The 112,424-nt window shown below is 40.4% G+C and overlaps 1 protein-coding gene across 2 annotated transcripts; it reads left to right on the forward strand.

The window, feature by feature from the left end:
• The first annotated feature begins 4,650 nt into the window (after positions 1-4,650).
• Positions 4,651-109,017, forward strand: MCF2L (MCF.2 cell line derived transforming sequence like). Of its 2 annotated transcripts, XM_082304985.1 has the most exons (31): positions 4,651-5,279; positions 38,421-38,504; positions 48,517-48,631; positions 67,515-67,605; positions 78,550-78,669; positions 79,110-79,226; positions 79,736-79,885; positions 80,573-80,697; positions 82,508-82,622; positions 83,628-83,747; positions 84,616-84,807; positions 85,025-85,216; positions 85,936-86,095; positions 86,244-86,314; positions 87,388-87,464; positions 88,525-88,591; positions 92,101-92,216; positions 93,154-93,223; positions 94,435-94,527; positions 94,678-94,770; positions 96,119-96,244; positions 96,965-97,186; positions 97,758-97,850; positions 98,366-98,444; positions 98,600-98,657; positions 99,964-100,079; positions 105,525-105,652; positions 106,280-106,392; positions 106,517-106,620; positions 106,741-106,865; positions 106,976-109,017. In XM_082304985.1, the coding sequence occupies exons 1-30, from the start codon at positions 5,159-5,161 to the stop codon at positions 106,833-106,835; spliced, it is 3,423 nt and encodes a 1,140-aa protein (XP_082161111.1). In that variant the 5' UTR covers positions 4,651-5,158; the 3' UTR covers positions 106,836-106,865; positions 106,976-109,017. The 2 variants fall into 2 exon arrangements, with proteins under 2 accessions (XP_082161111.1, XP_082161110.1); XM_082304984.1 differs by having other exon boundaries at positions 106,741-109,017.
• The last annotated feature ends 3,407 nt before the right edge of the window (positions 109,018-112,424 follow it).

A 112,424-nucleotide genomic window follows, 5' to 3' on the forward strand; every position in this document is an offset into this window, starting at 1 on the left:
CCAGAATATTGAAACCCTGATTTTATATCTTGTAAATTTTTTGTTTCTTATTATATTTAAATTATTAAATGCTCTGTATTGATTTTAGGATTTATTTTATTTTAATTTATTTTTGAGAGATTGCTTTAAAGAAAGACTGGCAGCTGTGGTTCAGCAGCATAATGTGCAAGTATAAATAGAACGCAAGCTGTCCATTTATCTCAGTCCTGATCTACTTATATTCATCTGCTGCTTATTACAATCGTGGTTTGTCTCTGAGCATATACATCCAGTTAGGATTAAGCTTGGACAACTAACCTAATTCACTCTTGTAACTTAATTCAGGGTTTCTCTGTAGATTTCTCATAAAACCAAATAATTCTTTTAACTCCTAACCTTTAATAAATTAATATCAAAATATTGAGAATGTTTATCACTGTCTATGTTTTTGGGAGATACTGAGTTTGTTTGTAATAGCTTTTATGTTTGCTGGGATATGTCTCCATTCATATCTATTTCTGAGATTTCTCCCCACTCCAGCTTCTCCTTATATGTCATGGTATTTTATTAAATGTAACTTCAGTTCACAGATTCTCTAGATTACACTATGGGACCCCTTTCTAAACTTTTTGTTAGAGAGAATGTTCTGATAGAGAAGCCTGGGAGTGAAATATAAGCACGCTTATCCAATTCTAACAAGCATAAAAATAATACAGGCAAAAGATGTACCTAAACTTTATATTAATCTCATCCACATTGAAAAAGGAAGATTCGTTCTTTTCTTGTATTTTAAGAATACTAGAATATTCATGGAATAATGATTTATTTCTTGGGTTTTCAGACAGGTTTTCTCTCAGCATTTTCCCTCTACAAGAGCCCTGTGGAATTCGTTGATGTAAAAATATCAAGTTCTGGGTCTTTAATGTTTCAGTTACCCTTTCTTCTTCATTTAAAATCAGCCTCTAGCTGACTCTTTACTGTTTTAGCCTAGTGACTAGCCTCTGGCATGGATTAATTTTTGTCAACTTGTTTTTAATTTTAAAAATCAACAGGAGCATAATTCTTGCCACAATTCAACATTTATGTATGGTTATAAGAAAGCTCAGATCTAAGCATAACAACAATCAGTGCTACCTTGTTACAGTATATTGGTGTTCAACTCTATAAAAGAGATTACATTTCAGATTAGAAGTAGCTTGTATGCTATAGTGTGTGCAAAATGATTATTTTGTTCAATAATGTAGCATGAGTCCAATTTAACTTTCTGTTTGTACTACTGTTCTCAACAAAATAAATATGTGTGCAGAGGTCATTGATGAAGCATACTTTAAACAGGAAAATCTAAACAACATTTTGCTTTTCTCCCCCCTCATTTCATTTCCACTGTTGTTGTTAATGTGCTGATGCTGAAAGATGCACATGGCACTCGCACCTTTTCGAAAAGACTATGAGATTTAGCTTGTATGTACCCTTATATTTGTTTTTTAGAAACTGTTCCAAGAAACAGTAATTTCTGAGCTCTGCATATATGTATGTTAGATGCAATTTTCCATATAATTTCCGTAGTCTTTTATATTCTTCATGTGAGATCTCTCTTGCAGTCACTCCTCTGGGTTTTTATCAGGGATGTGATGGCACTTCTGATACTGAAGTGTCTCTGCAGAAGCTTCTCCCTGCAGGGACTCCAGGGGAAAAGACAGGAGGAGTGGTAGATACAGATCTCACAGGTGGACTCCTGTGCGGCCTGTGTGTGTGGTGGGATCTCGAAGTGCCAGGCATGAGAGGTGCCATGTTTTCTTGTCCATGAGATGCACTGTTTTTGCTGGAAAACAAGATCTACAATTAAAGAGAAATGGCAACACCAGTGGCAGTGGCTTATCAGCAGATATGAAGATCAGCTTGTTTTGAGGAGCGGAAGAAACACAGGAGAAGCACTAGAGCGGTGTTGATTCTGCTACCAGAGCCTCCTGCACTGTACAGTTAGGAGGGACACATAGCCCTATAATGTGAACATTTCAGTGCTGCATTGAACGTGAAGATATAAGGAAGGGCCTGTAAATAATTGTTAGGGTTTGGAGGAAAAATCAAAGTAGGGCGTTCGAAATGTCCCGTAAAGATAAGGCTCCCATACAAACAAAAAGGTGAAAGGAACGATGAGAATACCCAGTAGTGATGAAAGTGATAGCAGTTTAATTTAATGATTCCCAAGAAAACTTGAAGTTATTGTACTAAAATATTGTGAGGTTCTCTGGACTCAAAAGAAGAATTGGAGAGAGTATACAGACGTAAGTCAGTGTGGCTGCTTCTGTTGTCAATGTGCAACACTACGCCTGCGGTCGGAAACAGACCTGGAAATGAAGCATGACAAAAATAAGCCCTGTTTCATTGCCAGAATTTTGTTGGGTCCATCAGGCTGTTCGTAGTCATTTAAAGATAATTGTGGAGGTATTACCCATTGAATGGTACTGGGTTTGTGATGTGAAGGAAGAGATAGGTGCAGTCTAGTTGGTTTTGCCAACTAACACTCAAAGAATGTTACCGTCTTTAGACTGCTATGTAGTCTGCTGATGCAGTACAGAGCAGAGAAGAAATCCTTCTAATAGGAGCTTTAGTTATAATAATGCCAATGGCAAGGGAAAATATTCAGATTATTTTCCTGGAGATAGAAGCTGCTGCTGTTTGGAAAACACTGCATTACACCATCTGTTTCCTTCTGATTGCACACTGCCATAGCCATTGTTGTGATTAATTTCTTTGCTTCTAGGCACAAATTTGAGTGCTCGCAAGAAGATTAAAAGCTTGTTTTGCGGACAGGGATGTAGCTAATGGCTAGCTTTCAGTAGGATTGTGTGTACTTAACAACTTTACAACTCAAGTCATCCATCTTCTGCATGCATTTGATACATGAAGAAAGCAAGGAGAACATCCTTTTGCTTCATCGTAATAATCCTCTGCACAAATTGTTGGTGCGTTTTTCACCGTGTGCCACTAGCGTCACTGCACACTCAAAACACCACTGGGACAAAGAGTCGCTTTTCCAGCTGGTGGCTCAGCTGCTGGAAGATATGTGGTTTTATTGGCATGCCACTCGATGGTCAGATCGGGTCCTTCGGTCATGAGGCTGGTGTGCTCCAAAAGCCCCGGACAAGTAGCAGCCTGGCAGGCAGGAGGAAAACCCTGATGGTTGGCAATCTGCCGCAGGCATCTCCTGGTCACATTCGGTGCCTCCACTTGGAAACTGAGGGGCAAGGAGCAGGTTGCAGTGTTGTCTCTGCGGATGCTATTGTTCCCCTGCATCTGACCAGAACCACTGCTTTGTGCCCCCCAGTGATGAGCAGCACAAGAAAATGTGGAATTTTGTCTAATATGGATGCTGTGCCTTATTTCAGTTCTTCTTTTCTTTGAACCCTGAATATATAATACAGTGGCAATGTGTAGCATGGTGGTTTTCCAACACTAAGCTGTTTCCTTCCTTCCTTCCTTAAGCTTGGTAGGCCTTTGATCCAGGATGAGCAGCACAGCTGCAGCATGCAGTGGTCCATCTGCTCAGTATAATGAGTTTGGAAAACAAGGGATATTTGCATTAAATGCATCAGTCTGTATTTCTTTTGATACCTTTCTTGATCATCACGGTTCAAGATTGTCACATTTGCCTGTGATTTCACGTTGAAAGACAAACATTTTCCAGCTAAAACTGTAATGATTCTCTTGTTAGCAAGGTATATTCAAAGCTAGTATTTTGTAATAAGTTAGTTAATATTTACTTCAATGTGACTTAACTAAAGGTTATCTGTTTTAATTTGCTTTCAGAGTAATGATAGTTGGTGCACCATATTTCAAAACACTCACTTCTTCAGTTCGATGTGCGCAGTGGTATATATTGGGGTTGCGGTGGATCTGTGGCCATACAGGACATAGTTAAACAGAATTGAGAGGAAAATGTTGACTGCCAAGTAAAGCAGCATTATCAGTTTCCTCTCTCCTGCATTGAAAGAGACACGGGGAACGGACAGTGTAGGGTTTCCTGATATGTTTTAAGAAAGCCTGGGATTCATTTCCCCTCCCTTCCTTCCTATTAGCTGTTTGTTAACTCCCAGGAAGATTCAGATTTTTCTTGTGAGACCTCTCTGCTGGCATGTTCTGGAAACAGGCTTTGCCTTTGGGGGGCTCGGTTCTCATTTCTGTGCAAGTTCAGGAGGAGAAAGAGGAGACGGATTGATGGTGAGAGCCTGACTTAGGGAACTGAAGAGGAGTTTCTAATTGACAATATTGTATTGACAACGGTATTTTCTTTTAATTTGCTGGCCCCTGAGGAATACAGGGTGCTTCAGACACAGAAGTAGGAAATGCAGCAAGTGTCAGCGTGAGATTTCTGCCCTTGGAGTGCCGAGTTGTGAATTTACGAGCAAGACTGTGAACTTGTAAGAAAGACCTTCAACTTGCCCTGCTTCGGGACAAACCTCGAATGTCTCTTTGCAACGACTTAATATCCTTCACGTTAAGGAGAAGGATGTGAAGACGGAGGCGATAGTACCAGCTACGTGGGATGAGCAGTGGCTCTGGATTGCCGTGTGCGGCTGGAGTGCACTAACAAACTGGACGTTTTGTGGGGGCTTTTGCTCATCGGAAACAGCACAGAGCTGTTAGTTTGGCTACAGTTATTTTGGATGAAACACTGAAAAACAGACCATTTCACACTTATTTTTGAAAATTTCATCTGCTAGTCTGACCTGGTTACGTGAGAAGCTGTGCCTTCTTTATTCATACTAGTCACACTGAAAACAGACTGAAAGCTGTGGCAAGATGTCCTGTCTGCTGGGTGCAGCATGCTAGGAACTGCGAGGGTCTCGCAGCTTCGTGCGGAAGCTGTCTTGGCATTTTCAGTCCATTAAGTACAACTGATTTTTCTTTTTTCTTTTTATTAAAGCCAGGTATTGGTTTCTGAGGAAAAGCCCATACAATACAAATAACCAAACTGCACCCGTTTCCAGCTCTTTATATCTGCATCCTTTTTTTATCTTTTTTGGTAGCATTTGAATTTGACAAAGAAATTTTATGTTCCATTGACATCTAAAACCAAAATCAGAGTATCTTTCACTGTGTTAGAAGAGTGTAATTCTGAAGAGCTGATTTTTTATTTCCTTTGGTGAATAACTTGAAGATACAGGGATACACATCCATGTCTCAACGCCGCCTCTTCAGGGAAGGACATGAAAGTCATTTTAGGATCCTTCCAAGATTCATCCAAATTCTGCATGGCAGACGGCACTCACGGAATAACCCACGCCAAATATGCTCTGGTGAGGTGAATGTATAGGTGATCCTATAGTGTGATTTATATGTTTGCACTTAAATTGGAGCAGCATATGAGGTAAATATGAGCAGTAAAGTAGCCTAGTATTGGTATCACTGATTTTCTCAACTCCAATGATTCTTGCAGGAACTAGTATTTTTTCTCAAAGCATACCTATGTAGGGATCTAGCAACAGTTAAAAAATATGTATCTTTATCCACATTAGATATTACTTAAGGATAGTGATTACTCTCTGTCACCAGTACTTACTGGAGAAAAACATTGTATCTTGTTTTTCCTTGCAGTTCCAGGTGTATGATAGTAGCTAACAGACACAGATTTGAATGCTTTACACCAGCCCCCCTTTGATACTGTAGAATGCCACTGAGTGCTCCGCTCTTTAAAAATATAACTAATTACACCCAAAAAATATTTTTCACTGTACTGAAAAAAATCAGGAAACGTCTGATCTTTGAGTGTAATGTACTAAATTGAGCACTTGCCACCGTTTATTCAATCTCAGAGTCTGTTTCATATAGTATGTGGTGTAATAATATGTTACTGTGACTGGTAATTATATAATCTTTGTATGTAGTAAAGCTATGTTTTGTTGGGGTTTTTCCCTGAAATAGGTTAACTGTGACTAGCTGAGATAAGCAGAAACAGATTTTTCAATGATTAATTAATCCTTTCTTAGTTTTATATGCACAGTTGACCTATTAAAAGAGGACTCTTCTTGTTTCTTTCTAAATTAATTTGGAGCATATGAAATTGAAATGAAGATAAGCGAAGCTACCTTTATAGGAAAATATAAAATTTTCAAGGCCTTTCAATATTCCTTTCTTTAATGTTGGCACTTACTCTTAGAAAAAAAGTAGGAAGAGAAAAATGCCTCTCTGGTGGTTCCTTTTGCTCACACCTTCTTTTGTACTGTGCTCACTGAGTCTTTTGTCATCTATTTTGTTTGGAATGAAAATTGTAACCTTTTTTCCATAACTTTTGAAATGTAAAGATTTCACCTTTCCTGACTTATCAGTTCTGGGTATTCATGAGACCAAGATTTGGTACCTTTAGGAGTGCTAACTAATAAGTTATCAAGATTTAACCATTAATTCCATTCAGTTCAAACTAGAAAAAGGTTTGATGTTAGTTGCTGGTAATCATAGTAAAGTCAGGAAAAATTTAGTTGTATTTTAAACACATGGGGTGCAGTCTTACAAAGCAAAGCAAAACAAGGCCTCTTCAAACTTCAGTCTTACCTTCCTTTAGGGTTCAGCCATCACTTGGTAGTAACCACGCTGCAGTCAAGTTCAAAGTGTAGCCGTAAAAGTTACCGCTTGCACCAATTATTTTATAACATCTATGTACTCCTGAGTTGTGGGTGCCTGCCGGCCACTCATGGATGGATTGGAACTAATTCCAATTATTCCTGCTGCGCCAGGGGAAGTTTAGGTTGGATATGAGAAAAAACTTCGAAAGGGTGGTCAGGCATTGGAACAGGCTGCCCAGAGAAGCGGTTGAGTCTCCATCCCTGGAGGTGTTTAAAAGACGGGTAGCTGTGGTGCTTGAGGACATGGTTTAGTGGTGGACTTGGCAGTGATAGGTTAACGGTTGGACTCGATGATCCTAAGGGTCTTTTCCAACCTTAACAATTCTATGATTCTATGATTCTAATTCCAAGTATAGGCAGAGCCTTGACTGCATAAGAGAAAAACACGAATTTAATATATTAAACACATTCTAACATAGATAGTTTTCCTCATTTTAGCCTAATTTCCTTCAGACACAGATCCTTAATATAAATCTTGTAGTGCTATACAATCATCTCTTACTTACAGGTTCCTTTCGCTATATATAGGTGTGTATAGTCAGAAAAATATGTTTTCCTGTATGTTTCTATAGGAAGTTGTCTGTCTTCTGTCCCACCCATCTTTATTATTATTCCCAAACTTCTTTTGATTGTGTTGCAGCCTTTTCTGTTTGAAGTCTTCAAGTATGCAAAAATTCTGTTTCCTTTCCTTCCTGTTACCCATTTTATGTTGACAGTAGGAAAGCAATTATATGCTTCTAATGTTAACCTTGTATACCCAGTAAGAATTATTCCATTGTTTTGATCAAAGCCATTTTATGGCCTTTTGGACTGATAAGAGTTTTCCCACCTTCCTGGTGGCAGATCTTAATTAGCATTCAGTGTCACTTCCAGACCAAACGTTACACAGAAAGTGGATTAAGGGTTTAGATTGTGGAAGAGGAGATGTACTGCAGCCTGGATACATGTCTGTCCTGTAGCTACACTGGGTAAAATTACAATTTTGGCAAGCATGTATTTCCAAAGTAAATGCACTTGTGACTCTGTGAATCCCATGATGTATGCATCTCTCTTCTCCTTGTGACAAAATTAAGCCACTCTGTCCAGTTGTCCCAGGTCTCACAGAGCTTTGTTCTCTCTTCATTAGCATCTCTGGAAATTGCTGAGAGCAGGTTTGCTCGCTGTCGCTTCACCCTTTCCCCACATGTTAAAATCTTTAGTTTAGAATATAGAAATCTTTACATGAACAATAAATGTCCTAGTTCATATATTGGTTTTGCATTACCTTATTTACCTTAATAAGGGAAGCTGGGCTGGCTTCCAGAGTCTTCATGCTTCATCAAATCTGTCTCTGTTTTATTTTCATTTTAACAAAGCGGACTTTATTTACTTACAGCTCGTGGACAGTTGGATCTGTCCTCCTTGGCCTAATCCTCGTTGCGCTGCTCTCTGCAGGTGTCTTTCACCCAGGGCAGGCTGTGTTGCCTTTATCCCCTCACCCTGGTTAAGCCCTGGCTCTGGTGATGCTTGCTCTTTGGAACGCAGAGGTTTGGGACCAGGTGCTGTGTGGCCCCTCCTGCCTGGGCAGGCAGGGCCCAGGCTGAAACGGCCAGGCTAGTGTGAGACAGCATCATGGTTTCTGCATCCATCCCTAACCGTACATCTTCTGTGTGCTTCTCCGTGTCCAACTGCGAGCAGGTGGGATGGCAGTTGTAGAGTTTGTGGAGGATTTCAGCCCTGGAAAGCCGTGGCTTCAAGCAGTCTTCTGTGGGGACACCTGTCTCCCATCAGCAGGGGAGATTTTCCAGGGTGCTGACCTGCTGTGGCCCTTTGTGATGGGCTTCCTGGTGTGGTGCTCACAGGCCATCCTTTGAGATTCTCCCTCTCCTCGCTTCCTCTAAGCAAATGGGAACAGTAGGTCAGCTTGAACCGAGAGCTGTAAAACAAGTCTGGCAAGTGGAGACTCCAGAGACATCCGTCTTCGTCTGGGCCGCGCTTAGTATGGACAGGGAGTGTCTTTGGAGGCATCATGTAGTCTGCATCTTTTCACACTGGCTTCAGGTTGGTGTTCTGACGAAGATTGACTGAAGCTCTGAGGCGGTTTGCTTTCGTGTGTGCGCTCTAGGCACGTAATGAATGGATGGATGAGGAAACTGTGTCCCAGGGTCCCTCCAATCCAATCCAAAGAAGTTCTGTGACAAGGTACAGTGAGGCAGCGATGTAATGTGGGTTTCTAATACTAATAGACTTTTGTAGTGAAAGAGTCAAACGAAGCTCGGTTAATCCACAACATGGGTAATCCACCACAAATAGTGAAGAGGAGTCTAAAGGAACTAAAGGAAAAGAGATGCACTCTTGCATCTTCCGTGTCAGCCGAGGGGATGGAGATGTGGTGCATCTTCTCCTGGAGTTGTATGAGTATTTCTGTTGGATATTGGGCATTCTTGTATGGGAGAGGGTGTTAGCTGACAGCCGGGATAGCAAAATGCATGGATGCAGGAAATGTCAGACTGAACATATGTCAGACTGAATACATCAGTACAGCAGACATACTTAAGTACCTGAAGGCTTCAACATAGCAAGTCCTGCCTGGAGCCTGAGTAAACACTGAGATTTCTGGTCAGTGTTAAAAGTCTGCCACTACAACATTATTACTGTTAGTCCCCGCGCTAGGTAGGTCCAGGCGTGTAAGGCTGTGTTTACTGTTTGCTGTATTCACACCTTCATTTGCTGGCTGGATAAACATGTTGAAAAGGCATTTATTTGAGATTTGGGATTTCCATGCTTGAGACTTCGATTATGTGTACTGCTGGAAATGCCCTTGCACTTCTTCCAGAAGAAAGTTGGAGAAAAGAGTTGGGTGTGAATCTGTAGCAGAGGTGATAAACTGCACCGAAATATTAAACCTGTGAGTGAGCAATTCAATACAACTAGTTCCAGATAGTGTTGTGAATATTTGCGTGAAAAACAGTTTTGCTTTGCCTTGTTAAAGCCTAACATGAGTGAAAATATGCTTAGGGCTTCAGCCCATAGCCTAGATATACTGTATCAGACACTGGGTATATCGGCAGTCTGTAAATATTCGGGGTGGGGACATGAGGGGAGAACGCTATAATTAAAGAGATAATTACAAGAACAATGGCGTTACTGGAAGAAAATATATTTGTAAAGTTATCTTGTGCCACCTGTTGCATTTATGGAACAAAGTTCAATTAATATGAAAGCTGTTACCTTCTCGGGGTAGTTTGTTCTGAGCAGAGGAAGGGAAAAGTGGACATTTTTCTTCTCTGACAATGAATCAGAGAGGAATTTCCGTAGCAGAAATGAAGAGCTATTATTTTTTCTCAGAATGGTGTTCGTGGCTGGATTTTGTGGCGCACGGTAAGTTGGCTTAACTTTGTAACAACTCCTAGATCTTGTAAATGTAAACAGACTGGTGTAGTCTGCTAAGTCAGGAGCACGTAAGGTGTGTGGCTTGGGACTGTTCTTGGAAGCGTTTTGAACTCCATGTTTTATATGTGCCAAAAAAAGCTTGCATTTCAAGAGTCTTACTACTATACATTTTGCTAGCTCATTGATTCTTGAAAATACACCTTGTTCACAGAATGCATGTTATTGGAAGAGTCTGACTGGTGGGTGGTAGTGTTTAGGTTTTATTTTAAATCCCCTTTTCTGAAGGAAGTAAAATATTAGATATTTTAGGATCTGAATTTTCACATAAGGTTTTTATAGAACTTACTTTCCTCTCAAATAGCATCCCCACACCCAACTTGTTACCATTTAATATCTGTGATGTGCTTAAATTAAACGGTTTATTGGGCTCAGCCAAGTTACTCCGTGAAAAGTGAGCACATCAGCAAAAACAGTCACAGCTGTCAGAAGAGTTCTCAAGCAGTATGTCCATAAAGAATGAGCTGCTGCTTCCCTCAGAAATCAGTTTTGGAGCATCATCATACAATTTTATAGGGCAGTTTCTGCTGCTGCAATATATGCAGTATATGTTTTATGATAAAGAGGTTGTTACTGTTCAGAGATACCAGTTCAGCGGCACTGGCAAATGTGGGTTTTCTTCCTTCACTTAGATGCCTGTATTGACTTGTCCTATAAAACTGAGGAACCCCAGTCTCCTTTTTTAACTACTTTTTTCTGAAATTTTTAATTTAGTTTTTTTATTTTAAAATCTTTGTTCTTTGTGTTGAAAAGTGAAGGAAATGCATGATTTGAGGGGTGTATTTTACAATCACGTTAAGATGCGTGCTGTGATAAAAAGTAGAAATCTCTAAAATGGATGACATTATCAGCAGATTTCTGAGAGCAGTCCCACTCAAGATCCCTGAAATTGCTTATTATTTCTCATTTCTTGTGTTAAAAAGTGATTTGAATTCCTTTTTAAACAACATAAAATTATAATATTCTAAATTGCAATGTTATAAAAGTTAGTATTTTAAAACTTTTGGTGCCTTACTCAGTTTGGGGGAAAATGTTATTTCTCTAGCTATGTGCATAATAATGAAGGAATATGTAGGCTCTGGGTTACCACTTTCATTCCCCTGGATAATGATTCCTCCAAGAAAACAAGGGCTTTTAATAATCTTTCCAGTTAGAGACACGCGCGTGCACAGAATTAAGAGCAATACAAGACCTTGCCTTTAGGCTCCTGTTCCAATAGATCCACTGACTCTGAACTCCTTGAGCCTGCTCCCTTGCCCCTCGGACCTCCCGAACCTCTGCATATGATTTTCTCTTTGTCTCTGTTTGCTAAGATTTAAGCTGTCTATGAGTCTTCTTAGAAGGAACAGACCTTTTCTAAGGGTTGTTGTTGTGTGACATTAAGGGTTACACATGTGAACAGAGAAAAAAATGTCAAAAATAGTTGTATTACTTCAGTACATGTAAAATGAATCCTCAGAAAACAAAATCTAACTGTGCTTGTGAATCTTGAAATGGGGAAAAAAATGTCTTCCTGACCTTTAGTGCTATTTTAAAAGCCCAGTTAATTAGAGGCACTAGCATATATGGTATTAATGCCATAGTATGCAGTGAGTTAGTAGGAAGTTATATTTTTCCTGCTTTCATGGCTGCTGAAGAATATATACCTTTATGAAGAAAGGACGTTGGAAAAAATAATGCAATAGTGAAAAAAAGAACTTACAGTTTTCCTGATGAATAAGCAGAGATACTTTGCTTCAATAATTTAGAATAAAAATGACCTGCTGTTCTTATAGGATGCTTTTGCTTTTCCATATGGAGAATAGTCAACAAGAAAGTATTTACTCTCTGGGCAGAACCAGTCCTGGAGCCAGGATGTAACTTTATGTACTCCCTTTATCTTCTTCATTGTTCTTTCGAGAAGTTTCCAATCGTCTCGTGTGCTGTTGCAATCTGTTTAGCTGTACTGAAGTCATGCTTAATAAGATGGCCTGCACTACTTCCTTTTACTGTGTATGCTTGTAGTGTTTAACAAAATCCCACATGATCTTCAAATTAACCTCAAAGGTTAAGCTAACCTGAAAAGGTTGAACATACATGGCCTTGTGGTAAAGCACGCTAAGTTAAAAGGATCAAAGTTTATTGTAAGATTTCCAGCACTTCCTGATTGAAGCTAGCTCTTGTATTTATTTTTTTTATCTTATTTCAGAGCTACTACGTCTTCTTCAAAAGCAGGAAGCGAAGATCAACACAACTTTTATATGTTTCATTTCTTGCTCAGTGATTTAAAAAAAGAACCCGAAAGAGATTCTATTTTAGTCAGCGGTTAATCCAGCCTCACACACAACTTCTGTTTCTTGCACTTCGACTAGAGTATGCCATGAAACCTTCCTCAATCTTGCTGGTCGGTGTTTTTTTCTGAAAATAATGGAAAAGGACTGCTGAGAGTCTTAGTTTTCATATTTACTTACTCTTCTTTAGTATCTGTCAGCAGTCTTTGGTGTCATTGACGGTGAGTTTGTCAACTTGCACGCAATTTGGGGTGAGGGACCGGGCTGTTGAATAGGTTCATTCTGTCCTTTTGAAGTGAGGCCAAAGAACTAACTGGAGGACCCTATGGGAATCTTCTGTAAGGGCTGCTTCTTCTTATCCCTTCTTATCCCCCATCAGCATGCAGTGAGTCTCATCCTCATTATTTTAATCAGACTTACATTTATTTCTCATTTCAAAGTTTCTAGTCAATTTTGGAACTGCTGTAAATAGAGGCCACAAAAAAGTGAGTCCAGGGACTAAGTTAGAAGAGGACCTTGAAGGGCTCAGTGGGAGTAGCTTGCAGTTGTCTTTTAGTAAGGAGTTTTGTCCACTTAACAAACATGTAGCAGTTGGTGGGGCAGTCGGGAGAAAATGATCCTATAATTTCAGATGTGAGTGGTTAGTCAAGAGTATACTTTTAAAAATTGTGACCAGTACAGTTCTGGTGACAATCTTAGAGTTGTCCTGGATTACAGTACCTCTTGTGATTTGTGAATTACCTACGGTAATCTTAATCTGGATGGGGCTGTATTCTGAAAATCATTAGGAGATTCAGATGAACAGTCTTAACATAGTTGCCTAGTTGGATTAGTCATGAGTAATTCTCCAAATGGTTGCATCTTTTGATTTGCTTCTCTGAGAAATCACTTTAGAAGTCTCTGCAGTATGTGACATATAGTTTATATGAATATATGTCAGAGGGCTAGTTGAAGAACTTGTTTATATGTGTCCATTGGCTTTTGGGGAAGGAGCTTTTCAGGCTTTTACTTGAAGGAAAGATACAATCTATATTTCCCTCCTTTTCTTCTAGGTGAAAGTCATAAGCTTTCATGAAACACAAGCAACTTGTTTCATGCACTGAGTCTGTGGAACAGAATTACTCTTTAATTCCTAAGCCTCCATGATTAAAACCCAAGCATTTTCTCTGATTTAGCCGAACGCTTATCTAATTCTTACCATCTTTGGTGGATTCCAAAGGTGTACATGAGAAAATGGATAGGGATCAGTAGGTCAGGTTTTTTTTGAGAGAGCTAGCATGTGAAATGAAGAATTCAAGATACTGCCTCTATCTTTTTACATTAGAGAAGCTTTACCTTTCCAATACTGCATGTCAGAGCTGGGTTTGAAACAGAAACTCAAAACATGTCCTTCTTGGTAGCCCAAAACCACACAGCTCTCCTTCAACTCACTTTCAAACTCTCTAGCTTCTACCATCTAAACCTCTACAACTCCAGTAATGTGTTCAGACATTTTAACTGGACTGTGCATGTGGGGCACAGATAATGTTTTGCTCTCTGTCTCTGTATCATCTACCATGATGGCTATCAAAGATTGTTTAAGGACTTCAGGTGTAAGTACAGGTGGTGTCTACTACCTTCTTCAGTGTAAACTTTTACCCTTTTGGTTGATAATATTTGACCTTGGTTCCTTTTCTGATTTTTTTGTGACTTCCAGCTATTGAAAATTATGTTCTTTGTCTGCAAGTTAAGTTGTAATAATAATTTTTGCAGATGTTGTCATGTGACTTTGTAGAGTTATTTTAGAGATAGATTCCTTGAAGAAAAAAAAGGTACTGATTTTTTTTAGTGTCTTCCTGTGTAATTAGAATTTCAAAGTTGAGAAGCAAAATTCTGTTGTCAGTAAAATGAAAACATTTCATGCTATGCTTTGCTTACAGAAATATGTGACTTTTTAGTTGAATCAGATAAGAGGTGACAGTCTCCAGATGCACGTGCTGAAGAATGATAAAGAGCGCTAACTTAATATTTCATGAAAAGATACCTCCTTTGACCAAATGAAGTATATACATTGCTTGTGACAAAATCTTGTAATGCTTCGCAGAGGAAACAGTTTCTAGAACAACAGAACGCCCTATGGCTGCGAAGGCGTCAGAGAAATAAAATATAGATTTAGTCATCTTTTAACTCAAGCAGTAAGACAAAATGTGTATTTAAGGTGGCCTGAGGGGAGATTGATTTTTTTTTCCTGCGTGACTGGAACCTTTAAGATTTACATTGTCAAAGAAGGGGACTAATATTTTTTGCGGTTTGAGGGAGGAGCTGCTTTGGCTCAGGTGACTGGCTGCACAATGCTACTTAAGCATCATATGAGCCGCCGAGGCTCTAAGACACAGAATGGTGTAAATGGAAGTCAGGTACATCAGCCAAGAAGTAAGTAGAACCCTCAGAGTCCTCGCCTGGTCCTTTGGGTCCCTAGGTATCACCGCTTTGTAAGTACAATTTTTGCAGTGCCCAAGAATATCCTTCCGGGAATGCCAGATTTGCCACCCTAAACTGCAGTGGTGTCCTTAAGCAAGGAGATCTTCTGCTTACGTCCCAACAGGCATCCTGGTCTGGTTCACATGCTCCAAGCACGAATAACGTGCACCCGCAGTTCAGCACGGAACCAACCTCTGCTGCCATTTTCACTGAAAGCGTTAGAGGAGGTTTGATGGTACTGAGCTTAAAAAAAACGTAAGAGCTGCCCTAGTGGCCCCGAACAAAGCCTATTTCCTTGCCAAAGAAAGGACTTGGGGTTTTGGCCCGGTTCTTGGAATTTCTTTTGATATTAAATTGTCTAAATACAGATCAGTCTGTATGCAGAGAACTTCAGTTGTGTTCGAAAAATTTCTAATGAACCTTCAGGTTTTGAGGTGTTAGGAGATTGTTTTGAGGATCATGCCCTTGGACTCCGGTATCAGCTTTCTTCCTGAAGGTGCCTAAGCCACCGTTTGGCAGTGAATCCAGTTTACTGCCTGAACAACTGGAATTTGTCTGGCGGTTCGAAGATAAAGCTCTTACAGTCACAAGAGTTATGGATCCTCCACCCAGTATTTTCCACTCTGGCATGCTTCCAGTATAAAAAAGAGAAAAGGTATTCCCAAGCCCGTCTTATCAGATGGGTTTTCAGCCATTCACACAATTTCAGGTCACCTCAGTTTAGCTCCCTTCAGTGTTACAAAGTAACCCAGCATATTTTTCGGGAACAAGGAGTCATAAACAGAGTAATAACAACTGTTTTCCACATTACATTGCTTCCTTCTCTCAGTTGTGAAAACCTATTATTATTATTGTTTACATTGTCCCTTCTCTCCCTGTCCCAGCACACGCCAGCCTCAAACCCTCACAGTCCACAGGATTTTTACAGATGCTTTGCGACAGTTGTGGTAGCGCACTGCTTCCCTCAAGTCTCCTCTCCAAACAATGGGCTTGTTCACTCTTGAATAGTTTTAAATTCTTTAAAACAATTTCCTCTATGTGACTATGTTTATTTTAGAAAGGAAAAAACAGAGGTTGCTGTTGGTACCTGCAAACAGCATCAGTGTTTCAGAGACAGAAGGCATGTTTGAGAGCACAATACCAACAGTTAAGCAAGTGAGGGCAGGCAATATGGTATAAAACAATAATATAAGAACAGAGAAAATGTGACAAAGTAGCTTTAGGTTACAGTTTGCCAAATGGTGGAGCACACCAGAAATATACTGATGAGCTCCTAATCTCTGCCATTGCATCAGAGGCAGTAACTTCAGTGGGACCGCTGCTGCAGATGGGAGCGAGCTCACATCAGGTCTGAGTCCGTTTCTCCATGTTTAAGTTTCAGGAGAAACCTCGATTGCTGGTTTACAGCACCATGTTTGATCTGAAGACCTGCTTGCAAAAGAAGTATTTGCACAGGCTCTTTGTCGGCTAACTGCTGGTGGCTGCACCTGTGAATCTTTAAATGCCTGTGAATCCGTCCCAGCTGGGCTGGCTGAAGCTGAATACCAGTCAGCTGCCAGGAGGTGCCAGACGGATGCATGCTGCTTTTTTGGGCAAGCTGATGATAGAGCTGCGAGTCTTTTCCTTCCACCCAGGTACAATGAGAGCTTCTTGCCTGAAAAAGAAAATATGCAATAAGCTCAATGAAATCATGGGGTTTTGTTGTTGGTTTGTGGAGACTAATATACTTACGTGCTCTTACTTGCTTGTAGGAGAGCTGCTGTTCCCTTCGCTAGCTAATAAACTAGGGAAATTAAAAAGATGTGGATTGGTTTTTTCTGTTCTAAGGAATTATATGTAACTAACAGTAGGGACTTGAATACATCTTGTATGTAAGCTGCGTCACATTTGTTCATAGTCCGGGAAAAGAAATTCCAATGAAGAAAAAACCCTGAGAGCTGCTGGAAAACATTTCCAGAATTTCAGGATGGAAAAAAATGGAATATTTGGGGGCCCCTTACACCTTACTTCCCCAAGTACTCTGAAGAAGGCTGTACAAGATATTTCTTAAACAGAAATCCCATTTCTTGTCCTGAAGTTTCCCTCCAAAATGTGGTGCAGCCAATAAATCCTCGTTGGGGAGCTGGGATACTTTTAATACTTTTAATGTTACTTTGCTGTTGTTCTCTTTGTCTGAGCGGTATCTTTGGTTCTTTGCTGATCCTTTGAATTGACTGGGTATCTGTGTTTGTTATCCTTGGTATCGTGCATTTAGTGTCCTGAAAAAGTGTGTGTATGTGTTCAGCATTGGCTAAACTGCTGTAGCGTGGGAATCCAAACAGCAGCAGTCACAGGGTGTTCTGTGTTTGAGTGAGGGGAGAGGGAGGCTTTTGACCAAGGGCATAAAATCTGTCCTGTTAAAAACATGCTGTTAAATACTTCAAAGATTGGCTGCAGGATGAGGCTTTAATTGAAGAAGTCTTATTTGCTGCCGCCATAGTTCAGGGAACTACAAAGAGTGCCCTCACCTTTGATCCGCTTCCCCCATGCTTTTCTCTTAATGAAACTACAAGGGTAAGGGCTAAGTTAAAATTATGCTCAACTAACGAGGTACGCACTTGGTAAGACAGGAGCTGGTGGAAACTAAATGTATTTTTTGCAGACAACAAGAGGAAGGGCAGAAAGAATGGCTGGGGGTTGCATCTGGGTTGTCTCTTACTCCTGTGAGATTCATGGGCATTAGTTCAGCTGCTGCGTGTGTCAGAACAAGTGAAATTTGCTCTTTGGCCCTCATTTCATCCTTCTTACATCTTTGTTCTTCTTATGGAAAGGAGAAGAAACACAAAACTGTTTCAAAAGCTTTTGGAGGTTGAGGCGTTACCCCAGAACTGCAAAAGGGGGGGGAGTTTTGCTTTCTGTTAATTGCAAAGTCCTAATTGGTGGAGATTAGGAGATGGACGTGATGGGTTGCCAAGTTTTTATAGGTCTTTCCTCCTTGTTAGCTAAAGGTTTGCATAATTACATCTTTTGCATGGCTGGTGCATTTATTTTTGGTACTGCACATCTCAAAATAGTGTGAAGGTTTTTGAGGCATGCTGAAAAATCCTGCCTTCTGAAGTTAGAGGCTAATGCTAATAAACCGCCCTTGGCAGAGGAGTGGTTTTGTTGTTTGAATCCACAACCCTGCCTGAGCTGTCACACCTAGGCCAAAAGTAAATACAGTAATAGGGCAAGTAGCAATATTTAATGTGGAAAATGAAGGTAATGCTGCTGTTAAAAAGCTTGGTCTCCATACTGACATCCTGGATGGGCCAGGAAGCATCCCAGGAAGCTGGAAAAGAAGGAAAATGTCTGTTGCTTTAGGTTGATTAAAATCTCAGGGACTGGCTGCTTTTTCAATCAGGTAAGGTTTCCTGTTTGCTTCCCGGAGACTGGAAACAGGGCATAGTTACAGCTGCCGTGTATCTTCCCCACAGTTGTTTATGGATGTTACAACAGCTCTTGGCAGGGTTAGATTTTTTTTTTTTTTTAAAGAAGTGTTTTATTAAAGGGATCACTGCCTTTCTTTAATGATACAGTAAGGTTTTCTTGAAAACCCTGCACCTACAAGGTAAAAAGGTCAGGTGTGATTCTATGTCATGCCTTTCCACAGAGAGCAAACAGCGTGAGCTTTCTCTTTTCTCCATTGACTAAATTTAACCAAGAATATTGTACTGCTAAGCACAAGGGATAAGGTATTTTGTTCTCTTGTTGCAGTGAGATTTTCTTTCTTGGAAGGAATTGAATTTCTGTCCAGAACCTGAAGCAGTTCTCCAGGTTGGCTCTCCAGAAGAAGCTAGTCTTTCTATGCTTTTTCTTTCTGATGGGTGGAAAATGAGCTTTGGTTACTCTTTGCTGATGTTAAGTCTGCTCTTTTCTTGAGGGAACTGTGGAGCTTGTTGAAGCCCAGGAGGATGAAAGGATTGGCAACAGGAGAAATTGAGATACTATTTTGGAAACCTGTAAGTGGAGGGAACGGTGAGCTTTGAGGAGTGCTTGAAGCATTTGCTTGCATTTTTTCACACTTTTCCCATGAGTGGGGACTGGTGGGTTGCACGGCCACAGGCAGCTTGCTGCAGCATGCATGCCTTGGCCACAAAAATTCCAAATCGTGAGTCAAAATCAAAACTGGCTTGAAAAGTAAGAAGCCGTTAAGAAGACAGTGGCATTTTTATCCTCTCTGTTATGTGGGTTTGACCATTTTCAAGTGTAACCTCACAATAATGTGGGTAAGATTTATGCAGGGTAAGTAAGACTTAAGGTTGATGGCCAGCTCTGAAGGGTTGAGCCTATGCTCACCAATCTAAAATGACAGGTAACTGAGATGATCTAATAGCCAGATTTTTTTTGTTTCATTGGGAGCTATGAATGATCCCCCAGTACAGAAATATCATAACTTGTCCAAAAACACCCAAACTGATTATTTCAGAGATGTGATGGAATGAATGTTTCCTGCCTCTTGCTTTATCTCAGATCAAAAGCAGGTTTCTCTTCTGTCTGTCCTGTTTGCTCTTTCAGGATTTTTGGGAATGATGATTTCTGCAAATGTTCTTTTCCTTCCCTTCCTTTGTAAAAAATAGTTTTGCAGCCTTTATCTGTGTTCATCAGCATTACAGGAGCATCTGATGTTTTTGTTGGAACCAATTCTCCCACAACTTTTGACCTGAAAGTTTTTATGCTTCCTGAGTATCTTATTAATCTGGGAAAAAAATTATTCTGTGTGCTTTAAGAGCCACAAAAAGTGTTTCCTATTGCTGACAAAGTTTTATTTTATATTTTGACTATAAATATAGTTGCGATTGCAGCACTCCATTTGTTGTAATGGTCTGTGTTGGTTTTCCTTGTTTTCTGGAGTAATGTTTTTATTAATATATATTGTTTCAGAATACAGAATAAACCTGTTTTTCCTTTCCTGAGTTCAATTCCTGTGCTGCTTTCATCACGTGTTTCTGTTATCGTTACTCACTGTTGGGTTATCCTTTCTGTTGCCACTAAACTCCACATCCATTTCTAACGTCAGCAGTGATTTGATTTCCACCTTTAATTACAGTTTTCAGTTCTTACTGGACTGCAATCTCCCATCTACTGACTTTTGAACACTGCTGCAGACGACTTCAGCGCAGAGCGAGGAGTCCTCTTTTCCTCACCCCAGGGCAGTCTGAGTAGCCACATCTCATTGCAGGCACTGCTGTATGGAGTACTGCTGCTTGTGAAGTTAAAAAGGTCACGTCCATTTCTTTGTTGGCTTTTGCAGCTGTGGACAGATGAAACTGTCACCAAATACTGCAGGATAAAGTGTTTTACTACTAACTCCTGCGTGATTAAATTCGACCTGAAGAAAAGTCCAGTTTTTGCATCTCTTTGAAATGAGAAACCTCGGTAAATCCTGCAGCACGGTGAAGGAGAGGCCTATGATTAAATACTTGTGGGATTTTGTTGAGAAAGGACATGTAAATAGAAAAATGTAAACTGATTGAAATTCAGTTCACAGAACAGCAAAAAAATATAATTTTGAAATTAGAAATGGAAACAGATGTATGATAACTGCATTCAGTGGCCAGGCTTCTGTCATGGTTTTGGGGAGAAACTCTAAGTGCGGTCACGAGGTTGGAGAAGTGCCGCCCCGATGAGGTGTTACAGTTCCTTAAAAATTACTGAAGTCGTCTTTGCTTTTTATTTTACTTTCCGGATACCCGGTGTAAGGGATGTGTAATCTTCAAAGCTTTGAAGTTTATTGTTGTCTTACAGTGCAAAGTGTACTTTTAAAATGTAGTTCCTTAGTAGCTTTCCTTGCATTTCTTCCTGGCACTATCTTTTTGAAAGATTGCAGGGTTCATCCTATTAACTGAACAGCATCCTTCACTTTGAAGTGCTGCAGTAACTATTGGTATTACCAGCCTGCTCATTTTCATGGAAGCAGTGTCTGTCTTTATGGATGGCAGCTTTTAGTGTTTTTCTCTGACCATGAGTTTTGATTGCTCGTGCTTGCTTAACTTTAGATTTGGATGTGAAACAGGGACCTTTTTTGATGACTTAGCATCTGAGTTGAAAACTGCCAAAGCAGTTTCAAAATGGGTTAGTTTTGTTGCTGCATGGAGATTTAACAAGCTGCTTTGTGTAATAGATTTATACAAGCACATGTGTGTGTGTGTGTATGGACGTATAATGTGTATATAAACTCATTTTCAGTGCTTTGGAATCTTTTGATCTAAACCAGACAGAATTGGCAATTTTGAATGCTTGATGACTTTAAAAAGAATTAAACCTTTTTTGCATTCATTCTTTTAAAAAAAGTCAAGAAAGATTAGAAGAAGTAAATGAATAGGGCTTTTAAATAGTCTAGTATGCTGAACTAGATGCCAAGAGATGATGCATCAAATTGCTCAACATCTTGAAAACTCCACCCAATTATAAATTCTGTGGTTACAGGTGTGAGTTAGGTGCATTTTGCTAGGCTTTTTTACAGAGAGTATACATTTACATTATGCTACAGACGATCCTATAAGGATAGCTTTTGTCATGCTGAACCCTACAAAGTGCCACATCATTTTATTGACGTGCTTTTTGCTAAGTACCCCACCCCTGAATGTAAAATACATTTAATAATTATACTTCAATGTTGAACTTACCAAACTTTAATATCCTTTACCACAAACGTTGCCACCCTCATCCTGCACGCTTGCACGTGCTTTATTAAGCAGGTACGGTATCTTGTATATTTAAGCCACAGTCATATCTTCCTTCTCTGGGTTTCATAACCCAATTTTACCCTCAAATGACTTTGCATGCATCCTTTAATAGCTTCTCCCACAGTGTTTCTCCCACGGCATTTTCCTTTGCTCTGTGGGCTGGTGTATGTCACTCACAGCCCATGCTGAGGTGGCAAGGAGAGCTTAACCTGAGCGCAGAGCGTGAGTGGAGTTGAAATGAATTTCCTTGCATTTATAAATATATACGCGTGTGCCCACACAGATTTTCTCAGGAGGGCTGTTGCTCCTGTGCGTTTTAATAGAGCTTAAATTTACCCCTAAGTCTTGTTGCTAACATGCCTGCCCACGTACCACAGTTTTCCTCTCCAGTCGTATTTCAAGCTGGATCATAAAGGCCAGGAAAGGGTTTTGCGCTTCGACTCGCTTGTTCTTTCTTGCTGCTGTTCTCTGAAGCACGCAGCAAGGAAACCAGGTATTATAACCGTGGAGCAAACGTTTCCCCCACATGCACACTCCCCAAATAGAGTGCTAAAATAAAAAGGCATTCGGTTACTGGCTGGAGCCCTCTTTTCCCAGGAGGGTGTTTCATACCGTGCTTCACAGGAGCCTGTAGTGTCCCTAGCCCAATTAGCCCAGCTGAGGCTAGTTTCCACAGAGGCACTCTGCGTGGGCTCCTGTCCCTCCGGCACAGTGGGAACAGGCTCCGAGTCTCCTGTACAGCACAGGCTGAGCTCTCTGTACCATTTCTTCACGGCTGTTCAGTCTAAGGACACTCTGGTTCCTGAAAGTGGGAGGTGAAGGTGTGTCTAGTTGGTTAATATTGGAGGATATTAGGGTTGAAACAAACAGTGCTATGTTTTGGTGCTCTTAGCCATGGTCCTTATTAGATCTTGAGTGGTCCAGGAAAACCATATCTAACTGTGGGTTTTGGAGATTTTGAAGGCTAGGAAGGAGGAAGCTAGGTGGGAGCCTGGAGGATGGATATTACATGTGTCTGTTGCTCTAGTCTGAGAAATTAAATTCTTTTTAAACTAGTACTTGGTTTTCACCTGAGTGACATGTTCCACTGTTTTCTCTGCTCTGAAATCTGAAGGCAGAAGTCTGTTGAGAGGTGGTTGTCCATGTTACATACAACATGAAGGGGCTCTGGAACAGGTGGTGTTGATTAATATGATATGGTATTGTATGGTTTATACTTCTTCTCTGTCTTGACAATGAGAACAAGTACAGCCAACACCCTGTAGGTGGTTCTTTTTCCTCTTTTACATTCATGTATTTGGGCTTTTTTTTTTTTCTTGAGGAAGTAGCCAGCTTGCCAAAATATCGGGTTTCTGTATCTTACTGAATGGGTGTAGGTGAGTGTGGTACCTTTCTGAGAAGGGTGTATCTCCTCTTTCACTTGGTTTTAATCTCTGAAGAAAGGCCATAATCTTCCTCTCCTCTTTGCACGTTTGGAAAGCACTCCTGTGCCTGCTTTATCATTGCGTAAAACTTGGGATAACAAGAGTTGGGTTTTCAGCATGCTGTGTTGCAGGTGCCAGCAAACCTCTGTTACTACTAACACTCATATCTAGTCACCTAAGCATATTGCTGAGGACTCTCACTAGCAAATGTTTGAGACTGGCTTGGTGCTGTTAAGAAAGAAATTAATATCAGCATGTACACTTGCATATGGTATATCATATGTAGTAAGATTTCTAGCTGCTCTGATACTGTTCTTCCTGGAGCCATGTTGTAGCGCAAGAGCTAGAAATAAAATGCTGTGAATTGTGATCTTTGTCTGGGGACTACAAGTCGAGATACCAATCTAGGAGCACACCTCTCCACCGAGTCGGTTAGGTGACAGTCCTGGAAAGGAGGGAGTGCGGGCTTAGAGCCAAGACATAGATCCTGTTTCTGACGTTGCAACAGATGCTGTTACCTGATCCAAGAGGTCACTTACTCCATCTCAACTTTCACATGTGTGAGTATTTACATGACTTGTGGGAGTGGTGTGAAGACTCATTCACTAATTTTGAACTCTCTTCAAAATCCAATATGCTAGTAATGACCTTGTAAAATACAGAACAGTTAAGTAAAACATTTCTAAGGAGTGTTATTTCTTTTAAACCTACCTTTAATTAAAAACACCTGCTTAGGAAATGCTTGTGTTTTGACATAGTACGAAATGTAACGGGCCCCAAAATGAAATAGCAGAATTTAAAAGAAATTACCTCAATGATATTCTTCAGGTCACATTTTAATGGCACTGAATAGAGCTGCTTATATAGGTGGTAGGTTTATTATAGTACATCTGACTGGTTTGGGATTATCAACAGTTCCTGCCCCATGGCAGACGAGTGGAGAGAACACAGATGCGGGGCACTTCAGAAAATAACCTCTGGTGTGGTCTGCAGGTGACCTGGGTTTGTTTGCATTTGTTTTTATGGGATTGGTTGATGGGCAGGAGTGCTGAAGCAGAAACGGAGCATTTCCCCATCTGCAAATGGGATTTTGTGAACAGATGTAACCATCAATCCAAGCTTTTTATCCTCGCTGTCCTCTTTCCTTGACCCCGCTTGTTGGGAAAGGACTCTTATAACACCGTGAAGTGAAGAAAAACAGTCTGTTTGTTTACCTATGGTTGTTGCTGTCACTCCCGTTCATTGGTTCACTCTTTGTATTAGTGAGTCTGGATGGCCAGTAACTAATTTCAAGTGTATTAATTAACAGGTACTCCGTCACTGGACAATAACTTTTAAGGATCCAGTAAAGCAAGACAGCTCAGCATTCATGTCTGAAAGATCATATGGAATACTTTGGTTCTAGTTGATTTCATCATCTATTGCCTTATTTCCCATGCCTTAATTCCTTATTCATAAAAGATTTGTACGTATTTCAACTTACAAAGTCACAGTAGTGGAATACATGTCCTTTTGGCAGTTCCTGCTGCTTTGGGTAGGCGCCTTCATAGGGAACAGGTGCTTGATGGGTTTACCACCAAGGAAAACACCCCAGTTTTGTTCTGCCAGAGGCATGCGGGTGAGAATTCCCTCACAAGCAGGAAATGCTGGATGCATTTCTGGGGAACTTTCTAACCACAGGTTCATTGGAAAAGGACATCTGCCCCTTAATTTCCCTCTGTGGAGCAGGGGGGGTGGTAGAAAAAGATGATGATGATGGATTTACTGGATCATCATTTGTTAAAACTAGGGCTCTTAAAGGGAGGTTCTTGACAAGGCACACTTAAGATTAATTTTTTAATGCATTCTTACTCTGATAATGTTTGAACAGTGCATGTGTTCACATTTAAAGCAAACAGCTTGCATCTAATGCGTGCCAGCGTTTTATGCAGGAAGACAAGAAGTAGCCAGCAACCAGTGAGCCCTTCAGAGGACCTCTGAGCCTGCTGACAGGCACAGTTGCTCTGCATGTAATTTGAAGAAAGGTATTGTGTCCCCGGTGGCTTGGCTTTGACTGAAAGATGGAGTTTTGCGCTCTCATTTTGTGCTGAAGACGGGCTCACAGATAAATAGGTCACTGTCTGCGGAACTATTTTGCACTAAATCAATTAGAAGCAACATGACCTTAAGCCTGATCTCCTTGCTCTACAAAGATATTGCTGAATTGTGGCTTCTTCTGAAGAAAAGCACAGGTGTGTCTAGTTTTTCCAATTTTCTTAGTTACTTGACTGCAGGTCAGGCAGGAACTCTGTCAAGATAACATTATCCTACTGAGGAAAATAGGGTGTGTTGTAGTACAAAGGCAGAAGTTGTACTTTTTGTGTACATTCATATATAAATATAGTTTATTGTTACGGGGGGGTGTGTCTTCTGTCCTTGTGTAAATTTGCAGTGTATCCTTTTATTTGCAGATGTATTTCTCAGTACATCAGACTGAGAAAATTTATTCCTGTATTTTACATGGAAGGTACTTTGTTCAGGATTCGCTCACACAGTGACTATGGTGATTAGAACTGCTGCTAAAGCTTACAAAGAGAATTTGCTGTTGCAGAGAGCCATCCTGCTGTTCCTGAATGGTAGTGGGTTTTAATTTTCAATTCATTGCATTTTATGTAAATATCAGATACATAGTTTCTCTTGATCCCTATTTGAGGTAGGGAAAAAGCATAGTTTCTTTCTCAGGATACAATTTGGCATCCCCTAGTTGTTAGTATAGGAGGGTTAATCTAAAATGCATTATTTCTTAAATTCCTTCAGTCAAAGCTTTCTATAGGAATCTTGTTTCTGTTAAGATATAACGAAACAGTGGCGATATTATTTGCTGTTAATAGTGCAGCTACAGTCCACTGCAAAACTGAAAGCGTGTTTTGTGGAATAGAGACAAGCAAAAATCGCTTCCTTATTCTGGTGCTTGAATTCACATTTCCAGTTGTATTTTCTGCTTCTGGTATGCGTGACTGTTGCAGAGGAGGACCAGAGAAAGAGCACTGAGTTGATGGACTGGTGTCTAGCCTTCCAACGTTGTTGCTTTTGAAATGTCAAATTTAAATGAAACAGGTATGTAAAGGGTGGATCCTTTTACTAATCTTTAATTAGTATTACTAATTAAATTATCAACATGTGGGTCTGAGTGTTCTGCTTCTCAGTAGTGCTCCTTGCTACTAGGGGTAATACCAAAAGGAGTGCAGCTTAGGAGGAATGAATGAAAGATTTAAGAAAGGTGAGGCTAGCCAGATTGAAAGTGTGGAGGGATTAATCAGTTCGAGTAACTTTTGATCTTTATGTGCATCCTCGTCTGTGTTGAGAGGGGAGGGGTGGATTTAGGAAACAACTGATTATTGTATGAGAGGGGCTGTCTGTTTTAAACTGCAGAACCAGGGAGCATTTTGTGTCAAATCATGGTGGTGCATATGTAGCCATGCCAGGACTATTTGTATAAGTTGCCAAGTTTAAAATAGGGCTTTTTAATCTGTATTTGATTACAGAGAAATAAGTGAGCAGGGCTGCTTTTGTTAGCAACTGCCAAGGCTTGATTTTCATCTCTTGACTGCCACTTCTTGTGGGCATGTTCAGTGTGCCAGAGATCACTCCTTCCTGGAGATCTGTTGAAAGATTTTGTGTTCAAAGTGGGCAGAGGGGTTGTCCCTTTCCCTGGCACTGTTCTTCCCTCTTCCTCCTGAGTGCTGTATGGGCTATTTTTGGTGTCTACAGTCAGCAGAGGGAAGAAAATGAAACTGAAGGAGAGGTCTCAGATACCCATCTTTCCATTCTCAACCCTATGAAAATTTCCAAGGAAAACAACGTCATTTTGGGGAATTCCTTTGTCAGTCTGTGTCCGGGAGTGAGGATAGGGAGATGGCAAAAAGGATGGACAAACTGAAAAGAAAAAGAGGGGATGGGTTTGGGATATGGGCTTGAGTCTGTTCTGCTTAAAGACTGCGCAGGTAGTTGTGAGCAGTGCTGGTTCTGGTTTTCAACGTACGAATGGGGGTGAAAGCACCTCCTGTCTTGTAGGTACATTGCAACACTAAAAAGTTTCTGACACGATTTGGGTGTTGCAGTAGCGGGGTGTGGAGCCAGCGCTGCCCATCTGTGGCCATGGATCCCCAGGAGTTAGCAGGCTCTCTCCAAGGGACAGGATCCCCTGGAGGATCCCTTGTGGAGGTTCTCGTTTTATTTGTAGGTGGGGGAAATGTGGAAAGAGGATGACTGGAGTCCTGGCAGAGGTCTTCTGTGTGTGCTTGTAATTGAGGGGAGTGTCCTTAAAATCTGGCTGTCTCAGCCTTATTTGCAATGAAGGTGGACTCCCTTCAGCTGCTGGAGTCAGGCACAGCACTTGGGAGTTGCATCTCGGGGACCGAATGGTGCAGTGGCTGAATCGCCATCATTTGCTACATCTCTGGTGTTAAGAACATGCCAAAGCTTTATCTGAAAGGAGGAAAGCAAGGCAAGTCAGTACCATGCTTGTTTGCCTAAGAGACAGGTATGATGTGATCTTCTCAGAGCTATAGTACTGCAGCGGGAAGGGATCTGCTACTAGGTAATAGTTTTGCATCCTGCAAAGCTGATATTGGTTGCCACGGAACCCTTCTGGAGGGTTGTGAACAATTCTTATGAAACAAATAATTGGCTGGATCTTTTTAGAAAGCAGAGCTACTTCGTCGTGACTTTGGGATATTTCCTCTTTCCTTTGGAAAAGCTATTGCCTTAGTTTTCTTTTTTTTGTTTTAATTTTGTTTTCCAGAAAATTGATACACCGTGTAATACATGGTTGTAGACAGATTGTTATTAGCCTGAGATTCAGCAGGTATGTCAACATAACTAAATTTTACCCTATTCTGTATTCATTTTTAAAGTCAATATACTGAATTTAGTACACAATTTAGTTTGTATGTGTTCATTTGTTGTAAGGCCGTGGTATCTATGTTGGAAATTTTTCTTTTCTTTCTAGAATTGTGAGGGGGGCTTGAGGACTTCTCGCCAGACCAGGGAATTCCTTCAGAATTCCAGGAAAACTTAGGTTGGAAGGGACCCCTGGAGGCTGCCTAGTCCAGCCTAGTCCAGCCTCTTGCTCTAAGCAGGTTTCTTGGAAACTTGTCCATCTGAGTTTTGTATATCTCTGAGGGTGGAGATTGCTCAGCCTTGCTGGGCAGCCTGTTCCAGTGCTTGGCTCTTCTCATGGTGAATTTTTTGCCTTGCATTCAGCTGGAATTTCCCGTGCTGCAGCGTCTGACTGTTGCCTCTCATCCCTTTGCTGTGCAAAGTTTCAGTAAAGGCATTCACTCCTTTCTAATAAGTGTTAGTGTCCTTTAAAAACTAAAATAAATGCTCTGGACTTCTATAAAGCACCTCAGTGGTGTCATTGAAGCCTGGTACTTACTGGGACCTAGGGCCACATTTTTAAAAGTAAATCCCCATCTTAACACCACTGATGGGACTTTTTTTGTCATTTGGCTTTTTGTTTGTTTATTTTAACCTGCCTGCAGTCTCAAAGGAGCAGACTATCCAGTGAGGTCAAATGAGACACCCACCACCAGGGAAGTTCAAGGCCAAAGTCTGGTCTTTAGCCTCTTCACTGCACATGATGTATGAGAGATTCTGCCTCTCATCATTACCGTGTTACCCTGAAATGAAGGGAGCCTTATATGTTTGTTTCCTCAAATGCTTTTATAGGTGCTGTTTCTCAGGCACTTCTCTAAGTATCAAATATTCAGATTTTTTTTACATTTACATGGCTTTTCTCTTCAAAATGCAGCCCTACTGCATTTATGTTTTGTGCAGAAGACCCAAAGTCTTTGAAAATAGAAGAGCAGTCATTCATGGTGCTTTTTAAAGACCCTGGCTTTTAGAAACCTTTGTTTCACACAGCCTGTGGAATTGTAGCAAAGAAAGTTCAGCTTCACTGTACTTAGTCTCATTTTCTGTTTTTATGCTTGGTTAGGTGAGAGAAATTGTGAAGGCCATCTAAATCAAAGTAAGTGATGTATCTATTCACTTCTCAGTTTGAACGTGACAGGATTTTGTTGGTTTTAAATTCTAAGCAAGGATTTTGTGTTTCACTTGAGACAACTTATGGACCATGGCTTCTTTTAACAAACAGCAAGTTGTAACTTTTTTAATATTCGTATACTTTGTACTTGGCATACAGAAAATAGGGATTTTGTTGTTGTTGTTCTAGGAAGCTTAAGTAATTACCCTGTATGCCCAAAAGGGCAGATTTTTAAGAGAAAGCTGTCAATCTTTGGACTTAAAGTCTAGCAAAACAACCTCTCAAAATAGAGGTAACATCCAGTTAGACTGTTGCAGTTACAGAAACAGAATCTACTGGGTTTTTTTGCAGACGAGACGTTGAAATTATATCTTCATTGATGTGTTTTGCGCAGTCAGTTTCCATCAAAAATAACTCCTTGTTATGGGGCCAGAGCTTTATTTAGCAGAACTTGATTAGACATTACAGCTATGTGCCAAATTCTCAGGTTGGATAATGAACGGATGCTTCATTTAAGACCTAAAAGAGGTGAAAATGGGGGTCTGTAAAGCAAAGGAGGGGAGGCTCCTGCCAAATCTCTAGCATGCTGCCTTGCAAAATGCTGGATGTGAGCAGCAGACCTGACTGTGTTGCATTAAAGAGCTCTTTAGCTGCCCGTGAGAGATACTGAACCATGTCCTGCATCTGCGTTACCTGAAGCAGTTAATATTAGCAGTGCTTTGGAGAGACATGTGACGGGTTTCATCTTTTTAATGGTATTGGGCAGTAAGCCACAGTGCTTCAAGAGCTGCTTTGTTAACAGCTCTACCATCTGTGTGGTAAGGTGGGGCAGCCACTTTGGTGATGAACTCGGCAACCTCTTCTTTGTAAATCATCTGAAGTCAGAGTCCCGGACCTGGGAAGTTTACAAACAGCTGCAAGTAAATGTGCCTTAGCTGAAAACCACTACTTGGCTCCATATGAGCCACTTAGTGAACACTGAGCTCTTCCTGCTCTCTCACGCCCATGAAGTGCTTCACATTCCCTTTCAAAACATTAGTTTATAGATGTACAGTTCTATGGAAAAGTGTGCTTGTGTCAGAGTACCATAAAATATTTTGTTCATTAGAAGCAATTCTAGCCATCCTCCGTATTGTTGAAATGATAAAATTCAAGAAAGACTTTTTACCAGGGCCTGCAGGGACAGGACAAGTAGCACTGGTTTTAAAGTGAAAGAGGGTAGGTTTAGATTTGACACAAGGAAGAATTTTTTTTTACGATGAGGGTGGTGAGGCACTGTAACAGGTTGCCCAGAGAAGTGGTGGATGCCCCATCCCTGCAGGTGTTCAAGGTCAGGTTGGACAGAGCTTTGAGCAACCTGATCCAGTGAAAGATGTCCCTGCCCATGGCATTGGGGGTTGGACTAGATGATCTTTTGAAGGTCCCTTTCAACCCAAACCCTTCTGTCACAACCTCACAATTGTTAGCACTGCAGCCTAATGCTGTGATTAACATCAAGTCCTGTTCCCAGTGTTTCAAGCAGCGTGCTGTGCAGGCTTGTGCTGTAGCTGTCCATATTGGTAATTCTCCATGAGTAAAGGAAGTATAATTTCTCTCAGAATTCTATTCATCTCTTCTTTCAGAATAGATGTGTACAATAAGCAATTAGATTTTACCGCTTTGCTGTTTTATAAAAGTGATTTTAATTTTCAGATCAAGAGTAAAATCACGTGTTGTTTAAAAACTTATCTTGCTTCCAAAATATCACCCAAAAACAGCATTCCGTTTAGTAGAATTGCCAAGTACTCATGCAGCTGGTCCTGTGCGTGTTGACTTTTCAGTTAAAGCTTTGGGACACGCTTTGAGATATGTATTTTTCTGCAGAGGGAGAGTTGAAAGCAGGTAGTTTCAATGGAGAAGAATCTTTGGTTTGGTTGCCTGAAAAGATGTCCACTTTAACATATGTGTTTAAGCCGTGTGACTGCATCATAAGTTCTTAAGTCATGCTGAAGATGAGTTGTGTAATTTGCTTGCAGTTCTTCTGTTCAGAGTTGATCTTACCATTTCCCATATTTGTATGACTTCCCCTTCTTTGCAAGGCTTTAGTACTTAAAAAGCAAAATTCTTATAATCATTTTCTCACGGCATTAAATCTTATTAAATGCACTTGGCAAAATCTAACATTTTTCTTATTCCATGGAGGCTTGCTTGCTAAAGTACTAAGTGAGACACATCTGGGTCACTTCTTATCACTTGAGTGCTGGCTAGGGCAACATTCTCTGCTGCTCAGGCTGTATCTAATATTTCTCCATTAAAAAAAAAAATGCTTTTTACAAAATCTGCTGCTTGTAGGTGACTAAATACTTCTAATACTTTAGAAATATTTTTGTACTATACACTCAGCATGATTTGCAATATTAATGAGTTAATGATGCTGCAGTTTTGGCAATATTTGTTAACTCTCATTTGGGGGCGTGGTTCCTAGCAGTCTGAAACTATCCTGCAAGAACAGAGAAGAGTTTACCAGCAGGCAAATAAAATTTCTTTGGCTTTCTTCAGGACATCCAGGAAAGAGGATGAGAGGAATATTATTGTTGCAATAGTGAGAGCATGCCATATGCACCAGGTGAATTTTTGCTTTTAGGTGGTAAGTCCGTGGGATGTTGTTGCTGCTCTTTAAGTCCTCTCTGCAGCTGACAAAAAGTTAGGCTATAATATGGCTCTGTGGCATGATTCAGAGTTCCCCTTCCTTCTCAGTTTGGGAAGGGAGTAATTATCGTGACTTGAAATAGCATGAAGAACGTCTCTTTCTCACCAAAACAGATTAGGTGTGTTTAAATGCTGTATGGAGCAAAAGCAGGGCAAAGCAGTGTAGATGCTATAACTGGTAACACTTTCAGATTTCTTGCAACAATTGCAACATCTCTCCCCTCCCCCCCCCCCCCGCCTCCCTTTTCTTTTTGCATAGTTCCTAATATGATTTGTCTTGTTTTAGATTTTCTTCAAGTATGAAGAAATATTAGGTCTTGTGTTGATCCCTAGATTGCCTTCCTAATTATTACATCGTTTTCTTTTAGTTACAGATCAGCTAGTATTTGATTACTCTTGTAAGCCATATCCAAACTTAATGCTGATCCCTGAGAAGCTGTGGGACTATAGAGTGCGTGTGTCAGGAAGGTGTGACTGATGAAGCAGAAGAGGAGGATGATGTAGTTTTTAGCATTCATAGTATCCTGTGAGTACATCTACTGTACAGGGGAGCGAGAGGATCTTATTTCCTCTGACGTTTGTGCTTTGAGGTAATATTATTTAGGCAAACGAAGACTGAGAACTTTACTGCCTTTTGCAAAAGTGGAGGTGGAAGAAGGAAGAGAACAAAGACAAATACATTCTTTGACGTGCATAATAAATGGACAAATCCAAAAATGCTAGAGCAGAGTTTGAAAGAAACAAAAATCTTGGTTGGCTGCCGATGTATGCTTTTAAGCAGGTATTGCATAATTTGGGTCAAGAAAATGGGGACTGTTACACCTTTTGTTTTCTTGTGCCAGCCCAGCAGCGCTGCATTTGCTGTACACATCAGAAGCTTTTCTTAAAAGAAGGATCAGTGATTAATCTGCCTACATGGAACCAAACCATCATCCTCATAGTTTTGTAGATAGTCCTGTGCCAAAGCTCCAAGCCTGTGATCTCAAAGAAGAAACAGATGGACTTTTTTTTTTTACTTTAATTGTGATTACAGGAAGCAGGAATTACTCAGGTAAAGCAGGTGGTTCAGGAGGTAGCTATATAATACAATTTTATTTTTTTTTTTCTGTTATTTCACACATGACAAGTTCCCATCCCTTGTATTTAAATACTGGAATTGCATCATTTTAGGATTAATTTATGTCTTTTCTAAGTAGCTGTGGTGTTCTTCAGGTATGATTAAATGAGCAGAGTTATCAAGTTTCCTTTCAATGGAATAATTTAAATATTACCAAAACATGGATTATGAAAAATGCTGCAGAAATATCATGAACTCTGTGAAAGATCTGAATGGTCAGGGCTTCTGATGCATGAATCATTGAAAACACCACTCAAACAGTAAGTGCCTCTGTCCACTGTGCATGGGCTTATAATAGAGAGAACATCACTCCTAAGGTTTTAGATTTTCTTTGGCAGTACTGCTTCCAAGTCTTGACTCAGCTAGATCCTTACTTAACGTTGAAAATGTATGGGATTCCAGCCTAGCCTATTGTAGCAATGGGCTACGCAGACATGCTATTCTATGCATATTGTGGCAGTAGCCTGTGCAGTCCTAGAAAATGAACTGATGCTAGTAATGCCACAGAAGAAGAACTTATAGAAAGCATGATTCACTGAAAAAGTATCTCAGCTTGAGCATCTCTTTTCTGCACTAGAGCTCTTGAAAGGAAACTGTCTTTTCTGGCTAGGAGAGGAAATGGGAGAAGTAGCTTCACTGTAGGCTGTTAAGCTTTTACAAGGGAAATTCTTATGTACCTGTATCATTTAAAATGGTCGTTTTGTTTTTGTGGTTTTTTTTTTTTTTTTGGACACCCAGTGCTGTACAAAGCTGTTTGGAGCACTAGGTTGCTTTATTTCTATTTGTGCTAGCAATTGGGATGCTGGTGGAGGTGAAGAATTCATATTTCCTGCTTGCTTGAGATATTTTAGCTCACCAGAAACAGACAAGTTGCGAGAGCACTGTTTTACCAGGGTGATAATTTCCTTCCTAACTACACTTTAGCAGAGAGCTGCCTTTTGCATGAAAATTCCAGAGGTTTAATCATTTGCTTTTCCTGGCCCCTTGTTTTGATTACAGTGTAATCAAATAAAATAGAAATTAACTCTTCTTGAAGATATTTCGAACTGGTGAAGTTTTAATGTTTAGCTTATGAACGCTTGCATGAACTCCTGTCATCAGCCCGGTGTGGCTACAAATAGCACATGGACCCAAGGAGTTCGGTCTGCAGCTGTGGTACCTGAGCGCACCTAGCAGTAGAGCTTGCAGGCATCGCCACTATTCAGCGGTGATTTTTAAAACTCAGTTTTAAAGCTGGAGAGCTCTCTTGGAGTCTTGACTAGCTCATTAGTTTCATGTGGGTTGACGCGGAAGAGGGCTGTCTTCACCAGATCTGCTGCTCTGGCTCTTCCTCCTTTGGGGGCTACATAAAGGAGCTGACTGTTAGCGATGGTGGTCGGGGGGCGAAGATGAAGAGGGAAGAATGAGGAAATGAAAGGTTTGCCTTGGGGCTGAGAGAGATGAAGGGACTGCTCTGAAAGTCATTATCTTGCATTTATAATTACCAGATGGGAGGCTGCTTTAATGAAGAGATTTTTCAAATGAAGACCCCCTTCATAAACTGCATTCAACTCTTTGAGTGGGTAGGCTGTTCCAGAGGAGAAGCAAAACAAAACTGGTTGAGAGAAAGACATTATTTCTCCAGTTTAAGGCATGAATTTCATAGAGAAGCCATAGACATGTTTTCAGGAAAATCTTGCTGACTCAGCAAGAAAGAGGAGGAGGAAAAATTATTTGTAGTTTGCTTTATGGTGTGCTACTGGGATCTGTGCTGAAAGGCATAATTGTGTCCATATGTGTACAAACAGGTTGGCTTTCAAGTTGCTATAAAGTAATGGCCATAGAATTTCGTGCAGAGCTACTCAAAGAAGGGTGTAATTCCAGCTGGCTTGGTGGGAATTGGATTAAACCCATTACAAGAGGTTCATGAGTTGTGTCTGGAGATTTCCTTCCGCGTCATGTAGGTACGGTCTGTTCAGACTCCCGTCCAGCGTTGTCTTCTGTGAAAATGGTTTTGCTTCAGCATGCGAGGCAAACTCTGAATGATGATGAGTTTTGGTTTGATTGGAAAAGAAATAGGAGCCTTTTACCAATAAATGAAAATCTTGACTTGAGTGACATTGATCGTTTTCTCAGATCCAGGTTTCTTCGGGGCTTACTGGCACCAGGTAATTCAAGCACAAGTTATCTTTGTGCCCTTGTGCTTAAATCTGTCATCCTGCTTCATCTGAAATGCAGTCAGGTGCCTTGGATGGGACAGGGTCAGGCCCCTCTAAGCCTTCTTCCTCCATCATAGAGACAGGACTATCAAAGCAAGATTTAAAACTGAGTAAGAAGATTATATGGTTCACATTCTTAAAGAGAAAGACTTTTTTTAATGAGAACCACATCTTTAACTGATTCCTTTATGTTAGCAAGATGACACTTCTGTCCTCTCTTACACTCATAATTTAAGTACTAGATAATGTGGATTTTAAAGAACCTCCAGTTGTTGGTTTAGAAAAAAAATCTTTGTGCATTCCCAGCTATTATGTCTGTTCAGTTTTAAAAAATAATGATAAAAAAGCAGTAATAACTTTACAGAACCTTATTTTACTGTTTATTAGCACCCACAGTACCAGATGCATTATAAATCCCAGAGGCTTTATTTTAAGCAGACTACTCTGGAAAACTCTTTAAATGAGCTCTTCAGGAAAGACTGGATATTCTAGCATGTTTTGGTGCGAGCATCTCTTTTCAGCCATGGATTTTAGATACAGTAAAACAGACGAACTCTTAGGTCTCTGTTTTGAAAATACTATGTAAAGCAGTCAAGGTAGAACAGGGAAGATCATGGGCTGTGTAAATCTTAATCCAAGTGGAAGTAGAGTTCGAGTCTATACAAATTCCCTAGAAAACGGTGAATAGATTTTCAGTAATTCTATATTTTAATGTGCACTTAATTAGCTTTACTAAAATGGAAATTGTCCCTAAAGACTGCAGCAGGTGGCAGGTTCTCTATTTAAAGAATATTTCCAAGAAATTATTTTCCCCGAAGTCCGTGAGTGCAAGGAGCGTGTGCCCTTGCAGTCTGTTCAGCATGTGTGCCTTTTGTTACCTTATCCTGTTAAGGAAATAGCATGTTCAAGTAATGATGGACAAACTTAAAGTGAAATCAGATTCAGTCCCAGACAAACTGTGATGACCTCTCTTTTCTAGAGGGATGCTAAATATAAAGGAAATGATGCAGAGCGATGAGTTTTTACAGCTACATCTTCTCTGAAAGGAGACAGAGTATTGGAGAGGGATTTCTGGCTAAATCTGTGAGCACTGATAGCAGGTTCAGGTTTATCCTGTCAAGCTGCTGGATGCAAACTGTTCAGCAATTCCAACAGTTGCATTTTCTGACATTGTTTTGTAGTTGTAGCCTTGTTATGTCAGTTGTTTCAAATTATTGAAAATTAGCTCTGGTCTTAACACATCTTCTGTTTCCTGAAGAGTGTCATGAAACCAGAGCAGCAAGATGGGAAGGGGGCCGTGCCTTGGTGGAGGAGAGCGCAGCAGGAGGGGGTTCTGTTTCCATCTGCAGACAGGCACAGTGTGCTGCTCCTGCAGTTGCAAACACACTGGCTCTTAAATTTGAGTTAAAACTGAGTTTAAAACCAGGGGGAGGAAAATACTGTCTTTTCAGTGAAACAGTATTTGACTACAAGGTTGTGGGCTGCCCTGTGCTGATTGCAAAAGCCGCCGTTCCTATCAGAGGGAACACTGGGACAATCAAATCTAGATTTGCGTCTCTACCTGGCACAAGTCAGGACCACAATGGGATTGATCACACGGATACATGAGGAAATAGTGATCATTGTGTACCTGGGAAAAATGAAGTTTCCCTGACTTACGAACACCTTCCCTGCTTGAATGGTGTGTGTCACATATTTACTTACGTATGCAAAACACACCTATTTTATTACATGCTTATGTTGCAATAATGCAAATTATTTCTGCCTGTGACTGTAGGCAGGATGGCATATTACAAAGCGATTACATTCTTTTCCCTTTTCCTATCCCCCACCAAAAAATTAGGCATTGATCCTGTAATAGGTTATATTCAGGTAAATGGGTCTGCCTGCAAGCATTGGTTTGCAGAATCCGGGGTGTTTAGTTTCTTAAACGCTGCTGCAGGACGGCTCCTTATATTAAAAAGCACTGACAGCGAAAATAAAATCTAAAATCCTTTTTCCCTTGGGCAAGGTCCCCTCTTCTGGAAAAGACTTGGCCATCTGAGATTGGACTTTTGAAAGATCTGTGTTCAGTTTTCTGGTAAAAACATTAAGATGATGACATAACTGAAGGTCTGGGTGAAATATGACTTAACAGTTAAATGTATCCACTTATGGATTTGACAGCATGGTATGCAGAGGTCTTCTGATCAAGCAGCAGTTCACCGGATGCAGAAAAATAGCTCTGATCAGTGTCTGACCTTGAAAGTGGTCGGGGGTCTTCCTCTGCCAGACTGCCCGAAAGAGAACAGAGAAGTTCTGTTTCCCAGTATAAGTTGTTGCTTATCTGGAAGAAGTAACTGAAAGTGGGGTTTTTTGCTGTTCTGAAATAGTTGCGGTTCTCAGAATTTTGCACACATGAGAATCGCTTATAAAAGTGAGTGGCTCTCCCCTCAAGATCTGGCATTTGAAAGGTCTCGGTAATAGCAAGCCCTTTCCTTGAGGGCCAGAGCTCTACTTGTGTTTGATCAGCTGCTACTTCAAGGCAGATGACACTTACCCTTACATCACTTTTAGGTTTTTACTTTTCCTGTGCATGCTCACAGTTCTGAGTGTCAGATTTGAGTCTATCTTAATGGCATTTCAATGTACATGAAGCCCAAAATTTCTTTATACAGTGCCAGATTAAAAGAAATGTTCAAAACCAAATAATGAAAATGCTAGGTTATCCCTTCACTGGTTTTCAGTGAGGCTAAAAATGTAGAATAATTAATTTCTAGACATTGCAAAAGAGGAAATCTTTTTGTTTCCTTGTTAAAAAAATGAGATCATAGTTTAATGAATGAGGCAACTTTGTCATGCAGTCTTTATTGTGGTCAGCGAAACTTAGGTTTCTGCTTGACCTCTGGAAACACGTGGGAAATGCCTCTGCTCAAATGCTGTGGCAGAAAATGAAGACTCGGGAAAGCAGAATGTTTGTCATTAAGCTAAAGTGGAAGGGCTGAGATAAAAGACGAAGCAATGGTTTTCACAGTTGAGGTACGAATGTGTGTGTTCAATGTGAGGGTGTCCTTCCGAGCCTGTTCTACCTGCCTTATTGATTGCTGTTGCCTTGGGGTATTTGAACATTAGACAACAAGCTAGAGGGATCATAAGTTTCTCTTTTTCGTGTGGGTTGAGAAGGTTTTAATAAAAATTGAATCTGATATGTGAAAAACCCACTGTTCAACATCATTCCTGAGGAATATTAGCTCTACAGTGTTTGGTTCAGTGACATCCCCTACTGCTTCTGAGTGTCAGCAAATCCACATTACTTCACTCTTTTATCAATGTACTGTTCAAAGGAAAGTTTGCCCTTGGCAGACACTTGAAAGACTCCAAACATTTTAATGTATTTTTCAAAACTTGGATAGTTTTCTGGGTGTTTGTATTCTAGGGATGATTTTTTTTTTTTTAATGTCTGCTGTGAAATTTTCCATAAAATGACTTTGCAATGCAAATTTTTTTTTCCTCCACAGATGAAATCATGCATCAGGATATCATTCCCCTCTATGCTGCAGATATTCAGGACCAGTTAAAGAAACAATTTGCTTACCTGTCAGGTAAGACTATGGTGTTCCCTTCTACAGACATTGCTCAGGTGTATGGTTAGGCTTGTTGTGCTTTTATAGTTTTTGAGGTCTCGTATAGGAGAGATTAGTATTTTATGAGCAACTCGGTATACAGACTACCAAGACTTGTTATTCAAGGATTTATGAAAAGAAGATTTTTTTTTTTTATTTTTTTTTTTTAAGTATAATAGGAATTTTATATTATGGTTCATTTTCCAGTATCCAGGATAATGGGATGCAATTGAGGGTAGGATAAAAGAATAAATGGGGGAAAATAAATAAGGAAGTGCTGATGAGCCTGGTACAGGAACATGTAGGCTCCTGTAGTAAGTGCTAAGGGAGCTGTGGGTACTTACCCTCAGCTCCCCAGTGGCTGGAGCTGAGACAGGGCTCAAACACTGACCTGGGTCTCTCTGAGCTAACTTGAGCCCTTGCTGAGAGTTAGAGAGTGCAGTGTGGATGGGCTGGTGGTTGCTGTGGACTTGCAGTCCTTGGCCCATGGGCTACACTGCTGCTGGCTCTGCTCTCAGGTTCGATACTGAAGCCCAAGCTGACACCTTGGACTTGACCAAAGTAGCATCTGAGCAAGCACCACAGTATTACGTTCCCCCACAGCCTCATCGCAAGGGATCAGGCATCTCTAGCACCAAGTTCTGGACGGGGTTTTCGGCTTGGTGTCACCACCTGCCTTTTGCGAAGGAACCTGCTTTTAGGCATAAAGCCATCTCTAAAAGTGGCACAGCCATGTTCACACAGCGCAGAGTGTCTTTGATGCCCCTGGTTAACCTGTGGTTGGTAGGTGATGGGGGCCTGTGTTCATGTGCCATCCAGGTGTTGGTTGCTGGGCTTGGTCCATCCCGATGCTGGAACCACGGCTGGCTGCTAATGGGTAAAGGGAGATATAGTGCCTTTGTTCACGGATCAGGGGTTGCTAATGTGTAAAAGGAGATAGTCTTTGCCGACTGGTCAGGCTGTGTGACAGGTGTCTGATAAGTTTCTGAGTTTGTTTTCCTGTGCTCTTGCCTGTAAAGCTCTTGCAGGTGTGCAGCAGCGAACTTGCTGGAGTTACTGCTCTGCCTTGCCCTGCCCTCCCTCCAGTACATAGAGAGGGAGAGCATCAGTGGCTTTGTAGAGCTGCCCTGCTGCCTTCAGCATAAAGGAGATTTCCCTCTCTAGGCTGAAGCTGAGCTTTGTGACTGTTCCCTCTTCCTTTGAATCTCTCACTGCATCAGATCAAGAGACAGGGGGGAATGAAACAATGTACTGTTTTACTTAGCAAGAGCTCGTTGAATCTTGTTGTACTCATAATTAACCATTAGTTATGATTTATTCCTGCCACACAAGCTAAACTAAGTGTGGGTCTGCAGTAGTGACTGTGTTTTCTATGGGGTCGTGGTAGCACTTGGAGATAAGATTATTTTGTTTATGAAGTTGGCTGTTCATGCTCCATTTGGGATGATAGTGCTTAAGCTACAGTTCTTTTCCAGCAGTTTATTTTTTTGACTTTCCAAGCTCTCCCTTCTTATCCAAGGGCAGAAAATGGCTCATACTAGTGTTATGCAAGAATCAGCCTATCTAGGAAACTGTAAGTAGGGTTTACATTTTGCCCCTCTGAAGTGAGGGGGAAAACTGGTGACTACAGTAGATTAATAAAATCTCATGGAGTCCAACTGGAGATTGTTCACATCTTGAGATCGTTGAGTTTGTGCAGCCACAAGCGTCTTCAGCACTCATTACATCCACTGTGCAGTGGAGCTTAGTAAGAGCAGCCGCTCCTCATTCTATCTTCTTCTGTTTATTCACCCTTGTGTCTATTAGAAGTCTGTTTTGTTTGCCTGAAATAGTAGGACAGCTGCATTACTGTGGACTGTGCCTATATTCTCTGTTGTATTTTATTATTCTTCGGAAATTTGACTGTTAGACATTTTCATTTTGCTTTGGACTTCAGTTCTTTTATCCTAATATTCTCCTGTAGGACACTGGAGGTTAATTTTCTGTGCTGTACCAAATAGCGGTGTTATGGGTTTTGTGAACAAAGGAACACGGCTAATATTTTGATAATTTATGTACAATTTGTTTGCTCTTGCAGTTGGGTGGCTTTGCTGGAATGCTGACATTCACAGTGTGTGTGTGTGTGTGTGTGTGTGTGTGTGTGAAGGGGACTTTTTTACTTATTACTAAGTTGCCTTGGAAATAGAATATTAGGACATGGCATAAAACTCATTAAAATGAAACCTATAGATTATAAATACTTTTGATAGATAGCACCTTTGCAGGTATGGTGAATCCCTTAACATCTTACGTGCATTTCATTTTTTAGTTTTTGGCATTGTAACAGCAATGTGACATATACTTGAGAATTGCTTTAGTTTCTCTAATAGGATGTATCTAGGTCTCGTGGGACGCTTGCTTGAATAGTGAATGAAGCCTAGTCTGCTTCGACGGCTAAAGGCTGTAGCCCTTCCCGAACTCCTTTCTGTGTTTTGGTGTAAATCGGGGTCACTTCTTTCTCTTCATCTTTTTTCCTCTGCAGGTACAAAGTAATTCATGTCCCTAATTCTGTTAGATTATAATGGAAATGCTACAGGGACAGCCACGTTAGGCTTCAAATGAAGCAAAATAAAGCAAAAACTTAAATAAATGCTTCAGTTTGTTGGTAAATAGAGCAAAGTGCAATTAGATCAAGGTGCTAGCTACTCCTACAGATGCTGAAGGCTCTAGCTCTTGCTCAGCAGTGAGCATGCAGTTGTGTGTTCAGCTTAAAGCTAATGGAGGGGCAAGCTGTGGATGAGGTTTTTAATCAATCATTCACATAACAAGTTTATAAATCCCAAAGTTAATATTTCACCACAGGCCCCGCTGTTTACTTTTTCCCTTGGAGTTTTTTCTTTCTGTGGAACAAGGTCCTTATCTTTGCAAGAATTGTCGTTACTCTTTTTTGTTGTTGCTAGGCTGTATTAAACATCCTCTTTACATGGTTCACTGTTTCACCTGTTTTACTATTTTTCTTCCTTTAGTTAGTATGTGTGCAACCACTTTTTCTTCTGCATTGCAAAGCATCTTATGCCTTTTTTTTTTTTTTTTTTTAATTTATTTATCCTCACAAAGGACACTGGAAGGTCCATTTAAAAATCTCTGGAAAATTTATTCCTTACAGTCCTTCATTTACATTTTATATTTTCTTTCATAAGTATTTTCTTTTCTCTTTCCTTGATTGGAAAGTTGCCATGTGACTTTCATACCTGACTTTGCAACTGTCTAACATTGCTGTATGCAAGTATGTTAAAATAAATGTAGATGAACAAGAGCGTACAGACAGGTATGTGTGTTTATATGCATCTTAAATCATGCAAGCTATGTGATGTACAAATGAGACTCAGCCACCACAAGTACTGAACCAATTATTTCAGCTCACTTTCCTTTGAATGCCTCTGTGCATTGAACAACTTCAAACAAAATATTTCCATTAAAGGAAATACAAAAGCGAGTTCATGCTACTTGCATTTTTGCCTATCAATTCTTAGCTGTTTTTTCTGCAGTTGAAAAAGTTAGCATTGGTACTAGCTTTCAAAATGTTTATATCTTTGGCCCTTTAAATTATCATTCTAAATAATAAGCTTCTCCTCGCTCCCTGTAACTATTTCCTTGGCTGTGCTCTTGTTCTCCTCTGTGGACATGACCTGAAAATATCTCACTAGTTAAACTGTTCCCTTTGAAGTATCCACGCGTGCTAAGTCTGTTTGTAAAATTGTGTTTGAGAACTTCTGAGTGGATCCTGTAACACAAACATTGCATCAGTTATTTAAAAATATCAGCCTGATTTTTGTTGCTGATATAACGTGTTCAAAGTATATGTTGTGTATTGACAGCAGAAGAGGTATTACTTAGCAGTTTCTGTCTTGCACAGGTGTAGGCTTAACTGCTGGTTTATATTCACTGTGCTAAACCCACTGTCTGTAGAGATTAAAAAAAAAAAAGGTAGTAAAGAGAAAGGAAAAAAAAGAAATGAATCCTTGGCTAAGAGATCTCCAGTTCAAATACATTCAGGTACAAATGTAGTTATTGAAATCTGATTTCTAAGCCAGTATACGTGCTGTTGATCAGCCTGGGCAAAATGCAGATTGTGAAGTTGTACAAGTAAAATTTCTCTCTCATTTTGAGGAAAGAATATTTTAATTAATTCCTCTTGATTCTGTTTTTCTTTGCAAAGGATATGCAATGAAGCTTTTATCCACTACCTCACTGAAGTCTACACATAATTTCAAATACTCTGAGTGCTCCAGTTAAGTATATTATGCAAGTAGAAAGCAGAAATTCTTTATCAGAAACATACAAATGTAATAGCTGAACCACCACAACAGTAAAGCAAAATCTGTAGTTATCCTTCCTCTCATTCACACAAGGACCTCGCTTTTGACATGACTGCAAACAATATTACTTTTACTTAAGCTAGGTCTTTTGAACCAGAGTGGTAGATCCGAGCTGTTTAACAATGATAATGCTCTTGAATCTTGTGTGTGCATTTGATCAACATAGAGATCATATTTTTTTCTCGTAGTCCGAATACCATTTCATTTGCATTATATATTCGGGCTAGGAGACCTACCTCTTTGCTCCGTCATCATCTAATTGTATCCAACTACCTTGATTCCTTTTTGTGGGGTTGGGCAGAGTGCTTCTGAGAATACCTTTGCTTATGCAAACAGGAGCAGAATAACTAGGGAAACATTACAAAATAATAGAATCATAGAACCGTAGAATGCTTTGGGATGGAAGGGACCCTTAAAGGTCATCTAGTCCACCCCCCCCTGCAATTGGCAGGGACATCTACAACCAGATCAGGTTGCTCAGAGCCCTGTCCAGCCTGGCCTTGAATGTTTCCAGGGATGGGGCATCTACCACCTCTCTGGGCAACCTGTTCCAGTGTTTCACAACCCTCATTGTGAATTTTTTTTTTCTTGTGTTTAGTCTAAATCTACCCTCTTTTAGTTTAAAACCATTACCCCTTGTCCTGTTGCAGCAGTCCTTGCTAAAAAGACTATCCCCATCTTTCTTGTAGGCCCCCTTTAAGTACTGAAAGGCTGCAATAAGGTCTCCCTGGAGCCTTCTCTTCTCTAGGCTGAACAACCCCAGCTCTTTCAGCCTTTTCTCATAGCAGAGGTGCTCCATCTCTCTGATCGTTTTTGTGGTCCTCCTCTGGACCTGCTCCAACAGGTCCATGTCCTTCCTGTGCTGAATCTCCTGCTCTTTTTTCCTGGAAGCCTGAGCAGTCTCCTTTGCTGCCCCCTAATTTTGCTGGCTGTACCAAAAAACCGAGCATGGCTTTCACAGGGTTGGGGGTAATTACACTTTTCTCTGTGTGTGTGCATGTGCACACGTGTGTGTGTTTTTTAGCAGCTGCACAATTCATAGTTTTCATAATTTTCCCTGTTAATGCCGTTTTAAATTGAAAAGAATATTAATTATTTCTCATTTGAGATTGTTTTTAGATACCAAGTCAGCAATATGCCCCTTGATTAGAATTTGTGTAAACCCAGTGTTGCAGTTTCCTTGGCTTGGCACTTCTCTATCACCTTACCTGCTTAATAAAAAAAAAGAAAACAAACCCAAAAGAGATTGCAACTGTGATGGGAAGAGTTAGATGTAGCAGAATATAAAGAATAAATACTGAATTACCTAGATTTAAGGTAAACTTTACCAGTCCCATCTCACAGTAGCACAGCTAGTTTTTCAAGGATCATTTTTCCACTCCTTTCATACATGAGATCACGATGCTCTGAGTCCACATAATTTTAACGGCTGGTGCTATTATTTAAATAATTGTATACAAAAGTTAGGAACATGAAGTGCTCTTTCCTAAGCACGATTAAGTCATTTTGCTGCCTAACCTGTGGAGCTAATGCAATTCAACATGTTTTTAAAATGTGTATTTCTCCAAAACACAGGGCTGTCGCTGTTGTAAAAACTGGCCTTAGACCAAGGCACGTAGATCTATTTAGAAAAGCTCCACCTAACTGGAGGCTTACTAGAATTGTAGAGGTTTATCCACTGAAAAATTTCCATTTTAGAGAGGTAATTTGTGTTTTGTTTGATACTAAATCTGTTAAAGAAGTCTCAGTTGAATAGGTTGCCAAAGTCAGCTACAAATGAGTTAATAACAAAAGTTTCCTTTAGTGAAGGCTCACAGAAGTAGGGTGGAAGCAGATCTACTTCATTTAAAGTGGTGTTGTGCTTTTATTTTTATTAATTGCTGACATATGCTTCAGTGCTCTTTACTTCTATGGTGTTTCCATTTTTAGACTGAAAAGTAATAATCCTCTCACTTGGACAATGTTCCTTACAGCTGCATGTTACCAGAAAAGTCTCAAGTAATTCTTGGGAATCATTTCAGGTAAAATATGTGCGGACTGATGTGTTCTCTTCTGCTCTTTGCAGTAGGCAAAAACTAAAGCTGGCACTCAAGTGGCATTTGTTTAATATTTCAAAAAGAAATAATACTGAATGTTTCTCAGCATTTTCACAGAATCACAGAATGGTTTGGGTTGGAACAAACCTTTAAAGATCATGTAGTCCAGCCCCTCTGCTGTGGGTTAAGGACATCGTTCACTAGATCAGGTTGCTCAAAGCCCCATCCAACCTTACCTTTGCTTAGTCACAACAGTGTGTATATTTTTAACAAAAATGAGGGGGTTTAATATCCTTTCAGAAATTTAGATTAAAAAGAAAAAAAAGACTAAGATTAGACTAAGAAAATGCTCTCAGTCCTATCAAAGAGATACTTGGTTGTCTCAGGAACACATGAAACTATTAAATTCCAGTTGTATAGGTCAGTGCATCCCTGCTTAATCCTAGAAATAGTAGAGTGGGCTTGTGCGTGCCATTGTGAACAGAACTTGCCGAGCAAATAAGTTTAAGCTGTTCCACAGCTGTGGCAGAAATTTCAGGACTGTGAGCTAGAAGGGAAACAGAAAGAGAGAATATTCCAGTGGTTATGACTGAGGTAATTAGACTCGGTTGCTCTACCAACAGACCTGAATTTATTAAAATATTACAGCTAAATCACTACTTTTTTGGATGGTGATTAAAATTCCAGTCGCTCATTTTAGAAATTACTCTATACAAATTGAATTATTATCAGGAGTTGTAGCACTCATAGAGTTCATCTAAGTTTTTGTGTCCTTTTTTTGTAATTGGGTGTATATAATTCTGAGATGCTGGAAGGTTATTACGTGTATTGGTTTTAATAAGCCTTTTTAAATTTTTGCCTTAAACCTGTGTTTCAAGAAGGATGAGAGAAGTAAAATTGTTCATTTTGTCACTCAAATGCTTTCCCTCTCACTAAAACCAAAACCAACAACAAAACCCAAGCTAGCTTCCTAAACTTGCCCTTTTATCTCCTCCCTCTAAGTTCTGTGGCTTGATTTACTTCCGGGAGGAGGGAAAAAAATTACATTTTACACAGCTAATTTAGGAATAAACTGTGTAATGCTGCTTTTGCAGAGAGGTGAAGCAAGAAAAGTGATTCCAAATAAAGGAAAAAAAAAAAAATCATTCCTTGCTGCATCAGGTTCATTATAAAATAAAGGACACTTTAAAAAGTTAATCCACCTACTGCTTTTACTATTATTTAATACAAACACAATTTATATGTAGGACTCTTACTTTGTTATATTTCCCGTGCCCTTTTTGTAGCTTGCTGTAACAAACAATCATTAGTAAGTAGGGACTGCTTCGCTAGAGCGGCCTGTCTCTCATTCATAGAATCATAGAATCGTCAAGGTTGGAAAAGACCCTTAAGATCATCGAGTCCAACCGTTAACCTAACACTGCCAAGTCCATCTATACCATGTCCTCAAGCACCGCATCCATCCGTTCTTTAAATACCTCCAGGGATGGAGACTCAACCACATTCATGGCCATGTATTTAAACTTGCAATATAGAGAGCAACTTCCATAGGTCAAGAATGTTAAAGCTGAAATTTTGCAGGATTTATTATGTATAGCACTTCAGATCAGTCTGCCCTAAACTCTTTTCAGCAGCGAGGTCCTGATAAGGGAAAGCAGTTGAGCAGCATTTGAAGGTATATGTGTCCTTAAGTGTCCCAGCAGGAAAATACTGGAGAAAAAGATAATCAGTGAACAACGATTTTCTAACAGCACGTAGCAGGACAGTGTCATCTCCACCCAAGATAACCACAGATGACTGTACTAGAAATTGAAAATTAATAGGCAGTGTCAAGGCAGGATGGCTCTATTTGCCCTTGACAATCGGTTGGTGGTCTGGGAACTTCCTGAAGGTCATAGTCCGGGCTTCTGCTTTTAGGACATGTCCTGCAAGCCTGTTGTTGTTCTTCTTTTGTTTCGTATGTCCTATTTATAGAAATTAAGTAGAACAAAGCAAGTAACCAACGGGGATACAGCAAATAATGTATAATTGTACCTAAAAATAGATATTCTAGAGAGAGCAGAACACCTCATGAGCAACAGAAATAATCATTATCATGCTTGACAAATGTTTTTAATGAGAGAGAAAAATGCTTTGGTCCTGAGAGCCTGGGTAGAACAAAAAATAATACAACCAAAATTGGTCTTAACTTACATTTGTGTTGCGAACGTTTATATAGCTAAAATTAACTCCCTAGACTTAATGTTGCTGCATTTGGATGTGTCGTAACGGTTATGTTTGCAAATTTGTGATATTTGCATAATAGTTGGATTTTGTTGTTGTTGTTTAAATGCAGAGCACATTATTTTCTGATGTAGTTTGATTTCAAGAGCTACGCAGTGATAGCACCATGTTGCCTGTAAGCTGGTAGACTGAAGTCAGATTCACCACAAATTAACATAAGGATACTATTTGAGCTCTTCTAATTACATGTGGTTTTGGAGGGAAATGGTGGTTTCTTTTATCAAATGAATCTGAGCTCAGATATTTCTTTTCTTTTTCTGATGAGGTTAGATGTAAGGTTCTTGAAGTGGGTAATAACACACTATAATTTTCACAAATCACTGTCGCTGTCATGATCAGTGTCATTAATACAGTTTACAGCTGATTTCTGCGCAATTGTCAGACTTCAGGGCTGGAAAAAGTATGCTTATTATTTTGCCACAGTCATTTTTGCTTGTTTTTCTTCTCTTTTTGAACTGTCAAGCAAAGATAACTTTGCAGCAATGTGCCCCTGCCACCCCCCAACTGTTAACTTCATGCAGTTGCTAGGGCTCAACAAGTCCTTTGTCCAGCCTATCTGTATGAAAATATACTTTCATAAGACTTGAAACATTAATGTTGCCTTTAAATTACGTTTTGTGTATAAAAATGTGTGTGAAGCACATTAAAAAGTGTTACATTTGTGAATTCTACCCAGTGGTGTAAATGCCAGAAAAGATACAGATGATATCTAGCTCGTCGGCAGCCATGCTGCAGCATAGGTGTTAGGCTCTGCTGTACCTTTTGTAGGTAGTCTGAGAAGTTGGACAGGAAATCTCACTTGAAACACCTTCCCCCATTTCCTTTAATGTTTTACCGCTTCTTTTAGACTGTCCTGGAAGCAGAGCAGCTAGCTGAAGGGGAGGGGGGGTGTTGTAGGAATGAGTTCAAACTGGTAAGAAGGTTGAATTCATTTCAAGATGGAGACTCACCTACTTAATTCGGAATTAACTTTTTTTTTCCTAAATCAGTTCATTTCTTTCTCCAAATTGGTTATATTTACATACAGTTGACATTTATTGAAAGAAAGATGCACTGCCATCTGGTGTCACAACTGTGTTCACATGAGCAAAGACATTTGTACAGAAAAAATCCAATGTAGTGTAACAAGGTCCTTCCTATAAAACTTCCTAAGCTCTGAAAAAGATACTAGACCGTTCAGAATAAACAGTGTCCATGCTGATGAGCCCTGCACAAAAAAAAAAAAAAAACCCACAGCAGTTTCATTAGTGGGAAATTGCAGGCTAGGTAAAGGGACTTGCATGTAAACGCGCCTGCTGCTTGTTTCTTTTGTAGGTGGAAGAGGGGGAGATGGATGCCCTGTTATCACCTTTCCAGACTATCCAGCTTTCAGCGAGATCCCCGAGAAGGAGTTCCAGAACGTCCTGACCTACCTGACAAGCATCCCAAGGTGAGCACCTGTGTAGGAGAAAATACCGTTTTATCTGCTAAGTGACTTTTTTCACATTCAGTCACTTATGTGACAGTGTAATGGTCAGGCTTGGTATTTAATTAAAGAAAAGGAAAGTGCAGCTTATAGTGCAGTGTCAATGAGTGTTGATTAGTGACAGTTGCCTAATGTAGTTGTTAGATGAGTTATATAATGCTACTTATATTTCATCAGAAAACTACTTCCTGGTATGTATGGATGCAGATTCTGTGATGGACGTTGTCCTCTTATTTCTTATCTTTGTTGTATCTTAGACTGCAGTGTTCTGTGTTTTAATTGAAAACATGTATAATTTTGGCAGAACATGCGAATTCCTGGTTGCTACTCAAGATGTTACTCAGTGTGAGGGAATACTCCATAGTTACATACAGAGGTTTGTCCTAACCACTTGTGCTGTTTCCCTGGTTCAGCTGGATGTACAGTCTTTGCAGCACTTCCAAAGCTTTGACTGAGGGTGCTAAGCAGGCCCACCAATTAATCCTGGTTCTCTTAGAGGGCATGGTAGTGTTATCAATGGGCTGCTCAATAAAAATGGTGGGTTTGTTGAAGATCTGTTAGGAAATGAAACAGTGGGGTTCACAATTCTGATGGAGATGAGGAAGGCAAGTGGCAGAGCAGGGTACAGACCCTAGACTTCAAGAGAACAGACTTCGGGCTTATTCAGGGAACTGGTAGGTGGGATTCAATGGAAGGCAACTCTGAAGAGTAAATCTGCTGAGGAAAGCTGGCAAGATTTTAAGGACATCATCCTCCAAGCACAGGAATGGTACATCCTGGAAAATGAATAGACATAACAGGAGACTGACCTGGCTGAACAAGGGAGCTTGTGACGGAGTCGCAGTACAAAGACAGCATACAGGAAGTGAATGCTGGGACAGGGACAGGAATATAGAAACATTGCCCAAACACGTAGGGATGATTTCAGGAAAGTCAAAGCACACCTGGAGCTGAGGAACAAGGAGCAAGACATCAAGGTCCCGCCAATAAAACTTCTGTTGCTTTAGCAGTACAGGAATAACCAAGGAAAATGTAGACCTGTGCTGAATGGGCTGGGTAAATTAGTAGCAGCCAACGCAGATGAGGCTGAGTCACTTGAATTCTTTGCTTCAGTCTTTTCTGACAGTGTCTCCCAGGCCTATGTGTTTAGAGGCAGGGTTCAAGGAGGAGAACAACTAGCAACCGGAGAGAATGAAGTCAAGGATCTCTTGAGAAATCTTGACCCAAATTTAGTCTTTGGGATAAGATGAAATACATTGAGAGTGGTGAGGAGGCTGGCCAATGTCATAGCTAGGCTGCTCTCCATCATCTTTGAAAGGTTTTTGAAATCAGAGATGGACCATGATGACTGGAGAAAGACAAATATTGCGTTCATCTTCAGAAAGGGCAGGAATAATGATCCAGAGTGCTACAGGCTGGTCAACCTCACTTTGGTCTGTGAGAAAATTACAGAGTGAGTTCTCTTAAAACATACTTATGGGCACAAGAAAGAAAGAGTTGACGGGGAGTAAACCAGCATGGATTGAACAACCCTAAATTGTGCTTGACCAATGTATTTCTGTGATGAAATTACTGGATGCATGAATGCAGGGGAGCTATGCATGTCTTTTACCTGACCTTGAGCAAGACTTTTAACAAAGTCTTCCCCAGCACCCTTGTATCTGCTTTGAGTAATGTCTTGACAGATGGGCTGCTGGGTGGGTGAGAAACTGCTTGGATCATCAAGCTCAAAGAGCGGTGGTTAATGGCTCATGCTCTACCTAGAGACAGAGTTCCTCAGGGCGCCATATGTACCTGTGTTGCCTGACATCCTTGGCAAGGATCTGGAGGGAGGAGATGGAGTGCACCCTCATCAAGTTTGTGTCTGAGAAACCAGTCAACCACTCAATACACTTGAGGGAAGGACTACCATTCAGAGGAGCCTAGAAGGAGAGGAGGAATGGGCTGACAGGAACCTCATGAAATTCAACAACGACAAATGCCAAGTTGTGCAATTGGGATGGACTAACCCCCTGCAAGAGTGTGGGCTGGGAACTGACTGGCTGTGGGGCTGCTCTTCTGAAAAGGACCTGGGGGCCCAGGTGGGTAGCAGGCTAAATGTGAGCCAGCAGGAAGCCCTGGCAGCGGTGAAGGCTGGTGACCTTGGGGCTGCACCAGCCCAGGTATAGCCCGGAGTGGGTGACAGCAGGGGTCCCCTGGCTGGCTGTCTCCAGACCCCACCTGCAGTGTGGGCCCAGCTCTGAGCTTCCATAGGGTGAGGGCTCAGAAATTGGAGCGAGTCCAGCAGGGCCCCCATAATGGTCAGGGCCGGAGCTGATGTGCAAGGAGAGGCTACAGGAGCAGGGCTTGCTCAGTCACGGGAGGGAAAGCTGTGGGAACCCAACAGCCACCATTCCCACCGATGGGAGAGCAGTGGGGAGGTGGCAACAGGCTCCTCGCAGAGGTGGGCAGCAGGGAGAAAGAGGCCCGGTGTGGGAATGGGAACAGAGAGGTTCTGACCTGGATATAAGGAAAAAAAAATTGTTGCTGGGAGGATAATGAAGCATTGAAAAAGGCTGCCAAGAGAGGCTGTGGAATCTCTGCCCCTAGAGATTTTCAAGACCTGGCCATAGAAAGCCCTGAACAACCTGGACTGAGTTTGGAGTTGACCATGCTTTGAGCAGGAGGTTGGACTAGAAGCCTCCTGAGATCCCTTCAAACCTGAGTGATTGTATGAATCAAGAGATCTCCTTTATGTCTTTCTCAAATTGGGCTATATGGCTCTCCCAGATGAAAAACTCTTAGAAACACAAGTTGTGTAACACTGATTAAATGTTGGTTTCAAGCTGTATTTCACGTTTTTTTTCACTGACAACATTCAGTGCAACTCAGCATAGACCATGCTCAATTCGCATTTGGAATGAATCACGGCAGATTTCCTTCATGCATGTGTGTGCTTTTGTTTACTGTACATGCATGAAGAGAAACAGTATTCTTCTCATAAAGGGCTTTGTTGTTGATTATTTCGTAGGACCTACTCCCTGTGAGGGAATACTGGTTATATCCAGCAGAGTAGTGAGGTACCCTCCTGGTTGTGCTTGTTAACCCCTAGTTTATCAGGGAGAGGAGCCACGAAGCTGACAGCCAGCTTCATTTTCTTTATCACTGTGTTGGTTAAACTGTGTGGTGCTAAGCCTCCCTTGATAGGATCTTTCTTGAATACTGTTATTACAAATAATTATGTACTAAATTCACATCTGCTCCTCCTTTTGAAAGTCCTTGGTGGTGTGCTTCATGGTGGCTCATTGAACTTGCGCACAGAGTGGGGTTTATGTGAGAAATTCTGATCAGAACCAGCAGCATCTGGTGCAGGGGGGAGTACCGAGTGCATCCCAGAGCATCAGTTTGGCAGGAGCACGTTTTTACTAATTAAAAGCCTGGGAGTAGATTTTATGGAGGTTTTTTCTGTTCATTTCCCCTACTCTCCAACAATTATTCTGTGCGTATTGAGCCAGAAGTGGTCATTCCTTAAGTCTGGCTGTTCTTGTAGGATTTTCTTGTTTCTTTAATTTCTAGTTCTTTAGAAAGAGAACACTGTTCTGAATAAAAGGAGATAGCCCAGCTGGCTCGATACGAAGACTAAGGTATTAACTATTGTGAACATAACAATATTTTAGGTATTAGGGTGATAACTTTTCGATTTCAAGCTTGTAAAAATAATGCTACTGTTAAGATATTGATAAAACTGGGACCTTTTTGAGCCTGAGAATTGCTATAATGTCAAAGGGCTGAAGTAATCCCTGATATGTTTGCTAGTGGTGTAACAAGCTTACTGTGTAAAATTTTGTTTATGAGCCGTTGTGCGGGTTTATAGGGATAATAAACTGCAGGAATGCTGGATGTCAGCATACATCCCCTTATAAAATATGTTTTGCTAATGATAAATTATTGATTGGCTATACCCCAAAGATGGGCAGTATTGTAATTTTGCTAGAATTGTGATATTTCTGGTGCTGTTAAAGGTGTCATAAGATAGGATTTTTGCTGTTAACTTAGTTTGCAAGGGCTAAAATTTCAAAAACTGTTTTGGATGCTTTTGGAAACTGCTTTTGCAGGGAGTGGAGGCAGTTAATTATTTACTTATTTTGTAAGTTTATTAAAGAGGCCTAAGGAGTACAGATTTCCAGGAAGGATAAAGATGCAGCCCACAGCTTTTATGCATGGACTGCTCTCCAGATTAGTGTCATTTAGCTTATGAAATACCTAACTCTGTCTTTCAGCTGTTCTGACTGACTGAGGGGCAATGGACTTTTCTGTGAAAAGCCCTGTAGAGCACAGACATGTCTGGAGCCACAACAGTTCCTCAGAAAACTACTTGTGCTACTTGTCCCCTTACAAGATTCCTGGTCACAGCAAGGGGTTGGCAGCAATAACTCAAAACTCATTGTCTGACTGCCTGCAGTCGCATGTTAAGGGAAATGATATTTCATGGGAATGACAGTGAGGAGCTACTAAGAGCCTCATTAGAAAGGACCTTTCTGTGCTCTACAGTAGAGTTCACCCAATAAAATATTTACGGGTATAGTAAGCCTTAGCAGTGGCATCAGGTTTTCAAGATTTGTTCCCAAGTGAAAGAAGAAGTCTTGGTAGTAAGACTAGCTCAGGACTTTGTTGAAAGAGGAAGAACTGAAACCTCTTAACCTACCCTTATTATTCCCCCGAATTTTATAGGTAAACATGACCTTGTTCCCTCTTACTGCATTCTTGTTCTATACTGTCTAAACACTGGGTTTCACAAGCTTTTTCTGTGTAAACTTTCTCTTGTCTTTTTCATAGTGAACTTTGATCATGAAGAGTTAAATGTTTCATGGGGCACGTTGCGTTTAGAAATGGAACTATTACAACTTGCATGTTACTGCTTAGATGACCATGAAGTAGAATAGTGCAAGTAGCAGAGCTACCAGCATGTGCTTAGATGTGTAAATGCCTGACACATGAGGGTATTAAGAAAGGAGGCAATGGAAAGGGAATACCTCATCTCAATTTAAGATACTCAGTTAACCCTGGTGCAACTCGATATCATTAAGGAGAGAGCTGAACCATCTTCTTCAGGTGGGTGTTAATGTTGCAAGGTAAATTCATGTTCTGTGGACAGCTGGATAAAATACTATGTCTAATGTGTGGTTTGTAATAATGTCAAAATATTCAGTACAGGGTTGTTGACATGGTGCGTGACAATAGTAACGTACCATGTGCACTTACAGATCACTGCTGTATCAGGAGAAAATGATGGATTAAGGATAAGTACCATAGACAATGGAAAATTATAGCTAATCCTTTTGTAACTACTGTTTTGGTAATGAGATGTATTCTAAAGGTGTAAGTGTTATACTTCTGAAACAGAATTTTCCTTTTAGCAGCTAGTAATTTTTTAATTATTATTGAAGTACAAAATAAAGTTTTATTAAAAAGGTGGGGATTCTCTTACTGAGAAAGATTTTGCCTCAGGCAAGTGATTTTTGTTTTTATACGTAGAGTACACAAGATAAAAGAAGTAGAATCCACACAGTGTGTAATGTATTTAAGGCAGTGCTTTCTAGGAAGAGTATTTTAACTAAAAAGTTGAATTGGTACAAATACTTTACATGTAAGTATTGATCCACAGGAATTAATAGTTCTTATTGGTAGAGTTGCTAAATAAAGTCATACCTGTAAATAAGTGTCTGTAAGAGACGAGCTCTGTAAATTCAACTGGGTTTCAGCAGAGGACAGTGAGCCAAGTCTTAGCACCTATTTGAGATGCTTTGAGCACATTTTATAATGTCCACATAGCTAGTCTGATTCTCCTTCTGCAGAGAAGAATGTTCTCCTAATACGTCACTGGGTGATTCCTTTGGGGATTGCTGCTGAGCTGGGTAGGAGGAGGAGGTAACGCAGAACAAGATTGTCTCAGCTCTTAGCTGAGTAAAAAACGGATGGCCTCCATACACAGTGTCCATCATTCTTATTGCAAAGTGGGAGAGGCACCTGTGGGATGTACCTTTTATAGCGCATATATATAAAGGGTAGAGGAAGGATATTCCATTCAGGTTTAAAATAGGCTCCTGAAATAGCTGCCTAATGTACCTTTAAGAAGTCATCTCAGGGCATTCAGTATTCTCTTCTTTTTTTTCTCCGTTTCAAAAGTATTTTTTCCTCTTTCTATTTATCCTACTAAATAGACTTTTAAGATTTGCAATGTACCCTGAAGGCAAGTGTTATTCATACTTACTCCTATCCATCACAGCTGTCACTCTAAACATATTTTATTAAGTATGTACATGTTCTTGGAATATAAAATTACCAAATGTGGGGTGTAGCATGAGAACTTGGTCCAAAACAAATTAATAGATAATTGCAGTGGTTAAAAAAAAAAAAGACAGGATTTTTCAACATACGGTTTTGCTTCTGGTTAATTAGCAGTTTCTACTGCAATCAGAAAACTACACTGTACGAGAGAACAAAAGGATATAGTTTTCATGCTTTTCTTCATTGCTCATATAGGTTCTTCTTTGAACAAAGAAAGCAAGCTAAAATTCCTGTGGTCACAAGACATTGGAAAATTAGTATTTTAAATGTGTAACACTGAGTCTTAAATACAAAGTACCTTTCAAGAGAAATAAAAAAATAGTGTAGATTAGAAAATTCAGAACAGGTTTTGGTGGCCAGTTTGAGTCCCAACACTGCTGATTAAATACAATACACGGGCCTTTTGTACTTGTATTCAGAAAGAGCCTTGTACAGCCTCTCTTTGTAATGCCCTTCTGTCCTGCTGCCTGATCTTGAGCATATCTCAGGTTAACTTGTTGTGTTCGGCAATTTCCTGTTTTGAAAGCTGTCCCCGTCGGTTTCCTGCCCGGGAGAACGTCCCCTTCTTTGAGATCCTGGTGGTTTACAAATGCTTGAACATCATGTGGCCTTCTAAGAAATCCTGTTGTTTGTGGTACCGTCTGGTGTTGGAAACTAGGGAGCCATCCTGTCCGAGTAACGAAACAGAACAAGATGACCTCTGGGAGTGTTGACATGCGATGGCTTGAAAGCTCAGTTGTTAGGGTTTACTAAGCTTCAGGTAGACCTTTCCCTGTTAACTACACCAGCTCCCCATCATTTGGGGTAACACCGTGGTTACCTGGAAAAGTGAAAAAGAAATGTCTGTGCCAAGTCTTCCAGCAGGTTCAGATCTGAGACGACTTCACTAGTGTAGGCGCAGCAAAGCATGACGCAGTGGATTTAGGTAGGGGCCAGAAGAACATGCCACAGCATGACATGGGTGTTGCTGGAGCTAACAAATCTCAGCGCAAGAGGCACTGGAGAGCATAGAGCTGGGGTCTGGCCAGTGTCCTCGGTGTAGATCCACCACTGCACTCTGGAGGCGGCGGCAGCCTTGTTGGGGTAACGCTGTGTTTTGAGCTGGTAAGTCCCTCAGGGTCCAGGCTGACCTTGCGAAGAGCCAGTGTGGGAGGGTAACAGCACGTGTTGCCTCATTTATCCGCAAACTAAACAAGCGGCCCACCACTAGCTAAGAGTTAAGCACTTTTGTTTTATAGAGTGCCAGGGATGAACGTCACCACATATGGGTATGAAGTGCCAAAAACCAGGCACCCTGACAGTTCGCACTGACACGCTGAGCAGCAGCTCTGCAGCTTCGGTGTCTATTTCTGTCAGCTGTGTTTCATTTCCACACTCTCCTCTTTGTTGGATTACAATCCAGGCTGAAGATGTGGAACCTGTACCCTGCTGTTACCTTGGCAGCCCCTCAAATTCGTCAGTGAGAACATCCCAGGGCTTCCAGCAAAATCTGTCATGCTGTATGTGCCCTTCCTTTCTCAGAGCACAGCTGCCAAACAGTTGTAAATGCCATATGTTCCTGTAAGCAGAAAGGAAATGTAAAGGCTTAGGTTTGACCTGAGTGTGTTGCGTCTTAAATTTAAGTGGTAGTCTGAAGCTTTTGTGTCAGATACGTAGTTTGGCAAGATTAGGTCAAAGCTCAACACGTTACTTAGAGTCTGAATTTTTACTGGGTTCAGACCAATTTACAGTTGTTTTGATGTCCACCTTGTGAATGTCTTAAACTTGTTTTAAAACTCAGCTCTATATAGGCAAAGCCTTTCTAGTTTTAAATCCAACTTACACCTTCAGGGTTTAGAGGATTTGAATAGTACGCATGACACGCACTGTCCAGTGGTAAATTTAATCTGCTAAGGAGACAAAGTAAATTGAGCACTGTAAAATTGTGAAAGTTAATTACTAAAATGCTGGACCTCAAGCAGGAGCTTTCATTAGTCCCGTCTTAAGTTCAGAATATTTAACACCCTATTTAACTATAAACTCACCTTTCTAAAAGACAGCATTCCAGATAAGGCTGTACCAATACTTTGTGCAGTGGCATTAATGGTTGTTGAAGGGTACTGGAAATATGTGTAATTCCAATATCCTAGTTCTGAATAGGTGTAAAAATGCTTTTATCGAGTCTGACTTAATAGTTCAAAAGCGAGGATTGTGTAGGCTTTCTGTTGCTCATATTTACTTAAGCTTAACCAATGTGGAGCCTTTTGCCTTTATTGACCTATTTATCCTTAATTGTCCCTGAAGGATATTGTGGCCTACTTCAGCCATCTGTAATTAAGTTTAAATGAGTCCTCAAAGTTGTTGTCTTTCTTCAGACAGTCCTTCCAAAAGCAGCTCTGCGTGACCTGAAGAAATTACACTGGATTTTCCATTTAGAAAATAAAAACTCTTCTTTAAAAAAACTTACTTTAGTTAATTTCACACACTGAAAGAGGATCTGTTAAGCAATAACTTTCTCTTTTAATGATTATGTCTGTTACCTGCAGAAATGCATCAAAGCTGTTGTGATTTTAGTCTGTGGGGTTCCTTGGTGGGGTAAAGCTTTCTAAGTTACCGTAAAAAAAGGCTGATGGGTACCACAGAAAGGAGATGAGTGCATGTGGTACAAGCAAATGTCCAGGTCCAGGCACATAATGATGCCTGGCCACTTCAGTTCTCATTTTTAACACTGGCTACATTCCCTCAGCTTCTCCCCAACAGCATAAGCTTTCTGGAGCAGAAAGAATCTCAGCATATATGGTGGAACATAGCCAGCATTACTGGACTCCAATCGGTCATGTTTGCTTGTTTATTTTAAGGAGGAATTGGCTTGAAAGTGGGAGAGAGACTGTTTTGAGGACCTAGAGTAGCATAGGAGATAAAGAGGAGCTATAGGGACCAGTCAAGGAAGGTACTGACGCCCATATCTCTGAAGCTGAGTGGGGAGGGGAAAAAAGAAAGGTGACTGTCTATGCTATATAAATCAGTGTAAATACTTAAAAATAAATCAGGCGCATACCAATGCTACTTATTTGGCTGAGGAACACAAGCTGTGCCTGAGACAGAAGTGCCTCAGGTAAACATGTTTGGATTCATATCGCGCAATTTCAAGGGACCTACTGCTGCGCAGGATAAAGACCTTCGGCTTCTTTTGAGACCAAGGCTTGAGAGCAGCTCTCCTGGTTGTCACTGGGTTGTCACTCGCCTCATTGACAGTACGGCTCTGGTAGTAGCCCATCTTCCTTGTGGGTTCTTGCTTTGCAGGCAGATGCAGTAAGCTGCTGCTGTCGCAGCCCTGCAGTGACTGAAGGATTTTCAGATCAGGGATGGGGCTGTATGTAACCATGTGTGGCTTTCTGGGCTACAGACATTGTGAAGTTTGTATGAGACTTCCAAAGTTTTGAATAATTATCAGCCCCTTAGACAAAGCTCTTTGAAGTTGCTTTCATTATTTTGTCTCCTGTTAATCTGGCTTCTAAGATCTGTCATCAATACAACCTCACGTGTAATTATCTTGCCTACACTATAAAATTTCAAAAAGCATTTTCATGGTATTGCTCTTCTAGGCTGTATGATTCCGCTTCTCTCTTCTGCCTCATGAGCAAATTATAACCGCTTGCCTGTCATGGTTTTTATTTATGCCACCTCACAACCCAACATTCATCCAAATTCTTCTTTGCCCACTTGCTGCGAGATCCTAAAATACAATTTTGTGTATCTGATGGTTCCCCAATCCTGAGAAAATTGAAATACGGTATGCTCTCAGACATACCTGGGGCATGAACTAATAACAGGTGAGACCAAGAGTAAGCATAATAGGAAAGGGAAGAGATAAGTTTTTCATCAGTGGTACACTGGATAAGATTTAGGGAGAGTTAACTGGAATGTGGAGAAGGGAGAAAAAAAAAGCGCATAGTGGAGGGAGGGAGAGAAATGCATCAAATTTCTTATCTTAACCTTGTCTAATGATGAAACTTTAACAGGTTCAGCTCCAACACAAAGGCTCAAATTTTCTTCATTTTGCATGCAGCTTCATCTGTTTCTCTGAAGGGAAGGCAGTAACTATCAAAACCAAAGTAAAGAGAAGGTTCAAATGCCATGTTTTGAATGTGCATTTAAAAATCCATTTATTCACAGAATTCCAGTGTAGAATGAAAAAGATGGTGGAATAGTATGCACGTTGTTGTATTCATAGTGATTTAGTTGGGGTTTTTTTGGGGGAGGGGACAGTTTTTATTTTCAAAATCAGATTTTAAACACAAGAATCAATGAGCAGCTGTTACTGCCAGGAGCTTTGTATATAATTTTACTTGGCATTCAGTGATTTTGGACAGACCACTAGAGGCTGCACTTGTATAGCAGCACTTCTGACTGTCTCATTTTAAATTTCTTTTGCTGGAATTCCTTCTCGTTCCTATATTTCTTCATGAGCAATGGTCAGCCTTAGTTTGAGTTGGCTAGCTTTTTCCTTCCACAGTTAAAAGTTCATTGAGCTGACTATGAGAGGGCCCAATAATCAAACATAACAAATTTTTCTAGGTCAATAGCCTTTTGTTGAAGCACAGTACAGGCACTCACTAGTTAAACACAGTAAGGAGTAGATGGCAAGTTTTGTCCCTGATTCCAGAGATTTGGATATGGAGAGAGAGGTGCAGTGCAGTGATTTCCACACCACCAAGCACCGGCTTTCAATTCAGCACCTGAGGAAGCTTGAGGTGAGCCTCTTCCTTGGGTCCGTGCTCTACGGATGGTTTTCCAAAGAGATCAAAGCAATGGACTTCTCCTCCCAACTGTGCTTCCTACACTAGCTGACTTCTTCAGTGTTCTCAGCTGAAGACATATAGGTTACAAAAATGAAAGACAAAACTATATTACTAATTCCTTCTGAAATTATGCAGAAGTTGTTAATCATTGCCTTCCCATTTTTGGCCCGTATGCAGTGCCATGTGCCAGAAACGGAGTGCGCTCATCATTTCTGGTTTTTCTCATAAATGTTGCTGGAATAAGAACCAATATCTGGTAGACCAGTTACATCTCAGCTGAAAGTGATTCTTGTGGGAATCCGACCTGAGCTGTCAGGCCTGCAATCTGAGTCGGAGCCGAAATGTCGTGCCAGTTTGCTTTAGGGGTTCAGGAGATCTGCTAGGTAGTGAAAGAGCTTCATCTGGGTGTTCGTAAATGTTATGTTCATAACTGTTACCCTTGTTAGGAACAATTCTGTTCTCAGATGTGTGCAGTATTCTTTGACCTCAGTTAGTCATACAAATACATCCGTGGCAGAATTTGGCACCAAATTGCTACTTTCTGTCCAATCAATTAAATGTCATGAGAGGATCGTGCAATTGGATGTACAGCCATCTTTTGGGAATAGGTTTTCATTCTACTTATTTTCTTGGCAGATTGTTTCTTTGCCACTGGTATCTCAATACCAATGCAAACCTCAAATTTTCTGTCATAAAAATAAAAACCATAATCTTAAAGTTTGCTAATTTAGAGCAAGTGTAGTTAGTGGGAAGGTAGTACTGTCCAGCTTTCAGAACACTTCTAACTTGTCTACTCTTCAGTTGAATACTTTTAAGTACTAATTTAAGTGCAGGTTTCTAGAGAACACATAAGTAAGATCTGAAATGGCAGCAGCATTACAAAGCAGTATTCAGCTTAGATACTGTGTTAAAACCTACAGGCTCACTTAGCAATTGAACCTAGAAAGTTCATTGTCCAATGTAGAGCTCAAGTAATGTCTGGTTTATAGTTCTTTTTCAGTTCCTACTGTCTCTAAATTGATTTAATCAGGCGCCTTCTACAGTGAGGCTGGGTATTATGGGCTATAAAAGCCTGCGATATCTGAAGCTTTCAAACTGGATCTTCGTGAAGTGTGATATATCCACTTATTTCCATCATTTACTCAAGAAAGCACAAGACCACTTTCTTTTCCTTGGAGACTGTGGTTTCCAATATTAAGAAGTCCTTAATCTTAGTCTCAATTTGGATAGTGAGAAAGAAGCTGTCATAAGATCAGAATACTTAAAGACCAATCAAGTACAAAAAAAAAATTTAAATTAATAAGTAGCACACCTTTTAAAATGAGGGGAACATGCCAAATATGATAATTTTTTTGTTTCTTTTTTAAAATACCCAGCTGGTGGATTTGTTTTGGAATTAAGTGGATAAATTGGCCAGTTTTGAAACAAAGTAGGTTTTATGATAATGAGCAATCAAGAATTGTAAGAAAATGAAACTGCTATAGGTCTAATTACCGTTTAATGCCTGGGTACTAGATTTTGTTTAATGTTACAGTTGAACTTTTTTTTTTTCTTTGTCAAATTCATAAACCATTAAATTATTCTGCTCTAGAAAAAACTGCATCCTCTAGGACTTACCTAGTGATCAAATAGAAGTAGTCTTGGCTATCCTACATAAGGGACAGAAGGAGGGGAGATAGGGGGCCAGGCAACTTGTTGCTGCCCTTTTTCTTGCTGGGAAACCAGCAAAAAACTGGTAATGTGAAATGTCACCATACCGCTTAGCTGAATTATTTTCTTTCATAGTTGCTGTACTGGAGATTTCTATCTTGATTTGTTAATGCCATTAATAACACGTTCCTCACCATATTATCTGGCTGCCTTCTAGAGCATATAAAGACCACTAAGGAGATGGCTCTTCTCTGCTTTCATTCATTGCCAGGGCATTAGTGGCTTCATTTTTTTTAATGTGTGAAACACTTACGATTAAGAAAGAGTTCTTGTCTCCCCCTTACCCCCCAAGAAGTCATTCTTAGCAGCAGGAGGAGAGATGGAGAAGTGGTCTTTGAAGTGGCTCGGGTTCAGTCAGTTGAAATGCCTCTGAAAATGTAGGATGCAAAGTTTCTCTTGGGAAACAATAACCTCGCTAGCTAGCGTCTGGTTTCCAATAGCCTGTTCAGTAAGCAAAGTAACAGAGAATGCTGTTTTTGATTACCCTAGCTTGTTTGCTGATGACTGAATATAGGATGACTTATGACTTCAGAGAGTGATAGCTTCTGGAAGCATTTTTATCACTGGGGGCAAAATGGGAATGCTTGGTGTTCAAAGTGTTCATTACCGCTGTGCTCAGGCTACTGGACTGTCTCCTTGTATATGCTGAACCTGTTTGAGCTCCAGCTTGTCTTTTTCTGCACTGGATACAATTCTATCTTTGAGGTTTAATTTCTTTTATTTTTTTTCTTTAAAGACCTGGTCCACACAACCCTTGTGGCATGCCCAAGCATAACCCTAACTGCTGTATGGACAGGATGGGCAATACCCTTCCTAAAATGATCCGTCACCGTGTCTTGTATGTTTGCCCTTTTGTGGTACAGTAGCATGGCCAATGATGGGTGGATGGGCCAATTCCACGGTCCTTCCTACATAGGCTTATGTGTTGCATGCATGCCAAAAAAGATCAGGATTTGTGAGCAGCCTTGAGACTCTGCATCTCTTCAGGCAGTCTGTGCGTATCGCTGATGTGCATTGATGGTCAGTGATGAGCTACAGAGGGTGAGTAAGCTTTAAGAATGGGTGGTACCGGGTATCTAAAGACAGCTTCAGCTGCTTATAATACAGATTGCTGCAGACATTGCCTGGGTGCTCTGTTCAATGTAGTAATTCTTCACTGAATATTACTGAAGTCCTACTATCAAAATAGCTGTTGTATATGTATATGTATAGGCAGAGGTAGTCAAGGTAGGGAACAATCCTGAGTGTAATGTAAGCCACCTGTTTAATAATAAGGCTTTAAGACTGAAATTCACTTTTATTAAACTGGAATTATTTAACGTAAAATACCGCACAGAATTTCAAACATCCAAAAGCTTGAGTCGCTGCGATGAACCTGAAGATTTGCTTTGTTTTGTTTGTAGTAGAGAGCAATGTGTGCAAGCAGTTTTCATACAGCAGTGTAGAAGCAATAGGAACTTATTTGTGTAGCAGTTGTCACCACCCATACCTTGGAGAAATGCAAGGATCTTTCAGATGATGACTATGTAATTGCTTCCACACACCCCAGAGGGAAGTTTCTTTCTGCAGTCCTATGTACTACAAGCTTTCCCACCCTTTCCCCCAGGTGCATGAGCTCATAAGTCTTGCAAACAAGACAAAGAGGAAGATGTCCCCATAATCTAAAGCTGAGGAGTCACTAACTGGAAAATTCAGTTCCTGCTCTACAGTTTACATGGAGAATTCGGTGCTTGTTAGGCAGGTACTTCAATCTCACTTTCTCACTATCTCCAAATGGTCTTACACTGGCTCCCCAAGATGGATGGAGGGGACTGAGCGGAAAGTCTACCCTCTGCTGCATTTTTTCCCATTATCTGTCTTCTGTGGCCCTGTTCCCCTTTCCTTGCTTTCTACCTGTCTGACCTGGGCTTTGTGAGTTTGCCGGACATATTTTCTGCAGAGCAGGGATGGTTTCTCTGCCTTTCTAAAAATGTTCTGTTCTTTGTGCTGGTGAATAAACAGAATAACAGAGCTTATCTCATGATGTAGGGTTTTTTTGTGTTAGGAGAGAAACAAAGGAAGGAAACACTAACTTTGAATTACGAGCTTATATAAATTATGTTTCAGAAAGTACACCGGATACAAGTTAATGCATTAAAGAAAACAGAGGTTGTAAGGGAAATGTCAAGAAGCCTTAATAGGCAGGTGCTTCTGCTAAGGTTGCCTGCTGTTTCTCACTGTAAGGGTTGGTTTCCGGTCATGTACAACTCTGCCAAATTTTCTTTCCATTTGTGAGGTCTCACCTGAGGTTTTGGTTTAAAGTTTGGCCAGAATAGCTGAGTTGTTCCCAAGAAGCCAGGGAACATTTGTGCTTTTCACTGTGCTTTTCAAATGTTGAAACAGCCTTTTGTTTGAGAATCTCAACTGTCTCCATCCTTTGGTCAAGGACTCAGACTTGACACTTAGAAGAATGATGGCCTTTGTGTCAAGGAAATACCTTGAAAATCTGCCTAAATCCCAGGTCACAGATGCTCAGTAGCTATTCGAGTCTGTTGTCAAAAATGTCCCTCTTCAGCCTGGGGCTGAGCAGGAGCTTCTCTGTGGTTGCAGAATGAGCTGCCCTAGAGCCAGGTCTGCTACCAGGGCTGAGAGCGGGAAGACTGTCTCATGGGGTGCGAGTGCCGCCTGTTGCCAAGCAGGCAGTGCAGGCAAGCCGCTTGTCTCAATAGACAGGACCACAACCAAGGGAAGTGTCCACCCGAGGGAAGATACTGAAAGATTGAGTGGGACGTAGGGTAAGGGAGACTCGGGTTGGAGGATGAGGGGACTGCGATATTCAGGAAGGGGTGGAGTGAGAACTGATTTCGTCATTTGTCCTGACGATATAAAATAAAAAAACAAATAAAGCGCCAAGACTTCTTGAGCTGGTCTTGGGACAAGGCAGCAAGGAAGGAGAGTGGTTGAAGTGATGAATGGGGGAGAGAAATGCGTGTGGTGGTGACAAGTGTATTGGAGAGAGGCATGAGAAGGCCTGGGCTAAGCTGATGAGTACAATGCAACTGAAGCAAGGCAGGGAGTAAAGCTGGATGAGCAGGGCAGGCCGTGTCCATCAGAGCATGCTTCTGCTGAGACACATTGCTGAAGCCAAAATGCTTTACTCTCAAGCAAGTGGTGGGGGGAGAGGAAATCAGTATTTGGATAGAATGTAATAAATATGGCTGAGGGAAAGAGGGACAGCTGGCACTCAGTTAAATCAGGAGCCAAAGGAAAATTGACTATCTGCTTGTTACCAGAGCACCATTCATCCTGTGCCCTAAAAGAGAGGGGGGTCTTGCAGGCTGTCTTGTAACTACGTACACAGGTGCGTGTGGCAGCAAAGAGAGGTCAGTAGAGCAAGGGTGCACTGGCAAACAGACCCGTTTCTAATATTTACTCTTCTTGAATACGTGACTTTGTTGTCTTCATAATGTTCTCAACTTTGTTGTACACGATGTCTTAGCTTGGTTTGTTGCTTCCTGCCTACGGCTTGCTGGAGCTGGATCCCAGACTCAATAGCCAGCCCTTTGCAACAAGACACTGTTGTCAAGATAACAAGTATTTTTCCCACCGTGATCAGTTCAGAACAGAGCGTTTAATTTTTTTAAGCAATCTCTGTTAATGGAGTGTTAACAGTTTGAAGTCAGGTGCTCAAGACTTTGCCCCAGGTCTCTTCTAGCCAGCAGTGGGGAATCCTGGCTTTTATTTGTGAGCCTGGAAGGGGGACATATTCTGAATCATGCAACTACCTGACGTATTTGATACCTGATTTGATCGAGTGGAAGAAGGCGGCTGGCTAAAGACATCTTTTGGGCTATTTTAGAGGTGTGCTTTCCTTTGTCAACTCTTTCACCTAAGTAAGCTTTGTCTTTTTTCCTAGAATGATATTAAGCTCTGCTTGTTGCCAGGTGTTCAGGCAGATGATTAACTGTGTGGAGCTGCCATCTAGATCTTCTCCAGGATCCTAGCTGAGCCTGTCTTTCCCTGAGCTCCTGGAGAGAAATCTGATTGATGCTCTGTCAGAGGATTTAATTTTATTCCTCTTATGCAGAAATGTCAATAGCTTCTTGAAATATGATACAGATGTTGCATTTAGATACTCTGTGGGATCTGAGATTGTGCTGCCACTGAGGAAGCATGCAGAAATTTCAGGACTCCCGGGGACTTCTACTGAGCAGGAGGAATAGCTCTTTAAGAGTCTTAATACTCTTCAAAATCTGCAGAAACTGCTGTGGGAACAGCTGTAGTACCTTTTTGCCTCCATTCATCCACGTTTAAGCTGTGTGACCCAAGGAGTTTGTTTTGCTACCTAATTGTTGTGGAACATGGTTGCTATTAGCATTTTATTTTGCTCAGTGACTAAAGATTGAAATGGTGGGAACTTTAAATGGGGAACAGGAAGATGCTAAAATCAGTCTGGCTCGCTCTCTCCTCCTCTTGCCCTTCAAATAAAGAAAGAGAAGGAAGAGGATAAGCTTTAGCAAATTACGGAAATTTACTGTAGTGGGAAGCATATTGCTAATATAAAGCCCTGTTTGTCTGCAAGGGTTATTCAGGCTTACAAGGCAAGTACTCAGATGTTGTTTATCCGTGTTGTCCTAACCCAGAGGCAAGAGTTAAGAAACGTGCGCTGAATGTGGGCAGTGAGGGGTCGTTTCTAATACTCTCCTATGTTAAAGTGACTACTTAGCTTCTTTTGAGAGAAAGCAAATGTGCCTTTGCATTTTTTATGATTATTCATGTTTCTCCCTAAATATTTAGCCTGTAAATTTGAGAGATTACAGTTTGTAAAAGAGAGGGGCTAGACTGTGAGTCATGTTTAAATTTGTAATTTTGAAGAATAGCTTAAGATGGCACATTTGGGTACCTGTGTTCTTCATCCTCAACATCCTCTTATTATTGTGCTACCAACATAATCTTATAAAGCAAAGCTGGTGTTTTCATGATTCAGCAATCCTGAATAAGGCATCCTGACATTCTGTTGTGTTGATTTTTATATTGTCTTTTAAGGTATGACGATAACAAATCAATGCACAATATTTCTAAATGTCACACAATGCAGACAGTAGGCCTTGTGGTATATTATTATCTGGATTGAAAATACAGCACGTATATTAAAAATGACCAAATAGATGAGAAAATAACAAATCTGAGCCCGTCTGCCTTGTATTTGCCTGCCGTTTCCATTTTGATTGCGATTGGCTGGCAAGGGCTGCTGCTGGCATTGCACAATTGGCTTAGATGGGGAATTACAAAACAGGAGCAGATCCCTTGATTGGGACTCGGTAGCACATGCAGCTGAGCGCAGGCAAAAAAGAAAGGTCACCCGTACGCAAGGATTTGAGCGGGATCTCCCTCACAGATGTTTCCATTCCGGAGAAGCGCATCTGATCTCATTTTTCTCATCTCTGACTTGAAGTGTTTAAATGCCGTAGGGATTTTTTGTTTTGGTGAATGTAAAAATGCACCTGGGAACAAGTTTGCAACCTGGAGGCATATGAGAATTTCAGATGCGTGGAGCAATAACGTGGAATGATCAGAAGGATCTGCATTTTTAAGGAGTTTTAAATACCAGTGAGGAGGAAGTTGATTCAAACAGACGGTTAAAAGCAGATGCAAAAGGAAAACAACTTTGTTTTGATCCTGAAATTATACTGAAAACAGCATGAAGGAGGGATTATATCAGCACCAAAACAATGGAGAATCAAAGGGGTTTATTTTCCTCTGAAATAACCTCAGTACAAGAAATGTAAAAACTATCTTTCATGAAAAAAGAATTCATGATTTGAATATGGTTTGAAGCTCTGTGGAACATATTTGGGACTGCTGCATCTGTGTAGTATAGCGTATCTTCATCTAAACATCTCAAATAAAGAAGATTTTGCACAAAAAGGTCAAGCTACTTTTTTTTTTTAACTAGTTTTTAACTGCTTTTTTAGTGAAAGAACCAGAGGAGTTTCATTTGTATTTTTAACTAAACTTTCTCTTTTTCTTCTTTCCTCCTCCAAACTTAGTTTACGAGATGCTGGAATTGGATTTATTCTTGTCATAGATCGCAGACAGGACAAATGGACCTCTGTGAAAGCTTCCATACTGCGGATAGCAGTGAGTACTGTTTTAAATTAACTCCTTAGAAAGATTTTCCATGTTGAACCTTCCTCTTATGAATAGGAAAGCAGCAATGACTTTTTCTTCAACAAAATGTAAGCTGACATATGACACAAAAAGTATCCAGTAGTGGTTTTGTATCCCAGCTGACTGGGACCGAGCATCATGTGTCTATGATGTGCTTTTAATGCTGTTTGCAGCTCAGGACGTCAGCCTGAGAAGGCACTTGGAGAGCGTGTGTGTGTGTGCGCGCACGTGTGTGTGCACGAATGCGTGCGGCATGAGGCTCTCCCAGGTGGGAACCAATATTTGCATGGGCAGCCTGTGCATCTCACAGAGCTTTGGGTCCAACCTTCACTATTCAAGTGAGCTTCCTTTTTAGAAATTGCTGAGGATGAAGGTCCTGATTTAGTTTACCACTTGTGAAAGGAATGCCTGTGTAAAAGCTGATCTTGTGGTGTTCAAATTAAAGGTTGCTTGTAAGGCAAGAAAATCTTACATACCTGCTATGATCCATCAACAGCACATGTGGTTACTTTCAGTCTCCTTTTTAATTAATATGTTTTAAATATGAAAACTAAGCTTATTAGAGTCTTTTTTTTTTTTTACACAAGTAGGAAAAGACAGATTCATGTTTATCATGTGCTTACCATACTGTTTGTTTACTTTTGTATTTTTTTTCTTGTTATCCTTGCTTGAATTGTTAATGTTGATAATCTTTCCACTAAGTGCTGAAAAACAGAGCTGTAAGCATTTTTTCTTTAATTTTCATGGCTGAAAATTTTAAGCTCTCTAAAAAGTCAAATCAAAACAGTAAATGTCATTTTTGTGTAGCCCCATTTTGACCAAAGAACTGTTTATTTATTGTAAATTAAAATGTATTTATTTAAAGGTAATGTATCATTCCTACTATATGACTTTTTGTGAATTAATAGATAATGATATATTATTCCCACAATACAACTTTTTCCACAGTAAGTACATTTAGGAGTGTTAAAATATTAAAAATATACAGAAATATTAGCAAAACTTGCTTTTGCATTTCACTTTGAAATTTTTGAGATGCAGCATTGAACAGATTCCAGTAGTGGAAACTGAGAGCAGCACAATTTGGGGTGATTGAAGAAAAAGGACTGTAGCTCTGGAGTTTTTAAATCTCTCTCAAAATTCAATGCTGTAGTTTCTGTTTAAAGACAGATAAGTATTCCACGTATGACAGTCCTTTAATTATGTAATTGAGGTCATGGGGGGGGGGCAACTACAGACATGTTGCTTACAGCCATAATATTAACGTTTATGGTAACGTTCCTCCAGTGTGTGTTATTTTGCCTAGAAGCACAATATACAGAATCTGGGTATCTATTCCCCATGATACGGGATCCATCATTGTAGTCATGGTGTTGGTGCTTCAGGGCTTTGCCTGGAGAAGGGTGTTAAGTGCAGCAAGCTCTCTGGGTTGCAGTGCTGTTGATGGTGGGTTATTTTTCTTTTTTCTTCTTTTCTCATTCCTCTGTGAGCTTTGAAAGAGAAATCATGCTTCCTATCTGAAGTCTAATCTGTTAGCGGCATGATCTTTTTTTTTAATATCTGTTTCTTTTCACTAAACTGGCTCAGCGTTGGCTTTATATTGCATCCGTGCATCTGTGTGGTGGTACTCCTCTTCGGCTTCTGCAATAGTCATGTCATCCCTGAACACTTGAAAATTTTACCTTCCCATTACAAAAACAGATGTGGTGACAAATCCTTGTTTACCATCTCCACCATTTCTTTACTGTAATGTTTGCCATAAGTGAACTCTAAATATGTTTCTGCTGTCCGTTACTTAAAAAAAAGTAAAGCCAAATATACATGACACATACCGTGCACCAAGTTGCAAGGATTTCTCTGGGTCCTCCTGATGGACAGAGATTTTTAAATGGCTCAAGGTTAACTAGAGGCTTAACTTCTACTTCTTTGGTTTTCCTAACCATCAGAGTTGTCTTTTGGTGGTGATCAAGCATCTGAGTGTCATTTGGGCTGTCTGGATTGAACCTTATGTCTGAAAGCCTGGTATCTATAGCAGTTTTGATTGCTTAAACTTATTGCTGCGTGTGAGGATAAGAGTCTCATCTTATTTGAGAAGAGAGTTTTGGCTGTTGGCTCATTTGTACTATGTCCTTCAGTGTCTTCCCAGCCATCTTTCCTGATTTTTGTCTAATCACCCCAAGGGGGTTAACCCTTTCGATTTGTGAAATCAGAGATGCCAGTGCAGGGTGCTGTGGCTGGATTACTGCTCACCAGGAATATCCTGGCTGGAGCGTCTGCCCATCGCTAATATCCCGACAACTGTAGGAAATATATTTGTAAGCACTGAGCAGCTGCTAACCAGAAACTTATACTAACGTGTATTTTTTTAATAATTATTATTTTATGTTATTTCCAAGACTCTGCACATACAAATGTTTGGTTTGTACTAGTAGGTGTTAGAAGTATGTTTTGAAACAAAACTTAACGAAGAAAGAATTTTTGTTTCAGGTTGAAATTAATGCAGAAAATCTTTCTATATTATGAAAAATTTCTAGGCTTCATTTTTCCTTCTTTGTTGTTAGGGGTGATTTTCTTTCCTGGGACAGAAAACGAGCAATGATGAGCTGAATCTTTATTTCATGCTGATACTTTAGGGTTCCTATAGAGAGTCAAGGCTGCGAACACAAGGTAAACCTATTTTTGCATATATAGTGGAAGGGCAGTGGCTGCACCATTCACCCAGGATGACTGCTGCTGAAGCACATGCAGCGACAGCATGGATAACCTAGAGATACTGTTGACTATATAGAAAGCTTAGCTTTTAGATGGCTTTAAGTTGGACAGAATTCATCCCTACTGTTGAGTCTCTAGGAGGAATCTGGCCTACTGGGATAGCCAGGCTGAGAGGTGGAGTTCTGGTAGAGACACCAAAAGCCAAGCTTTATGTTGTTAAGTGTGAAGTCTTGGCAGTAAATTGTCATCTTCCTAGAGAGGCCATAGAAAACTGAAAGGTAATACAAGAAAAATATCGAAGTTAGCCACTGCAAATTGTTCGGTCTTATTACATTGTTGTTTGAAGATACAAAAATTCTGAAGTTTTTGCCCTGTCAGCTGCTGCGATTCTTCTAAATTTGTCATGTAATGTCCTGTTTTCAGTTAAACACAGTATACAGAGACACACAAGACCTTGCTGAACTTTTTGGTTCCTGTGGCTGACCAAGTGGGTAGGCTCATGGAAATAAGGCATGGTTCCTGAATGAGGGTGCAAGGAGGAGCACTCACATAGCTTGGTAAAATGGCTCCATATTGTCCCAACTGAAGTCAGGTGAATGACAAACACCAAACAAATTGATCCCCTTTTCCTTTACATGCAGTCAAAAATTACTTTTTTTTTTTCCCCCTCTTTTTTTCTTTTTTTCTTTTCTCTCCTAGTTTTATCATACCCAAACAACCAATATTCAATCCACAGTTGTAGGAACAAGGCACATTACTAATAGATGTGTTTCACATTGCTCTGTTCATAGTTCCAGTGTGTTTTCTTAAAAAAAATGAAGCCTATGTTATTACATTGTCTTTGTCTCTGTTGTTCTGTCATCATTGTCTTCCTCCATCTTGAGGGAAAGGTTGAAGTGTGAACTCAGGCTTTTAGGCAAACAAAAAACTGCGCTCAACATCATGAAAAGTTTCAGTCAGCCATCCATCAGCCTTATACTGAAAGTCCAGGGAAAATAAACTTCCTTAAACTTGGTGCTTAGGGAATAATATACATGTGGGCAACTGCTCTCAAGGAAACAGTTGGTATGGAGGTCACTCAAGTGGTAGTGAGAAAGGTTTATCCAGTTACAAAACTTTGCATCCCATTCTAAATGTGACAAGAGTTGAGTTTATCCAGCCTCCTGGGGAAGTTGCTTCCTCATTTGCCACCTTTGACTAAGGATGCGTCGCATGCAGGTTTCGTGCCTTCTGTTTCGGGCTGCATTGTCCAGGGCACTGTTTTTCTTAGCTCTTCATAAATCAAAATGCAGTCTTCACTATAACAGAGGCTTAGCCCATTAATTGCTTTGAAGGTTAGGGCCAAGACCTATACCTGGCAGGAGGAGATCAAAAGCCAGTGGAGAGACTGGAGTGTTAATACCAGCCTAAACCTTGCAGGAGCCAGGCAGTCCCATTTTTGTGCCATCTGGAGTCTTATCGTTGGTTTTACATCCAAGGTGAGAAACAGTGAACTACAGTAATCAGACCTTGAGTTTTCTGACCTTGTTTGTAGAGAGACGTTGAATTTCTTAGTGAGTTGTTGATGGAGAAAAGATGCGTTTAGTAACCGATGCTCCGTGAAAGGTGCTATTTTATGTCATGGGTAGGTATTTCCCGCTAGCCCAGTTTCTAGCTAGCTCTTTGCATCATGTCCTGAAAACTGTAATGACATTGAACAATTTGTATGGGTTAAGTTTGAAAAAACTGCTCTTTCTTCAGCCCCTAGTCATGTTTCTCATTTTTGCTTGGGTTCAAAACAAGACCAAGAACAGTATTTGTATTAATTTTGTAGCTATTGTTATGAATTATTCCAGTGAATGATAAACTAAAAAGGTTATTTTGAGATGCTGTATGGTTTTGTCTTATTGCTTTGGATGTTTTGAGTATATTACTTGTGCAGGCACTTCTGCAGTTATCCTTGTATAGTCAGCCATTTTTCCTTTTTATTACATGTCTTTTTAATATGTAAAAAGAGAGAAGTGAATCACTTAAACTCTAAAAACAGGATCATAACATCACAAGCATTAAACCCAGATCTAATGCAAAAACCTCAATGTTTTTAAAACTACATTTCAAACCGCTCCTTTTATGAATTGATTTAATTCAAGATTCTTTCTTGACAAGAAGCCTGTGTAAAAGACTTCATTCTAGCCAGGAATAAACAGTCTTGCAAAAAAAGAGAAAGAAAAAAAAAAAAAAAAGGTACTTATTAGCTCCTTTATATACAGAGGTATTTTGGAAAGAAGTGCGCTGTGGCTTACAGCATACTAGTAAGTGCAGAAGGGAAAACACCACCACAGAGTTTGGTAGTATGGGTATATTGAAGCTCTTCATAAAATGAAAAAGAGTGTTGTTCCAAGTATTTTAAGGCAGAACTACTAGAACTGAGTCAAGCATTAGCTCTTTGACGACTTGAACGGTTCAGATATTTCTGAAAGCTGGCTGTTTACTTGGGAAGCAGAAGAAAAGGGATTGTAGGTTCACTGTTTATCAGAACAGCTTTCCTTTGCTGTGTAGGAGTATAAAAGACTTGGGAGCACCGGGGCAGTTGAGTGAATTGCTCTGTGGGACTGAACAGCAGACTGCAACTTTAAGTGCATCTCTGTCTAAAAGGTATACATATCTATCTACATAATTCCTTTGTATACTAAATAAGCCCTAGGAGGAAACCTGAGATATGAAAAGTCAAAGGTGTTGGTTTTCTTTTCCAAAAGCTCAATTTCTGGTAGTCACTGCTGAAAGCTGTAGCTCCTCTTCCAGGGAGCGGCAGCCTGGCAGCACTGCATCCTGTCTCAGTGAATATTGTGACTATTGTAAAGTATGCGATTTATTGGGACTTACTCCTCCTTTGAAAATGCCATCTGCCCAATAGCCTATAGCATATATATGATATTTACAATTGCTGTCAGGTGGGACTGTGTGGCATTGCTGCTCTGCCTGACTGGTACAGGTAAAATTGTTGAGTGGCTTAAATAGCTCCTTGTTGGCACCAGCAGAGCAAGACCACGTTACACAGTGGAAACCGAAGATAGGAAGAATCTCAGTACCCGTCTTTGGGGAAATGCTGTCCTTCCTTCCCCGCAAACCAGCTGCTGCCACCCCTTACCAAGCATCAGGCAGGGGTTGTTGCCTGCTCAGCTTTTGTAGTTCCTTACCAGGCATTCAGCATCTTGTCGTCTTCATTTGTGAGATGGTCTGCCTCTCCTTACTTCCCCCTGTTAGCAGCTGCTTAACTTCGGGGTCAGTGCTGATGCTACAGAGAGCCTCTCTGTCATTAATATTCTGTGAAGGAAAGTGATAATTAAGATTATATACAACTAACTTAATTTTACATTTCGCCCAAAACCCAGCTGGGCTCAGTCCCTTTAAGGTCCCTCTTTCCAAAGACCTGGAGCATGCAGTGGAAAGCTCCCCATCCCTGAGAAGCAGAAGCCTGAAAGCAGGCAGATTAGCCTGCTTCTGAGTATTTATTAACGGATTTCCCGGAGAATTTAAGGTAGCTCCTCTTTTGTCCAGCCAGCAAAAGTTCTTCCCATGTTCCAAGTTTGGGGTACCTATAGGGCAGCAAAGATCTCAGTGTATTGGCAAGCTTTGATTTAAGGGCTGTGCTGGGTACAAATTCCTGGTTTAAGGGCTGTGCTGTGTATCAGTTCCTGGTTTGGTCAGATTTATTTCAAAGCTGATAACTACATGCATGTCTACATCTTTTTCTGTATCTTTGGAATCAGCACTGGCCTGACTGGATGGGGAAGTGAAGGAGATAAGCAGATAGAAAACTAATCAAACAAGTGCCAGTGCTGATACAAGTGAGACACAGGAATACATGGGTTGGGCTAGAATAGAATAGGGGCTACCCTAATTTTACTACCAAAAATATGACTGTTTTTTTTCCCTGCTGGTCTCTTTTGCATAGGCATTAAATGAGTTGAAGTGCAATGTTTGAGACAAGATGTTGGGGGAGCAGTTAATATTAATTAATCTAGTAAAGAAGGACACTTTTGGAAAAAACAGTTTTCAAGCATACAAACCCTTCTTCAAGTCACAATGATGTTTAGTGACTTCACTAAAACAGTCCTTGAAGGCACTTTATTTTATGACACTACTAAGCATACATGAATATTTATTTTTGCGCTTAACACTTGGCACAGCATTGTTGAGAAGTCATTGTTTGCTCTGCCTGCTTAGCATACAATGGCTTCAAACAAATATGCTGCTGGACTGGAACAGAGATTTTTGTTGTTGTTGTTCTCTCTTGTTCAGGGTGCAGTTGACTGGTTGATAAAGTTCAAACACATCTAAGGAGTGTCTCTTGCATCATATCATTGTCTCTGCAAGTCACCAGGGCTTTAGGAAAAAAAAAAGTTAGGAAAATAGTAATAATTGGGCAGTGAAGATCTAAGTTCAGATAAACTGGAATAGCTGGCACTGGTCCAGCATTGTTTACTGTAGCAATTCTCCCTTTTTTTGTTGTTGTTTCACAAAGGTTTGCAGATTTGACTCCTAGCCACAACAAAGAGAGGAGGCATCATTTTTTGAGACTGGGTTTTTTTTTGTTTGGGGGGGAACAAAAAAAACCCAAAATGAAAAGCGTTAGAGACAGACTAGTGGAGACAAGAACAGTGTTGTAGACAGTGTAATCTAGAATTTGAGCTTTGGCTGAGAGGTTGAGAAAACTTCTAGCAAGTCTTGAACGGGAATTAGTCTAGATGATACAAGACTAGTAATTTCAACAGCATCATTTTGGGTAGACACACTGAAATGGAGAAAAACTGTAATGTGTATTCTCTATCAGTTTTTCTTGAATTGAACATTAATGAGAGACCCTACTTAATTTGGTCATGCAATTAAACTCTATCTCATAAGAGCTTATACACAGTTTAGAAAAATTTACTATTGCATTGCATTTGGCTACGACTGTGCTTCAGTAATAGTCTATCCTAGAATCACCGCATAACAGCCTGGGTTCATAGAATCACAGAATATCTTGAGTTGGAAGGGACCCATAAGGATCATTGAGTCCAACTCCCTGCTCCTCACAGGACTACCTAAAACTAAACCATATGACTAAGAGCATCGTCCAGACGTTCCTTTAACTCGTGACAGGCTTGGTGCCATGACCACTGCCCTGGGGAGCCTGTGCCAGTGACCGACCACCCTCTCAGTGAAGAACCTCTTCCTAATGCCCAATCTGAACTGCCCCTGAAGCAGCTTCATTCCCTTTCCCCGTGTCCTATCGCTGGTCACCAGACAGAGGAGATCAGCACCTCCCTCTCTGCTGCCCCCCTGGAGGAAGCTGTAGACCACGATGAGGTCACCCCTCAGCCTTCTCTTCTCCAAGCTGAACAAACCAAGTGACCTCAGCTGCTCCTCATAAGTCTGGCCCTCAAGACCTTTCACTATCTTGGTCGCCCTCCTGTGGACACACTCTAATAGCCTTCTTATATTGAGGTGCCCAAAACTGCACACAGTACTCGAGGTGGGGCTGCACCAGTGCAGTGTAGAGTGGGACTGTCACCTCCCTAGGAGGGCTGGGATCTTGAAAGATCATCTGGCCCAGCCTTTCGTGGGGAAGGGAGCCTCAATGAGATTATCTAGCACCCTGTCCAATCGCATCTTGAAAACCTCCAGCGATGGGCACTCAACCCTGACCCTGGGGAGGTTGTTCCAGTGAATGATTGTTCTCCCTGTAAAATAATTTCTTTCTTATATTGAGCTGAAACCACTCCTAGTGCAACTTGAACGCATTTCCCCTTGTCTTCTCCACGTGGCTCCTTGTGAAGAGAGAGCCTCTGTCCTCTTTGTAGCCACCCTTTAAGTGGCAGCTGGAATACTGTGGTGAGGTCCCCCCTGAGCCTTCTTTTCTCCAGGGAGAAGAGACCTAACTCCTTCAGTCCTTCCTCAGAGGGCAGGTTCTCCAGCCCTTTGATCATCTTCATGGCCCTCCTTTGGACCTTCTCTAGTCTGTCTGCATCTTTCTTTAATCATGGGGACCAGAACAGGACACAGTACTCGGGTGCAGCTGGACAAGTGCTGAGTAGAGTGGGATGATTGCCTCTCTATCTCTGCAAGTCATGCCCCTGTGGATGCAGCCTGGGATCCGATTTGCCTTGGTTGGTGCAGCGGCACACTGCTGACTCATGTTCAGCTTGTTCTCCACCAGGATCCCAGGTCCCTTTCAGGATGTTTTGTCTAAAATGCGGGAGTAAAAATGTAGACTACAGTCGCAAAGAGTAAAAGTGAGAATTTAAAGTTAGAATGAAGAAATTTATTACTCATACACATAACTTAGAATTTAATTTTACCGTTCAGTGTCTTTCGTGCTGTTTCATTTCATGCCATTGTGCGTTTCTAATGTATCTACTCAACTTGAAGCTAACAGGATAGCCATTTCCCAGTATTCTGGGTAAGGCTAAATGGGTAACAAACATGCCCTGCCAAAGACAGTATGTCTGGATTTCATCTGCTGGGGTGGATATCTCACTTGAAGACCCATTATTTTGTTCAAAATGTGTTATCTAAAAAATATTTCTTTTTGGAGCTTTTTCGTCTGAAATGTTGATGTTGCCACTGAATAAATTTCACGTTTTCTAAGCTGAAGGTGAAAATTAACAGGTCAGTGTGTGTACACTGCTGTTACAGGCACAAAATAAATTGAGACATGTCTAAATGAATAAACTACATAGCTATTATTCTAAAAAGATTATTCAGGAGATTTAATTAAAAAATTCTTTTGTCCATTCTTGCAATGTTTCTTAGTATGAGTTAAATAATTTTCTTAAATAAATTTGCAGTTGGATAATTCAGAAAAAAATGGTTAAAGTAATCTTTTCTTAATTTTTGCTTCTGTATACAGTCAGGAATTTTCTGTAAGAAGTTTTTCCTCTGTTTGATACCTGTGGGTGACTAAGTCCACAGGGTGTACTACTTTTGATACACATAGAAAGATTGTTTACAGTGCAAGGATGGGGAGCTGGTGTGGGCACTCAGAATTACCTGGATTCCATTCCCAGCCCTTGGACAGGCTCCTTTGGGACTGAACCACCATGCTTTCTAGAAAATTCAGACATCACTGAAGTGGAGACAGATTGTGAAGCTCAAGTCTAAGGTTCCTTGGTCAATTGGAGATCTCAGTTGTACACTGAATATCTGGGGAACCACAATGAATCTATGAAGTCTTCCAGAAAAGTTTTTAACCACTTTTCTCTTTAAAAGTTTGTAATTTCCAGTGCTGGAAGGTTGGAAACCTTAAAATAAGTATTAAACAACTCTCCAACCAGACATGGAAACAGAGCTTAACAGATTTAGTCAGTGTTTGTTTTTTGGTTGGCTTTTTTTTGTAATTCAGTTTGCTAGAAATGTGACATAATTTCCAGCAGTATAATGAATAAAATTGCGTACTTAATCATTATAATGATAATTTCTTTAGTGAGCTTCGCTGCCTCCCTGCAGTGGAAATACTGAATAGAGGAGAAGACTTGCAAGATTTCAAGAATGGCTAAATGCCAAGTATGTAAACCTCTGCCACAGCAGTGGTTGATTTTTAGCGATTTAATGCTATTTCTTTGCTTTCCTTCTCCTCTCTTCTGTTTTCCCTCTGTCACTTGCAGAACTGGGAAAGATCCATCCGACTACTAGTTGGAAGATGATGAGAAAAACCACAGCTGAGAATTACTATGTTTGATTTTTATTTTCGTCTGCAAAATTAAGGCTTATTTCTAAGCTACTGCCTGAGAAATTTCAGTCTCAGTGGCAATAGTTTGTGTAGGCAACTGGCAAGGTAGCATATGCGCAAATTAGAAATGTGGTGTTAGGTGTTCAGACAATAATGGAGGTTTCTCTTGGCACCCTCTATTAAAGAGAAGATAAGGTACCTGTGAAAGTACTAAGCCACCGCTGTTTGTTCATGAGCCTCCTTGGCTAGGATGTAATCTTAGCTGAAGAGCTGTACAAGCCAGTCCCGAAAAATTCGATTCCAGGAGAACATATTCCTGTTCCCAAAGATGAGTAAATGTCTCTTTGAACGAAGCTCTCTGTGCAAGCCTTGCTGGGTTTATAATTGGTCACCCTATTACGGGAGACCTTTGATACGGTTAATTTGTGGTTTAACACGGGCTTCTCCTTGTTCAAAAATATTTTCTGGAGCTGAGACACAGAAACTAACACACTAAACCTGTTTTGCAGGCATCTTTCCCGGGAAACCTGCAACTAGTCCTCGTTCTGCGCCCAACAGGATTTTTTCATCGAACTCTCTCAGACATTGCTTTCAAGTTCAACAAAGATGAGTTTAAAATGAAAGTACCTGTAAGTAATCCTTTGTTTTCACTTTATTATCAGGGATCTGTTAAAGTACCAAAAAAACCCAAACTCAACAAAAAAGCCCATGCTTAAAGGTAGTTCTTGAATCTTGAATTAAACGTTCCTCTTAGAAAATAGCCATGTATGATTTATCAAGATACGAAACCCCAATGGAGTCATTTATGTTGTATAATTCATAAGCTTTATTTTAATATGCACTGTTGAGCGTGGTGCTCATGCTCGTTTGCTGTTATTTAAATTTACATCATCTTCAACTGAAACAACCATTATGTTTGCTTATTCTGTACCCAAAGGAAATAGTTTCATCGCTTGCTTCTGTATTAAACTGAAATTTCTCTATCAGAGGCTGAAGGATGGGGCTTAGAATCCTTAATAAGGGACTTCTCGCTACTGTTTGCATTCACTTTTTTTCATTGCTGCTGCAGATCATAATGCTGGGCTCAGTGTCAGAACTGCAGGGTTACATTGATAAAACACAATTAACAGAAGATCTTGGTGGCACCCTGGATTACTGCCATAACAGATGGCTGTCCCGTCGCACTGTAAGTCTAAGTTTTTGTTTTAACTTTTCAGTTTAATGAACCCTTCTGTTTTATACCCTGTCATTTATAAAACAGATTCCAAGTGATGCAAGTTGGCTTGCTCGGAGTGAGAAGATGTTCCCAATGGTACTTAGTCATCTTAGAGAAAAAAATATGAGTAATAATTTGGGAGTGGTTTTCTGAACACTTGGAGCAAAGGAACGACAGTGTATTATTGTGTTGAGGTTTATTGTTTTTCCTACGAGAAAGAAAAAGCTCAAGTTGTAGAATAACTCCAGATTATAAAAACATGAGGAAGAAACACCTGATACGAGCCTAGGAAAAACATACAATTAAGGAATTAATGGTGACGGTATCTGTTGCTTGCAAAATTATACTTTGACCATTTTTCAGTCTTGTAATTCATCTGTTCGGGTTTGTTTTGAGAGTTATATTTTGTTTTTATGTGTCTGTCTGTACGTATGCATGTGATGAGCATGAAACATCATTAATGGTTTTTATTCCAAAAGGCTATAGAAGGTTTCGCCCAAAAGGTTAAGCAAACAGCTCAGATTCTTCAGTCCTTTGGGACTGAGCTGGCTGAAACAGAACTACCAAATGATGTGCAATCAACCAGCTCCCTTCTTGCAACACACACAGAAAAGAAGGACAAAATGAAGGTATGTAATTTTTGTAAAGATGCTGTCTTCTAGTTAAACTTCGTTTTAATTTATAGCTAATAATGTTAATAGAAAAATCTAGAGGATGTTAATAGACAATAATAATGCAAAACATTGAAATCTTATTGAACTTGTTTTGCTTGGTTTGATGTTAAAAATCCCTTTTGCATTCAAAAATGACATTTCCTGAGGCTAAGTTTACTAATCTACAAATGCATAATGATTTGTATGTGGAAACAGAAATTCCCTTGTAAGTAGTGGTGTGTTTAATTTGTCATTTTGTTTGCAACAAGAAATTTGATTGTGTTTGCATGCATATGAAAATATATGACCTTTTGAAGAATGGACAAAAGTTCTGTCAAATCAGCTTAAATGAAAACTATTTGGGGGTTTCAAAACTGTACATCTAAAACTTTCAAGGTATTTGTAGCCTAAGACGACACTAGAAGGCTATCTATCATGAAAATTCAACTCAATTACACTGGGGTCTTAAGATGGTAAACATAGAAAAAGCTGACATGTAGCATTTACTGTCTGTATTTGTCAAACAGTGCTTTTAATCAAACTGTGCTTGCTCTATTGCTATAAAACAAAATCCTTTTTCCAGTTTGGTGCCTTATGAGGTCTGCTTGAAAAAAAACAGCAACATGCAACTACAGCGTGTGGGTTTTTTGTTTTGTTTTGTAGGAGGATATCAGGTTAGCAGTAGAACAGGGAGGCGATATCCTTGGAAGTATTACAAAACCAGTTACTGAGAATCCTGAATACAAACTGAATCAAGATCAGCTAGACAATCAAACAACGGTAGAAAGGTGAGAGGAGCAAAATACTGAACATGCTGCTTTTCTGGGTTTTTTGACCCCTCCCCAGCTCTTTTACTTAGTTCCATATGCATGCTTAGCAAGTAAGCAAATGTTACAATGAGAACATATAAAAGGCACTTTCAGAAAGAACTCCTCTGTTGTCAGATCTGTCCTGAGCAAAGTAATCCCCTGATGTTCTTTACCGGGTCACCTGGATGTAAGGAAACGGGGGATGCAGTTTGAGTTCCAGTACCGACAAAGTAACGCTGTTCTTCCCTGTCCCCCCCCCCCCCCCCCTTTCTGTCAGATTTAGACTATATAGTTGAGCAGGTTTTCCTTATTATAAAGAATATCAATGATTTGTTTAGAAACTAAAGTGCAATCCAAGGAAATTTCGCTGCTGTGGGGAAACCAGGAGGGGAAGACAGAAGTGATATAACCCTTCTTTTCAGTAGATTTGTCCACTTTCATTAAGTCCTTTTGAACTGAACTGGAAGGTTTCTTTTTCTTTAAACCTGTTGGAAGGAGCTTCTAACATTGCTGATACCTTATCAGTGTCATTAGTAGCCTTTAAAGGGCTACTAGGGAGTACGCCACTCTTGAAGTATCTATGCACAAACTTCCTATATGCTTCCTTTGGGCATATAAGTAATAGATGTTGTTTTCCTTTGCTCCCCACCCACCCACCCCCCTTAAATTACTGCCAGTTTCGGAGACATTATATCACCATAGCACAGATGTAAACTTGCACAAAGCTATGAAGGCATAGCTCATTTCCCCCAGGCAGTATTCTGCATTCTTTTTTTGTCTGTCATTCCATGTTTCTGTTACACTCAGGCTGATTTTTCTTTCCAAGTAACTGTCCATTCCAATCCACAAAGCTTGGCAGAAGTCACTTTTTTTGGTCATTGTTGCTATCAGCTATCTGAAGGACAGTCGGGGTGGGGGTTGCTCATTTATCCAAAAACATTCCCACTTGATACAATATCTGATGGAAGCTGGAACAAGCTGTGTGTGTGTCCCCTCCTGCCTTTTTTCTAATCAGTTTTAACTTGTAAATTCAGGGTTCATTTCTGTGCTATTAAAGACAAAAATTCATTAAAATTCTGATGTGTGGCCTTCCCTGGATGTAGCCTAAGTACAGCAAAGCACACTGTAAAGATAAGTCCATAGGATACCATACTGTCAAATGCAATTTTGGAAGATAAGTTCAAAAGTAAAAGTCTTAAGGCATTGGCCGAAATCATAATTGAAGAAGATTCTTTTAATTACAGTATTGCTGTGCACTTCCCTGTGATATTTAAGTAGTAACTCTACTCAGAAGACGAGGAGCAATGACCTTCAGGTTTATTATGAGCCTTGCTCCAAGGAATGAAATGTAAGGGCAGTGGGCTGGTCACAGCAGTACGAATTTTTGCCTTTTTTTTTTTTTTTTTCCTTATCGCCCAAGGCTTGGGTTCCTCTGGGTCCTAGCCCACACACATTTGCATGTGTTATTTATGTTTGCTAGCCCCAAGTTGCCATGTTCCCCAGGCCAGAGCTGAGAAGGAGTATGTGCAGCAGCTAGCTTCAAATCATCACTTGCCAGTTTTTCAGAACTTAATGTTTGTGTTGGGTTTCAGTTTTACATCAATGTTATTCTAGGAAACAATTCTGTGCAATACTCAAAAAAGTTTCCTGTATTGAGTTTATTTTTTCTGGAAAATATTGCTTCGGGGAGGCTTTTTGTTTACTGTGGAAGTTTGTATTGTCCCTTGAAGGTTGCACCCATCATTCTTACGATATTTCTTTTTTTTTTTTTTTTTTTTTTTTTTTGAAGGCTTCTGGCTCAATTACATGAAACGGAGACTGCCTTTGATGAGTTTTGGATTAAGCATCAGCAAAAACTTGAGCAGTGTCTGCGCCTTCGGAATTTTGAACAGAATTTTAGAGAGGTGAGAACTTCCTGGTGGCAGTCAATATTTGGTAATATAAAAATCATTCAGAAGAAAATACTTCCCCCTCTTGTTTTTGCAGCTCTTGTGTATGCTTGAAAGCTTTCTCCAACCTTTTTCTTGTACATGTCCTTACTTGACATCCTGCTATCTTTACTACCTTGAATACTTGCCTATAGAGACATAATAGCTTCTTCTGCAGTCTTATGATTTTTTTCCACAGGCCCAGCAGTGTATAAGCATTCAAAAACTCCTTTGAAACCTGTTCTCCACCACAGAAGCATAATATGCTGGCTGCAAACCTTTCATCTTGCCAATAGGCCCTTTTATGGAACTAAGATTTACCTAAACCTTCTGGCTGAAATTTTATAAAACAGTCTCCAACGCTGTGGGTGGGAAGTTGCAACCACAATGTTAGAAGCTGGGTGGAGGCTGAACTAAAATTTTTACAGCCAGTTTCTGATCTCATGTTAGTTTAACTCATCTGCTTGGTTGTACCTACAGGCACTTTATGCTGGTGTAGCTGATCTCAGAGCACGGCCCCTGTGTCTCCATGGGAGCAGTGCTCAGAAACCCTCTTACATGTGTGTGTGTGTCTGTCTGTATGTCTGTCTTTCAACCAATTGTTAGGGTGAGGACCTCTCCCTCATGTTCTGCAGTTTATGTTAGTGTCGCTTTGTATTATTGTCATCTGGTGAAAGCAAGATCATAAATGTTTCCTGAGCAGTAGTTTTCCTGCAATTTTTTTTTCAGTACCAGGAAACAGAATTACTTCACCGCCTTTTCTTTTTTTCCATTTTTTTCCATTTTTTCCTTTTTTTTCCTTTTTTTCCATTTTGAAATGGGGGTAAAGGTAGGCTGACAAAAAAGTGATTTGTCTCTGTGCCCCAGTAACCCCATAATGTGAGTCACCTGTCTGGAAATAGTGGCTATCAGCTATTTAACTGATGGGTCTTCAAAGAGGTGGAATCATCTTCATTGATACATAGCTGTGTCTCATTTCAGGTCAAAGCAGCTTTGGATGTTGTGTCCGAAAGACTGTCTGCTTTCACAGATGTGGGAAACAGCTGTTCGCATGTGGAGCACATTTTGAAAGATCTTGCCAACTTTGAAGAAAAATCATGTGTAAGAACTCTGCAAGTCTCCTTAATTTCTAGTATGACAATATGTGTGTGGAGGGGAACAGTATTTGGTTATTGAGTATATCTTATGAGCACACAGCTTAAGCTGACGGCAGGGCAGAACCAGTGTCTCAAGTAATATGCAGAAGGAATTTGGAATAAAGTCTTTAACTCAATAAATAAACTCCCTCAATAAAGAGCAGAGTGACCAGTCACAAAGTCGGTGTGAACAGTTCGTGGAAGAATTGCATGAAGTGTCTACATAGCCAAGTTCTGCACTTAGTGATCAAGGGGCCACTCCCATTCCTATTAAAGCCATTTATTTCATTCAATCTCAGAAATGAGAAAGCTGTGTATTGAATGTACAATACGTTAAAAGATGACCAACAGGAACATACATTCTGAACAAACTAGAAAGGGAACCTTATTATGATCTGTGCTTCACAATAAAATATATAGCTCTATAAGGGAGGTCGTTGCTCTTGAGGCTGAGGTGCCAGAGTTAGGTATTTTTTAATTTGGGTTCAGATTGCTGCTGTACTCAGAATTACTTACATACGCACACAAACATGCTGCTGAATAACTAAGGCATAGAAAGACAGTAGTGGTTCCTTCACAGGGAGGCACATGATTAAACTCATTAATGTTTCTGGAGTACTCTGATGTAATAAAGGAGGAGGCATAAAAGTTCTTGGGCATCTGCGAAGACAGGAAATCACTTTGATTCATTAAGCAAGGCAGCTGTTAACTAAAGATGCATTCTTTATCAACGTGTATTTTACTGCGTAAAAACAAATGGTATAATTTTTAATTTTTTTTCATTGATGTTGATCCAAGGAAAGACGTACCTAAATCAGTGCTTGCTTTCTTAGGAAACGATAGCAAAAGCCAGAATGCTAGCCTCAGAGGGTGATGCTTTTATTCAAAGCAATCATTATGCTGTGGACTCCATTATTCCAAAATGCAGTGAACTTCATCATCTCTGTGATGCCTTCACTACTGAGACAGAACGGAGGAGGAATCTTCTTAACAAATCTCTAGAACTGCATGGCTTACTAGAAAAGGTAAATTTTGTATGGAACGGTTCTGTTTCCCATCTTGTTTGCTAAAACCTCAGTCAACCAGTTGTCATAACGGCAGGTAAAAATATCTGCGTGTGCTGGAAGTTTTCTCCTTAAATACCTGAATAAGTCACAAGTAGAGGTATGAAATGTTTCAGACCACTTAGTGTTTGATGCTGACATCGGTGCATTCTGAACCTGTTCTTTTCTCTGTTTATAGTCTATGAAGTGGTGCGATGAAGGAATTTATCTGCTGGCTTCACAGCCAGTAGATAAGTGTCAGTCTCAGGATGGTGCAGAATCGGCATTACAGGAGATTGAGAAATTCCTGGACAGTGGTGCAGGCAATAAAATCAAGGAGTTGAATAAAATTTACAGAGAGTATGCACACATCCTCAATGAGGACCTAAAGGTACGAGAAGACGTTTATGTGTATCTATGCTTCCATTTGTTAATTTTAGAATTGTTCTCTTGCATGGCCATTGATAAAGCTAAATAATCAGTACGAGGAGATATACCTGGGAACTGGAAAGCCAACACATTTACCTACCTGAGGCGCTAGTCCTGTCATATCTTTGGATAAGCATCAAGGGCTTCAGAGACTTTTAATAACTACTTCAATTTTTCAGATAGTAGGATTGCTTTTTAAAAAAATTCTCCCAAGGGAGTATTTGAAATATCTTCTTTATATAGCAAAAACGTGCCTGTCCTTGATATTTGTATGACTTCTGCTCTGTAACGGCTTTTTTTTTAGAACTTGAGAATATGTCCCTTTTCCTCTTGGTTGATCTCTTCATGTAACAGAACCATTAGACACTGTCAAGAAAACTTTTCCCTATTTTTTTTTTTTTATTTTTTTTAAATTGAAACCTGAACCCCATTCATTTCTCTACGGCAAGCACACAAAATGTTTTATGAAGTGGTGTTCCAATTTTTAAGTGTGCTAAATGACTGTAAATTATGCCTTGTTAGGAGCGAAGAGTATGGTAATATTTTTATACATGGTATAAAAGCAATCACAATGTCAAATCAATGTGCTGTAAATGGCAGTGTAGCTTGTTGATAGGTCTCTGACAGGGTGGTTTTTTTTTTTTTTTTTTTTTTTTTTTACTATTTCTGTGGCAACGGTAGGAGCATGTGCAAAAGGTTTTCCAGAAGCAAGAAAGTATGGAAGAAATGTTTCAAAAGAGACAAGTAAGTCTTAAGAAACTGGCAGCTAAGCAGACGCGTCCTGTTCAGCCAGTTGCACCAAGACCTGAAGCCTTTGTAAAATCTCCTTGTACCTCTCCAGGTATGTAACTGTAGTAGCCTTTAACTAATTTTTTTGCGCTATGCTGAGAAACTAAAGAAACTTTTAGCTGTAATTTGTGGTTGCACAAACATCTGTGTCAGATCTGCTCAAGTTCTAACTGCTGTTTGATTCTGCTTTACGTGCTTAGGTCTTCAAAGAGAATATGTATCCAACTCAGAAAGCAGCGCGCTTCGGAGGGTAAACTACAGAAGAGGAAAGGTAATTTTTTTCTTTGTGCTTTTCATGCACATACTGCTTAAGAAAGTCATAATACAATGGAATATTCAGGAACTTAAAGAAGAATGAGGCAATTCCACTGAAAAAGCGATGGTATTGCCCCTATCGAAGTAACTCTGGTGAAGCAGTCGTGTTTTAAATAGAGGCTGCTTTGTCACTGGGCTAGGTATGAGGGAAGGTAAAGTAAATAGTTGCCTATATTAGGAAAAATGTTAGGGGCACCAAAATATAAAATCTATGAACAGGAAACATTTATTATTTGCCAGTAGTAATTGGCTACTCTTAAAACTGGCACAAGTGAAGAGGTAGTTGTCATTGGCTCCAAGACAGCTTCACCTGACCTAATGGGTTGCCATTCCCAAGTGGGGATGGTCTTCCTGCCCCGCCTCCGGCAGGGAAAGTAACCTGACGGCAGCAACAGAAACAAGTAGTTTCCCACTGGGTTAGAGAGTTGAATCAACTCAGCAAACGTTCAGCAAGAGACAATGCAAGGAGGATGGCAGGACCACGTGACCAGCAGGGACAACAGTTGGAGACAAGGGTTGGTTCAAGGGGGGACTGAAAGCAGAACCTCTCTTTTTTTTTTTTTTTTTTTTTTTTTTTTTCCCCAGCAAGCCGTAATTAGGTCAGCCATTACAGTAGAAGTTCTAAGAGTGAATTTCTGTGTCAAGGTAGGAAGTTACCAGAAAGTTAGCACAGTACTTCATTTTTAGCTTGGAAAACAGACTAAGGCCAGTATTGCCTCCAAGATTATGCTGATGCTCTGATGTTGCCTTCCTGGAAAGGGGCCTCGGACCACGGTCTTTTCTAAGCTGGCCTTTCATGGAGAACTCTCTGTGTCTCTATGTTCTTGTGTGCTTCAAGACCTTCAGGTTGACTTGGATTTTTTTTGCTGCATTCTTGCAAATTGCTTTCATTTTTAATGGAGTACAGTCTTTCCTGTGAAAACACATGGAAGTAGATCTGAGTGCAAAGCTCCGTATTTTAAAGTGGTTTTCCCTATCTGCACTGCCTTGATGATTTTTTTGTTGTTGTTTGGTTTTTTCCTTCTTTAGAGTGAAATGACTGAACTCCATCAAAGCAGAGGAGGATCTACAATGGATGATGAAGAAAACCTAGCTGTCTTACGGCAGTAAGTATATTTTGATAAACAAAAAATGCTTTTTTTTCCCTCTGATTTGGTTCCAGCAAAGGCTGAGTTTGGCTAAGGATTTGATAAGACAAGTATGCTTCACTGAATTAAGCCTCAGTGCTTTTTGAAATGCATTGGCTGTGCTCTGTACACAGAGGAAGAAGATACTTCAGTCCGTCTGCAGCATTATTTATAGTTTATATAGTACCAGACGCTAGTTTTGCTGCATCAAGGTGATGCTATAGCAGGATAACTGCATATTTTCATTTCAGAGGTGACATAGTTTTGAGTAATAAGCCTCCTTTAAATCTATCAGAGGTTTTGGTCTCCATGCTTCAGAAGACTTTGTCTTTTCATTTGGCTCATTTTAGTCCCTGTTTTGATAAATGTTGCAAAAAATCACTTTCTTATATAAAAACTAAACAGCATCACGTGGATTCAAAAAACAACTTAGTACCACCTGTGATGTGTTTAGCAGAGCTTGCATTTCTACCTGTAAACTGGATACTTCTACTGTCTTTTCACTGTTAGAACCACGTGTTAAATCGTACAAAATCACAAGGGTAGGGAATTGGGGGGAACATGCTTGTTTGACCATTAGGGAAATTAAACTTAAAGCAGCATTGTGATATTTAAAGTGTGCCCTAAATGGCTCTGATTTAAAATGACCAGTGTAACTTTAAGTCTGTGTTTGATAATGCTATGCAGCTCTAACTCCAGCTCCTGTAATACTTGTGAACACAGCATAACCAGATTTTGTATGTACAATGATAAAATGCTTCACTGCTTCAATTCAGTTACTACAGCACTTAAAATGCTAGGTTTGACTTTTTTTCCTGTTCAAACACATTTTCAAAAATTTTAAAATGTTTTAAAAATACGTGCTTCTCAATAAGGATATGTAAACTATTGACAGAAATATCCGTGAAACATCACATTTTCCATTACCTGGAAATTGTTCTTTTGTTGTCTGAAGTAAAATAGAAGCACAAAGTTAATGTTGCCTCATTACTTTGCATAAGTGAATAGGCCTCCCTTAATTGTCATTCTTTGTCTACAGGCATGTAATTAATGAACTTATTGAGACTGAACGAGCATATGTGGAAGAACTTCTCTGCGTTCTTGAGGTAAAGATTAAATTTCATTGCGGCTGTTAGTGAATCTATTTCTCTTTTCCATTTCGTCGATGCTCTTATGCTTTCCTTGTCACTGTAATACCTCTGCTTGTCCCATCAAGCAGTATAATCATTACATCTCTCCTCTCTCATCATATTTTCACAGAGGCCGGAATGTGCAATTTTTTTCTAGAAATATTCATGCAACTAGGATTTTGTATTGGGAAACACAAATTGGGCAGAAAATAAGATATGCCTAACTATTTAGGTGGAACATAGTGAGATTTGTAATGATCATTAATTCCTGCAAAAGTTCATTCCAGGCTCTTGCATCAACTCCAGGAAGGTTGTGTGTCACACAGGAATGTGAATCTGCATCGAGAGAATCTTGTGTCAGAGGAGAAAATTGTTTCTTGCATCCCTCTTTGCATATCTTTAAGTGATCTTCCAAATGTCTTGGGTACAACTATGACAACAGGGTGCCTTGTAATAATAATATCTTCATTCAAAATTGTAAAGGAAACAACTTGTGGAGGCACAGTTGCAGTACTGCTGAGTGGCTTGTAGAAATACGCTGCAGTATTCTGTGTTGTTCCTCAAGTTTGTTAAGTCTTCAGACATGGATGTGTCATTTTGTGGTAGTCCCATTTGACTGTAGGAAATGATGAAGTTGCAGATAACTGAGGTTGAATTATTTTAATTAGGATGAATTGGAATTGAGCCAAGTGGGTCCTCTTGGTGTCCATGCCAATGTTAAGCTCCTAAATAGGAGCTGTCTTAAGTTACGGACTGGGAGTGATAATTTCTGAGTACATACCTTCAAGTAAGAGTACTGTATGAGGGCTTTGAACTCTGATCTTGCTTTTGCCTAATTTGTGCTCAGCTTCCCATAGCATTTATGTCCTGAGTCTGGTCCAAGTGGTAGGAAGTGTTGATGACAGTAGGATGGTCACATCTGATGTGTGGTAATAAAGTAAGGTAGGTCTGGAGTGGACCTTAAGGATCACTTCATTCTCTGCTTTTGTATGCAATGCTATCTGTACAGTTCTGTTCATAAAATCAAGACTTTAATAGTTGGAGCATTTTTGGTCCTTACTGCTGCTACTGGAGGGTTGTTGCAGAATCTTTCTATTCCTCTGGCATTCTTGTTTTGCATAGAGCATAGTATAACCCTTGTCTTGCTAGGCCAAGCTGTCTTGGTTTTCTGCCAATGTGATAGACTCTCCAGTACACTGACCACGCCAGGCACACTTCTCTGTGCCTCCTTGCAGTTTGGGATTCATCTCTCTTGAACTTGGGTGACTGGGACTGCCAACAGTAATTCTGGATCAAATCCTTGCTGGGGTATGGTTCAATGGCAATCTTCCAGCTTTTGAGTAATTGTAGTTATTAATCCATAGTTCTGGCTATTCTCCCAATTCCTTTGTTTCTCCTATTCTGTTACCGTTCCCATTTTTCCTGTAAAATAACCTGATACTGCTTTGTATGGACAGTGTCTCCTGTTATTATGTCATCTTTAATTGCCATGCATTTTCTCTCTGCCAAGGATTCCAATAGAAAAAAAAAAACAAGGTAGTTCCCAAGACTGATTATTGGGAAACTGCTGTAGCTGCTTTTATCTGAGCTTGATAGTTTTCCTTTCATTAATAACCATGATCATCCCACTTTAGTCTGTGAAATCCAGTAATTTTTTTACTGGGGAAAAATATTGGTCTAGTCTATTTTTAGGTATTGTATTCAACTCCTTTTTCTATTTACTTTAATGCTTTTAGAACAGCTTTCAAATGGAAGACTAAGTAAAGCCTTATTATATGTTCTTAAAGTAAGATTGAATGTGGCTGCATGGAGTAGCTTTCCCTCTCCTTTCCCAAAACACAAGTACTGCATAGGTAGTAAAACATGAAGGTTTTCTATATTAAATTTTTAAAATAAGTACTGTGTCAGCCTGAAGTGAAAAAAAAAAAATCAAAAGCTTTTTGTCAATGTGTGGATTTCATGCTTTTCTTCTTTCAGATTCCAGAGTACTGAGCTCTGTCAGGTTTGTTTTCACCTCTGCTGGGTTAGGTATCCCTTCTTTATGCCAATGCTGGCTTTGCTGCTATGTCCAGCATCATCTTACTTCAAGTGGAAATGAATCATTCTCTTCACTGCATCTAAACTGCATGGTGGCCGCAGTTGTTCTTTCCCTGTTAATTTTTTTAACTCCATTTTATGTAGATGATTTTTATCTTTTTTAAGGCTGTACCACCTTTTTTTTTTTTTCCTCTTTCAGACTCTGTGTTTCCCTATTTGGAGGGAGAGATATGGAAGAGGGACCAATGGTTAGCTATCTATCAGCTCCAGCATCTTTGCCTGTACCATTGTTTTTTCTTTTTTGTGGTGTTTGAGGAAAAAATACCCAGATTTTTAAAGGAATGTTTCTGATTTAAAAAAAAAAAAAAAAAAAAATCTAATCACTGTCCTATCCAAATGCTTGAATTCTTCAGGGTAGCTGACTTTACCAGCTAGATCTCCTACTTTGAAAATCTTGATTGTAGGTGCACTTTTGCTTATCCTTTCATTTAATTTGTCAGTTTGTTATAATTCAGTGCAATTTATTATAATCAATGTCATTAATGTGACCACCTTGTCCATGATGGGGGGGGGGGGGGAGGCGTGTAAAAAAAAAAAAAAAAAAGAGAGAGAAATCTAATCCAAATCTAAAGTAGGTCACATCATCTTCCTTCAGTGCCTGTACACTAAGAAATCTGCTTACATTAAGAAATCTACTTATGATACAGGTACTAGAGCATTCTGGCAGTTTTTCTGGTTGATTGGTTGGGGGGTTGGGATTTTTGGGGAGGGTTGTTGGGTTTTTTTGTTTTTTAGTGTTTTGGGAGATCACTTAATCACAGATTAGTGACCTTGGGACCAGAGGAGAACAGTCCTGGGCTAAAGCCACTTGTGTGCTCTCTTTTTCTTATCTGTGCCAGATATACAGACGAGAGAATTGGCCTTATATGACAAATGGAAGATGTCAGAATCTAAAGTTACGACTTCTGGTACCAAAGCTAATGAAAATGTCTTAAAGATAGAATTTGCAGCTTAATGGTTTCTGTTTCCTGCAGAAATAACTATGGTCAGCTTGTTCCCTCATACTGATAGCTAAGACTAGCATGAAGGTTTGCGTGTGTACTGGAATTGTGGCTTTCAACTCATGTGTGTAAAGTCTTAGCAGAAAAAGTACGAACTATAATTTGTAAACAGTATGGGAATGCATAGCCTTTGCTTGGTGGAAATGATTGCAAACTTTGTTTCATCCTTGCTTAACTAAAATTGCAGTAATTACTCAAAGTGTCTTTCTAAGATATAGGTGTGTCTTAATGGACTGATGGAAAACCAGAATTTGCATACTTTTCTCATGATTAATACTGAGCTCTTTCTTTGCTGTCTATCAGCCTGCAGGCAGACTGCCTTGTCAGAGAGAGATAAGTACTGCAAGTAAAGGGAGATAATCAGTGTGCCTCTCTCCTGTGTTGCAGGGTTATGCTGCAGAGATGGACAACCCCTTAATGGCTCACCTCATTTCACCAGAACTCCAAAATAAGAAAGATATCTTGTTTGGGAATATGGAAGAAATTTATCACTTTCACAACAGGTGAGGATTTCCATTCAGGTCTAAAAAGTGGTGTTTGGATGGGATTCTTTACACTTTCTTTTAATCTGATTTAAATTGCTAAAAGATCCTTACTGAGTCCCACTTGGCTATCTGGCATGTCAAAATTCATGTTGCATAGAAGAAGAAAAGCAAAATATCTATAAAAGATGAGCAAAGCTATGTGAAACTTTATTCAAATGTTTGCAGTACACACGTAAAATTTTGCATGGTGGTCCTCTTCCTGAAGAAAGGTATTGGAATCTGGTTACAAGCTAATTAAAGCAAGGTTTGTTTGAGTTTCTTTTATTTTTTATGAAATTTGCTATGGAAAGTAAATTATTATTCTAAACCACAAATTCTCAACTCTTATATCTGGTTGAGGCTGGTTAATTTTATACTTCAGTGACCTCTCTGAAGTATGAATCCTTGCTGCTAGAGAGGTATTTCTTCACAGGATAATATTTAAATTGGTAGAAAAGAGAAGTATTTTCAAGAAAACTTAAGCATATTAAATAGTTGTTTCTTATTCAGGCAAAACTAGACTGGAAATTTTGCCACTGATCTTTTTGGGTGGGTTTTTTGGTTTGGGGAGGTGGGGTTTGGTTTGTTTGGTAGTATTTGGAAGGAAAAAACCAAACACTTTAAACTGTACAAATCCTGCTGCTGAATACATAAGGCAGGGAAACAAAATCCCCCTTCCCTTCCTAATCTTATATTTGATTTCAGTTGTAGCAACATTAAGCTAAAAGAAATTGGTCAGAATGTTTATTTTAATTTGCTATTCCTTTTTAAGTACATGATCTAGAAGAGTTTGGTTTAGTTTTATAGTACAGAATTATTAATCTCTTTCCAAAAGTTTAGAAAACGAATTGCAAGAATGTGAACATTTACTACAACTTTTTTAACATGTGCTCTAAGAAAATCTTCTTCCTCATAGAATATTCTTGAGAGAACTAGAAAACTACGTAGAATACCCAGAACTAGTAGGACGGTGCTTTCTAGATCAGGTATGTGTCATCTTTTGCTGGCATTTCGTTTATAAGCCCCTCTAAGACTGTAACATATGAGAGTGGTTTTCATGTAGTAATTGCCACCACATCCCCTTCTTTGTCTTTAACAGGTAACAGGTTGAGAAATGTGCATGTTAATTGGGAGCTGGGGGTATTTTCTGCTGTGTGGGGTAATTAATTTTGTTAGAAAGAGCTACTAACTTGTTGAAAGAAAACTGCTTTATTAAAGTGGCAGTTAAGAAAACATGAAGAGGGGCCATGCACTGCATCATTTCACATCATTATAAATAATTGGTTTACTTGATTAGATTTCTTTACTGGATTTTTGTTGTTGTTGTTCTTTTCTGTTTTCTTTAAAGAGTACACCTCAACAGAGTAAGTCCAAAATATTTTTATTCTGAAAATAGAAAACTATGAAAGAAATAAACCTTTTAAATCCGGGATTTATTAAACAATGAGTCTCACCCCTAGTATACCAAAGGCTAAATAAGAATCTGTTTATGGAAATCAATCTCCTGTTGTTGCTACCTATTGATGTTCTAAAACTCCTGGGAGGAGCCATCCCTCCCCCTCCTATTTACTGGCTACATCCATGGAGATGCTGGTTCCTAAAACTGAGGGACAGAGGTACTTCTGTGCCTGCTGATATCCTACCTAGTCTTTCCTTTATGCCTATAGTTACTATGATATTTTCAACAGTCTTACTTCCTTTTGCTTTCAACAAGTGCTGAAGTCATGCTATTTAGATCCTGAAGTGATAAGGGGCAACAAACTGCTTAGTCCACCTTAGCGCAACTCCCAGGGAAAACCACATTCGTAAAATGAAAATGTATAAAGAAAAGAGAGCAAAGACTTTTAAATAAGTTGCACAGAGGGACTCATGGCTGGGCATTCACAGAAGTATTTTTCATAATGTAATAGAAATATATTTGTAAACATAATATATGCTTCTTCGTAAGGTGCTTAACATTCAACCGAAGCAAAAATGAACCGGAACATTTTATTCTGATGTTCCAAGTACAAAATTAGTAGCCATTACAAAATCAGAGGTTTTGAATAATTGTTTTTTGCTTGGGATGCCTCAAGGAATTGCATTTTTTTGTTGTTGTTTTTTCTTAGCCTTATTGATTATGAAAAAAATTCGTATGAACTTTGTCTATTAAAGTCATAAGAATTTATTAACTTTTTGCTTATGTCCCTACTTTCAGATGGAAGATTTCCAGATTTATGAAAAATACTGTCAAAATAAACCTCGATCTGAAAGTTTGTGGAGGCAGTTTTCAGATTCTGTATTCTTTCAGGTACGCTTGCTTGAGTCTCTAAAATATTTTGGGGCGGGGGGGTGGGGCGTGTTTGTTTTAGTTGTTTTTTTTAAACTTCCATCATTTATGTTAAGAACAAAAAAGAGAAATACTGATCAGTGTACTGATGAAATCCAACACTGATTACAGGAATGTCAAAGAAAACTCGATCACAAGCTCAGTTTGGACTCATACTTGCTGAAACCCGTTCAAAGAATAACCAAATACCAATTATTGCTAAAGGTATGTGTTACTAAACAATAACACTAATTATATTTTGTACATTGTTTTTTTTAAATGCTGCTTCTCTAATGCTGCTGGAGAGAAACCTAAAAGTTAGCAGACAGATGTATAAATCGAAATGGAGACAAATCCCAGGCTATCAACTTTCAGCTCAGTTCTTTCCTCTTTCAGCCAAAAAGCTGCTAGTAGACAGGCAGATGTTTCACAGAGACTTGTGCAGCTGCCTTTGCCCTTATATTTCTGCCAAAGAGAAGAATGAAGCGTTGATTAGAGGAAACAGAAGGACCAAGAAACCTTTGCAACAAAGAAAAGAGAGTATCTGAAGTACTCGTTACTTGTCAGTTATAGTCACGTCATCCATATCGCAGGAATTTGCCTTGCTGGGTTCTAGGAAATGTACTTAACTGAGAGCACTGTATGGTGTTTTTGGGAAGGATGCTGTTGTCATTCACTTAAACATGCTATGCTGAGAGAGCAAAATAAGCAATATACTATCATAAATTTTTAAATTAATGTATAAGGTTTTGCCATGTTTGAAGCTGGCTTGTTTTAAGAAATATTTCTCACATAGACATACGTTTCAATAATTGTATTTAACAGTAGTTTAAAAAAATTACCTCGGACCAAATTTACTCTTGAGTTAAAATTGAGCTGAAGTTAACAGCTTTTAAAGAATTAATTACATTAAGCCTGTGTAGAGAGAGGAGTATTAAAGTTTTTTTTATTTAAAGTACCTTTACTACCTGCAGTCCATAAGTAAATGCTTATTCTCATACTGTGAAGTCTGGGGGGTTCCACATGAACTTGCAGCTATGTTTATCTGGATCAGATTGGAAGATGCAGCTTCACCAATTAGCCCTTTGGAGAAGGGATGCCTTTTTACATGTGTACACAATGCTCAGTGCAGTAAGTTTAAGTTTGTTACTAGCATTGCAGGCCTCACCATAATTCAAATAATAAATGAAATTTGTCTATGTTTTTACATTTGTTCACCTCTGAAAAGTAACAAATATAAAAAATATCATTTTTTGTTTGTTTTGGGGGGTTTGGGGTTGTTTGGGGTTTTTTTACCAATTATGATGAAAAAAATGTTTGCAAAGTTAGTCTTGTAAAATTCTTAGGTGGAGTTTACAAAACCTCTAGATGAATGAAACATATTCGGCTAATTAGCAGCAGAGATGAAAAGTAAAACTTTAGGGTCTTCTGAGTTCCTGCCAGTATTTAACCCACTAGATTATATGGTATAAAACTTTACTGGATAACTTTAAAAAGTGTTAAAGTTTGAACGTTCCTAGTTACTGCTGTTTCCAAAGCTAAGTAAGTATGTTGTCTTTCGCTGCCCACTCAGGAAATGCTGAAGTACAGTAAGAACTGTGAAGGTGCTGAAGATCTTCAGGAGGCATTAACTTCTATACTGGGCATTCTCAAAGCAGTTAATGATTCTATGCACCAGATAGCCATTACAGGCTATGATGTGAGTAACGGTATTTTTACTTACTTTTTAATTTATTTTCATTTATTTCTTATATGTATGTATAGCATACTCTATACCGTGTACTAATAATGAGAAGACTGTTTTACAAAATGTGCCTTTAAACTGAATTGTGAAATGAAAATAATGGAAAATGGATCTTTCTGTACTCTTCTGAAGTTTTCTTGCTATGAATAATATTTTGCTCCGTCTACCCAAGTTTACTTTCTGTGATCTACTTGACACCGAGTTAGAAACTTAAAATCATCATGAAGAGCCTGGTTTAGGCTACTGCCAAATGGGAGTCGCTACTAGGTTTTCATATCTATGTGTAAAACTACACCCAAAACTTCCAGTTAAAAAAACAACAACAACAAAAAAAACCCCACAACGTAAGCAGCTTTGGAGCAGAGTTTTGGGAAAAAAAACCCAAACAATCAAATATGTGTGTTGTGCCTTCCCCTCTCTCTATGTGTGGGTCTCTGTATCTCTGCTACTGGTACTCTTGACTGTAAAATCCTGCCTGAACAATGTTGGGGAGAAGAAAAATTATGTGTAGAAATCCAACACTGACTTTATTTTTATTGTGTTTGTAAACCCAACATAAACACTGATGTGAGAGATTACTTGGAACGACAGAACTTGTAAAGACCTGTTCAGAGTATGCGTTTTAGTCTGATGTTATCTTTTCGTAGTTACAAATACAGCTTTTTTTTGTTCCAGGGAAACCTGAATGAGCTGGGCAAGCTTTTAATGCAGGGATCCTTCAACGTCTGGACTGATCATAAAAAGGGTCACTCGAAGGTGAAAGATTTGGCACGCTTCAAGCCAATGCAGCGACACCTCTTCCTCCACGAGAAAGCAGTGCTGTTCTGTAAAAAGCGTGAAGAAAACGGAGAGGGATATGAGAAAGCACCTTCTTACAGCTACAAACACTCCTTAAATGTAAGACACTGAGCAGTCCAGTAAGGTCAAGGTACTGAGGGCTTCGCCTGCAGCAATACAATATTCTAGTTTTTTGTCAGTGAAGCTGTGTTATGGTTTTGCTTTGGGAACTTCACCCTTTCAGGCAAACCTAACTGGTGCTGCAGGTCTGTGTCACTTTGTGTTACTGTCTGTTAGAGAGTCGGGGTAGGGGAAAATTATCCTTTGAGAAAATCCAAACCATACCAGTATAGCTGAATGGCAGTTGCATTAATCACGCAGAAAATGTAATAATAAGTAGACCAGGGTAGTATAAAATAGCTGTAAGATTTTGTGGTCTGTGTGGGTCAGTGTCAATTTAATGTACCTAAACATTTCTTTCCTCCAAGGTACCCAAGCTGACACAAAGCACTAAATGTCTTAGATCCAACATGCAGATCATGTGTTATTAGTTATTCTTTTCCTTCAGGAAGAAGCCAAATTTGGCTTTGCTTTTCAGAAATAGGGTGCCAAATAATACCAGTAGCTGCCTGCTTCTGTTGTGATCATAATTGCAATTTGGTGGGTCAGCTTCTGTTCTCTTTGCTTCCAGATGGCAGCAGTTGGAATAACAGAAAATGTCAAAGGGGACGCAAAAAAATTTGAAATCTGGTATAATGCAAGGGAAGAAGTTTACATCATACAGGTAAATAACATACCACTTAAAAAAAAAAGGGGGGGGGGGGGGAGAGAGAGAGAAAAAGGAGGGGGAGGGGAAGTCTAACCCTAAGAAGGTCTGGGGTTTTTTTCCCCCTGTTATATCACTAATAGACAGTGATGAGGACATGTAGGAAAAAAAAACAAAACACACCAGATTAATTCATAAGGTAGTTTCTTAAACAATATACTTCAATTTCAGGGTCTTCTGGGGGAAAAAAATAATCACATTTTACAGCATCCACGGGGGATATTGTATACACCATTACTGTTGCTCTCACTGGAGAAGTGGATGGCTTGGGAGCCGGGGTTTGACTGTAGCACATGCACAGCCTTTGCCTCAGCGTGGTCCAGGTGTCACCACTAGTTTCTGTTCACTGAAGGCCTAGAGAGGGAGCTCTGTCTGTCCCTCTTGAAGGGTTCCTCTGAGGCTGTGCTTTGGCATGCAATTCTTTGTGTAAAGTATTCTATGCTTGGTGGCTGATTGTATATATTTTCGGGTAGGCACCAACCCCTGAAGTTAAAGCTACTTGGGTAAATGAAATAAGAAAAGTGCTGACGAGTCAACTGCAGGCATGCAGAGGTAAAATATTTTGTATATATATATGTTTTTTTTAATCTTTTTTCTCTTTGAACTTCAAAACCTGCCCTGTATATCTTCACCGTGTAGGACTGTAGAAATGAAAAGCTCAAAACGCAAATCAATTTTAATAGTTCTTTTTCTTTCCTCCATTACAGAAGCTAGTCAGCACAGGACACTAGAACAAACACAGAGTTTACCTCTACCTTGTACAAGGTAAGTATGCTGTCAAATCAGCCTGGCTGTCTTGTAAATACGCTAATAAATCTAGTTTTCAGTTCTTCATTACTCCTGTCCCTTAATACTGGCCCCTATGTTTTAGTGGTTTTTTAGGTCTCTTTCTACTATAAAGCTGTAAAGGTTGGGGTTTATACATCTCCAGAACTGTTAAGTTGAGCAGCAGTGGCATGGGCTTTGCCACTTGATAGAGAGCAACACAGAAAAGTCATTTTCTGCACCAGCCAAAATCCTGGTGGTATTATGGATCTGTTTGTTCAACAGCTAATTACATACTTTACACCCCAGATAAGAGAGTTATGTGGAGCAACCTTTTCCTTCCTTCTCTGTTCTTTTCCTTCACCTGGATTATTTTTTTCTTCATTTTCCAATATCACATTATCTTCCTTTTTGTCTTTTTCAGGGAATTATCTTTTCTCTGTCCCTTGTTCTTTTCCTCCAATTTTTATTTTTTTTTTAACTAAGCGATGTGTTGATTCCTCCAGTGTCCCAAGTTCTGGGTCAAGCTTTTCTTCTATTCCTATTTTTTTGTCCTTCACCCCACCAACCTGTATATTTTTCTGCTCCCACCTGCTGTTCTGCCCTTCTCTGACACCTCCTTTTAATCCTCTGCTACTCACTCTTTTTTTTCCTGGTATGTGTATGTGTATATACCCATAAGCCCATGTGCTCATATCTTCAGTCATTCCCACATGGTGTGTAGCTCTCTGCCCTGCATGTTTTATGCACCTACTTAGCACTCAGGAAGAATTTCCCAGACGTATAGTATTTGTGGGATGTCTTTCTCCATTCCGTTCCCAGTTGGAGGTGTGATGGGAATCCAGCTGCAAGATCCAACCTATGTTCTTTGTTCATCCCTCACCTGTTCCTGTGTTAAGAGCTTTTGAGGGGCAGAGTTTATTCTTTTTTTTTTTTTTTCCCCCTCTCCCCTTTTTTTCCTTAGTACATTCAGGAGGAAGCTGTCAGCACAGAATGTGTGCCTGTATCTGAGAGTGAGTGGAAGTTGTCCTGAGCTGTCTTTTCAGTAGCTCACACTGCCATAGTACGTGTGGTTGCAGTCAGTTAGGAGAGTCTTTCTCCTTTGTATGTGCTCATGGTCTTTCTGTGGACAGTAACCATGACTTCTTCAATACTGGAAGGTATGATCTGGGACGTAGCTAAGAAATGGTTTTCAGCCTATATATCTGTTTGTAAAAGGCAGCCTGTGACCGAAGGTCATCATCCCTGTTCAGACCCAAATTTGCTGGAGATGGATTGATTATCTTAATTTTCTTCCAATAAACAGTCCTTCACGGAACCACATCAGAAACACCAAAAAAATGGAGGAGAGAAAAGCTGATCTCGCAAGTCTAGAAGGTTATGGCACCACAATAGCACCAAAGTACCCTGAGAAAAGCAAAGGTGAGTTTACACGTACGTATTGTTGTCTTTAACTGTGAAGAGCATGCCTGCACTGCAGATGCACAGGCAGATCCACCAGCAGAGTACCCACGGTAGTGCAGGCAAACGCAGCGTTACGCCTGAAGGAGCAGGGCTGTGCTGCTCTCAGCCCTAAGGCAGCCCACCCACAAAGTGCTGCCCACGCTGCGCCAGCGTGCTGGTCACGTCGGCCCTTAGCTCGGGGTTTCCTGCGTTCCACTGTGTGGTGCAGACAGGCCCAAAGCCACCTCGATGAAGGGCAGCCAAAAGGAGGTGGGAACTGTGGGTTATGAGGCCTGAGTCTGCAGTAGGTCTCCTTTTAATGCTGCCCAGCTTCTCAGGTTTCTCTTCCTCTGCATAAATTTCTTGGCGTTATTGGTTCTGAAGAGTATTATTTTTCTCTTGAATTTTGGTTTCCATCGTGGAGATTATTTACTAGGCAGTGGCAATACAAGCCCCTGCACAGTGAGAACAAATGGACACTTGGGTGGTTCTGTTGTACCTGGACTTTCAGTTGTCCTTTCTCATCCCAACGTGCTGGTTCCCTGGCAGGGCTGTGAACAATTTTCTGCCTTGACCTCTTCATGGCCTTCTCCCCTTCTTTGCGTGTCTCTCTTCCTTTGTAGATGACACTAGCTCTACCTCAGAATGCTCTGTACTGTCAAAAAAACACTTTATGTTCCAGGGCTTTACTAACCTCGAATGTCAGAAAGGTAATTTTTAAAAAAAGCTAGATCATATTCTGTTTAAGGCTGTAATTGAAGCATCACTTAGTGTCTGCGTCTGTGTGTAGTGTAACAGGTTTTGAGTGTATACGCTAGCTTGTTCTCCTAAGTTCAAGCTAGGTTCCTGAGTCACTGACCCTGACAGGGAGATTTCAAGAGAAACCGACCCCTAAGTGGGAGAGGGAGATGCAGCTGGGAAAAGTGGAGCTGTTGGAGATGCAAGGGAAGGAGTGCAGTTCCCAATGCCTCCAGTCTCGCTACCACAGCCAAGGAAGGAGTTTATAGTGCCCCATTTCTGTAGGAAAACTAGAGAAAGTTGTCTTCAGATCAGATACCTGGACTGCTTCTAGCTTCAGTGGATCTGCCCCAAATGCACCTGTACTTGGCAAAAAGGAATCAAGGTTTTCTAGAGTATTTCAATATTAGCATCCTTGCTAACAGAACTCCCAAAGCATGACGACAGCAGAATGTGTATGACAATGTTGTTTTGCCGGATACAAAAATAAATAAGAATCTCCTTATGCATCCAGAAACGGTCTTCACTTTTTTTGCTAAAACAGGCGATTAGGAGTCTGAGACCTTTCTTGCTTCCTCCTGCCGAGTAATTTGGTACATTCAATTCTTGCTTTGAACAGCTGTCTTTGAACAGTCTGAATTGCATTAAGATAATGGCACTTGTCCAAAAGCATGATTTCCCCCCCGCCCCAAGCATCTTTTCAGAATGCCTTTTTAAAACCCAATTACCTTTGAGTTCTTTCTGGAGAGAGTCTAGGGTTGCGTATCTAATGCTAATGAGGTGAGCACTAATGTCCCATGCTTGCCTTGACAGAAACTCCATCTCCTTCTGCTAAAAGCCAGACATTGCCAATGATCCTTCTTACAGGACCAGGTATTGCTGTAGCACTAGATTTATATAAAATGATTGCTTAATTTGGTAATTTCAATTTTAGACAAACATTAATTGTATTCAGTTGGTGTCTAATTCATCTATTACTGTAAAATAAATTTGTCAATTTATCTTCAAATAACTACATGTAAATAATTAATTCCTTCTGCTGTAATTGACCAATGATGGCCAAAATTAGTGATTACAGAAATCCATTTGTTTTCCAGTGTAAACTCAAAGGTATTTAGCATGCAATCCACCTATTCTCTTTTTTCCAGTTCTTCAATATCTCTCTTCTGTGTTTTTTGCCTATTCATCCTCCTGCAGCTTCTCCTACCAGTCCTGACAAAAAAGCTAAACGGCATGAAGTAGTGAGTGACCCAACTCCTTTTGGTTTAAGAGGTAGAGTGATACCACATCTTCTACTCCAGAAATATCCACACATCCCTCATGTAATATGTTACATCAGAGCACTGGGGATACCTGTATGATGCTGTTGTGTGCAGTGGTATTGGTATCAGCTGAGTTTTTCCAAGTGGGTCTGTCAGCTTCTGTATATACTGTTTTTGATAGCACAACTGGTTGAAGTTTTACCTTGGCATTGAATAAAGTAGCATATGGCTAATTAGTTTTTGGGAGAGGGCAGTGGGAAAGGGATGTTCTGCTGAAGAAATAACGAGAAGCTGGATGTTTAATGGAACTACAGTGGCATCCAGTTGCTATGAGACACTTCGTTTTCCAGTTAGCATCCTCCTGTCACTGTGCCCTTTGTGGAGAGGATTTAACATTTAAAAAAGAAAAAAAAAAAATCTGAAACGTGTGCTCTAGTCAGAGTAGGGATCATCACTGTCATGTGGAATTTCCATTTTAGATCTGCATTTACTACTGTAGTCACAGTCCTGTTGCATCTTTCTTTGGGTGATAATAGGCAATTTTTGCCACCCTGTGAACCCCAGATAATTTAACTGAACCACTTGTAGCAGTTTGCCTCCTGTCCCCCCAACCCACAGCTAAGCAAAGAATAAAAAAGCATTTCAGTTAAATGACCCATTTCTAACCAGCAAGGCTGTTGGTGAAGGCTTGAGTACAAATCCCTGGGGCTAATTAACTCAAGAGTACAAGGAAAGAAGTCCCTGTCTTCCTCTCCTTCCACCACCATCTCTTTTAGAAAATATTATTCTAAAATATTATTCTGTTTCAAGACATCATCCTCCTCTCCAGGTTTCCACAGCCTTTGTCTTTGTCTCACCTGTGGAAACGATGCAGGTTCAGCTGCTGTGCTGGGGAAACTATGGGACACCATTCGCCTTGTCTGAGCAGCAGGCAATGTAATCCCAGGCCAGACGCATGCAGAAACTCCACAAGTGTGGATATGGGAGTTGTGAGGTTAATTTTTTCTGCAGGAGCAGTCAGACCTCTGAGATCTCCAGGTACCATGGAAATCCTGAGGGCCTGAAAATGCTGTCAGAAAGCAAAGGGTGTTTTGTGGCCTTTTCCATGGATGCTGAAATTTTCCAGGGTGGAGAGTCCTTGATCATTGCTAATTTACAGTAAAATTGTTGGGTCCTTGGAACAGACTCGTCTGATTTTCTGTCTTGTCCAGCAGCCTCTCACTTTACAAAACCACTAAACCAAGTAAATGAATTTAAAACATCTAGTCACTCCCCTTTCTGTCTTGCGCCTTCCAATCTCTCTTCTGACGCTTTCTCTCTTCTGCTTCCCCAACCGAAAGAGGGATAAGCAGGCAGTCGACCCGGGCATTTCAGGATGAAACTGCACCAGGTGACGGTCACAGCTCTTTGGTGCAGAGTGCGTTGCCTCCACTTGTTTCCTTTCACTGCTACATCGCTCTGACTTACATTGCAGTGAGGTCAAGGAAAATGAATTGGTGACAGAATCGCATCTTGCAGGTAGATCCTATCTCTGTGAAGAAACCTGTAGGCCCATTTCTGAAGAGAAGCGGTTAATGAGTTCTTGGTTTTCCTGGCACTATCAAATCTAAGCTCATTTCTGCATCACCTTGCCTTTTCTCAGGACTGACTGCCATTTTTTGACCTTGCCTGCCTTCATAGGGAGCTCTGATTGAGTCACAGTGTGCTGAATACACCCATGCAGGTTGAATGTGCGTGCATAATTTTGGTGCCTGTAGTTAGCTAATATGAATATGACCACAGTGACCACTTCCCCCCGGCTCCTGCCCAGGATGAGGACTTGCTAATAGCGGAGTGCCAGCTTGTATGAGGAGTAGGAGTACTGTTGCTATGGCAGGATCAGGCAGGTCTGCTCTTACCCACATCAGCACGACATACGAAAAGAAAGAGGCTGAGAAACAAGAGCCGTTACCCAAAATGTTCCAGATGAGCAGGCCAGTATGATGCTACAGGCAGAGTAATTACAGAGATTTCACTTTCTTTTTCTTTTGTGCAACTCGTTGGTTCTGTTTCTAATGAGAGCTTGGAACAATTAGGAGAAACCAAGTTTTCTTTTGTTGCATTGTTCTTAACTTGGAAATAACAGAAAGGGTTTCAGCTGTGTCCCACAAGCCGACTATAAGATGTGGGCTTCCAAGAAAATTTGCATGGAATACAGCAGGAATTTATTGCTTAGTTTCTTCACAGATGGAAGTTCAGTCTTAACCCTGGACAGGGCCAAATGGGTCAGTGCTTCAAACCTTGTGCAGGTCATCCAGCAGCGCAGGCGAGGTAAAAGTCCCACTCCATTTGGTGTGCTCTGGGTGTGATTTCTTTCTATGATTCTTGGATTGCTCTGGCTTTACTCTGACGATGCTCAGTTTTTTCCCTAACGCGCTGGTATGACCAGCCATGCGACAAATGCCTCAGAAGCAGTGAAGAGCAAAAATGCTTTCTCAACTTAACTAATAGTTAAGTAAAAGTTGGGAGGTTTGTTCTTCCTTTCATTCTTTTCATTGAGTTGCATTGTCGTTACCTTTTGGCTTGAAATAAAATCTTACAAATATTTATTTGTCTTTTATCATGACTTTTTTTTCATTATAAGATCAACACATTTATTAGCAGCTGCTGACCTCAGTGAAAAGCATCCCACTAGTAAAACTTACTGTAGTTTTATTTGGAAAAGGATTTTGTGCACTCTGGGTATGATTCAGCCTTGTAAATAAATGAAATGCTTCACCCCGAGAGAGGAAAAGGAACACTTGGCAATAAATGACAGGCAGGAGATTGTTCTTGCGGTGCTTGGTGCAGTGACTTAACACCGAGATAATTCAGCGTGATTAAGTAATCCTTGTGCCTGAATACCCTTAAATAATAAGCTGCCTTGTCAGGTGAAGTACAGAGTGCCTGTAGCTTGCGTTGAATTTCTTGACAGCTCTACATGCTCGACAGTTTGAACAAAGCTACGTGCATCCATCCCTTGTTCCAGCAGGCTGGTTAGGTTGCTTTGGGTGACAACCCCGTGTGTTCATCCTCTTCCCATAGAGTGCATGTTCCTGTCTTCTACCTCCTCCCAAGAAAAAGAGTATCTATCCATCGTTCATCTTTGTATAAGGGAGAAATAGCTTGTTTTTAGTTGGGAATTTGCGTTCTTTCCATCTATTTCCCTCTATATAAATCCAAAGGGCCAAATTCACTGCTGTGCATTGCCACGACTCCACTTACTCTGATGGAAACGGGCCAACTTTTGCCAGCTGTGAATTTCACCTAGTGGCTGTAATAACTTCCCCGTGCACAGTTTTCCCCGTTTATGTTGATCACTTAAGAGCTTTTCAGTGGGAGGAACGCTTCTCCCAGTCAGCGGCTCGCTGCTGCAAAGTTAACCAGTGGCTGTTTGTTCCCCAAGGTTGGGCTAAAACATCTCATTCTCTTGATGCATCTGAAGAAAATGATGGCTGGTCTAGTGCTGAAGATCCGCTGAATTCATCGGATGCAGAGGAAGAAGGAGGAGGAGGAGGAGGCGAGATGAAGCTGGTAACCAGAAATGCTTTCCTATTGAGCTAAGCAAATGTTACTGATACATTGTGTGTGGCAGTCTATGGGAATGCTTTTGAAGCTTGCAGGCAGGAAGGTGTCTACCTTGAAATCCTCAGCTGGGCAAAATTCCTAGGGGAATGGAAAATGCCCCCTTCTCTTAAATCAGCCTTGTGTTTGTACCGTCTGTGCCTTTGTGTACCCGCTGACTGGTGAGACCGTGGCTGCTTATGCCATAGTACAGCAGTCAAGCAATGACATGCTCAGCTACCACGTTAACAGACTTCCACACATACATCGTGTTGCTAGTTTGCCAGCTCGGTTTTGGTTTTGTTTGTTTTTTTTTTTTTTTTCTTGGGATTTTTTGGTAGGTATTTGAATTAATTGTTGTAATGGAAACATTTTACTGAATGTTTTTCAGGGTCTGAGAATTCATGTACTTAATTTGCATGTAACTGAACAGCAAAGTTTTACTGCTTCTCAGAATGTATATTTACGCTGTCTTCAGCATGTATGTGCATGAGAAAGGAGGGAAAAGTACGAAAATTTTCATAACGAAAGCTGCAACATACCTTAAATTACTCAATAGAAATAATTTGTTTATGTTTTTCCTCTGTGTGCATTTAGACTCCTGGTAAATATACAGTTGTGACTGATTATGAGAAAGGAGTTTCTGAAGAATTTACAGTGAAAAGTGGAGATCTAGTTCAACTGATTCGTGAAGGGGAGGATGGACTTTGGTACGCAGATCTGTGTTTGGAAATTTTTATACGCAGAGCTGTGTTTGGAAGGCAGATGTTTAGGGTAAAACTTTGAAAGGCATGAAATGAAGCAATTTGACTTCTTATTTTTGTATTATTTTAGGTATGTAAAGAACCTGAGCAGTGGTAGAGAAGGTTGGATCCCAGCAAACAATCTGCTGATGCTCATAGGCAATTCAAAATCAGCTCAATCTTTAAGCAGCTCTGGTAGGCTATTTATTATAATTGAGAAGATTGTCTCTCTGAAGACTGAATGAAAGAAAGTTGTGAAAAACAACAACCATATCATATTTTCTTGTGTTTTTTTTTTTTTCTTTCCTTTCCCAGAATCGGGCACTGCCTCCAGCACTTTGAGCACATCATCAAGTTGCAGTGATAGCTGCAATGCCAGCAGCACCAGCTTCTCGGACATTAAGGGCTAACATTAAATTTTCACCCCACCTCCATGGAAGGTAAATCCGGAGTTTGTCATTTTGTGCAGAGTGCTGGATGTTGGACTCAAACAGAGAACCACCAGTACTGCGTGGCCAGCTTTGAGTATTTTCACTGGTGATTTTTACAGGTTCTCCCAGAAGATCCCAATGAAAAGTGCATGGAATGTGAAGTTGTAAATAAAAGTTAAACGATGTGAAATAGGATCTTGCAGAGGCTTCTGCTCCGAAGTCTGAAGCTGCAGAGCTGTTAGCATGAAACACATTTTCTCATTGATTTACAATCAGGTTTCTGCAGAACTGTATCATTTTGTAACAGCCAGGATCTGAATGTGAGCAAACAAAATGTGTTCAGTGCTAAATCCTTATTGTAAACTAATAACACAGCAATCACTGTACAGGATAGGTATAAACAAAATAAATCCGAGTTTACAGTTTCTCCTCCCCAAAAATCCCTTTCTCCAAGGACGTACCTCGGTCAGTGCAGTGAATGGGACTCTTACAGGAACCAGGAAGGAGGTTTTGTCCAGCCTTTTCTCTTCTCTTGGGTCTTCAGGATATTCTTCTGCTCCCTAGAGACCGGGATGCAGACACGAACAATTCACTGACCACAACAGCATCAAAAGAAACTATAATTTTATCCTTTCCAACCTTTTAATGATGTGTGCAATGGAATAGCTGTTTTCTGAGGTGTTTTGGCCTCACAACCAAATTCTTTACCAAGATCACTGTGTTTACATAGCCTTGGCAATTTAGTAGTGTCTTTTTCCTTACACAGGTGCACAATGAAACACAAATGTTCTTATTCACTATATGATTTTTTAATATATGGTAATTGCATGGTTACCTTCAGCTCTCACAATTAACATGCAGTTACAGGCAGAGGAAAATACTGTGGCTGCCCTATGGGTCAAGAGCCTTCCTTCAGACAAACCTATGAGGGCTAGAAACCAGACGTATTTTTAGTCAATAGTGTTTGTTGCGGATTTATTCAAAGAGAAAAACACGACAACGTAATTTTTCTATAAAAGGGGAGCATGGGAGAAAAAAAAAAATCTTTATTAACGAAGAGTCAGATTTATGCTACAGACACGTATTTTAATTTTTTTTAAAGGAAGGGTAATGCTAAACTTGCCATTTTCAAGGTATGATGTAAGCCAATGTCGTAAATTTTCACCTTGTCAGATGTTCTTTGCACTTCTTCCTTACAAACAGTCCAGAACTGTGTGCATGTGTGGAATATTGTATTCATTCCTGTCTGTCTCTCAAATATTTTACTTACATGAAAATAGGTTTTTAAGTGATTCATGTATCATATTACTTAAAAATAATGTGGACATGAAGACCGTAATTTTTCAGCAGCAACGGGAACTGCTGTTAATCATGAGACTCTCTGATGGCTGGGCCCTGAAGCCTATCTTTATGCCAGAATTTTAGATTTTAGAGGCTGAAGCTTAGGAAACATAAAGGACAACTACTCTAAAGAATGATCTTACTCCTGAGTTGCAAAAGGAACCCTACCCCAGACGCAATCAAAATGCAGCTGACCATGGTCAGTACAAATTGAAACATATATATACACACACACATATATTTATGTACGTATCTATGTGCATGTATGTGCTTGTGTGTATATATATGTGTGTGTAGATATGTATATGTGTGTAGATAAAATGTATCAATGTAAAAGATGTATTTATAGTCTTCATGCTGCTGAATGTGTCACTTTACAATTCATAAATACTTAGGTTTCTTGCAATACTGCAATATAAAGGCTGATCAGGGTTTTACCAACGCAGAAATCCTCTGATCTTTTTTTAATTATCCCATATAATACTGGGCTGACTGGGAATATTTAGTCTGATATTTAACAATGGAATGGCAACACGAGATTCAGCTTATCTTCATTTATATAAGTTATTTTGTAAATTATCTGTAACATAATTTACTTATATATTGCTGTCATTGCTAGGATGAGACTGTCCTTTCCTTTCTCACCGCAGCCTCATTTGTGTTATTTCAATGGTTTTCTCCACATCATTGCACTTTAATACAACCCATTTCACCATTTCCTTTTTTACTGCTGTTGTGAATTAGGAGTTCAGAGTCAGAGGTCTCTATTGTAATTATGGAAATTGAAATAAATTTCAGCGCTTCTTGCTGAATGCCTTTATATAGACATGCTCTGTGTTTTATTTTGTCTCACAGTCTTAAAAGCTTCTTACGGGTATCCTATAAAAGCAGAGACAGGCTGAAGGATTTGGAACAGAAAAGCAGGCCTGTCTACCTGTTGCTTGTCAGGGTCCGTGTGTTCAAGTCCTTTGCCTGCTCATTCTGGACCACCTCAGAGAAACACCATTTTACCTTTGTGATCCTGGCTCACTTACCTGGCGCTGGGGAATTAAAGCATGTCTGCAGGCTGAGGATAAAAAATTAAAGCCAGTGCCAGGTAATCAGATTTGATTCCCTTTCTCCCACGCACCCATTTTTTTGAAAGACGGCACATCGCTGGTGGGTTTTCCCTAAGAAAGCTGCGTATCCCGTGGTTCCCCTCCTCCTGTACGCAGGCTCCTCGTGATCCTGTGGTCGTAGCAGACCAAGTTGGAGGCCGTGTCTGGCAACGGCTGCAGCTGGCTGAGAAACAAGAAACCACGTTCACGCTTGCAGCACCTGCAGAGGAACATGCTTGCACGTTCACTGGTTAATGGCTTTAAGGACCATCACGCCATGGGAGGAGGTGAATTTCCCACTGAACAGGAGTGATTTGGGCTGAGTTCATGGCCGTGTGCAATTACGTGATCCAGCTAAGCTGTTATTGGGATTTGATTGCTTTTATTTGCTCTTGTTAACACAACAGCAACCTCTGTAGTAGGCATTCCTACTGTTCTGAGCACAAGGAGTCCAGCCTTTCTGAGCACAAGCACATCATACTTGTTACAGCAAAAGAATGAAAGAATTCCAGCCCACGTTTACCTTAATGGAAAGTAAAGAGTTTTCTATATAATAGCCTAATAATGATTGATTTCTTCTTAATTGTAATGATGTTTATTTCCTGTTGCAGACACTGCGGACTCATCTTAGGGTTTCTTACGTGCTAGATAACTGGCTCAAAGTTGGAGCACGGTCTTTCCTAGATTTTGCTAGTTGGAATTCAAAACCCTTTCTCCCTTCTGCACAGACGGTGTCAGTGAGCAAAACTGAAGCCATAACTTATTTACATCAGTTCTCTCAAAACGACAGGGACTCCCGTTCCCCTTCTGTCAGATGGTCATGATGAACTGCACTGTAAAGTTTTGAGTGTCCACACAAGTCCCCAGAATTAGCAGTCTCCCTAGATTTGTGTAGGTGAGTGCCAGATCAGCTTGGTACGGGGGACCTACCCAAATTCAATTCCCTTAACTTAGGATGCAGGAATAGAAGAGCCAGATCCTGTTGTCCCTTAAGATTTGGTGTAAACTGGGTCTAGATACCATATTGTCAAAATAAGATGTTCAGATGTTGAAGTAGGTTCTCTGGGCTTTCATTTGAAAGGAGATGAATAAGTAACACGTAAGCTATGATGGCCATGTTTGCAATAACTACTGCTTATTTTAACAGCTGTTAAGGAAGATAAAGATGAGATTTTTTGGAGACTCAGAAGCAGCCGGAAAGCAATGAATGGCCATGTAAAGACCCTAAGAGGGCAAGGTAGTTTTCTGACCTTTAATAGCAAAGCACTTGATAAATAGCTTCTCCTGCCCTTACAAACGCCCTGACAGGGTGAGGCCAGCTGCGGCAGGAGCACAACCCAAGGCCTTTGGCCAAGGCATCAGCTGTGCTCCGCTTGCTTTGCTCCAGGCAACTTCCATAAACGCTCTTTAAATGCTGTCCCATTTATTTATAAAATTTCCCCTTCTTCCCTTAATACATCCAGGAAAGAAATTTAAGGCTTGTGAAACTTGGAGCTTGTCACTTTTCTATGCAGGAGGCTGTGCAATAACGTGCTCAGATGGCAACATGGGGACCAAGGAACCTGTTCTCCTTAATTGCTGAGCTGTTGCTTGAAAGGCAGCAGGAGGTGCTCCCGAGATAGAGCTCAGGCAGAGGGATGCCAGCTCCCTCGCCAGCAAGATTGTACTGGATTTCTCCTGGGTTTTTTATTCCTTTCCACGTATTTCCAAGCTGCCGCACCTCAAGCTGATATGTTCAGCTGTAACACGTTGGTCAGTCAGAGGTGAGAAGGGAGAGCACAGAGCGGATGGGTTATTTTTTGAGACGAGCACATGGGGCTGGTGGGGCAAGGAGCACAGGGCACAAAGACGTTTTAACTTGGAAAAAATGCTGCATGTCGTTTGCCGAAGTAGCTGCTGCGTGGGGCTGCCGCCAGCCCAGCAGCAAGCTCCCCTCCTGCCTCCCAACCGCTGCACCGTTGTACCCGTGCTCCCGCCTGCTCCAGGGAGCAGCTCCGTTATCTCCCCCCCCGTCCCCAGGCAGTTTTTGGCTGGATCAGCTCCCAGAACGGCTGCACCGTTCCCCTCCCTGAGCGGTAGCACCCTCACTTGCTCCGTGGCCGCAGCCACAGCGTGGTTCCCACCAGGGACAGCCTCCAGAGGCAGCAGGGCAGGGGTGCCCAGGGTGGCGAGGTGCTGGAGGGCTCTGCTGGAGCGCGGGTAAGGCCGGTACAGCTGTTTTGGCATCCATTCCCTCCCTCGGCTGCTCATGCGCTCTTGTACGTGGTTAGCTCAAAATATTGTCATACATAAATAAACACACACCCCTTGTCAATGGGCTCCAACCATTTTGCTTGGTCCAAAGGGCATTCACAGCGAAGTGTCCTCACCCACAGCTCAAGCCTTTTCTTGAGAAATCTGCGGGCAGCGTTCTGTCTAGACAAAACCTCGGGAGAAAAAAAAGCAGCGTGGTGTACGCAAAAACTAGGCTGCAAGACAAAGTGGTGAGGTTTCCTCATCCAACCTAGCAGCGTAGCAAGAGGATGAGTCCCTCAGCCCTTCGCAAGGAGCGGCCGAGTCACGGCCAGGGCAAAGGCAAACCCCGAGGAGCCCTGCCAGCTCCTCCGCAGCTCTGACCCTGCGGAGACAGGCCGACATCACCCGCAACGTTCAGTCCCTGTAGCAGCGAGACAGGAGGAGGTGAGGTACGAAAATGTGTTTGCTGGGCATCTTTGCACCTCTCCCAAGTACCACTGCGGCTGCCGCCACCTATACCAGCAGCAGCCTAAAGATGGTGGTAGAAAATCAAGGATCAGGTTTTGCATTTTTATTCTGAAAGGTTTTTACTCAGATTAGCCGGTTCGGTGCTGAAATACTATCTTTGACGAATCAATTGAAGTGAATCAATTAATCACCTTTCAGGTTTTTATATTTACTCATTTTGCATCAATTGACAAGACAGCAAGGTCCTCCGCTGCATTTAAAAGGCTACGGATTTACCAGCGGTGCTGTTGCAACTGTGATGGTCTCGGGACGCAGTCAAGAGAAGGGCGGGAGTAGAGTTAATCTCCCTTATTACCAACTGAGATAGGTGGCATAAACGAACTTTGGGGCACGCTGCCTTTATTTTAAATCTAATTTTTCTGTGTCT

Source organism: Platalea leucorodia (genome assembly GCF_965183815.1).
Source record: "Platalea leucorodia genome assembly, chromosome: 2".
Lineage (NCBI taxonomy): Eukaryota > Metazoa > Chordata > Aves > Pelecaniformes > Threskiornithidae > Platalea > Platalea leucorodia.

What these genes read in the sequence shown, in the direction of transcription:
- MCF2L (XM_082304984.1), top strand. Translation starts at nt 5,159, where the DNA reads ATGTCTCAACGCCGCCTCTTCAGGGAAGGACATGAAAGTCATTTTAGG. An exon ending in TACCTGACAAGCATCCCAAG is followed by an intron (nt 48,632 to 67,514) that starts GTGAGCACCTGT and finishes CTCCAAACTTAG; the next exon opens with TTTACGAGATGCTGGAATTG. An exon ending in GACGGTGCTTTCTAGATCAG is followed by an intron (nt 93,224 to 94,434) that starts GTATGTGTCATC and finishes CCCTACTTTCAG; the next exon opens with ATGGAAGATTTCCAGATTTA.